Here is a 144179-nt window from a genome sequence, read left to right on the forward strand (position 1 = left end):
AAACAGATACAGGGAGCTCAGATATAAATTCAGTTAAAAAAAATGTAATAGATACAATCAATAATGATAAAAAATCAATAAAACAATCCATCATCTGACCGAATGGTAGATCCTAAGGAGTATGTATATGACATGAGAAGTAGATGGTAAAAACAGTCCCTGGTTCCTTAACAGGTAAAAAAAAACTTCTCTCTCATAGATCACCTTCTTGGTAAGGACACGGCAAACTCCTCGTTTCGGTTCACCAGAACCTTTTTCTAGACATCGTGAGGTGTGTGCTGGGTCCGATATTTCAACCCCCTTCTCCTCTCTGATTGGGTCAAATATACCTTTTCCAATTACATATATTTCAGAGTTATTACTTTGTTAAAATTCCCACCTTGATGAAAAGGACTTTTTTTTCTCACTTCAGTATCCTATTTAATTTTACAAACCAAATCTAAAAATAACTTAAAATACATAAAACCACGCATGAATCAATCGCCTACAAATCCCTTAAGTCCCTTCTTATGATCACATAGTCCGTACTCCTTTGGTTTAGGTAACCCGGTCACGTGATGATCCGCATGACATATGTGGTCCAATCCAAATAAATCAGTCTGGACTCCACTTATAAACTACATTTCCCATCAGGCTTGTTCGAAATGTTCATCTGCACAAGTGCTGTTCACATCCTGGTTGTCCTGGTTACATTTACACTGAACCAAACACTCGCGGTCATGCGATCTTCCTATTTAACGCAGCTCTTATTATTGGGATCGTGGCTCATCCGGAAGTCGGGCTTTTTTTTTGGTGTTAGTAGGCTTTGTTTTTTGGTAAACGGTAAGAGTAGTGTTTCAATCCCCAATAAAAGACAATACTTGATGGGATAAGGAACTCATAGAAATGAAAAACAGAAAAACATCAATGGAAAATGCAATAAGTATCTGCTTCTCCCTCCCCTCAATAAAAATAGATCCTATAAAAAAAAAAACATTTCAGCTCAAAGTCCTTATTTAAACAGAGCGGTAACAAAGTTTTAAGCCGGCCATACACGGTGCGATTAGAAACCTCACGATGTGTTGTACAATTGCCCTTCCGATTCTTCCTTTGAAAGTCTCCATACGATAAGGTCAAATGGTGTACAATTGATCGTTACAATCATACATACATCATAATACATCCTACACAATAGATCGCAATCTTATGGTTTTCCAGTAAGATGTACAATTCAACTATATGACGGTGGAAACGCGCATCCATTAAATCTACTGCATTGTCACTGATGTTAAGTTTACTCGATGCTTTGCTCAGGAAGGAGCAAAATATCTCTAAATTCTGTCGCCCTCTGCTCCATAATAAGAAGATATCTATATATCTATGATAGGACACTAGGTTTCCTCCGAAGGGGTTATTATGCCAGACAGTGTTGAGCTCCCACCTCCCCATACAGATGTTTGCAAAACTTGGAGCGAACCTAGTGCCCATCGCTGTGCCAGGCACTGGATGAAGAATTCATCTTTGAACAGAATAAAATTATTGGTGCGAACCTAGTGTCAAATTAAATCCCCTTTCACAGTCCACACATAACCTCACACATTGTCTTTCTTTCACATCCTCCTGACATTTGGCCAACATTCCTGTGTGAATGGATCATACAAGCCCGCATTCTGGCTGGACCAAAATGCAATATACAGTGCATCCGGAAAGTATTCACAATGCTTCACTGTTCCACATTTTATGTTACAGCCTTATTCCAAGATGGAAGAAATTCATTTTTATCCTCAAAATTCTACATACATTACCCTATAATGGCAACAGGTAAAAAGTTTTTTTTGAGGTTTTTGCTAATTTAATAAATAAAAACACTAAGAAATCGCATGCACATAAGTATTCACGGCCTTTGCCATGAAGCTCAAAATTCAGCTCTGGTGCATACTGTTTCCATTGATCACCCTTGAGATGTTCCTACAGCTTAAATGGAGTCCACCTGTGGTAAATTCAGTTGATTGTAAATAGTTTTGAAAGCCATACACCTGTCTATATAAGGTCCCACACTTAACAGTGCATGTCAGAGCACAAACCAAGCATGAAGTCCAAGGTATTGTTTGTAGACCTCCGAGACAGGATTGTCTTGAGGTACAAATCTGAGGAAGGGTACAAAAAAATATCTGCTGCTTTGAAGGTCCCAATGAGCACAGTGGCCTCCATCATCTGTAAATGGAAGAAGTTCAGAACCACCAGGACTGTTCCTAGAGTTGGCTGGCCATCTAAACTGAGCAATCGGGGGGGGGGGCCCTAGTCAGGGAGATGGGTACTCTGTCACAGCTACAACATTCCTCTGTGGAGAGAGGATAACCTTCCAGAAGGACAACCATCTCTGCAACAATCCACCAATCAGGCCTGTATGGTAGAGTGGCCAGACAGAAGCCACTCCTTAGTAAAAAGCACATGGCAGCCCGCCTGGAGTTTGCCAAAATGCACCTGAAGGATGCTCAGACCATGAGAGACAAAGATTGTACTCTTTGGTGTGATTGCCAGGCATTATGTTTGGAGGAAACCAGGCACCACTCATCACTAGGCCAATACCATCCCTGCAGTGAAGCATGGTAGTGACAGCATCATGCTGTGGGGATGTTTTTCAGCGGCTGGAACTGGGAGACTAGTCAGGATAGAGGTAAAGATGAATGCAGCAATGTCCAGAGACATCGGGGATGAAAGCTTTCTCCAGAATGCTCTCGACCTCAGACTGGGGCGACGGTTCATCTTTCAGCGGACAACGACCCTAAGCACACAGCCAAGATATCAAAGGACAGGACAATTCTGTGAATGTTCTTGACTGGCCCAGCCAGAGCCCAGACTTGAATCCAATTGAACAGCTCTGGAGATATCTGAAAATGTGCACCGACGCTTCCCATCCAACCTGATGAAGCTTGAGAGGTGCTGCAAAGAGGAATGGGTGAAACTGCCCAAAGATAGGTGTGCCAAGCCTGTGGCATCATATTCAAAAAGACGAGGCTGTAATTGCTTCCAAAGGTGCATCAACAAAGTATTGAGCAAAGGTTGTGAATACTTATGTACATGTGATTTCTTACTTTTTTTTAAAAAAAAAAAATTAAAAAATCGTAATAAATCTTTACATGATGTCATTATGGGGCATTCTGTGTAGAATTTTGAGGACAAAAATGAATTTATTTATTTATTTTGGAATAAAGCTGGCCACACATCTAAGTATTATCTGTCCAACCAGCCAACTAGTTGATTGGTTGGAAAGAAAATCTGGTAAGGAATACAATCAGCAATTTGCCCCCAAACGCTGGAAAATGGACCAAAACTGTTTGAACAAATAGTTTAGATCAGTGGTTCTCAAACTCGGTCCTCAGGACCCCACACAGTTCACGTTTTGCAGGTCACCCAGCAGGTGCACAGATGTAGTCATTACTCACTGACACATTTTAAAAGATCCACAGGTAGAGCTAATTATTTCACTTGCGATTGTGAGGAGACATGGAAAACATGCACTGTTTGGGGTCCTGAGGACCAAGTTTGAGAACCTGTGGTTTAGATCAAACATTTAAACAAACTTGTCTGAACGACCATTTTCATCTGTTTGTCTGGCATTTAGGAACAAATTGTTGATCATCGTTTACTCCCATACATTACCAGATTTTCATTCCAACCAATCAACAAGTTGGCTGGTTGGATGTAAGTTGGTCTAGTGTGTGGCCAGCTTAAGGCTGTAACATAACAAAATGTGGAAAAAGTGAAGCGTTGTGAATACTTTCCGGATGCACTGTATAGCATCTATCCTTGTGTATCAATGCCTATTTCCCTATAGATTGTAAGCTTGCGAGCAAGGCCTTCCTATCTATATATCTGTCTGTTATTACCTAGTTATGTTCTATTAATGTTTCCAATTGTAAAGTGCAACAGAATAAGTTGCGCTATAGAAGAAACTTAATATATAACCACCATTATCTCCAGTGAATTACATAGATGCGGAGACTGTCAAGGCTGTAAAACGATCAAAATGGGAGGGCTAAGAAAAATGGACAGTGTTAATATTAATGGTAAAAAAAATTATATAAAAAGATTTTATAGCCTGTAAGACCAACCATGTAATATACATGATCAAGTATGACTGCAATAAATGTTATATAGGTAGGACATCTAGGTCGCTTAGAGTACGCATAAGCAAACATATCAGAAATATAAAAAAGAGCTTAGAGACCCACGTTTTATCCATGCACTTTAAGGAAGTTCATAATAGTTCAGAATGTAAGCTCTCGTGAGCAGGGCCCTCTTCCCTCACGTGCTTCTTCTTGCCTTACTTTTATTTACAATGGCACCTAAACCTTGGTTACGGACACCCTGCTGCTTATTTAGGTGTTATGCAGCATTGTTTATAAATCATGTACTTGTCCTGCATTGTCTGTACTGTTAATAACTGTTGTCTTGTGTGCTCATTTGTTTCTGTACTGTGTAAGGCGCTGCGGAACCCTTGTGGCGCCATATAAATAAAGGATAATAATAATAATAATAGTTCAGTCACTGCTATCCAAAGTTTCTGTGGAATCAGGCACATCAAAGGTTCCGTCAGATGCAATGATGTGGCTGCCAGATTGGCTAAAATGGAAATGCAGTTGATTTATGAATGTAAAACTTTGCTACCATGGTTTTTATTGAGGGGAGGGAGAAGCAGAAACCTATTGCATTTTTCATTGAGGTTTCTTTTTTCTTTTCTAGGAGTTCCTTATCCCATCATGTATTGTGCCTTTTATTGGGGATTGAAACACAACTCTTACAGTTTATCAAAAAACAAAGCCTACGAACACCAAAAAAAAAAGCCAGACTTCAGGATGAGCCATGATCCTACGGGATTTCAGGATGAGCCACGATCCCAAAAATGAGAGCTGTGTTAATTAGGAAGATCACATGACCGCGTTTGATTCATTGTAAATGTAACCAGGACAACTGGTACATGAACAGCACTTGCACAGATGAACATTTCAAACAAACCTGCTGGGAAATTTAGTTTATAAGCGGAATCCGGATTTATTTATTCGGATTGGACCACATACGTTATGCGGATCATCACGTGACCGGGTTACCTAAACCAAAGGAGTACGGACTATGTGATCATAAGAAGGGACTTATGGGATTTGTAGGCGATTGATGCATGCGTGGTTTTATGTATTTTAATTTCTTTTTAGATTTGGTTTGTAAAATTGAGTAGGATACTGAAGTGAGACGGAATGTCTTTTTTACCAAGGTGGTAATTTTAACCAAGTAATAACTCTGAAATATATGTAACTTTAGAAGGTATGGTCAACCCAGAGTGGAGAAGGGGGTTAAAATATTGGACCCAGCACACACCTCACTATGTCTTCAAAAAGGTTCTCGTAAACTGAAACGCGTTGACAAAAGGAGGTGTTTGCAGTGTCCTGACCAAGAAGGTGATCTATGAGGGAGAAGTTTTCTGACCTGTTAAGGAACCCAGGACTGTTTTTACCATCTACTTCTCAGGTCATATACGTACTCCTTAGGATCTACCATTCAGTCAGATGATGGATTGTTTTATTGAATTTTATTGATTTGCTATCATTATTGAATGTATCCATTACATTTTTTTATCTGGATTTATATCTGAGCTCCCTGTATCTGTTTTGAGACGCTTATGGGGACATACAGTACATCTGAGGGATCTCTTATTAAAGCACGAACCAGGAGACCAATGTAAGTACTCTGAATAAGGGGATTTTGTGGTGTGTGATAAAGTCATCTCTACTAAAGATACCTTTATGTGTATGATACCAGATAATCCAAATGTAAGTGTTGTGTATAAAAGACAACTTGAAATGGGATCGGTATGAAATACCACCGGACGCAGGTCGAATCTGGAACACCAGCAGTGAGGATCCCAACAGGTATTTTTTATATTTACTAACCCAAGCCTCCCATAGGGTTGCCTACCCCCTAACCTCCCTCCAAGTGCCTAAACCTAACCACCCTTCCCCGTAGTCTTCCGGGGGGGTGCCTAAACCTAACCCCCCCCTTCCCCTAGTCTAACCCTAACCCTCCCGGGAGGCAGACGGTTGGCTTTTAGACAGTCGGCTTAGTGACTGCATCCCCTTGAAACGTGTGTGGCAGACTGCATTGAAAAGAACCCTTTATGTGCAGGAAACAAGCTACACTAAATGTGAGTGCGTTTCTAGAGGGACAGCAGCAAAGGAAACATTGATTTCCTTTATCTGTTTCATTTAATTGAAATTATATACATACATTCACATTCTCTCTCATTTTCTCTCTCTCATATATATATATATATATATATATATATACCAATCCAAATAAGGCGGTACTCCGAGTCCATGTATTAGTGAAAATGAGTAGATGTCATCCTGAAGAAGGGGCAGATGGCCCCGAAACGTTGATGAATGTGTTAATAAACACTACTCATTTTCACTAATACATGGACTCGGAGTGCCGCCTTATTTGGATTGGTATTGTGGGGACGCTGTTCCCTATTAAGGAAGGCACCTGAGCAAGTTTCTTTGGATTATAGCCTAGTGAGTGCCGGAGTACCATTATATACACACACACATGCACATATACACACACACACATGCACATACATATACACATATCTCCAGCATACTGAGCTGTACCCTGCATTGGTGTATTACCAAGCCATAATTCCACCATACTGAGCTGAGATGTGCATCTGTGTTATCAGCCACTTCTTATACAGAATTGTGATTCACCAGCTACATATCTGCATTATCAGTACATAATGCTTCATTCGGTGATGATATTAATCAATTACCTGAATAACCAGTCTAGTTCCTGAATCTCTGGTCCTGCGGTTATCATAGTACGTGTGGTTATTAAAGATCCAACCTTTGTTCTTCTCTGGAATAAATCTTATTTTTTGCTTTAAAGGCAACTCCTCAATGCTTTTAATTCCAATCATCTGAGTAATGTTCAAAATATTTTGAGCCTGGCATCAACTGGCCTCTGGAGCTCTTCACGCAATGTCCTTAATCACTGAAATGGCTCTTCCACCCAACGGCATCAGACGCCGCAGCCAGGGCCAGCCATGATATAGAGAGCCAATCGTGGCCACTTTCTATTGGCTGCCAGTCCACAAGCTATGATCGGCTCATGGCCAGTGCCAAATTCAAATGGCCATCGGTCCACGAGCTGCACCCAGCTCAATTGTGGCAACAAAATGTTAACCCCCACTGCTCCTTGACCGGCGCTGGGAACAGACATACTGTCCCTGCACCAGCCACTGATGTGTCCCCCTGGGGACACATCACTGGGCTGCAGGACTTCTGGCGCTGGGATCACACACTTTATCCCAGCGCTGGCTGCTACAGTGTGGGGCACATCTTCACACTGGACATTGCCCTGGCCAGCAGCACCTCCCTTTGCCAGGCATGTCATGGCGCGTAGGACAAGGTGCCCCACACCCCCTTGTTAAGCCACTGCAAACAGCTTGAGATCAGCACTTTAGAGGGATACTGGTGTATAGCTGGCCCAATTTAAGGGGTCTTTGTAGATCAGTCACTTAAGACATTACCCCAAACAATGTATATGCCTGATATAAAATAACCCTGCATATGGCACCGATAGAACAAGTGGAGTGTTTATAGTGAAGACCAATTCCTAGTATGATTAGCTGAGAAGTCAGATATGCCTATTTTAAGGTGAAACTATTCCCCCTTACTAGGTGCTACATTTGGGATGCTCTCTGTATTGTACAGAAGTCACCTGAAAGCTCTCTGTATTGTATATCGGCCACTAGAATTAGACAAGCCACTTCTGCACAGTATTTGTCACACCCATTTTTCTTTTGTAGCATGCTGATAGAAGAGCTCTGTCTACTGCCTTTTGCTAGGTGCCGAGGCTAAAAGCTGCCAGCCTTACCCTGCATAAGGTCAAGGCTGGTGGCATTTAGGCACATACCAACATTTGCCAGATCATAACTCTGTTTGAAAGTGGCACCAATGCTCTGACTCCATCATAAATGGTGTATTTAGCAAGTTGAATGTAATACCTCTTTCACAACGCATTGCCGGGTCGCACCAGGGATTTTGTTTATGGGTCCATCTCAGGTGCGACCCATCTGAGACCCCTTTCAGACTGGCAGCCTGACTCGGCTTATTTCCAGGTCGATGACATCACCGCCTTCACGTGCCGATCCGAAGCTTGGAGATCTCCAAGTGCCGGCTCTTCCTATGCAGTCAACGGGTCCAGAGTCGCATTGAACCAGTGTTCAACCCTGCTTATAACCTGGGTTGAAATGCCAGGTCGCTCAACCAGGGTTATTTTAACTAGGCCCTTTCACGTGGAGAAATATTCCGGGTTGCTGCACGTTCTCGTGAATTAACCCGAGTTATTGCTGGCAGTGTGAAAGTGGTATTATATGGTTTTCTACATTTTTAAATCTGACAGCTACTCTAGGTCAGTTAATGACTTCTGCAGTGATAACATGAAAGAGGGTTGTTGATCACTGTGTTGATGTGACATGGCCATCCACAATGGTTTTGTTCCAATTTAATCCTAACCAGGTTTTCATTTCCCTTGTTGAAATTGTGCAAATAGCTATTACATGGTACTAGCATTTTGGTCATCCGCTGCATCACTAGCTATCGTGCCTGAGGTTTCAAGTTATTTTTCTTGTCTTCCCTCACCTTCCCATCTCTGTCCCATGTCTCTCGCGCTAACCACTGTCCCTTCTATCCAGTGTCTCTCTTTATTATCTATCCTCCCACCCCCAGCTGTCTCTCCCTCATCTGTCCTCCCTCCCCATCTATCTCTTCCTCCTCTCTCCACCCCCTCCCGCCATCTCTTTCTAATCTGTTCACCTCCCGCTGTGCCCCCTCATCTGTCTCTCACGCAGCTCTCCCCAGTCACTATACATAGTCTCATCTGCCTTACTCTCTCATCTCGACCCCCTTTAGTCTGTCTCTCTTAACTGTCTCTATTCCCCCTTCTGTCTCCCACTCATCTTTCTCATCTTTTTCCACCACCCTTCACCCTTTGGGTGTCATGGGAGAGAGCCACAGAGGTTCCATCTCTGGCACTGGCAGGAGGATACAGACCTGTACGTACATACATACATACATACATACAGTATCCAACGAGGGCCGTGAGAGGGAGGAACGTGCATGACCTCCTATTTGGCTTTCACTGCTGCATCCTTCAGTGTATGCGATGGAGGGGGTGGGACATCATTACTTTTCAGCTCTAACAGTTACTTAGAGCTGTGGGGGGGGGGGGGGGAAGCTCCCCTCAGCTCTAGTGCTAGACGGACATTTAAGCCCATTGTGTTATATATTGCAGATTATATAATGGTAGAGGATAGCAAAGAGCAACTAGACTTTGATCATTATAAACACACACATTTGGTCATTGGAGATTCCGAGAACACTTGGGGGTCTATATACTAAGCAGTGTTAGGAGACAGAGTGAAAAGTGATAAGGTGCCAGCCAATCAGCTCCTAACTGCCATCTCACAGGCTGTGTTTGAAAAATGACAGTTGGGAGCTGATTGGCTGGCACCTTATCACTTTTCACTCTGTCTCCTAACACTGCTTAGTAAATAGACCCCTTGGTCCTGTGATGATGTCAGCCACATCCCACCAGTTCACCCCCACAGTCGAGTCACTACGGAATGCGGACAGTACCGGGTGTCAACCTTCAGAGGGGGGTGACACCAAAATACCAGGAGCCAGGCACTGCACTGTGATGTCAGTGTGCAGCACCCAGCTCTCGGTCACTGAGGAGGAGCAGACAGTGTGAGGAGATTCACTGGGGGCAACCCGGCATCCCCGGGAGTGCTGGGCTCACCTCAGAGTAATGAAATAGGGGGTGTGCCCTGAGACCACACCCTTTGCCATGAAGCCACTCCCACTTTTCAGTGCATGCAGGAGATCTACTTGGCGCACTGGGTGTCACTGACCCCAGTGACGCCACTGCACGCCCACTCTACTTCATAAATCAATTTAAACAAACGGTTAGTAGTTAAACACTTACTAGCACACAGTAATTGATGTAAAATAGATATTTATTTTTAAAGAGCAATTAGCTTTTGGTAATGTTATGAAGTGTTCTTTCTGTGGTGTTTTCGTCTTCAAACACCATAAGCATAAAAACAGTCTGTAAACATGCCCACACACTGTACGATTGTCTGTGTTAAAATGACCTACATCAATATGGTAGAAAACAATATTTAATTAAGCATCAAAGCACAGCAAGTACAAATTACATGTCTTTTAGACTAATGAAGGGAGAACATTTCTTTACATTACATATCACAAATACTGTATTTTATGGTGTTGCAAAAGCCATTGTCAATAAGGCAATGGCTGACTTTTCCCACACTGGTAATTTTTTTTTGCCACCAGATGTTAGACACACTAAGAAGTATTGCAAACAAAAAGGAGAGAAAAAAAACCAGGAGGATACATTTAGTAGTTAACATTGGAGTCAAAGAAACAGGATGTTTAAAAACCTTATTTAATTTATTTTGTGTGTAATAATAGACTGTACCAGTTTAGGGGATAAAAATAACCCAACAACTTGTGAGTTGTTAGAGAAGACCCAGCATGAAAAAGCAAGTTGACATTTTAATATACAGTATTTTGATACTTTAAAGGCTAAATCGTTTTCACATCATAATGTCATACACTTTTTTTATATATAAATTAACAAATCCTACTCAAAGCATTTCCATGCTGAAAATGAACTAAAGGTGCGTACACACGGTACAATTAAAATGGACGATATGAACGATATCGATCATATAGTTATCGCTCATATCGTGCATTTTTTGGTGCCCATCGACCTGCACTGCGAGGGCACGTATGGACGATAGCGATATTGTCCATCGCTATAGCGATTTTGCATGCAGGCCAACCTGGTCGATATCGACCAGGTTACTATAGGGACCTGCGATCGCTATAGTCATTGGTGGTTTACTGGATGATCAATATCGATCATCCAGCATACTCTGGAGATCGTACAACGCTATAGATATCGGTGTCGATCGTCCAGTGGGTACGCACCATTAGACTTCCAGAGAGAGGAGGTTAAGAGACACTGAAAAAGGTCATTCCACAAATCAGATTTCAACCCTCTTTTTCACAAACAAATGCTGTGTGGAATTTCAAGACCACCACTGTTATTCAAGGTATAGAAATGGAAAACTGTTGCAAAGCACACAAGCATTTTTCTGGCAAGTGTTGTCCACTGCTAAAAAGTGCCAATTTAAGTTTCTAACAACCAACAAATCACATTGCTAAACTCCATTTATTAACATGTTAGCAGAGACTATAGGCACATATCTTCAGACATTAAATTGTGTTAAGTTTCCTACAAATGGAGAAGTGAATTCCAATATACTTTCTCACCTCAATTACATACATACTTACCAACTTTTCCTTTTGTGATCCAGGAGGGGGAGGTCCAGGGGGAGGGGCAGGGGTGTGGTGCCGATAATTACATCTTCACTACCGGCCTACATGACAATCCACCACTATGTGACGAAGAGAGGGGGCTCAAGGCCATAATGGAGTATTGGGCAGGATCAGGAGGGTTGGCCACCCTCCCATAATCCAGAACTCCCATAAAATTTAGAGTCCGTAAGGAAAAAACAGCAGTGTAATCTCATAATGTTTTCTACATCTCTTATTTTATCTTTTGCACTTACTTCTCTGCCTTTCAGCAAGGCCTTTACATCAGTTGTTTATAATATCCCTTTCACATCGCAAAAGTAACCCAGTATATTCTCTGGCCAAGGTGCTGTGTGAACGCGCCAACAGAAAAATTGCCAGGTCCGGAGACTCTGCATTTCAACCCTGCAATCGACCAGACTTGAACTCTAGAACAAGTCGGGTTGATGTGCAGTGTGAACGAGCCCAACCCGGGTTATCCAACCCAGGACTACACCTGTATGGATGTTCCTGGGTCTCACTTGATGATGTCAGCAGCTAGACACACAGGCAGCAAACTGCTGTTGACTGTACTCTGCAGAGGCGCATTCCAGCAGTCTGGAGGGGGTTAATACCGCTACTGTCATTACAGTGAAGGCAAACTGGAGTGAAGAAGTAGTGAACTGTACACTATGCTGCCAGAATCTGCATCATGCTCTCACTGGCTGAATCTAACAGCAGTAAAGCACAAACACTCATGAACTCAGGGCTATACCATGATAATCCATCAGCCATGATTCCAGCAATGCTATGAGCAGTCCCCACCCCTCCCCTTTCCATTTTTTTATCTCATCTTTGTGAGCCGGAAAAAATAATTTTTTTATGACATCCATAGGGTTTTACAGGGCTGAACCAGGTTCAGTGTGAACAGGGCCAACCTGGGAATAAAACTGGTCGAAGGTGCAGTGTCAAAGGAGTCTGACCCGGGTCGCAGCTGGGTTGGACCGGTGTTTAAAATCCTGATTCAGAGCAGAGTTTGCGATGTGAAAGGGGTATAATTGATTCCCTTTGATATGACACGGGATAGCACTTTATAAAATGCACTGAGCATATTAGCCCCATGTTATATAAAATATAAATGCAACAAAAAGGAGAAAAAGAAAAAAAAAAAAAAATAAATAACTGGAAAGTTGAATGTGGTTGTTAACATAGGTTGTTCTACCCCTTTATATGACTGCATGGTGGCAGCTGTCACAAATTCTGTGCATACTCAAGCGCCCAGCAGAGCTGGTACTTATGGCATTTAATGAAAAGCTGCAGCAGAGCATATATAAGGATGTCAACTCATTTAATGTGCATTGTCGCACATGCACAGAATTGATGGTCACAAATTTGACTCGCACAAAACAATGACTTGTTAGCACCTATATTTGTGCCTGTTCCACTTTAGTGCACCACCTTCAAACCTTGCAATATGTCAAGCAAAATCAGGATACAAACCCTCTCCCATGATCCACCTACAGTCCATTAGATTTGCCTGAGTCATGCCCAAATTCTCATGAGCCCACACCCCTATTTTGCACTATGACCAAAATAGGGGCCATTGGGATGGCTGCTTCTTTTTTTCCTTTTTACCCATTATCCATTCAAGGCTTTAAAAGAATATCTAAACAATTAGATTTAATGGACTCAAGTTGAAGCCAAAGAAGTTTTACATTCATTACCTTAAATCATCAGCACTGCTCATGTTTATTTAATGATCTAACCTATCAGGTTTCTCAACCTCTCACCCATTAACTTACAATCCCGTAATTATCTGGTGAAGAAATGAGACAGCAGAAGAGAAGGAGGTATTGGTGTCCAAATCTAAAATTGCTTAAATCAATTCAGTAGTCATGCAATATTCATGTCCATGTCATCGCTTCGGGTTTCTAGAAAAAGGGAACCTTCTCTGTTCAATCTCTGGTGGAAAACAGGCAAAGACTAAAAAAAGCACAAGTTCTGAGGCTTGAAATCTTACTACAAAATCATCCATATTCATTGCAGTAGCTCAGCTATGATTTTATAAAGGAGCTTTTCTGCACAGTGTTACAAAGAGGAGTTTCATGTTGCAGCATGGAGCATCCGAGTTTCATAATGGGCTGTTAAACCTAAGCTAATGACTTCATCTGAGTAACCTTCTAGCAATATGCACAAATACACAGAATATCCCAAAAAGTACCCTTCAAAGCTAAAACAGATTTCTGATTGCGTGTGATCATTAAGGTATGCTTCCAAGCAGAACAGATATCCAATCTGCACGGCCGCCCATACACAGTAATTCCATCATTCGATCTGGTTGTTTTAGGCTGCACATTGCAGGGTGTGAGGGCCTACAGTGTCCACCAAAATCTGGATTCAATCACCTTTTGTTCAGTATATGCAGTTGTATACTCACTGCCAGGCAATGTGTGCTGTCATTGGCTAACACGCTACTGTGCACTGGAGCGGTCTGTCCATAACCGGTGTTTCAGACTTGGCTGCACACATGGCCATGTATGGCATGTCCATACTTTAGACCTAGTTGGCCACACATTGCAGCATGTATGGACCTAAAAAGATTGAACATCCCAATCAATATATGAACAGGATTGTTCAAAAAACAGTGGCATCACTGGGTTGGCGATACCCAGTGCGGCCAATATATCCCTTGCGCTTGCCGAAAGTGCACGTGGCAAAAAAGGGGGCACCCTTTCCCATTTTCATCACTCTGGGGGTGTGCCCAGCACTCCCAGAGACTCTCCTTGCATTGTCGGCTCGTCCTCAGTGACACCCGGGTGGGTCTGCATCACCACTTCCAAACCTCTAGTGTCACCGCTGGTTCATAGTTGATCAGTATAGCCTGTAAATCTAGTTAGACAATGAAGGTATATTATTGGGTAGTCCGTTATCGGCTGACCCCACTAATAGTGCCTTTCGAGCTACGTTATTCTGCACAAGTACTGAATGGTCGGATCTTTCACAGCGGCTGCAAGTCTGACAGCTACATCCTTTGGGTGATTACTAAGAACGCTCAAAACTAGCATCTCTCCCATCTATGAAAATGTCAAAAAAAGGGCAAATGTTTTTAAGATCTACAGTATGATGGCAAAAAATGTGAGCCATTTGGATTCTGCATAAATTGTTCATAAAATGTGATCTGATCATCACCTAAGTCACAAGAATAGATATAGATTGCTTAAACTAGCACACAAATGGCAGTCATTTTCTTGTCCATAGTCCATATGCCTTTTTAACATTCAAAAGGGGGAGATTCAATAAGCCGCGGTTTGCTCTGCTGTTCTGCTCCTGGGTAAAGTGATAGAGGCTAGTCAGTTAGAGGTCTGTGATTTACCTGCAACTAGCCCTGAGGCAGCACATATTGCAGATCAATTTATATATTAGGTTTAATAGCCATTTAAAAACCCACTTTTTTTCCCCAAAAAAAAAAAAAAAAAAAAAGCATAATTCCAATATAATAAAATTTGGATTTTCAGAAAGTTTATATTCTGTGGCATATAAAATATTGTAGAGGTTGTCAAAAGCATGATATTATAGTAAGGGTTTAATTGCCACCTTTCTGAGTATAGATAGAAATAAACAAAGTATTTCAAAGTCATTTATAAATGAGGTTTAGAGGGTTTTTTCTATTATTTTCTTTACGCTACTGGAGATTTCTAAAAGTAATGAACCAGTGTGACAATCACAGTAGTCAATTGTAAGTAATTTCCAAGGACAGTTTTACGTTTAAGAACCACTATGCCTAAAATGGCTTCTACAGTATAATGTAGCTAGATAGTAAATTCAGGGCCTCACTGAGGTTCCTCAAAAGGAGAGTTACAAGAAACCAATGTGATGAAGAGCACTCTTCATTTTACATTTGAAAAAAAAAGGTCCAAAATAAGTGAAGGACAAGGCTACGCACCAGCAATTTACATTTTTCATAAATAGCCTATATAAGCTTTTTAGTAATGCCAACAACTAGCATGTCAAAAAAAAAAAGCTAAACGTTTCAGGGCCAAACATGGGCCTGTTCCTCAGTGCAACATGATGCACTGAGGAAGGGACCCCGAAACATTTAGCTTTTTTATGGTGTGCATTTACATCTTGTTGTATCAATAAAAAGCTCATGAGCTATTTTTGGAAAAGTTAAAATTGTTGGCGTGTATCCTTGTACTTCACTTATTTTGTACAATACTAAAGGTGTCCACAAAGGAGACTCAAGCATTGTCCATAACTACACCATACCTTTTTTGGAACGGTCTTTAATAAAGGATTTTGGGGCTGATAGAGAGTTGCATGTAAGCTTATTTTGCAGATGGATTTAGCATTCTGTAGTGTTATGCATGCTCCATAGCCGAGCCTACGCATCTACGGGTAATTCAAAGTCCTATGCATCTCAGTCACATCTGCACAATGGGTGCAACTGGGTGGTAAAGGGGCATTCACACGTACTGTAGGCCAAGATTAGTGAGGGTGTGTACATGGAATTGTGGGATATGCTGACTTGGGTGTACGCAGAGATCCATTAGATTTCAGCTGATCTCTTGCACTAAGGATAGGGCTGGTGCAAGTAAAGAGGATGGCTATAAAACCAAGTGCAATCAGAAGCAGTAGGGTCGCATAGAGGCGTATAGCTCAGCATAAGAGCGAAAATCTCAATTTAGTTCCATGCATGCACAGCAGGAGTAATTACAGCTGACTTTTGTAGAAACTCTTAATCATCCCTTTTGTCCAGACCGAAATGCTAGAACAATAAGACCTCACTTTCAAATTTGACATGGAGCATGTTATATGGAATCTGGTCACATGGTCACAACGTCGACAATTGAAATATCAACAGTCTCAGAATGCCGACGGTTAGGGTTAGGCTGTGTGGAGAGGCTATAGTTTGGCTCCAGGGGAGAGGTTAGGATTAGGCACTAGACAGAGGGGTAGGGAGTTGGTTTAGGGATAGGGGGGGGGGGGGGGGGGGAGAATACTCACCAGAATGTCGCCCCTCAGATGTCTCCGCCAGAAATGTTTCTCTTGTGACCGCAGGAACCCGAAGGACGACGCTGGAGACGCCGCTTACACCAGGACCAGGTAAGACACCACTAGACCACCCGGGGTAGTTTGTCGACAATCTATCATGTTAACATGTAATCCGTAAAGACATGATGAATGTAGACATGGTCACTGTTGACAAGCATGTCAACATTTCGACTAGGTCAAGATTCTCATGTCAACCTTATGCACCTCAACATTCTCATGCATGTCGATATGCTAACAGTCAACCTAATATACCAGACCCTGTTAAATGCAGTGGCGGCTCCAGAGTGGGGCAGCAGCGTAGTTCAAATTCAAATTGTGGAACCACGCAGGTGTGGCTCCCCTAATTAAGTTTTGGACTGCACTGCAGCCCCACCTTTGGAACTGCCACTGGTTATATGCATGTGTGTGCGTGCATTTGTGTCTAATCATAAATATCTACATAATAATTCATAATAAAGGCTGTCCTGTCTCCACAATGCGTGCGCAGTAGAAGTCTGGATAAGTGCCCCAGTGGCTCCCAATGCAAGTGTAGGAGACAGGACAGACCTGGAAGAAGAGGATTGCCGGAGTAAGTATGGGATCGGGGAGGAACAAAGCAACAGTTCTGGAGGGTGTGAGGGTGTCAAGACTGAGCTGTTGGGAGGCGAGGTCAATATGGAGCCACAGGGGAGTGGGGTGGAGACTGGGGTGACTCGTCATATGCCGGGGCTGTCATACTAAGTACACACACAAAACATTCATACACTGTTCACGGACTACTTGGGGCATGGGGGGGTATTTCAAGAACAAGTTGTGTCAAAATATGCTAAATTTTCCATATGAGATTATTATAAGTAGATCATTTTAGAATAAGACAGGTGATTTTAGATTAAGTAGTTCTTTGAAGATCTATCTCTGGTATTAGTGTAATTCTAATGGTTCTATCTATAAGTGGTGCACACCGCAAACCTGCACCCATACATTATACTGCCTCCATTTTCCCAGGTTTCCGGAGACCTGCACAGTGCCAGGTCTTCTCTGCAACTGTGCATATGAAGGGGGGGGGGGTCCTATGGCCGCACGAAAACTGTACATGGACCCCCTCCTCTCTTAAATTGCCCATGGTCCCTGGAAATGTTTTATAATTAAAACCCAACTGCAAAGTATGCGGTTCTTGTTCTTTATGCATAATATACTTTTAACAAACTGCTTAGTAAAGTAATTTAAAGTACTATATAAATATATTTTGAAATTGTCCATTGGTCATCGTTGGTTCATTATGTCCAGCTAGAAAGTGCTCTGTGGACAACATCCATGGCAGTACATGCATACCGATGTCCCTGTAAATTGTATTGAGAAGAGTTGGAAACTATGCATCCAACCTAAATGTAATTATAGGAGTGTCAGAAAGCTCTAGTCATATTTAGTAATTGGGACCTTTTGCATTAAGAATGTTGGAATCTGTCAAAACTCAGAGCTTTTACAATACAACACAGGAAATGCTTCATTTTCAGCTGAACCTTTCCACCTCTCCGCTTCCCAGTAGGTCTGGTCTAGCACCAGCAGGATTTAGAGCTCCCCATTCCATCAGCTTTGTGGCCGTCCTCTTCAAGCTCAGCTAGATTCAGTGCATCGTTGGATGCCATTCGTAACCCATCCAATTCCTTCTTATGCGCCAGTAGTACCAGCTCTGTCAGTCGGGTGAATGACTGTGGAGGATACAACACAGATTTGAAAGTAAGTTTAAAAGTCAGTCATATTAATAGATCCAAGGGAACATTTAAATGACAACCTTTATTTTAAATAGGAGAAAGGTCATATAGTATAGTATATGGTAGTAAACTGCCTTAAAGTTATTTTCCAAAACCTGTGGCTCTCCAGCTGTTGTGAAACTACAAGCTCCAGCATGCCCTTCCACTGATTAGCTGGTAAAGCATGCTGGGGACTTGTAGTTTCACAACAGCTGGAGAGCCACATGTTGGCCAGGCCTGTGGACCTAAAGCTTCCTAAACAGGTGGCCAGCAGTCTGGTGGGACTTCAATCGTTAATTAGTATACATTAGTTTTTAAATAGGGGTCAATCATTGTTAAAAAGATTTAATTAATTAGTAGTTAGGGGTGGGTGGCATGTGGGGAAGTTTACAGGCAGTTTTGGGGTACATGTGGGAACTGAGGTACATGCATGGTATTTTTCGGTAAGTGGGAGGATGAAGTACAGGTGCAGAGGTGATTTTGACATGATTTTGTTTCTTGCATAGGAGAAAAAATATTCTTATTTTTATTACAGCCCAATGTACACAAAGGGAGGGGGATATAAGGGAACAGAGTAAGAGGGAAGTGGATTAATTAAATATTTTTTACTTATAACTGAGAGTAAGGGTAACATGCAGCCATTTTTAAGGTTACAGCGCCGCACTTGTGGCCATTCAAGTATATCAGGATCCCTACCCCTGTACCAGTTACATATTCTACATATCAGTGGAAAGGTAAAAATATAATGTGTAGATAAGAACATACTGCTTACTTACCTCTTTTATGTTATAATTTGTGCAGGCACTTGTCTCATAGAAGTCCATGCCATATTCTTCTGCAAGCTACAAATTAAACAACAAGAGAATCTTAAAACTCTCAGCTTTCAACAATAGCAGAAAGTCATTAGTAAAGAATCCAAATAGAATGCTGTTCTGCAGTGTCTTAACACTGAGGTTCTCAGACCACTGTCAAGATGACCTTTAACTAGGTCAAATTCCAAAGCTATAAGTACCAACCAGACCAAACCAGATTTATACTGTACACTGCATATCCAAGTCAAGGTTCCATTAAAAGGGAATTTTTACCTCCTTAATACTTTTTTTTTTGTAAACCCACCATTTTTCATGCAAGCACTTTGGTTTGCGACACTCATTGAGGAAAACTCAGACATTTGTTCAATTGGGAAGGGTTCCAGTACTTATGCTCCTAAATTCAGGAGCTAACTTGTAGCAAGTTGTTTAATCGGTATGCGTTTGGCATCCCGGTGGTCTGGATGCTGACGCCTAAATTAAGGTACCAACATATAATGCAGTAAACCCTCAAATAGAATCAAACGGATTTAATCAGGTTGGTGGTGCTACCTAAAGTCAGAAGTACTGGTAACATTTTTGGAAAGAGAGAAGACAACACTCTTTTGGGGGCACTCTAAAGGGGGGTATCCACTAGACGATAAAGTTGAACGATAACGAGAAAATCGTTCGATAATAGTTTGAAAATTTGGTCTTTTATACACCTTTTAGACATCCATCATCGTTCAAACATGCTGGTCAACCTGACGATATCGTTGGGTTCAGCATGTTTGCAGATGACCGATTGTGCCTGCACTGAACGACATATCGTTCAGTGTGGGCACCCTGCAGTTTAGTGAATAACTGAACGATAACGATATCGTTATCGTTCAGTCTTTTCACTGTCGGGTAGTGGATACCCTCCTTTATTGTAATAACAGGTCTGCGATGAAAAAAATACTAATAGATCTTTGGCTTCTGAACATGAAAATGACTCCCGATTTTGCTGATCATATCATGTTTTTCTGCAAAACGTGTATTTATGAATGTCATTTTTTTCATATTTTTTAAAGTAATAAATGTATTATACAACATTGTCTTAAATTAATTCAGTCGGTAGTATAGAACGTTGTAATTCAGTTCTCATCATAAAACTTCCCCCTGCCCAGTGCCAGATTAAGGTCCACATGAGCCTGGAGCGGAAATTTACAAAGGGCCTAAACCCCATACTGTCTAAAGGAACATTGTACACACACACCACAACTACAACTACAAGGTGAGCTGGCGAAGGTGGAACCAAATACAACAGATGCAACAGTTTTGCTCTGTGCCGGCTCATTTTAACCCCTGCCTACCACCACATACACAGTACATATACAGTACACACCACATACACAGTACACATCACATACACAGTACATATACAGTACACACCACATACACAGTACATATACAGTACACATCACATACACAGTACATATATAGTACACATCACATACACAGTACATATACAGTACACACCACATACACAGTACATATACAGTACACACCACATACACAGTACATATACAGTACACACCACATACACAGTACATATACAGTACACACCACATACACAGTACATATACAGTACACACCACATACACAGTACATATACATATACAGTACACATCACATACACAGTACATATACAGTACACATCACATACACAGTACATATACAGTACACACCACATACACAGTACATATACAGTACACACCACATACACAGTACATATACATATACAGTACACACCACATACACAGTACATATACAGTACACACCACATACACAGTACATATACAGTACACACCACATACACAGTACATATACAGTACACACCACATACACAGTACATATACAGTACACACCACATACACAGTACATATACAGTACACATCACATACACAGTACATATACAGTATGTTATGTTTGTTTATTTTACTATGTAATTAAGACAAAAATATTGATATAATCTACACTTCGTATTTCACAATAAATATGTCAAAAACAATTAAACTTCTTGTTTTTTCTTAAACATGTATGTAACCCCCTTATAGGTAAGTGCGATGTGGTAATTCTTTTTAATATACTATTTCTTGATGTACACAGGAGTATAATTAAGAATATAAAAGTATTATTAAAAAAGCTTTCAATACCTTAAATTTCGCAGAGGTTGTGTAATTAATGGATTGAATAAAATTTTACTTATATTTGAATAATGTAATAAATATATCTCTCTAATGATCAAAAAGACAATAACACTGCACACAATTAAAAACCAAATGGTAATTTCTTATATTGCCCTGAAATATTTTCGCCACTTTGTTGCAATAATGAAGTTACCATTTGTTTTTTAATTATGCATGTAGTTATTGAAGGTTGTCATTTTGATCGTTAGAGATTTAATTTTAATAATGTAATAAATAAGTTATATTTTATTACAATAAGAGTGCACCCCCCCCCCTTAAAAAAAAAAAGTATTTTTCTCTCTTTACAAAAAATGTTACCAGGGTTGCGGGTGAGGTGGGTTAGAGGCCCTTGAAAGGGAATGCAGTTTATAGACCGACAAACTAAATGCCGCCGGTCTACTGTATATCCTGACAGGAGAAGCACGACAAGGAACTTAAGATAGGCATCGCCTATCTTAATCCCGATGACGGAACGCCGAAGGACGACAGCCCGAACGAGGAAAGTCCGGGGTGTCCTTAGCGTTAGCTGCAGGGTAGGCAGTGTAGCGGGGTTAGGGTTAGGTTTTTTTTGGGGGGGGAGATTAGGGTTAGGCACCCTGAGGGGGGAGGGTAAGGCTTAGACACCCCACTGGGAGGGTTAGGTTTAGGGTGCAGGAAGGGGGGGGGTAGGTTTAGGCACCCCCAGGGAGGGACTTAGGGTTAGGCACCACCCCAGGAGTTTTAGGGTTAGGCACCCTTAAGGGAGGGTTAGGTGGGGAGAGGGGAGGGTTTGGGTACTTACCAGCCGGCGTCAGAATCTCCTCATGTCAGGCTTCTCCTGTCTGGATTTGAACAGCCGCTGGTATTCATACCGATCCCCTTGATAGAATTAGGTGCTGTATATTTGGTAGACCTGCACCCAGATTCCCTATGTACAGTATCCTATCAAGGCCCAGTAACAGGTAAACTGGCACTTGATATGAAATTACCAGTTGTCTGTATGCTGTGCAGTAGGTACAGTGCCCCTTTGTGTTCAGGCATACCTGTCACGCCGCAAACAGAATCCCCACAGTCAGGTAGGTACATTTACTTGCATTGTTTTGTTATTGGTTCTCTCTGCTGTTGTATTGTTGTGGGTGAGTGAAGTAGGAACAAGTTAGGTATAGTGCACTTCATATAATCTGGCGGTAGAGTTGCATTTAGGTACAGGTGGTGGTGGTTGTTGTTAGGCCTTATGTTATTGAGCTAGACTGATGTGTATGGTTACATTATAGTGTTATTACAGGACCAGGTAGGGTTGCTGTGTGCACCCCCACTGGGAACCCTACAAGCAAGATGACAAGTTGCTTGCTGGTAATTAGTCCTCGCGAGTGTGTTGGTCTTGAAGCCAGGTCTGTCTAATGCGCATGGGTGCTAGGACGGAGTGATGGTGTAACCCCATAGGTTAGTTGGGTTGTCAGGAGAGCACTACTTACAACTGTCACCTGGGAGTTAGTGCATCCATAGAGATTGTCATTTGTCTGATGCCCTTGCGTCAGGAATTACATAAACACGACCCATTTATTACTTTCGGAGACTCTTCCTTGTTGTCGATGTCTTAACATGTGTATTTGACAGGTCCTCACATCTTTCTCTTTCCAGAGAGGTCCTGGACTGTTTGCTACATCTCAGCGGGCTGATGGTGAGAACGTGTGGTGCTAGTTAAGAGGCAGACTACACCAGCACTACACCTTCTGCACAGTGCACACATGTACAGTCTGCCAAAAATAAAAAAACAACGCCACTAAATGCGAGCTCATTGAAGGGGAGATGTACTAAGCTCTGGAAAGTGATAAATTGGAAAGTGATAAACTACCAGCCACTCAGTTCCTAACAGTCATGTTACAGACTGTGCTTGAAAAATGACAGTTAGGAGCAGATTGGCTGGTAGTTTATCACTTTCCAAAGCTTAGTACATCTGCCCCTCAGTCTTGATTTCAACTCAGAACCAGGCCCTATATTTGCATATTCTTTGATATTATCTTGATATAGAAATATCAGGCGTATAATTGCCACAAATTGTTTGACAATAAAACGGGGGTGCCTGAGCCAAGTATTGTATATATTTTTGTGTACACTAAACAGGGATTTGTTTCTGCTGTATTAGAGAACTGTTTGTAGTTGTATTGATGTCTAATCATTAATAAAATACATGAGTTCTTATCTCATGAATCAACTTCTCTCCCTCTTCCACTTCAAGCGGTTGTCCCCCAAGGTTCTATTCTTGGTCCCTTTAATTTCACTCCGTATGCTACCTCCCTTGGGGCTCATCAGCTCTTTTGGACTTAAATATCATATCTGTGCTGATGGCATTCAAATTTACCTCCATCTCTCTGCTACTTTCTTATAGATGTCAAACTGCTTTACATATCTAAGACTGAGCTGATCATCTTCCCACCAACCCGAGCCGTCCGCAGTCTGGGAGTTATCCAGGACTCAGCCCTCTCATTCAAACCACACAGTCAGTCCCTCTCCCCCAGTAGCATCAGTCCCCGCGGTGTCACTGGTTGCGGGGAGGGATGCAGTGCGCGTGGCAAAGCCGTGGGCAAGGGGCATGGCCTTGAGGCCCGAACCCCCCTTGTCCCAAGCTTATTACTGGGGGAAGCTGGAGGTGTAGACTGCCCTGTGTGCAGTGCCGGCTCCCTCACAGTGACAGGAGCGAGTGCTGCACTTAATTCTACAGTGCAGCACCGGCTCATGTCACTGAGGGGGAGTCTGCACCTTGGTGTCACCCCTCGGTAGGTGGCACCCAGGTGCGGCCCGCACTCCCCTTGTGACGCCACTGCCTCTTCCAGTCTTGTTGCTTCCACCTTCATAATATCTCCAGACCCTAACTCACCCTGGAGGCAACAAAGACTCACATTCACTCACCGGTCATTTCTAGACTTCTCTAACATCCTCTTATTTGGCCTCCCTGGCTCCTGGCTCTCTCCACTGCAATCGGTCCAACAGACCCTATACTGGCTCCTCTTCCCCTTCAGAACCCAATTTAAACCATTCACACTTGCCTATAAAGCCCTCACACAATTCTTTCCCCCTGTCCACTTTAAAATCAGCCAATGACTGCCACCTCTCTATTACATATGGATTTACCTCCTCCGCCTCCCCCCACCACGGGAACTCTCTCCCTCATCAGACTATCCCCACCTGTCGCCAAAGCTGCAAACGGGCTCTCAAAACCCACTTCTTTATTAAAGCTCTAATCCTAACCCAGCGCTCTGTCCTCATTGCTCACAGTCTCTCCCCTCTATCTCACCCGTCTGTCTGTCCCTACCCTTTAGATTGTAAGCTCTTACATGCAGGTTCCTATTCTCTCATGTGATTTTCCTTCCCTCACTTATACTATCACCCCCGTCTGCTGCTCACCAAACCTATTGATGTGGGTATTGTGACTGTATATGACAATATTTATACTCGTACAGCTTGCACCACGTGTTCTGCAATGTTTTGTACTGTAAGTCTCTTGCTTTTTTTTTTTCTTGTTTTGTGCACGGTTTCTGCTTATGTACTTTGTAAGGTGCTGCAAATCCCTTGCATCGCCATATAATAAAGGATGATAAATAAAACATGCACAGATGGGATATTAGTTTCGGTCATGTATGCTTGGTGCATATGCTCTAGTTGTAGAATAAATCTCTAGCTCTGTATATGGGTGGTAATATGCTATTTTTGCGAGTAACTTTTCAATCACAAATCATGTTAGTTTTATGAGAAATTCTGCATACACTCACCAATCAGTATCAGCCATAAAAAGGCCATAATACCTCACATTCTTGATCAAACTGAGTAATCCTGTACATGTTTCCTGTGCCAGATAAAGTGTTAAGAGGCTATTTGCTACCCTGTACTGCCACCTAGTGCACTCTTTGTAAATAAAGTCTTAAGCTGGCCATACACCAGACTCCAACTAGTTGGTTGGTATGAAGATCCAGTAATGTATGGGAGCAAATGACAATCAGCCATTTGCTCCCAAACACCGGAAAACGGACGAAAGCTGTTCAAACAGATTTACCCAACTTGCCTGAACGACCTTTCTCGTGTTTTCTGGTGTTTGGGAGCAAATAGCTGATTGTCATTTGCTCCTATACATTACCGGATTTTCATTCCAACCAACTAGTTGGATGGTTGGAGGAAAGTTGGTCTGGTGTATGACCAGCTTTACATTAGCATCTTACATAGGTCATCAAAAAAGAAATTCTTAGTACTCTGGGAATCTATCATGGGATGTATAATGACACTGTTCAAATATAAAGTATACAAGATTGTTCTAATAGTAAAATGTCCACTGATTTGTCACAGTATATAATCCCAATTATCAGGGTATAAATACTCTGGTTAAAAATGTTCACTCGCAGGGATTCTGTAGGCTGGGTATTCTCAATATTGGGTGGGGTCTTTAAATAAGTGGCACCGGCAAGGAATCTGTGGTCTGAGTGTTCTTAAATCGCCCTTTATTCGAATGTCCATTGTGTTGACCAAAAATGTCCAAATGCAATTTTGTGCTATTATACTTCTGCAAATGTGTAGTGGTCTCTGTCCCCTTAGTGATTTGCACGTCCACTGCCTCTCTAAAACCGGACGCATCCGTGAGGTCTGTTTGTCTTGCAAGTACCGGCGTTCGGCTCCACACTGCGGTGGGGAGCATGTGTGTGAGGGAGGGTGGGGGGGGTTACTTATTACAAACTTGCTGTATAATGATGTGCAAGCACAGACGTTTATTAATAAAATCAGCATACAATATGCAGGCTATTACCAATTGTGTTACACAACGAGCACTTTGGTATGAACATGCAGACGTTAATTGGATATAAAATCATGGGAATAGCGATGGAGAAAATGTGGGTTTTCTTACTAGGTTAGGACACCTGTGCCAGAAAGCGCATTGGCGCCTCCCATTTTTAAAATAGGGATATTAGCCGCTTGCCAGAAAGAGACGTGGGGAATGGTGAAGCCTCACACCGCTATTTTCATCACTCCAGAGATGCTCGGCTGCCCCTAGGCTCTCCCTAGACGCCCTTACCAGCCAAAATACTACAGTTGGAGGGTCTGATTCATGTCTGATGACTCCCACCCCTAATTAGCTAATGACCCCCACTCCCTAAGACAGACACCTGTCTAATGACCACAATCAGTCCAAATACAGATCCCTGTCTAATTACTCCCACCACCCCAATGCAGACCCTTGCCTACCAGGACACCACCCTATTTTGCCTAAGTGACTCCACCAACGGTGATATTGCTACATTGACCACTCTGGACCAGCTTACCAGGCATACCCCCATTGGGGCTCTTCTTGGAACCAAATTTACCTTCCTACATTTTGGACCTCACCAGAGATCCAAACCGTGAACTTTGGAGGACTCCAAGTGCAGCATATAAATCGTGTATGTAAACAGGAGGACCCCCTATCGGTGACAGGAACGGAAACTATACAGTTCTATTCACAACTGATTCCATTACTACCTGCTGTCAATTAATCTCCTATACGGGACAATCGCAGTGATTATTTATACAAATGTATTTCATGCCAGCAAGGTTATTCATCAACCGGGAAGCATTATAGGAACAGACATTGTATCTCCATGGATTCACAATAGGGTGGATAATTGGCCATTATTTTATCAGCTCAATATACAGTGTATTTACATTTATTATTTTTTATATTTACATTTATTATATTTCCTTTATTAAAGCACCATGAATTGTTTATGAAATAAGATTTTCACGTGTATATTTGTATCATCAAAAGCACTACTTCACACCTTGTTCCCTTGCCCAATTACCCCCCACTCTTAATGCAGACCCTTGTCTAATGACCCCCAGCCTTAATGCAGATCCATAGCTAATGACCACCCTCCCCTAATACAGAGCCTTGTCTAGTGACCCCCCCTCCCCTAATGCAGACCATAGTCTAATGAACTCCCACCTATAATGCAGACCCCTACATTGGGGTTGGCAGTAATTAGACAGGGGTCTGCACATCCCTAATGTGCCTTGTAATGTACCCCATAATGTATGTCATGCACATACTCCTCAACATGAATGCTCACAATGTAATTTTATTATACATTATAAATAATCCCTTCCAAATGATACACACTTGTATAGGTGCAGTCAGGGTCATTAATGCAGTGTTGGCGATATCATGCCTCCAAGTAATGCAGCAATTAATATCATTTGCCTATTACAGACTGCTAAATTTACACAAAGTAAAGCTGCCAATTAGCCCATTTAATCATGCCTGCAGCCTGTGTGTTCTGCTCCATTATTACTGACTACCCTCACGGCAACTGTCACTCACTCACCCTCCAGCGCCAACTACTTAGCATCAGTGAACTCAGCTGAGAATGAAGCCGCCCAGCGGTGTGGTCCCGTCCAGCGGCGCCTTGCTCAGCACTGTGAGAGCGCCCTTCCCCCCACACAGCACGGGAGCCAGAAGTCCAAAAAGCAGTTAAGGAACCGGGCGCACTGCCAGAGTTACATGCATTGCAGCTTCACATGCATCGCAGCAGATTGCAGTGGCGTCCGGTTCCGCCCATAGAGCATCCTGCGTTCTGTGCGACAGCAGCGGCCACACCACCCCAATTACGGCCCTGACATACATCAGATACTGTACACTATTATTGAGGAGTCAATTCACCAAGCCTTGGATGGAGATAAAATGAACGGAGATAAAGTACCAGTCAACCAGCTCCTAACTGACAGTTTGCAAACACAGCCTGTGACATGGAAGTTATGAGCTGATTGACTGGTACCTTATCTCTGTTCACTTTATCTACATCCAAGGCTTAGTAAATAGACCCCAAAGTACCAACCAATCAGCCTCTGTCACATTACAGGCTGTGTTTGAAAAATGACAGTTGTTACTTTATCTCTCTCCGAGGCTTAGTGAATAGACCGCCATATTGTAAGTTACATAGGACTTCAGGACTTTGGGGTGTCTTTTTGTAATTATTTGAATTTATTTTGCACATGGCGCAAACTAGATTGACAAAGGTGGGATTATGCCAATTAAGAGCCTATAAACAATATGACAAATATTTAGAACACAAATATCCAGCCAAAGTTTTAGAATATCCAGTTAAAATCCACGTAATCTATGCATAATATCAACAAGTTATTGGAAATCATATACAATAGTAGAGCTATGAAAACTATCTTTTAACAGTGTAATAAACGAGAAAACAAATGTCAATGTTTGCACAATAAATACTGTTTAAATATTAAACAAAGCAGTAGGTTAGTTATGGGTGGGAAGTTCCTTATGTGTCAAGGATGTTAGGATAACATTTGTGAAGATAAAAATATACAGTATTTACTAGCTATAGCATATAATCAGTTTCTCGTCTTATATACAGGTGTACTGTCGTTTATTTTCAAACAATGTTTACAAAAGGATTATACTTTCTTTACACATTAGGAATAATAAGAAATGATGTTCTCTATTATTATTATGTTACTCAGATGAAACACCATTCTCCTCATTTAAAACTACAAAACCTAAAGAGAAAAAAGGGAAATCCTACAGATGGAATCCAAACCAATCGCTGGATATTTTGGACGATTTGATGATTTCCGACGGATTGGAATGACAAATCGTTCAAATCACGCAGTGTGTACCCACTATGTCGGGCAGAGCGAGCTCCCCTGGGGTCTTCAGCCGCATCGTCAGGTCAGCCCTACATGCAGCTCAATCTGGCGATGCGGCCGACGACCCCATGCAGTGGGATGCAGCAGGGGCCAACATATTGGGCGGTCGGGCACTGGATCGTCTAGTGTGTACCAGCCACCCAATAGGTCGGGCCAGTGGCGTATCTACGCCCGTCGGACCGCTGGGTACACACCTTGTTTAGTGTGTACCCAGCTTAAGACCTAGCAGCTGCATCAGGACCCAACAAAACCTCCTCCAAGAGGTCACCCATGTATGGGATAATTAGCAATAGAGCCAGAGTAAGGGGTGGCACAGGTGGCAAGTACCCCCTTACAACCCTCTCTCAGGGAGCCACCCCAGCCAGAGCTGCTCAAACCAGGTCTGGCACTGCTGTCTGGGGACAATTCTGCTAGTCTCCAGCCTCCATCACAAGCAGCAGCTCTCAGCATCAGCACGCTGCCGCTGCCGGTGTAAGACAAGCAGAATCGGTCCCCGCACTGACAGAGAGGAGGCTCAGGAGTCTGTCCCTGCTATAGGATTGCAGGTAGGACCTGCACAGCTACTGACTCATGGAGCTGCAGGAAGGGTAAGAGGCGCACACACATCTGGCACAGTCAGAAGGGCGGTACTGACAAGAGGGGAAGGCCCCCCCCATAGCAAATATTAATTGATACAACACATTTAGGGGTCTATTCATCATCACTTATTTTTAACAAAAGCAGGTGAATATTAACATTTTCACAATTTTGTAACAATGAAGTGTCAGGGCCATTTATCAAGTTCTGAAAAAGCATTTTTATCGGAACTTGATGTTGTTACTAAATGCCATCCTGAGATGGCATTCAGCCCCCGATAATCTTCATAGGCTGCTGTACACACGGCAGCCTGTGAAGATTTACATGCCAGCCATAGCAGGAGGATCTATCAAGATCCCTCCCTGCTGTGTCTGCACTGCAGAGCCCCGGATCAGACACCGGAGGGTGCAGGGGGGGGGATTAGGGGGTGAAAGACCGGGGAATAGAGAGGGGAGAGCCATACAGCAGTGAGGAAATCCTTGGGAAACCTCAGCATCAGGGGGAAAAGTATCACTTTCCCGAAAAGCTGACTCCACAAAAAGAGCAGCTTTTCGGAAGTGATGGAGTGATACTTTTGTTAGTGAGACATGATGAATGCCTCCAAAACATATTTTAAACTTGCAGCGAGTTTAAAACATAATTGTCACTAGTGATAATTATGTTATAATGAATAGGCCCCTTAGACACCAGAATATAGTCACTGGTTACCTGGTGTCCTGTCCTATACCTCATGACTACTGCAATAAGTATAGATTTTACGGAAATGCATTAAAATGCTGCACTACAGCAAATCGTTGGGCTTACTGATGAGTAAAGAATACTGGATTGGATGAGCCTTGTGAAGTACAGATTAGGCACAAAAATGCACTTTGTTTTGCACTCACTTAAAAAAAAAAAAAGAACAGAATAAGTTAGGGGTGGATCAAAATTGGAAGCAGGCTGGACTTTGTAACATTAATGATGCTTCCACCATGCAAATTTCCTCCCGTATCCGCAATATTGCCAATGTAAGCGCATTGCTCTTTTACAGCGGTGGTCCCACGACCTGGGCATGTGCTGTGAATTGTGCTAGCAGGACAAGTGAGCTAAAAGGAGTAAAGCACATTCACATTATATTTATTGTTCACAAGTGGTCCATATTCTTTGGCGCAACTAATATGTAGCTAGCTACCATTTAAATCTCCATCTGTCATCAATCCTCACTAGTTCATTTGGATTAAAGTGATTTTAACTTTAAAACAAACTAATCATACCGTTTTATTAAGGCAATCTTAAAAGGACAAAGCATGCGTTTCCCTTTCATCCAGACCTTACTGTGCACAGGTGTCCACAAGTACCAAATCTTACTCTAAAACCAATCAGGGCCAATCTGAATTTGATTGAGCAGGGTAGAAAGTGGAGTTGGCGGAGGACCGACATCTGTGGGGCAGATTGGGTTTCTAATAAAAAGGTTTCCTTTACTGAAACAAAATGACTTAGCCCAGTGTATTGTGGGTAAGACCTACGTGATACATGCATAACATATCAGATAAATTCACACTATCAAATTAGTACATACTTATCTGTTTGTACATACATTTTCTCCTTAGTTCATGGTCCACTGAAAATGTTGTTCAATGTTTGAACATTGCCTGTAAAATAAAATAAAGGGTTAATATATATCTACGTGCATCAGACACTTCTTAGTGTTCAAAATGTTAAAACCAACTAAACGTATAAGAAGTCAATCTTGCGGATCCAGTTTTACATCAGTCGGGATATGATTAGTGGGCTCACATATTACCTAATAACAGATTTGCACTGAACCGGCATTAGGTTTCAAACTGTTTTATAGTAATATATAAATATTACACACAAAATATAAATACACACACACACACACACACACACACACTGATTCTCAGTTCGGAGCAATGCATAAAAGCAAGTGACTGGGCACCTAGAACAAACTGTGTTGCAATGCAAAGGTGCAAATCCTTTTTTTGTTTTTTCTTTTTTACACGCAGGGCAAATACTGGTTGCTTTTGCATGTTGCGCTGAAATGTTGCACAGCTTTACGGAAAATTGTTGACTCCAGAAATATTAGGGTTAGGCTTAAAATTAAGTGTCTACATTATGGGGTCTATAGAATGACTGTTGACCCATATTTTATTTATTTCACAGTACTGTGAAAAAGTTTTAGGCAGGTGTGGAAAAAATGCTGCAAAGTAAGAATGCTTTCAAAAATAGAAGTTGTAATAGTTTGTATTTTTTAAATTGATAAAAAAAATAAAGTGAATGGACAGAAGAGAAATCTAAAATCAAATCAATATTTGGTGTGACCACCCTTTTGCCTTCAAAACAACATCAATTTTTTCTAGGTACACTTACACAGAGTCAAGGATTTTGTAGGATTATAGTCAGGTGTATGATTAACCAATCATACCAAACAGGTGGTGATTATTATCATTTTCATATGTAGGATGAGAAACAGTCATTAACTAAAACAGAAACAGCTGTGTAGGAGGCTTAAAACTGGGTGAGGAACAGCCAAACTATGCTACAAAAAGGTGAGGTTGTGGAAGACCGTTTCATGTCAAAGGTCTTAAGCTGCAAACACACGTAAAGATTTTCTGTCCAACCATCCAGCTAGATGAATGGTTGGAATGAAAATCTGGTAAGGTATGAAAGCAAATGACAATCAGTAATTTGCTCCCAAACGCCGGAAAATGTACAAAAACTGTTAAAATGTTTGATCTAAACAATTTGTCCAAACTTGTCTAACGACCATTTTCATTTGTTTTTGGCATTTAGGAGCAAATTGCTGACAATCATTTACTCCCATACGTTACCTGATTTTCATTCCAACCAATCAACTAGTTGGATGGTTGGACAGAAAATCTTAGTGTGTGTATGCAGCTTTACACCATGGCAAGACTGAGCACAGCAACAAGACACAAGGTAATTATACTGCATCAGCAAGGTCTCTCCCAGGCAAAGATTTCAAAGCAGACTAGGGTTTCAAGATGTGCTGTTCAAGCTCTTTTGAAGAAGCACAAAGTAACGGGCAACGTTGAGGACCGTAGATGCAGTGGTCGGCCAAGAAAACTTAGTGCATCAGATGAAAGACACATCATGCTTACTTCCCTTCGAAATCGGAAGATGTCCACCAGTGCCATCAGCTCATAAGTGGCAGAAACCACTGGGACCCAGGTACACCCATCTACTGTTCGGACAAGTCTGGCCAGAAGTGGTCTTCATGGAAGAATTGTGGCCAAAAAGCCATACCTTCGACATGGAAACAAGGCCAAGTGAATCAACTATACATGAAACATAGAACTGGGGTGCCAAAAAAATGGCAGCAGGTGCTCTGGACTGATGAGTCAACATGTGAAATATTTGGCTGTAACAGAAGGCAGTTTGTTCGTCGAAGGGCTGGAGAGCGTTACAATAATGAATGTCTGCAGGCAACAGTGAAGCAAGATGGAGGTTCCTTAAAAGTTTGGGACTGCATTTCCGCAAATGGAGTTGGGGATTTGGTCATGATTAATGGTGTCCTCAATGCTAAGAAATATAGGCAGGTATTTATCCATCATGTTATCCCATCAGGGAGGCATCGGATTGGCCCCAAATTTATTCTACTGCAGGAAAACAACCCCAAACATACAGCCAGCCAATGTCATTAAGAACTATCTTCAGCGTAAAGAAGAACAACGAGTCCTGGAAGTGATGATATGGCCCCCACAGAGCCCTGATCTCAGCATCAAGTCTGTCTGGGATTACATGAAGAGACAGAAGGATTTGAGCAAGCCTAAATCCACAGAAGATCTGTGGTTACTTCTCCAAGATGTTTGGAACAACCTCCCTTCTGAGTTCCTTCAAAATCTGTTTACAAGTGTACCTAGAACAATTGATGCTGTTTTGAAGGAAAGGGTGGTCACACCAAATATTGAATTGATTTAGATTATCTTCTGTTCATTCACTTTGCATTTCGTTAATTGATAAAAAATAAACGATTATCACTTCTATATTTGAAAGCATTCTTACATTGCAGCATTGTTTCCACATCTGCCTAAAAATTTTGCACAGTACTAAATTTATTATATATACACACACACACACACATATATACACACATATACATACACACAGTCAGGTGCATAAATATTGGGACATTGACAGAATTTTCATATTTTGGCCTCTATTCACCACCACAATGGCTTTGAAATGAAACAAACAAGATGTGCTTTAACTGCAGACTTTCAGATTTAATTTGAGGGTCATTACATCTAAATCAGGTGAACGGTGTAGGAATTACAACGGTTTCTATATGTGCCTACCACTTTTTAAAGTGGCCAAAAGTAATGGGACAAACTAAACAATCCTAAATCTAACTTTCACTTTTTAATACTTTTTTTGCAAATCCTTTGCAGGCAATTACAGCCTGAAGTCTGGAATGCATGGACATCACCAGACGCTGGGTTTCATCCCTGGCGATGCTCTGCCAGGCCTCTACTGCAAATGTCTTCAGTTCCTGCTTGTTCTTGGAGCATTTTCCCTTCAGTTTTGTCTTCATCAAGTGAAATGCATGCTAAGTCGGATTCAGGTCAGGGGATTGACTTGGCCATTGCATAACATTCCACTTTTTAGCCTTAAAAAACTCTTTGGTTGCTTTTGCAGTATGCTTCAGGTCATTGTCCATCTGCACTGTGAAGCGCCATCCAATGAGTTATGAAGCATTTGACTGAATATGAGCATATAATATTGCCCGAAACACTTCAGAATTCATTCTGCCGCTTTTGTCAGCAGTCACATCATCAATAAATACAAGGGAACCAGTTCCATTGGCAGCCATACATGCCCACGCCATGACACTACCACCACCATGCTTCACTGATGAGGTGGTATGTTTTGGATCGTGAGCAGTTCCTTTCCTTCTCCATACTCTTCTCTTCCCATCACTCTGGTACAAGGTGATCTTTGTCTTATCTGTCCATATGATGTTGTTCCAGAGCTGTAATGGCTTTTTTAGATGTTGTTTGGCAAACTCTAATCTGGTCTTCCTGTTTTTGTGGCTCACCAATGGTTTACATCTTGTGGTGAACACTCTATATTCACTCTTGTGAAGTCTTCTCTTGATTGTTGACTTTGACACATATACACCTACCTCCTGGAGAGTGTTCTTGATTTGGCCAACTGTTGTGAAGGGGTTTTTCTTCACCAGGGAAATAATTCTTCTGTCATCCATCACGGTTGTTTTCCGTGGTCTTCCGGGTCTTTTGGTGTTGCTGAGCTCTCCGGTGCGTTCTTTCTTTTTAAGAATGTTCCAAACAGCAAAAACATTAGGTGTGGCCAAATCAACTATCTCTCTGATGTGTTTGTTTTGATTTTTCAACCTAATGATGGCTTGCTTCACTGATAGTGACAGCTCTTTGGATCTCATATTGAGAGTCGACAGCACCGGATTCCAAATGCAAATGTCACACCTAGAATCAACTCCAGACCTTTTACCTGCTTAATTGATAATGAAATAACGAGGGAATAGCCCATACCTGTCCATGAAATAGCTTTTGAGTTGATAGTCCCATTACTTTTGGCCCCTTAAAAAGTGGGAGGCACATATAGAAACCGTTGTAATTCCTACACTGTTCACCTGATTAAGATTTAATTTGAGGGTAATTACATCCAAAAGTCTGCAGTTAAAGCACATCTTGTCAGTTTCATTTCAAAGCCATTGTGGTGGTGAATAGAGGCCAAAATATGAAAATTCTGTCAATGTCCCAATATTTATGCACCTGACTGTGTGTGTGATAGATATAATATATATATATATATATATATATATATATATATATATATATATATATATACATACACACATATATATACATATATATACATACACACACACACATACCTCATCTATTTACTGAACTGCAAGACAACAAAATTCTGGAGACAAATAGCATTTTTCTACATAGAAGGGCCATCACAGGACTTCCTGCAATTAAAAGGTTACTGCCAAAGAAATAATAGGTAAGGCTGGAGAAACCTCTTAACGGGCACATTTTGGGGCTGGCGGAATTATGCAATTGATCTAGCTTTTCTTTTCGCCACATAACATCATCTCAGGATGATATTACTTGCCTTTAATTTGGCAGGCTTTGCTGGATACCTCACACCATCACAGCTCTATGTACTGCCACAACACACACAGGCTGCTTTATTGTGGGGTTTTGTTTATTTAACAAGCTTTTATCCAGTTTAAAAATGCAATTTGTTGCAATTTAATATTTTAATCATGGTGTTATCTTACAGTGTACATACAACAACAAAAAAAAAAACCACTTAATTTATTAGTACATTCAAACCCTGTATCTACTGATAGAGATTGCATAACACGTATGGTGTCAGACGAATAAAATGAACAGTTAAAGTCTATTATAATACCAATCTCCTTGCTGAGAGCATACAGTAGTTGCCAGCTGTGTTAACTCACAGGGACAGTATCAGATTTCAATTTAAAATTATTTGTCACTGGAGGTTTCAGTTCTGGAAATAATCTAATATTGATTTTTCACTCAAAACTAGTGCTTTCATCAGGGGTAGACCTGTTGGCTATTATGGAGAAAAATAGGTGTTCCACTAGACACGGCTGTCCTGAGAAAGACAAGGTTCTGCGAGATCCCTGGGAGAACGAGCTCCATTGTGGCTCTGCTCCAGCTGTACAATACCACAATTTTTTTCATTGTGCCACGGCGAGCGGGACCACAATAGTGCAATTTGCGTCAGTGAACACCCAGACAGCCCACTTCGCTGTACAACTGGGCGCTTTCTGCTCTCCAAACTTTGACCGTAAATTCCAGGGATTAAAAGATTCCCTAAACTGTCAAATATAAAAAATAAAACAAGCCGTTTCCTTTCAGCCTTGGGTGAACACACTTGTCTACATAACACAAAATAATATACAATATGCTGGCAATGCCAAAATCTACACCGCATTTATGTGATGAGCCATTAGGAGTATTAGAACTTCAACCTTTTAAATCACATCAAAGGTTACACCATGCCAATTCAAAAAGGTACCACAGTTTTGATTAATCATTAATATTCTTTGAGACATTTACTCCATCAAATAGAACAGACCAGTTTTCACACATTGCTCTATATCCACTTCAGTGCAAGGATTTTGGAAAGCTAGTATCTTTGCTCTAATGGCCTGATTCAGACCCGTTCACTAGGCTGCGTTCGCACACAGCAAAGTATGCAAATCCTGCGATTGCTAGCAAGACATTAGCACGCCTACTATGTCTTGCCGTGCAATCGCGGTATGTACTTAGACGCCCACCTGCCTGACACAAGACGCCCACTTTCCCTTAGTAACACACGTCATCTCCAGGAAGTGTATTAAACCAATTGGTAACATCAGACCCATACCCAGCACTTGTGGCTGACCATACCCTACCGCAAGCACTGCGAGTGCTGCCGTGTGTAAATCAGCCATGTGACGTGTATGCTGACGATGCGTCTTAATTGTGTAGGGCCCTGAAATGGCGTTCAGACGGTGTAGGACACGGCTGCATTCGTACCACCACACCCCCGTTACCATCAACCACCCCCTGTCACCACCCACAAATGGCACATCCTGTCACTCATGCTTGCAGAGCGTCTGTGTACAGGGTGCAAATGCTTCCTGATAGCATGGACTAGTTCTCGCACGCACACTTGTATGCATGCACAGATTGCAAACATCGACAGACTGCGTGCGAACGGGTCTGAATCAGGCCCTGAGATCGATCAGGCTCTGTTCTAGGGGAGGACATTATCTAGCACGTTGGCTCATGGTTACATTTCCCTGGTAGACCCAGTCATTTGGCACCCGCCCCACCTCCTCATGGCATCCCTGTCTGCACACTCTAGAAGAGTATTATAGGAACTGCAGCTTAAAAACACACACACACACACACACAAACCACTGGAGGATGCTTGGTCTCATTCAGAAATAACCCCATGCACAAGTTAACGACTTGCTGGAAAAAAATACATTCTATGAAAATAAATACACCTACATGTTTTCATGGACTAATATTTACATTACACAACTGAATCTATGGCTGAATAGGCTTAGATCATTTATCACGGATTTATGGAAATTAAATATGTTTCACTGAGCAAATACCAGCAGTCTAACAGTCTGTCTGCATGTCCAAACACAAGCGATGCCGTTCCTGGGATGGCATATAGGTAAGAGAGGTAGAAACCATTCACAGCCACCTGGCACTTCATTCCCATTAGAATGCTAAACAAATTTAAATCATCCCTGACAATGAGTGGTATAGCTGTAATCATGTAAAGTGAGATTTATTATTCATCACTTATGATAACTGAAGCACACCTCCTAAAAGTGCCTGTTCTGGCTGGGCAGTGCTGATTTTTGCAGCTTAAAAGGATATAACCAACCACGTTCAGCCAAACGGGGGCACACTTGGCTGAATCATGAGCATGGTTTATATGGTGGGTGTGCAGGTCTTAATTTTGTCCCGATTCATGCTTTTCTGTTGTAAGGAGGTAAAAGCAAGGATACATTGGTGAAATTATTTCTAATGCTTTTTTCTACAATATATTTAAAAAAAAAAAAAAAAATGAAATAAATCTTAACAGCAAATTATTAGCCATTGGTGCAAATCTGTTATAGGATACTAGCCTAGATCACCATTACAACATCTGAATTCTACAATTACTGGTGCAGGTGACTGATCCAGATCCAGATTATCCATTAGGCAAACAGAGAAAGAGAGGGATGACAGGGGGCCCACACACACCAGCTTCTTACCTAGTCTGTCTGACTGCAGACACACATTCATTTACCAAGTCTCTTTTGAAGTGTCTTTATACACTCATAATTCAGAACATGGCGAATTAATACAGTTTTCTTATACTTCTTATAGGAGAATTCATATTTTGAACACCAAGATGCATCTTTTCATTCATATGTAGATATATATTACGTATCCCTTTTCTATTTTATTATACAGACATATGCTTAAAAACTAAACATTAGTGCAGAATTCTGGTATCACAAACAGATAAAACATTTAGATCACACTCTTAACAAGAAAATTGCATTAATCCCTAGGGTTGCACCCAAAGAGAGTGTAAACTGCAACAATAAAGAAAGAAATTCTTATTTACCTAGTATTATATAAATACATAAAACTTAAATAAAAAAACACCACATTATGGAAAGTTGTGTTACGAAACTAAAAATATTTTGAAGTAGATACAAAGTAACATTAGTATTACATTTATTTGTCAAAGCTCCAGTCACTGATACATATGCCCCTTGGTTGCATGCAAATAGATTTTAAAGACCGGAGAGAGAATATTGAGAGAGATAAAGCACTAACCAATCAGCTTCTAACTTACATTTTACAAGCGGTGTTTGAAAAATGACAGGAGCGGATTGGTTAATACTTTTTCTCTCTCAATTTTATCTCTCATCAAGCTTTAGTACATAGACCCCTTAGTCTTAAATGATTTTTCCACCTTTTGGAGTTCAACAATAAAAAAAAAAGTAACACTCGGTCCTTTCCCAGCTGACCTGAACTTCGGGGCTCCCCAAACTAGCAGATAACTGTAGGCTCAGCATCCTGCAACCATTGGCACGTCAATATGGCCAGTTGAGAGGCACTATGGACTGCTGGAGCCCAATACAAGCTGGGGCCCATTTTTTTCATGAAACCTAACTGTGCAGAATTTGAGTGTCCCAGAAAGGGGAGATCAACAGTTCAAGTAAGGGGGGGGAGCAAGTGGGTTGAGGGGGTTCTTTAGAACAATTTTCATCCAAAAACAAGTCTATTCTTTAAGTGAATGCCCACTTAGATAACAGAAAGCAGGGTTGGCTGTTAAAATTAACTCTACGGGGTATATTTACTACAGGTCGATTTTAATCGATTTAAAATCAATCAAAATTGATTGACATCGATTTTGTCTTTCTGGTGCTAAGTCACACATTTACTAACAGACAATTTTTGATTTTGTTTTTTTAAGTATTAGGAAATGTGTGATTTAGCCCCAGAAATAAAACATCGATAGACAGATTTTAAATCGATTAAAATCGATTTTTAATAAATATACCCCTACTTCTCCCTTTCCCAAATCACAGTAGACTCCTCTGCTACCCCTCAAGTTACCATGTCAAAGGGACTACAGTATGTAAGCAAGTGGGATGCACCTGAACGGAAGAATGACTCAGTCATCCAATCAGATTTATATTATTTAAAACCTAAAAATAAATTTCTGCTTTCATATAAAATTTCTTAAAGGGGATGTTTAATAATATGTTATGCTTGAAAATGTGTTTTGAACAGTTTTCTGATTCTCCATCATATAAAACTGGCATTTTAACCACACGGCTGGAGCATTAGTGCAAAAATGAAATTGCAAATGTTATACATTTATACGAATGAAGGGAATCCGTTAAAATACACACATTTTCTTGATACAAAAAGTTAACAACATTGAGCTCATTGGTAAATATAAAGCTGAACTACTACAACACTTGTAAAGTGCATACAACCCGTTTAGAAATGTTTATGGAAATTTCGTCTTTCGTTACAAGAATTGCTAGTCATTGCACAGCATGATCAGTAGACATGTTTTCTGCTGAGAACACATTAGAAAAGCATTTTCTCATACCGATATAACCAAACCGATATATACTTGGCTACCCTCATGACTTCATAAATAATTCTTGCAATGACATTTTGACTTTTAACACACGTTTAGTAAAATATACTATAGCTACTAGCAGCATTCACCAATATATAAATAGGTCAAGAAATGATCTGGGAGATATTAGAAAACTATGAATGCAGAAAAACATTTTTGCCTATGCACACCAGACTTCCTGTTTTTAAGTATATTGAAGAACACAAAAGGAGCAGATTCAGAGCTGCACGCAACTCGGCCACATTGCTTCGTTCAAAATAGATGCAATATCCATCTATAGTCAGCTGATCCGCCCCCATCCCTCCAATTCCGAAAGTAGCGTCCAATATGATCAGCGCACACTTGCTCCAGCCCTATCCTTGGTGCAAGAGTTCTGTTTGAAATCAGATGGAAAATCCGTCTCCACACCAATAGCACTTATCCTACGTGCGAACGCCACGTTGTGGAGATGCGGCTCGGTCATGTGCGACTCCAAACTATGGGAACCCATATACATAAACAGCTCTTTTAAATAATTAGCTCTTTTGTAGGAATCAATTTGGATTTTAAGTTTAGTGTTACCTTTAGTTGTGTGGGCATCATTTAATGTTACACAATTCAATAATAAAGATTCATTGTGCTGACGCACATTAAGTAGACAGTGGAACTAAGGGGGAGATCTATCAAATCTCGGAGAGAGATAAAGTACTAATGCCGGGCATACACTAAGCAGTTATTGGGGCGATCCGCCGGATATCAGTGGATCCCGCCGATAATTGCAGTGTGTGCGCGGGTCACCGAGGGTAAAATATCGATCAGTCTGGCATACCGTATTGTCCAGTATGCCCGTCCAATGCGATACTTTGTATGTTAAATATTGGCCGCCTCAGACAGTGTATGCCCAGCCACGGCCGACAGACAGACATTTCCCCTGTTCCTTCACAGAGAAGGAATGGAGAGATGTCTCCTCCCCGTGGGAGGAGCACAGATATCGAAGCCAATACACTGAGATCTCTCGCAGTGTATGTCCACGATATCTGCAGGGTGTCAGGCTGCCAGATAAAATGTCTGTCGGTCTGATAGGCATTTTTATCTGGCAGTGTATGCCCAGCATTACCAATCAGCTTCTAACTGCCATTTTACAGGCTGTGTTTGAAAATGACAGGAGCTGATTGGTTGGTACTTTGTTTCTCTCCAAGCTTTGATAAACCTACCCCTAAGTACACATGACTAAAATGCAAGTTGAAAAATTATACATATTCAGGGAATTTTCATTTTAAACTTTCAAATCACAAGTATAATTTCTCAGTGATGTCTGCATGTTATTAGCATAGATTCATTTAATCAGTGATCAGATCACAGTAATTGGGATATGCCGTCACATTGCCTGCAGTAGAATGAAGGCCTGTTAATCCCATAGCGAAGATTTATATATGCAAATAAAGTCAACTTTTGCTGGAGAAGAGAATACTCTTCAGCTTTCTGGGTTGAATTTTCAAACATACTATACTACAGAGGAATACATAGCAATTAGAAACACTGTCAGCTGTATAATATATATATTCATTAGTGTGTAGAGGCCATTTACTTGAAATAATTAGTTATGGTATAAAATAGCTTAGTTAACTCTTTCTTCGAGGTCCATAGGGTCCACAGGATTTACCTTGGAGGTATGTAGTTGGAGTGATCCATTGCAGCAAACAGCTTACAGCTTTGAAGCTCCCAGCATGCACAGGTCCTCCTCCCTATATACCCCGCCATCAGCCGCAGGCATTCAGTTTGCAAACAAGCCTAACGGCAAGAGACGGAAAGTGGAGAAGGTAGTACAATTTACACAAGAAACACTCTCACAACACGAAGAGGGATTCAGTGATACAAAAAGAAAGGAACAGATCCCAACTGAGGCCAGGTGAGTCAGGGAGGGTGACCTGTGGACCCTATGGACCCCGAAGAAAGGAGTTATAGCATAACTAATTTTCTTCTTCAGGGTCCTTAGGGTCCACGGGATCTACCTTGGGGATGTCCTAAAGCACTTCCCATAAGGGTGGGAATGCTCCTGAGCAGAGAGGAGAATCCGCCATCCAAAGGAAGCATCCTGGGAGGCAAAAGTATCAAATGCATAGAATTTGATAAAGGTATGGACCGAAGACCACGTGGTCGCCTCGCATAGCTGTTCAGCTGAGGCACCTTGTCTAACTGCCCACGATGGTCCCACAGCCCAAGTAGAATGTGCTGTCACCTTGTTCGGGACAGGGAGATCAGCCTCTGACTAGACCTGAGAAATAGTCATACACAACCAGCGAGCCAAAGTCTGTTTGTTAGGTGGCCAATCTCGTTTGTGAAATCCGTATAACACAAAGAGCTCATCTGATTTCCTGATGGAGCTGGTACGATCCACGTAGATACGTAGGGCACGAACCACATCCATGGAAGCTTCACCCTTAGAAAGGTCTGAAGACTGAAAGGTCGGTACTACAATTTCTTAATTAATATGAAAACGGAATACCACCTTTGGAAGGTAACCCGCTCTAGTATGGAGGACAGCTCTATTTTGATGAAAAATCAAATATGGGGAGTGACATGACAGTTCTGCCAAATCAGAAACTCTGCGTGCTGAGTAAATAGCGAGGAGAAAAAGTGTCTTTGCTGTCAACCATCTAAGGTCCACCTTATCCAAGGGCTCAAAAGGAGAAGCTTGCAGCGCCCCGAGAAACAAAGATAAATCCCACGGTGCCACCAGAGGGACAAAATGGAGGTTACAGATGGAGAACCCCCTGCAAAAATGTTCTATCATCCGGCAGGGGAGCAATTCTGCACTGGAACCATACTGACAAAGCAGAAACCTGAACTCTCAAGCTTGTCAGGTGAAGACCCAAGTCAAATCCCACCTGAAGAAAAGCAAGCACTTGTGAGACCCTGAAAACTTTAGGGTCATATTTTCTGTGGGAACACCAAAGAAAATATGAATGCCAAATCCTGTGATAGAGTCCTTGCCCTCAGCAGGGTCACAGAAATAGAGAAACCCTTGGCCTTTAAGACGGAAGACTCAAGAGCCATGCAGTCAAAGCCAGCCGAGGTAAATCCGGATAGAGGCAGGGACCCTGCACTAACAAATCCAGTCGTAGAGGCACTGAAACAGTACTGTCTATGGATAGACATGTCAGATCGGTGAACCAATGTCTCCTGGGCCAGGCAGGAGCTATTAGTATAATCCTGCCGCCCTCCTGCTTGAACTTTCTGAAGACCCTTAGGAGGAGGGAGATTGGAGGAAACAGGTATGCCAACCTGAAGTCCACCTTCCTTGAAAAGGTGTGAAGACCTGTCACCGCTCCCCATCCTCGCAGACTTGCATCCGTGGTGAGGAGTACCCAATCTGGAACCCATAACAGGCGACCCTTGTCTAGATGAGTCATCTGCAGCCACCAGGCAAGGGAGAACCGAACCTCTGGCGAGATGCGGATCATCTGAGATTTTATCCGATGATACCGGCCATCCCAACGAGACAGAATCCATTGCTGCAGGGACCTGGACATAAGCCACCATGTCGAATGTGGACACCATGGAGCCCAGCACCTGCATTGCCAAGTCAACTGATACTTCCTGCTTGCAAAGTAGACTGTGCACATGAGATTTTAGTATGGCAATCTTGTCCTCTGGTAGAAGAATCCTCTGTCCCAGAGAGTCCAGCAGCAGCCCTAAGTGCACCATCTGCTGAGTTGGAGAAAGAGAAGACTTTTTCCAATTGATTATCCAGCTGTGCTCTTGTAGGCAGACAATGGTCATCTGGAGATGACATTAACATCTCCTGAGATTGTGCTAATATCAGGAGGTATCCTGACTCCTTATCGTCATGACGGCCATTATCTTGGTAAATACCCAAGGGGCCACGGCAACATTACCAATTTCAGGCTCTACCTTTTCGGCCTGAAGGTTAGAGCCTGAAATTGGTAATGTTGCTGATCTGCCAACATTCTCAGAAATCCTTGGTGAGATCGTGCAATAGGAACATGCAGATGAGCATCCTGTATGTCCAGGGAGACCATGAAATCTCTAGGCTCCATTTCCAGCATAATTGACCGTAGGGTTTCTATATGGAATTTGGGCACATGGATGAATCTGTTGAGAGACTTCAGATTCAGGATAAGGCGATGTTACCCATTTGGTTTCTGGATCAAAAATAAATTTGAACAACCACCCCTTCCCTGTTGCGCCACGGGAATGGGGATTATGACTCCCGACCTCAGGAGGGCCCCAATAGCCTCCCGGAAGGCCAAAGATCTGACCGAGTCTACCGGAAGGGTTGTACTAACAAACCTCTGAGGAGGATGCCTCAGGAACGTGATGGTGTAACCATGAGACCACCTCTCGAACTCAGGCATCCATAGTAGTCAATTCCAAGCATGAGAAACCTGTAGAAGTCGGTCTCCCACCCTGAGAGCCCCCCAGGGGTAGGCCCACCCCATCAGACAGTGGGCTTACTGTCCGGCTTGGAAACAGGACGTCTGGTTGACCAGGATTTCCTGGACTGCAGTTTCCTGTGGGAATTATCCCGTCTAGAGGAAGACTGTCCCTTTGCCCTACCCTGTGGGTGAAAGGACAGAGCTGATGACTGCCTATACTTAGGGGTAGTTGTAGATGGCAACCCTGCAGATTTAGATGTCGCCAGAGAAGACGACCTGTCTTCTCTGGCGACATCCAGCTCTGGTCCAAACAGTACCTTCCCAACAAAAGGCAAAGATTCCAGGGCCTTCTTGGACCCTGTATCCGCTTTCCAGGCTTTTAGCCAAAGGGTTCTTCGAGCCGCAACCAAAGTTGCCGATACCCTAGAAGCCAAGATACATGCAATGACCACTTCCCCCATATACATAGCTGCTTCTTGCATCTGCCTGAAATGAGATAGCTGTTCTCTGGTAGCATTCGGCATGCTATCCTCCAGATCCTTCGTCCATTCTTCCATAGCTTTGGCTACCCAGGCTACAGCCATAGCTGGTCTGGTAATAGCTCCAGATAACAAAAACACTGATTTTAAATAGTTATCAAGTTTTCTATCTGTAACCTCTTTCAATGAGGATGCTGCAGGAATGGGTAATGTAGAGCTCTTCATCAATCTAGTTACATGAGCTTCTACTGATGGGGGAACTTCCCATTTGTTACACTCACCAGGTGCAAATGGGTATCGAGAGGTTAAATTCCTTGTAACAGGAAAAAGCTTATTTGGAGTACACCATGCTTCAGACATGAGATTCGTCAGTTGTTCAGACTGAGGAAAATAATCTTAAACCACCTTCTGACGCCTAAAGACTGGAGTCTTAGATTTCGGCAGAACCTCCTCTTCCTCTATACTGGAGGACAGTCCTAACCGCTCTCACCAGACCAGGGACATCCACAGAGGATTGATGGTCTTCTTCAACTGAGTAAGACCCCGAACTCTGAGTATCAGAGTGCGATGAGGAGGTTGAGTCAGAATCCTGAGGCAATGTCTGAAGAGAACCTTTCTTATGCCCCTGCTTTACTGCCACTGGTCTATTCGCCTGCACCACCTGCTGAGGGGCTATAGACGGCAGCATACTCTGACTAGAGTGAGCAGAAGAATCAAACCAACAGGGATCCATGGGGGACATATATATAGAAGGAAGCAAATGCTGTGGGTACACCATAGCAGGAGGCAATATCGTTGCAGGAGCACGCGACGCTGCGGCCCTGTCCACCAAATGCGACAAAACCTGAGACCAAGAGGCCACCCAGGGTGGTTCTTGTGCTAGTGCATGTGTAAAAGATAGAAAAGGTGGCTGTTTACAACAGACACTACACAACCCATCTTGCACAAAATCCTGTTCAGGCAGGCCTACAAAACAGGATTTACATGATTTCAGCACAGGAAGCTCATCATTCTCTCCTTTATACCTTATACCTGTTACACATTGCCATGTCTAAAGGTAGAGTATAAATGCAATGAAAAACCCCACACACTTTCAGAGGAATGAGGAGAAACACAGTGATAGATATATCCGACAGTTTTGAAAACAAAAAGGCAGTATATATACAGCAGCTAGCATCACAGTCACATACAATGCATAAATGTCATCAAATGCAAATGGACTCTGAATCAACTGACCAGCCCCCTTAGGGGTATTGGTAGGATATAGAGTGCTATATACCTGACCCAAGGGAGAGGTATACAGGGAGACAGACCTAACCCCTGACACCAACAGCTTTCAGCAGCGCACCCAAGGTGGACTGTGAGCGTCTCACACACGAGGTGGTCAGAAGTAGCAAACCAGATGCAGGAATCCGCAACCGGGGGTTACGTCTGGGTTGGGGGAGGAGCGGCCGAGGGAGTGCCTATCACCCCATAGTTGCGATTTTGACGACACGGGTACGCTGGCTTCACAGTTGTAGACGCTACCTAGTGCGCTCTAGTGCATCTATTACCCGTCCAGGGTGACAGACTATGTGGCCCCAGCCACCTTAAACTGGGTATACACTGACAGACAATTGGCCGATCAATTGATCGGCCAATGTATCTCCTGCCCATCGGTGGAGGTAGGAGGCGCAGTACATGCGTAGTATTCGGGGCCTAGTACCGCTACACTCAGAACAAAAAAAAAGGTATATAAAAAAAAAAGAAAGCCTGGTACTGCCTAGGCAGTCCCACTGTTTGAAACCGGTGCGTCTGGATACTTGCCGCGCACCAAACAAAAAAGCTGAATGCCTGTGGCTAGGGGCCGGGGTTTATAGGGAGGAGGACCTGTGCATGCTGGGAGCTTCAAAACTGTAAGCTGTTTGGTGCAATGGATCACTCCAACTACATACCGCCAAGGTAGATCCTGTGGACTCTATGGATCCTGAAGAAGAAAAAACGGATTTATTTTTATCACCTACTTTGTGCTCAAAGGGTAGAATGATTTCTTTTCTACTCCTGTCAGCTACAAAATGCACAGCAGTGACGTTACTGCACATTCTGTTCCCTGAGGTAGAGGAGGAAATTGTTGCCATGGGAATAGATTCACTAATATAACGATTTCAAAGACACTCTTGGAGCATCACCACCAGACAGTACCTTTAAGCTTTTTAATAATGGAATTATTAATGCTATAGTTATATTCTGTCAAATTTTATTTTTCTTTTGTTTGTTTTTTTAGACTACAGGCATAATTACAAGTAGTTTGAATTTACACAATGTTTACTAATGAAGCAAGAACAAATGATACCACCAATATTAAAATAGTGAGTATACAATACAAAATTAACCCTACAAATGCATACATGGTTGTTTTCAGCTATGTGTAATAAGTGCAATGCTCCGTTTGCATGCAATGCTGTAGTGGTTAGCACTGCTGCCTCCTAGGTCTGGGGTCATGGGTTTGATTCCAACCAGGGCTCTATCTGTATGGAGCTTCTACAGTCCAAAAACATATTGATGGGTTAATTGGCTTATAACAAAAATAGATCTTGTGTATACAAATGTGTGTTAGGACATTTAGGGGGAGATGTTTAAAATCTTGGAGAGAGATAAAGGTACCAACCAATCAGCTTCTAACTGCCATTTTTCAAACACAGCCTGAAAAATGACAGTTAGAAGCTGATTGGTACTGTACTTTATCTCTCTCGGTTTGAAAAATGACAGAAGCTGATTGGTTGCTATGGACAACTCCTTCACATTATCTCTCTATGGGGGGAGGGGGATTCAATTCAGTGCGATGTTGAATAGCCGCGGAAGGGACCTCCCGAAGCTATTCAATACACTGCGCTGTTTGGACGAGCAAAAGATTTCTTCTCGCACTCCCCTGGGGATGCGAGGAGAAATCCGACAAAAGTGCAGGGCGCGCAGCTGTTTTACTGCTTAGCGCAGCACTAATAGTCGCGCGCCCAGCACATTAGTCAGAGAATGCCGGTTCTCATGTCTTAACACCCTTGTTAAGTCGCGAGAACCGGCATTCTCCGACATAACAGGGCACAGAATTGAATAGCTCCTGGAACTCCCTCCCGGCGCTATTCAATTTGCATTGAATTGAATTCCCCCCTATGACTCTTTTCCTGTTCCCCTTTACTGACAAGCCTAGACAAAGATGAACCATACTTGCTTACTTTAGAGATTTGCTCTCCGGGAGAATTAGGCCCGCCCCTAGCTGCAAATATGAATGGAGGCAAGGCCAAATGACGCGATTATTATAGAATAGTGTCATTAAGTCCCACTCCCTCCTCACGGACCCAGGACTCCTGGCATTATTCTAAAACATTTTGCCCACTTTTACTAGGAAGTGGGCAGGATGCTGGAGAGGTGCCTACCTGAAAAATCATGAGCCTCCTGCTGTTTCCAAGACGAACAGTTTCCAGCTGACTAGTTGAATACAGTGATAGTCTGAGCATGATCCTGGTCTTACAGGGGACACAGGGTGTGATGCATCTCGCCAGTCTTCGCATGCATGCTGGCATTAATTACTCCGGTATGCATGAAGCAAAATGCCAAGGACACCTCTCTTGGTAAGAACTGTCCTTTGCAGAGTGAGGGACTTCTGTGTCTGACCCTGAAGTCCCTCTCGCATCCTTCTGCGCATAAGGATGCGCGCCCCACTGGGGGATGCTGGGAGGGATCTGATTGGATCCCTTTCACAGCCCTTTGCAATTAGAAGCCATAGGCTTCTATAGGGTAACGCCATATGAAGATGGTGAAATATCCATTAAAGAGCTGAAACATACGAATAGTAGTATTCCTTTGTGCTAATCCCACGGGCTGAATCAGTTTATATGCAGGACATACCTTCATCCCCTGGTTTTTTCCAACCTGTCTTTTCTGTTCTTCGTCAGCTTTGTTTCCAATCAAAATCTTCTGGACTCCATCAGGTGCATACTGCAATTACAAACACATGATCATCATGTCCGTTACTTGCAGGTCAAACAATTAAAACAAACAATTTATTCTGACAGAGGAGGAATGGGACAACATATTTCAAAAGGTTTATAAAATATATAGTATCAATCACTCAAGAATGTTGATGAAAACTGTACATAGATTATATCTCATGCCTGATAAACTTCATAAAACCTGTTTTACGGTTTCTGAATTCTGCTGGAGGGACTGTTGCAAGGTTGGGTTACTTATAGATATACTCTGAGGTGGCAAAGATACAAAATCTCTGGAGCGATGACTTTGATATAATAAATCAGGTCGATAAGGCAAGGCTTCCCCCTCTCCCTGATACAATTCTCCTTCATCACTGTCCCCCCGCAGCTACAGTCATATCAGGCCATATGGTCAATGTAAATGGCTTACCACAATAGAGAATTGAAAAAGTCTACTTCCCCCACCGCTCCCTACAATCCAAAGAACTTACGATATGGAAACTATCGGACTCGTATATATTGAACATCTGTATCTTCCCCTCTGACTGGACAGTTGCTATGTTTACTATTCTGAATATACCACCCTGCCAGATGACAGAGCAGAGAGGAGGGGTCCAAGGTGAGAGAGAGCAGCGAGTGGACATGGTGCCAGGGCAGAGGAGAGGGAGAGAGGCAAGGGTCCAGGGCTCAGAGTAGAGGGGACAAGGTAACAGAGAGGAGGGGTCCCAAAGGGGAGAGAGGGGGAGGGAGACAGGAAGTCATTGGGAGAGAGGAAATAAAACGTAAACAGTAGCTAGCAAATACAAGTTTTACATTTGTTTTGCAATAAAAAAAAAAACTAAAAAAATTTAAAGAGTTTTATTTAAACATTTTTCTTGTTTATTTTGCCCTACAAGTGTCTACAGTTGGGCAGTGTTAAGCAGGGTACACATTAGACCAGGCATGTCAAAAGAAAAAAAAAAAAAAAAAAAAAAAGAATCTTATATGCAATTTTGAAAGGTTTATTATTAATAAAACCCAATGCAGTGCCCCTTATGATATTCTACCCTGCATTGCAGCCCCTTTTGCAATGCCCCCTGAATTTGTGCCAATAATGCAGAGTCCCCAGTAATGCCCCTTTATGCAGAGCCCCCAGTAATGCCCCTTTATGCAGAGCCCCCAGTAATGCCCCTTTATGGAGAGCCCCCAGTAATGCCCCTTTATGCAGAGCCCCCAGTAATGCCCCTTTATGCCGAGCCCCCAGTAATGCCCCTTTATGCAGAGCCCCCAGTAATGCCCCTTTATGCAGAGCCCCCAGTAATGCCCCTTTATGCAGAGCCCCCAGTAATGCCCCTTTATGCAGAGCCCCCAGTAATGCCCCTTATGCAGAGCCCCCAGTAATGCCCCTTATGCAGAGCCCCCAGTAATGCCCCTTATGCAGAGCCCCCAGTAATGCCCCTTATGCAGAGCCCCCAGTAATGCCCCTTATGCAGAGCCCCCAGTAATGCCCCTTATGCAGAGCTCCCAGTAATGCCCTTAGTAGTGCTCCCAGTTATGCCCCTTATTTTGTGCCCCATCCCAGTATAGAACACGCCCCACTCACGTGTCTGTCTGTGCAGTACTTACCTTTCTTCATGATGGCCGCTGGGCACTGCTCCAGTCCTTGCCTTCCCGTGCAGATGCCGCGGGCTCCGCTTGTCGCGGGTGACGTCACCCGTGCGCTGCATTACTGGGAACGCTGGCCTCTGATCGCTTCAGAGACCACTGTTGCCAGCCTGTACTGCCCGATCGGAGCTGTGCTCCGATCGTGGCAGGGGTGTGGGTCGCATATTATATATATGTGAGCTCACACTCTTGGGCCGCAGAAATTGTTTATTCGGGCCGCATGTTTGACATGCTTGCACTAGACGATATGTCGTCCAATCCAGTGGATCTGACGACATAGTCCACATCGTGTACCGTCTATGTCGCCGACGATACATGCTCCCGCACAACGTCAGCGGGGGCCATACTGCAAAGTGCAGCATGGCCCCCGCCACTCCCGACATCGGCAAGTGTTTATGCACTTGCCGCTGCTGGGACCCCCGCCGGGTCCAGTCGCGAACGAGATTGTGCTGGGTACACATCGTTTAGTGTGTGCCCAGCTTAATATTTAGCTTACCCGTATAAGATATTACCTCCATGATCTATCAAATTTGAACATCCCCATAAAATTGACTGGAACATTCCTCCCCCATGTGGAACTCTATGGACATGGCCATCATTTTTCTACAAGAGCCTTCCACACCAGCTACTAACTTATCATGCTCCATTCACTCACCCTAGACAAGGCGACCAAAAATAGAGATTTAAAAATAATAATAATAATAATAATAATAATACAAAAATATCCAATTTGGCATTAACAGACCAGCCTGGGGGGAGATGTACTAAGCCTTGGAGAGTGATAAAGTGCCAACCAATCAGCGCCTGTCAGTTTACTGGCTGTGTGTGAAAAATCACAGTTAGGAGCTGATTGGCTGGGACTTTATCGCTCTCCACGGCTTAGTGTATCTCCCCCCCAGGGGCTCTATGTACTAAGCCTTGAAAAGAGAAAGTGGATGGAGATAGAGTACCAACCAATCAGCTACTAAAACCACAAACACACTTGCCGATATTTGTAACTATTGAACGATATCGTTATCATTCAATCGTCCACTCTATCGGCCAGTGTGTATGAGAAAAACGACCGTTGATGCACATTTACGATATCCCCAGTCGGCTGTACATGCAGTCCAATCTGGGAATATCGTGAGTGATGCCATGCTGCTGAATGCAGCATGGCCCCGCTCCCCGCTCTACCCCCCCCCCCCCACACCGCCGTCTGTCGCTGGTCACCATGTGTGTATACACTCGCTGATGCCGGCACCCCCGCCGATGGCGATATCGCCGCATACACACATCGTGTAGTGTGTATGCGGCTTAACTAATTTTTCGGGGATGCCGCAAATCACTTTAATCAGCATAAGCTGCTTGTGCGTCCTATTCACATCGCTTTGCGAATAACACACATTTTAAGGGAAAAGCTTGCACGAAAAGACGCTGCTGGGTCCCGCCACGGCACGACTAGAAGGGCTGTTTAATGCGCATGGAGGCTAGATGTATGAGGACACATCTGTACTGTATGTACTGCAACTTTTACTATAAACACTAGCTTACATTTCTGGCTTTCTCATGTGTTTTTCAGACACACCGATATAAACCAGCAGAGTTGCTTATTTGTGTTAGAACTAGCAGTGGAATATGATACTGCTTTGCCCTGGATATAAAAGTGTCCGATATTCAATGCGGTGTTTCATATCCAGGGCAAAACAAAAAGCTTGAAAAGATAGAGGAAATAATAACAAACAATTTACTAAGCAACAGTTACAGAAGGTCATGTAACATTCAGTCCTTTAAACGCTTGAAACAAGTCCACTGCAATAAATACATTGATTCCAGTATGTAATAGATAATATAAATACCTCATCTACATCGCTAGCCCATTTCATTATATGCTGGTAGGAGCGCTCACTTGTGATGTCATACACTAGAAATATTCCCTTAAAAAAAAATATAGAAAAGATAAATTTTTATGACAATGCAGGATTATGACGACAACATATTTATCTAGATCTAACCTGAAAACACTGAAGATTGGTTGAGAAGAACAAACCCAAATATTTAATATTTATTAATATCAGGGAAATCACATTTATTTCTAATGGAATATACAGTGAAAGTGCAATTACATGTAACTATGATGGAATTCCCCATAGCTATAGTTATTCAACTATGAGAAGGGGGTTCTCTAATTCAAGATTCATAGTAAAAAACATTCCAGTTCTGGTCATATTGGCCTATGGTTCGAATATACAAATTAGAAATAAATCAGTACAGGAAGACGAGCATTTAATTTACTGACAAATTGAAACCAGCCAGCCAGTCACAGGGGGGTTAGATCGAAGCCCACAAAGGCACAGCTCCAGGTGAAAGCGGTGAGTACCGTAGTAAGCAAAGCTTACCGATGTTTGCTAAATACTGAACGGGTGTCATTACTCCTATTAATGTCAAAAACAATTGCTCAACGGGTTAGGACTCATTTTTAAATGGAGGCCTCGCTAAATCTGAAGTGATCTTGAAACCTCTTTAAAAAAAAAGAAGGTATGCTTGTTTGGGTAGGGCCATAATTGCAAGATGTAAATGTGAGACATGACTCACATCACAGGGCAGTAGGGAAAAAGTGGTGCCCGATTCAACATTTACCAGTCTGCGCCAAGGTTGTAAAGTCAAGTATACTTACCCTACCTCCCTCTGCCCCTAACCCTCCCTTCTTGTAGCCTAACCCTCCCCGTTAGGTTTAGGCACTAAGTCTTCCCCCTTCGTGCTAGGCACTAAGTCTCCCCCCTTCGTGCCTAACCCTTCTCCCTTAGTGCCTAACCCTAACCACCCCTAGGGGTGCCTAACCCTAACCACCCCTAGGGGTGCCTAACCCTAACCACCACTCCCCAAAACCCAACGCCGCTACGGTACCTAACCTAAACCCTTCCTCCGCAGCTAACAGGACCCGGACTTACCTGGTTCATGCTGGCGTCTCTATGTGTTCCGGCATCGAGATTAAGATAGGCGTCGGTATTGCAACGCCCATCTTAAGTCCCATGTCGGACATCCAGCGTTAGGATTCAGACTGGCGGCATGCCATCCGCGATCTGCTAACTACATCCCCAATCAAGCATCGCATTTTGAATGTGATACATCCCGCCACTTACCGCATGCATACCGGCATTTATTAACACTGTATGCATTAGGGGCCTGATTCATTATGATCGTGGCTGCGATTAGGCACGCAGCCTCACTGCGAAGGTATGCTAATCTCTGCGATCGCAATGCAGTCTGAGCAAAACATAGCAAATAGGAAAAAAAAAAGAGCACAACCTGCGCAATGAAATGTGCTTGCAGCAGCTGCAAATCCAAGTGAAAGTGGTAATTAAAATGAATACAAGGGATGAGCGCGGCTAATGTGTGTGTAAGTCAACCAAAAATTTAAATGTTTAAGCTCCTTTATGATAAAGTCCGGGGATTATAGTTACACACTTGAGATACAGCACCTATACTGACCCTAATAACTTTCCCTCTCTTACCTCCAGGGTCCTGGAGCAGCAGGGTGTTCGTTCGGTCTCCAGACCGGAGTGTTGATCTTGCAGTGGGTCTTTGGACCTCATTCAGAGGCGGTCGTTAGATGCAAGCGGTCGCACAGAATCAGGGCGGCCGCTTGCATCCTGAACGGCCGCCTCCTTGTCGATCGTTAGCACCCACAGCTTAACGACCGACCAGGTTGATGGGTAGGGTCTGGGCACTCGTAAGCCCCAGGGAGCTTTCTGCTCTGATGGAGCAGGAAGCTCCCCACTGACATCAATGATGAGGTCAGTGCGGCCGTCCACAAAACAGCAAGCGTTCGGAAAGGAACGTCTCAGTTTTGGAAACCACCCCCCCGCGGCCCGCCTACCAAACGGGGCAGCTGTCGATCAACATCGACAGCCGCCCCTTTGGTAACGAGCTGAGTCGGGTACGAGCGCATCGGCACTTGCGACCGACTCTGAATGAGGTCCTTTATGTTGTGATCGCGGTGCTGTCTGTACATCGGGGAGCCGCTTGTCAGGTGCAGTGCTCCTCCGTGATTTCGGCAGCTGTGTCAGTGCCGTGCCTGCTCCGATAGTGTTTAAAGGTTTTTTTTTAATATTGCGGTCCTTCTCTCCGTATGTGTATTTCTCCCAACTAAAACGGCCAACGCGTTTCGTACATTCATGTACTTTTTCAAGGATAATCTTTGTTGGAAATCAGTGTCCCTTTTATTTCATGGCTCCTTTATTAAGCATTGTTTAAAAACATGGTAGTTTTACTGGGAATCACATGGTGGTTGACTTAATGTTTGTGTATCAAATAAATTGATACTATATGTGTTTCTGATACAAATTTGGACATTCTTTTAAAAAATTATTTTGAAATTATTAGTAAGAGAATCCCTTTGGAGGTGGTTTAAAAGCGCGTTAAAACACTTATAGGGGTATTCAATATGGAGCGAAAACTCAATTTTTGTGATGTTTTCGCTCCAATGACGTCATTTTCGGAGGTTTTGGTTTTACACCGTATTCAACTTCAAAGACTTTTCGTAGGTTCGAAAAGTCTTTGAAAAAAAACGGGGATAACTTTTCACCACTGAATAGGTGGCGAAAAAAAGTGCAGAATTGGGGTTTAGGGGGTGCAGGCTTAAAAAAATACAAAATTAGCCTGCACCCCTGGGAATGACATTTTAAAAATAACTGTGAAAAAAAGTTTAAAAAAAAAATAGGGACACCCCAAAAAATTTAAAAATTGGGGTGAAAAAAAAAAAAATTGGGGAAAAAGTGTTTAAAAATAGGGAAATAGGTTCAGGGCTATTCTGCAAGCATGCGGCAGGTGTTATCTAGAATAGGCCATTAGCGGCAGGTGCATAGTTGCAGAATTTTTTTAAACTTACTTTAGGGACATAAAAATATGCTAGTACCCATTTTCATGTACCCCAAATTTGATGGGACCACTTAAAACAATGAAAAAAAAACCTAAGTGCTCTTCTGCAACACTTCTTCAATGTTGGGAAAAAACACCTGCTGCAGCTATTTAAATACCCGACTTTCATTTGCAGGCTAAAATGGGGGATCACTATGGGTACCCCCATGTTTTTACAACTTTAGGGGTGTCCTACAATTTATTCCAGGAAAATTTTGTTTTGTTACGCAGATCCCACTTCGCAGCTTCCCATTTTCGTAGGTTCTATATTGAATACGGGGATAAAGCGGGCGCGCGCCCGATACTTTATCCCAGGAAAATCTCCGATGTGGACCTCTTCGTTTGCCCTATGTATTGGAATCCGCAAGGGCATTCTAGCAGATATATTTTGCCCTTCTGTGTTGCTTGAGATGTGATCTTTGATAGTGAATTCCTTTTTCGTTTGGAAACACACAATAAAGATCCAAAGCACTTAAATTTTAGGCATACAAAAGATTCAAAAGAATTGGAGAGGAGGGGACTTTGTGAAGGAGTTGATGAAAAACGAAAGCAGATGGATCTATCAAATGAGAACTTTAACCCCAGTACAGCAGGGAGGGTTTGTTCTCTGCGCCTGATTCAGAGTTGGGAATAGAGAGAGATCTCTCTCTCAACTGATCATCTTGGTGAAAACCATGCTGCACTGCAGGTGGGGCAGATTTAAAAAGTGCAGAGAGATTTAGATTTGGGAAGGAGGTGTCCAAAGTGACATCTAAAGTGCAGTGTAATAATAAAGCTGTGCAGTATTTGTGAGCTACATGCAAAAGCAGCCAGTATTTACACTACATGCAATTTTTTTTATGTATTTACACCCCTAGCATTGCAACATGGTTTGCCCAGGTACACAGTTAAGTACTATCTCTCTCTATTCCCAACTCTGAATCAGGCCCTCTGTTTGGAGAACAATAAAGCGCTGTTGAAAACAAGAGAGAAAAACAAAACATTGGAGAGATTTATCAAATCTTGGAAAGAGATGAAGCACTAACCCAGTGATTCCCAAACTTTTTTGAATCATGGCACCCTAGAGTAACAGCATTGTTTTCACAGCACCCCAAAGTTTAGGTTTGTTATTGAGAAATTTAGAAAAAAATGTAGTAAAAGTAGTAAATGAAGTAAATGGTGCTGACCTGTCATCCTTAGGTTCAGTTATGAGGTGATGGACAGGTTTGCGCTTCTGTTTGTCCAAATATTTACACTACATGGACCATAAATAATTTGATTTGGTGCTGGACCACCAACCTGAGGCACCCCTGCAAGTGTCCCAAGGCACCCCGGGGGGCCACGGCGCACAGTTTGGGAACCACTGCACTAACCAATCAGTTTCTGTAATTTTACAGATCGGGCTAGCAAAATGACAGTTAAGAAGCTGATTGTTTCCTATGAGCAACTTATTCACTTTATCTTGCCAAGATTTTATAATTATCCCCTATAGCTTTAAATGATATAGATATATTTTACCTCTCCCCATCCATTTTATCTGTAGAGGAAGTCATGGCCCTAATTGCAGTTATCCTGGACTCTTCCCTCTCTTTCAAACCACATATCCAGCACCTCTCATAGTCCTGTCATTTCCATCTTAAAAATATTTCCGAGATCAGACCCTTTCCCACGCAGGATGCCACTAAAACCCTCATACACTCACTGGTCATCTCCAGATTGGACTACTGTGACCTCCTCCTATCTGGCCTCCCCACTCCCATCTCTCTCATTTCCAGTTTGTCCTCAATGTTGCTGCTCAGCTCATCTTCCTCTACAAACGCTCTACATCTGCCTCCCCTCTCCTACAAGCCCTCCACTGGCTCACCTTCCCTTTCAGAATCCAATTTAAGGTTCTCACACTCACTTACAAGGCCCTCACCCATTCCTCTCCCATTTACATCTCTGACCTCATCTCCTTTCACTCTCGTGTCCGCCCTCTTCGTTCAACAAATGCATGCCACCTCTCCTGCCAACTGATTACTTCCTCCCACTCCTGCCTCCAAGATTTTGCCCGGGCTGCTCCCCACCTATGGAACTCTCTCCCTCTTCCCATTAGACTCTCCACCTCTCTTCAATCCTTTAAATGGGCTCTTAAGACCCACTACTTCATCAAAGCCTTCCAGCTCTCATCCTAACTTGCTGCTACATGCTCCTTCCTCCCTGCCTATCCCATCTGTGTCACACCTGTTTGTCTGCCCCTCCCCTGTAGAATGTAAGCTCATATGAGCAGGACCCTCTACCCTCTTGTGCTTCTACTTACTTTACTTTTATCTACTTCTTACTTTCCACTAGGGCACTTAACACTTGGTTGCTTATCTGGGTGTTATGGTCGCTAATGTAGCAATGTATATTAACCTTCTCCTCATCCTGTATTGTACTGTAAGTCACTGGTCAACCTATACGTCTATGTATTTTGTAAGGCTCTGCAGAACGCTTGTGGCACCATATAAATAATAATAAATTATATTCAAACAAACTAAGTAGGCTGATTTACATGATGATGATTAATAGGTCTTGCGTTGAGGGGACTGTCCTGACGGAGGAGTTGGGGCGGGGGGGGGAGGGAAACTTTCACTAGTAGTCCCACAGCAGCTGGAGTGCCACAGGCTGCCTACTCCTTTTGAAGCAGATGCTTCAAACTATATTTGTATCAAATTTGGAGGAAGGTGTATCAAAGATCACAATGATAAATGTACGATTTTTCCCAACTATCTTCAGATCATGACCATACCGCCAATAACAACATTTATCAAAAATGATTTGCCCGGAACAGCTCAATATCAAGTTGTCCCAGCAAAGTATTTACTGCTGGGTTTTGGAGCAGCCATAGTAATGTGCATGTGTAAGCAGCCACTAACGGAGAGAGATCCAAATGTTTGTGTTACGAATTGTTCCCATACAGTGGCTATAGCCATCAAAAGAATGCAGTAGCTACTGGGACTCAAGCTCTGGAAATCTTAGCTTTCGGCCAGATCACAGTCCACATAGAAACCTGTAGGGAATTATCTGCCAAATAAAAGCAGGGTGGCAGCAACAGATACCCTTTCCTTACATATGCAGAAACTTAGCTGATGTGGAAAACCTCTAACAGCAGCAGTTTTTCTGAAAAAGATCGAGCCATTCCCTGGTTAAAGTTACACTTTGAGCTGATTCAGAGATATAAGCTAATACCATTGCCGATGCGTTCCTGGCCGCAACGGCTGTGCAAAAATATGCAATTGACGCAGACGCCGAGGAATGTACTGAGAGGCCATCTTGCGGCTTTGCAAATCAGCATCTGGGTACAAAGACGTAGCATCGGTGGCAGATCCTTCGATAACCGGGGTTCCGAGTAAAACTATGGCTGCGCATAGCTGCCGTGTGTACCGAGACGCCGGAGACACTTTCACTGCGTACGGGATGGCAGGCGCAGACTGCGGCATGCCCCAATAACACTGCGCCTGTATTCTTTGCAGCCACTTCCTGTTACCTCACACAAACGCTCAGTCTGTCAATCACACCAAGTAAATAGTAGCTGCGAGCAACTATGATAATGTACATTGACTCATACGCAGTGACGCAGATCGCCAATTATCGTTCAACTGCGTAAACATCGGAATAGCGTACATCTCTAAATGAGAACCTTTGTGTCAAAATCAGATGTAGTACCAGTACTTGCCACTTGATGGACTCCTGACTTGCATTGTGAAAGTCGTCCATTCTAAAATCCTATTTCCTGTAAAATGCATAAAACAGACAGCATGTCCTGCCACAGGAATAACAAGCACCACTGCTATAGCCTGGGCTGGTTACTGCTTTTTAAGGGGATCTATGTTCAGTTACTGACACTTTAAATTGAGACTGTGGTTAAGGTCACCAAGTCTATTTATTTACTAATTTTTCATGTACTTTCATATAATCTCAATGGGAAATACAGTACTGTGACATCTGGTGTTGAAAAATGATAATTGAGAATCAATGCATTGGCCAGCCTCAGCAATGCAATGTGGTTCATTAAAGCGCCACGGGGCATTCAAGAAAATGTTAGTGTGATACTCCATTTGTAAATTTAATGTTCGACATATAGTTACATATACACACACAGATATACAAGTGACGCGTATCAAATTAATCAGCACAGTGACTGCTGGTGCATCCTAGTTGCATCGCTTTGCGACTGACGCATTTTCAGCAAAAACAGAGATGCAAAAAAGAGGCCCAGCTCCAGCAGTGTCTCATGGGACCTGGCACGCCAAGGGTTTTTAGTGCGACCGCAGCAAAGATGTATAAGGGCATATCTGTATGTATGCTCCAGGTCGTATAACAGGCTGCAGAGCCAGCTAAATGCGGGTGCCGCCCACTGCGCCCTGGGCAGAGGTATTGTTGGAACACCCCTACCTAAGGTCCTGATAACCAACCTCTTCACCTGTAGTTATGGACCTGGTCTTCGTTCTCTAGATCTCAGGTAGTACCAGTACCTTTCTTTTGAGAAGTTACCTGCGTGACCATGTGAAAACTTCCACTCTAGACCCAAACAGTAACATCACCACCACCATCGCCACCCCAATCTGTAAGTAAAAGTTGCAACACAAGCCCTAGCTTTTACATATTTTTATCTCTGTTACAGTCTGGAAAAATTCATGACTAATCTGTGACTGCTGCAGTAGAACTGCAACCTTTACTTGCTCCTGTGGCTTTCAATATAGGGGTAAATTTACTAAGCCTTGGATGGAGATAAAGTGAAGGAAGATAAAGTCCCGGCCAACCTGACTGGTTGCTATGGGCAACAATTCCACTTATAAAAATCTGCACTTCAGTAAATGTACCCCTAAATGTGCACTATAAGCAAAAGCAGGGCAGTGTTTTCCTGTCTGCAAAAAGTGTAAATAAAATTGTATGTGTACCCCTTGCATTGCAACATGGTTTGCCCTGATGCAAATTTGCAACCTTTATAGCTGGACACTCCTATTACTAAATGAGGAGGCATTAATTCTTACTCTATTACTAAAATCTCATATATAAATATTTGCACCAGAACATTAGCTCCCTGGATCCCAGAATGTGCTGATCCTAAAAGGTGCAGTAGGATGGACTTAGAAGGGTCGCTTCCCAGCATGTACATTTACCATCGGACCTGCAATACTGCAAATTTAGGAGACAACTAATTTTTCCTGGGGGAATTAGAAACACCAGGATGTGGGTATGTAAAGAACAGATAGGTGTATCTGCACATCATGAAAAGTTCAGCTTATGTTACACTTTCATAAAAGACCTTTTAATAGGCATTATATTACATATACCTGTGCTCTTCTGTAGTACTGTTTAGTTATTGTCTGGTATCGCTCCTGACCAGCCGTGTCCCTAAGATAAGAAGAAAAAAAAGAAAAATAAGTGCACTTGTTAATAGATCAAATAACAAAGCATAAAATCACTGCTATTGAAGCGTATAGCCTGGTCAGAATTATGTCAGTCCTGCCAAAATAGTCCATCAGATTGCAGTGATTCAGACCCTAAGCCGTGAGGTTTTATATGCTGGATGTTCTGAAACAAGCTACGGATAAGCATGAAGATTGATTTATTTATTTCTTCCATCCCAGTGCTCTGTCTAGACAAGCACTTCAGCGCAGATGAGGCAGTCTTGTGCGCTCAATTATCACCCAGCCGGTATTCAATTGGCTGCCTAGAAGAAATCTGTATTTCTGCATTCTGTACTTGCAAAATTATCAGCTGGTTGGGCAGCAACATCCAGTACTAACTATCTAATAGACGTCCAAATGGTATGTGCTTACAATTTTGAATCCATGAAAAGGTGGCAGAAAAAAGGTATACAAATTAAATATTATTATTATTTTTTTTTATAAACATATTTTATTAGAAATATAAGAGACAATGCAATAACGACCTACGCAAAGGTCTAAACACGTAAACATACAATGTTGCAAAAATAGGTAAATGTATAATACACCTAGAAAAACAGATGCACAACAAAACACACGCCTCTATTTTTCCAAATATTGAAAAAGAGAAAAGAAAAATAATAACGAAGAGAAAGAAAAAATAAAAAATGAGAGAGAACAAAGTAAAGGGGGTATCCACTAGACGATAAAGTTGAACGATTGAACGATAAAATCGTTAGAACATCATTCGAAAATTTGGTCTTTTAGACATCTATCATCGTTCAAACATGCTGGTCAACCTGACGATATCGTCAGGTTCAGCATGTTTGCAGATGATTGATTGTGCCTGCACTGAACGACATATCGTTCAGTGTGGGCACCCTGCAGTGTAGTGAACGACTGAACGATAACAATATCGTTATCGTTCAGTCTTTTCACTGTCGGGTAGTGGATACCCGCCTGAAGAAAAAGAAAAAGAAGAAGAGGTGAGGGGGAGGGGAGATAACCGACTGGACGTAGCCATACAAATTATCACATCAATAGGTGACCAGGAAAATGCTGGGGGTGCTTGGAAATAAGAGGTCCAAGGTTCCAAAACCCTAATAAATTTCGTTGAGAAGCCCTTCATTCATGCTAGTGATGTATTCCATGGAGTGAACATGCCATATTTTAGCTATAAATCAGACCCATAGTAGGAGTTTCAGATTATTTCCATGCTAAAGCAATGACACATCTGGCCGCCAAGACCATCTGTGTAAATTATTAATTTTGATGGGGAGATGCCCCAGGGATACCTGTAGGATAAATTATTATTATTATCATCTTTTGGTGTTAGATGTTTACTGCAAATTTATATAACACAATGGCATAAACATAATTGGTTTATAAAAATGGTGTATGGAATGGATATACCCACTGGAGTTAATCGACAATTCAGAAAGAACTTCTCCGCTAATAAACTGGTATGTCAATATACGTGGATATCAACCATCATGAAGACTGACAAAGTTCTGTACACGAGTTTAGCATGAATGAACTACTAGTCACTTTTACATTTTAGGCAAGTTTCAGGAATTTGGCAAAACTGTACACTACACTTTTCAGCAAACCTGTGTTCTGCAAATAAACCCTTTATTTTATTAAAGTATCTTAAATTCCTATTTAGTATGGAACGTCTACAGATAAATTTGTTAGTGTAAAATGACACGCATCAGCTGATTCTATCAGTTTTGCAGTAAGAGCTAGAGGGAGACGACGGTCCTGTCCCAGCCCCCCCACCCCCCATTCGCCAATAGCTCTCACTGGCTGCCCGATGCCCAGACATAACTGCTCTTCTACCACAGCGCTGTCTGGATATAGTACCAAACTGTTCCCTCCGGTCAGCATCTAGTGTCATCGCAGAGTGGAGTCTGAATGGACAAGACAGGAGAAGGGAGAGAGAAAGGAAAGGAGGGCAAGGTGGAGAGAGAGGGCAAGAGAGAGGAGGAAAAAAAACCTGCAACACTGGGCACAGCAGCTAGCAACCCAGCGATTAACAGGTACCTATTCTCTCCAAATCCAAGAAAAGGTGGGAAGGTGTATGTATAATGGCACAATATATTCCCTTTAAGTCGGTCTGTAGAGTCATTTGCACAATTTAATTGGCAAGTTTATTTCTCATCATTACATCTAAAAACTCAAGTTGACGTCTATATGAATACTACACTGCTAGTTTTAAAATCATCATTCTGTATAAAGACTCCATCCAGTGTAATAAAAAGGACAGTATGGCACTTTGTGTTATGTAAGCAAGAGAAACATTCCCAGGTTCTCACTGAATATCAGAACACTTACAAATACTGTAACCATGGATTGTTACTCAAACTATTCATCAACTATATAGGTAGGACATGCAAGAAACAGCGAATTTTGAGTTCCACATTAATGCACCCACATGTAATAAATTGCGTATTAATTACACAATATAAAAAAACTCAAGAAAAAAACTTTAGTGCAAAACCCTTCAGTTCAGCACTAAAAAAATCATATAGGCCAACAGAGCAGGTCTGATTTATACCATATCACAAAACCATGTTATGGACACATAGGCCCTGATTCAGACCCGAAGGGCGTTTTTTTTTTTTTTTTTTTTTCTTTGTCCGGCCTTCTGGCCGCTCGCTAAGCTGTGGGTGATATGCAATTTATTACATTTGGGTGCATTTATGTGGAACTCAAAATTTGCTGTTGCTTGCATGTCCTACCTATATATTTGATGATTAGTAGGTGTGGCAGAATTGGGTAGCCACATTATTTATGAGAAAAACTAAACTTATGTCAAGTGATATTTGCGGATCTGATGTTTTTTTTAACAAAAAAATGTTGCTGTGTATACCCCGAGCATACTTATTAACATAGTTTGTCTAAATAATTTTTTGACTCAATCATTTTAAGTAATACATTAATTAAGGTTATATTTTAGCTGAATCATACAAATCAATAAGAGTGCCCCATATAAAAAAAAAAAAAAAAAAAAAGTCTGCTTTCTCTCCTCTTTGTACGAATTTTGTGTATTCTGACTCAGAGGGAGCACCACCAACACTTGTGATTTAATACAGGTTTTCTGTATATGGAATACTTTGAGTTAGTTTTTGCGTAACAAATATTTATGTGCCAATTATAGGCTCATCTGTATAGACCAATATAAGTTTTTCTAGTGTGGATTCAATTCCTTGCTGTTGCGTGAACCATGGATTGTTAGCCAGCTGTGAGCACAGCAGTCCAGACTGAATAAAGGTCACTTACCAGATCTGTATCCGCACTTTGATTCCATCAACATCTATGGTTTTCATTTTAAAATCGACTCCTTAGATAAAGAAATAAAACACAATAAGGCACATTACAAGTGGCTGTCACTTTTACAGGTTTAATTTAATACTTCCCTAAATAATATATTTAAACGTGCAAATATATTTAATTGAACATAGCTGTTCTTAACATTTTAATCAAAATCAACTTGACATACAGTACAGAAGCTAGAGGTGCACAAGAGTATTGCTCATTGTAAATGTAGAGACATCTAGGACTGACTTACAGAGAAAGTCCCATTCTAGACACTTGTCCATTAAATTTAATACTAAAGTGTGACACAGGAAGGCCAATCTCTTGTACAGTCAATCAGTAAATAAACTGGAGAGTTACACTGTCCAACAAATTATATATGCACATACACAGCAACAGACTATCGGCTCCATTTAGGATTGAGCAATAAGCCCTTTAGCACTCACTAAAGGGGTTATGACATTCGTCAGTGGGTTTGGTATGAAAGGCCGGCAGTCAGGATCCCCGCTGTCAAAACGACAGCGGCATCCCAATGCTAAGAATCCCGACAGGGGCTCCGTATGTGTTCTTAACCCTCACCCCTTCACCCATTAACCCTTCCTTCTTGCATCCTAACCCTAACCCCCCCCCACTGCAGCCTTACCCTAACCCTCCCCCTTTGTGCCTAAACCCTAACCATCCCCACTTAATGCCTAACCCTCCCCCGGTGGTGCCTAAACCTAACCCTAACCTCCACCCCGCTATACTTTCGTTTGGGATGCTGGCTGTCAGGATTCCGGCGTCAGCATCTCAACTGTCGGGATTCTGGTGCCGGTGTTCTAGCCGCGGGTCGGGATTTTGACCGCGGGCAAATTTGGCGGAATAAATGAAAATTTAATATATACTACAGTGTTGAAAGCTTTATTCGAAGGGACTTTAATTTCACTACAAACACACCAGCACCAATTAGATTGGTTTCCTCTCTGCTAAAAGTAAGCCAAGAAATGCAAAGTTTGTAGACAGATGCAAAGTTGTAATGGTTGTGTTTGTACTTTTTTGGGGGGGAAATGTACTCCTTGTGACTGTGTATGAACTATGGAGACAAAAAAGTGTTTTCGGATTTCGCACAGGCTCCTCAAGTGTGTGTGCGCGCGCGTGTATATACACACACATTTATATATATATATTTTCTGAAAAAAGTGGAGAAGAGCGCCTCCTAGTGCAATATTTATAATTCCCTTCACCAGGACTTGACACTCTCAGTGAATTAGAGGTGTACCTTATGTGGTGGATAACACCACTTTGATAATTTGCATATAAGCAACTTGGATAACAAATCACCAGATCCTTGTCCTCTTATCACTGTGTCAGGAGTCACTTTCCCACAGAACTGTTAGAGCCGGAGGGCAGAAGTGTCGATCCGGGTGTTCTGAGAGTCGGTGTTGCGGTCCGCAGACATCGTGGAGGCAGAGAGAACCTGTCAGCAGGAAGCGGAAGGCAGTCGGGAAAGGAGGTGCGGCTGGGGCGGAGACTGGCGGCCTGATGCTGCAGCGGAGGTGCGGCTAGTCCTAGACAGCTGGTTGCAGTAACTGTCTCTCTTTACCTCTCTGTACCCAAGCAATGAACACCCGGATCGACACTTCTGCCCTCCGGTGAAGGGAATTCCCCCCTTATTATAAATATTGCACTAGGAGGCGGTCTTCTCCACTTTTTTCAGAATACCATTGGACCTGGTCGAACTACAGTTTTTTGGGAAGAGGAGCTGCCACCCTATAAGCAGGGGGAAGTGCATTAAGAACAGAGTGGAACATTGGAAGGACTGTTACGAATCTAGGAAAAGACTAGCGTCGTATACCACTACTTGTGAGAAAATATATTATATATAATATATATATATATATATATATATATACATATATATACACACACACACACACACATATACATATATATACATATACACACACATGCATAGCTATATAGATCTCAAAATCTGTATTGCAGGAAAATCCAACTATATATTAAAGTACTAATCTGGCAGCTTTTCTTTACTCATGAAGTTGCAGTGTACATGTCAATCCAGTAGATGTCACACCAAGACAAATACTACATATCAAAGTTGCTCCTCGTGCTATGTGTAACCTTTAGTGTTACTGTAGGTTAAGTGGCATGCTCACACGTTAGTAGCCCAAAGCATCTTTTTGTGTTAATCCCTGAAGGAAAAACTGCTAATTTTGTTTACAAAGACATTTTGTGATCAATGGCTACAACAGAAGATATTAATCACAATATTACAACCCACTACTGCCTTTGTAAAATTAGTTCCGCTGAGCAATTACAGACATCCACATGAGCGAAGCTGCAGGGAAACGATAGGACATAATATACGGTAATATGTACAATCATTCAGAGGCTTGGTCAGATTTTACTCTGCTAGAAATGTCTCTAAAAAGGTGAAATATGCGTCTTCAATACTACTACTGATTTAGATGAATTCTGACAATGAAACAACGAAACCTTTCAGCATTAATAAGAACATACAATTAAATTGAGGTCACAAGACTCCCGGACAAACCTGAAGTGCTTCCAGCAGGATGTAGCAGAGACAATGGGGATTTTACTATGCTGACATAAAGAGAAGCCAGGCCACAGCAAAATAGGTTGGACACAAAGGAATACTAATTTTTGTCTAAAAACCTAAACTGTGGTCACAGTACGTTCATGAATTCTTTCAACATGTCTGCAATTACGTTATACTTTATTTGGCCTATAATTTGTTCAGTTTGACAAAAGCTGCACTGCTACCTGCATAATAATAATAATATATATATATTTTTTTTCAACTAACGTACCCTTCCCACTTGACGGGGCCCAGGTGGCGGCTACAGGAGGTTGGTTTACTGGGGCTCTGACTAACATATTTAGCCCTTTTACTAGAGAGGGTGCGAGAGGTAGAACCGACCAGCTGTAATTAAGAGATTGTTCTTGATGCTCCCCATCCCCTCCACACACACACAGGTTCCATCTGGGATTAGAGGACCAGAAGAGGAGAACATTTATGTAAGTGGTCACATACCTCCCCACTGTCCCGATTTGATGGGTCCATCCCGCAATCCAGACTGTTTGTAGGTATGCCTTGCAGTGGTGTAACTGGGCACTAATGTTCCCTTGAAAGACCTCCACTACTCTACATGTGACATCATGAAGAGGGGGCTGGGATTAGGAAGGTGAGTGCATACTAAGGACATGGCAGGTGGCTCTCAGCTCTCCAGGTTGTAGGGTGAAGATCCAGGCAAACTGCAAGCCAAATACAGGTTCCACTGGGGCAACACTAGCTTTGTACCATGGGTGGTGGCACCACTTGTACACCTCTAGCTACAGATCTGATATATTTTATGCCAAACTTCAGAGCAGACTGTGATATGGCCACATACACATAAATGCACAAACTCTGGGTCTGATTCTGAAATAAGAGTAAAGCACAAAAGAGCAAGTAACTGTATCTGGACAACCCATGGGACAATGCAAATGGTGCAAATACCTTTACTTGTTTTGCATGCGGGGTAAATACTTTTGAATATAGCCCACAAATAGTAGGCAGCATTTTTTTACATTGCAATTTAGAAGAGTTTGTACACGCCCCTCCTAAATCTAACTCTGTATGCACATTTACATCTGCCCCACCTGCAGGGCAGCATGGTTTACCAAGGTGCACAGTTATTTACTCTATTTTGCTTTGCGCCAAACTCAGAATCAGGCCCTCTATGTACAGATTCATTGACCTCACAAATTGCTGATATGGTGACTTCCACCTCTCTCCACTCCAATCTGTCTTCAACGGTGCTGCCCAGCTCATCTTCCTCTCCAAAACATACTACATCTGCCTCCCCTCTCCTACAAGCCCTACACTGCTCCCCTTCCCTTTAGAATCCAGTTCAGGCTTCTCACACTCAACTTCAAGGCCCTCGCCCATTCCTCTCACAATTACACCTCTGACTATCTCCTTTCACACTCCCGTCTGGCCTCTTCGCTCCACAAATGCACGCCTCATCTCCTGCCACCTGACTACTTCCTCCCACTCCTGCCTCCAAGATTTTGCACATGCTGTTCCCTGCCTCTGGATTGCTCTACCTCTCCCTATCAGACTCTCCACAGAACCTCAAGCGGGTTCTCAAAACCCACTTCATCAGAGTCATCCATCTCTCAGTATCATGCTGTCTACCCCATCAATGTCACCCCGTCTGCCTGTCCTTCCCCTTTACAATGTAAGCTCTCACAAGCAGGTCCCTCTTCCCTAATTTCCTTTTCCTTACCTTACTTATACTTTCATCTACTGCATACTCCCTACAACAGCACCTAAACATTTACCTCTCCCACCCCGCTGCTTATTTCAGCAATGTTTATAACCATGTTCTTGTCCTGCATGGTCTTGTATATACTTTGTTAGGTGCCCTTGTGACACCATATAAATAATAATATTATTATTATTATTAATAATGCATATCTTAAAAAAAAAAGTCTCATGATGTGGCAAAGTCTCAAAAGCTGTGGCGAGCCAAATGGCGCGATTTGAGGATAAGTGTATTTGGACACATCTATATAAATGTATACCACTTGTTGACTCACACCCACCGGAACCAGAGGCTACTTTTCTGGAGCCGCTCCTCTACTCTTATTCAACTCTCAAAACACGCAGTCCTCTGGTACAGTGCTAACCCACCAGATCCAGTGTATATAACTAGATATATTTTTCCATGTATTTTTGTGTTTTCTGTATTTGTTTGCATTAAATCTTTACTGAAAAGATAACATACTATGGGCGGGATTGTACTAACATCGCATCCGTTATGCGGTACATCCCGCCTCTCTTCGTGTACACACCGCAGTTGCTGCACTGCACCCCCCCTGACATAGCACATGCTGCGCACCCCTCCCCAGGCCCCAACATGCTGCTGCAGGCAGCCTGCACCCCACACAGCTGACAGCAACATTTACACGCTGCACGCACTCCCCTCCCCCCCGTAGAGGTGCAGTTCAGTTACCTGGAACTGGACGTTGGAACCTGGTGTGGTGAAGCTGCTGACTGTGCGCTTACCGCGCTTCCATCCCATGCCCAGTCAGCGCCGCCCAGCCCGGAGTGCGGGCGCAGCCGCCGCCAACCAGTCAGTGAGACCAGAAGGAGAGTGAGGAGTCGAGGGCAGCCAACAGCAGGACAGTCAGAGCGGAGGTCACTCTCAGCCGGCGTCCGGACAGACTCTTCTTCAGTGCGGCTGTGTGTGCCGACCCCCTTCCTGTCATGTGACACCCAGGAGAAGAGGAGGGAAGGCGGCTATTGGATGCGCGCCATGCGCGCAAAGTTACTGTAGCAGCCCGACTCGTTGAGGAGGGAGGCAGGCTGTCACAGCGTCAGCGCTGATGCAGGAGTCGGACCTGGCATATTTTGCATTGAGGGCGGAGCACCCCGTGCGATTGCACGGGTCGCTCGTCCCTAGAAACGGCCCTGGCCATTGGCTGTGCAGCACAGCCGACGTGATGTGTGACATATCGCTGGTACACACTGACTGATGGGCACACGATATACTGGCTGATCAATATATCTGCCAGTACGTACCAAGCATAAAGAAAACCTTGAAACACACTTCTAGACCTAACATTTTCTCAACACTAGGAATAACTTTACCACTGTGGGAAGCACTGTTCTCATTTTATCCCTAAATATTTCTAATTATTATTGGTGAATTTTTTATTTATTTCTGCTGTCCTCACCCATTGGCGCCACCTATTGTACCAATTGTTTTCTGCATCTGTAGAAATACATTTTAAAGCATGAGGCAAAGGGATTGATGCTGAGTTTGGAGTAATGCAAAAAAGACAAAAAAAAAATAACTTTGTAATTTGGTAAAACCATTCTGCACTGCAGGTGGGGCAGATGTAAAATGTGCAGAGAGATTTAGATTTGGGAGGGGTGTGTCCAAACTCAAATCTAAATTGCAGTGTAAAAATAAAGCCGTCCAGCATATGTGGGCTACAGTACATGCAAAAATAGCCAGTATTTGCCTTTCAAGCAAAAACAATAAAGTATTTGCACCCCTTGCATTACAACATTGTTTATCCATGTGCAAAGTTACTTTTTAGTTTTGCTCCTAACACAGAATCAGCCCCATAGAGAACCAAGCATATATTTGTATTACATCATGATCCAACATGCAGAAAAAGGGAAAATTGCTCCTGATAAATAGGGACATTATCAGGAGCAAATCTTAAAAACCGGAGAATGCTCTTGAAAAGTATTATTTTCCAGCTAGCAATGGAGGGCCTGATTCAGACTTGTACGCTTTTAGCATTACTGCTGCGTCTTTAAACATCGAAGTTGTATGCAAAATTGGGTTTACGTAGGCCTGGAATGTGCAATTCTCCATCCCTCAAAAACTTTGTACCACTTAATTCATACTTGCCTACCCTCCCGGAACGGTCGGTTGGCTCCCAAAAATAGTGCGGCTCTTCCAGCCACCCGGAAAAGTGGCCTAGTCTCCCGGTTGGCCGCCTGTGCTTCAGACACACCCCCCCGCAGCAGGAAGTCGATGACCCGATTAGCGCTGAATCGTGTCAACGTAGCCCCTTGCTTCATAATGCCGGAAATCTCTGCACTGTGTAGCGAGGGTGGGGCCACAATGATGCAACCACGTGTACATCTCTGAACCAGGCCCAAAGAAGGAATTTGGATTTTAGAGATTAATAAAGTTGTAAAATAGGACTTTTGGGGAGCATTTTAATTTATATACTTGCTACTATTATGGTACTACATGTTCCAGATGGCCATGGCTGCTACTGCTTGCAGCTCCACAAGCTTCAGGCTGCTCTGTCAGCCACTGGCATGCTGGCACTTGCAGTTCCACAAGAGACAGCATGCCTTGTCTTACAGGGACTTGTGGATCCCAACAATACTTTGGGCCCTATTTGCCAAATATTTGCAGGATATACCGCAAAAAAACCACACTCATGTGCCTATATCTGCTGTGGTCCCTCCCTTTCCGACAGCAGAAGCAACCCCAAAAGGTTACTAAGGGGGCTGCTAGGTGGTCGGATTTACCTTTGAATTCTGGAGAATGGCCCCTGCAGCTAACTCTGGGCCTGATTCAGAGCCGGACGCTCTTTCAGAGTGCTCGCTCTGAATCAGTGCCCTCCTTCTATTTTTTAGAGCGGCCTCCTGGCCGCTCGCATAGCTGTGGGTGACCACCCACAGCTGTAGCGAGCGGCCAAAAGATGGTCGCGATGGTCAAGACCATCGCAACCATCGGACTTGCGACGAGACCCTTGTGGTAGGATCTCGTTGCCGCAAGCCCTGGAGTGCTTTCGGCTCTATCAGAGCCGAGAACACTCCCACTGACATCACTTGTGATGTCCCACGGGAACTCCTCCGTCTGGGCAGCCATGCCCCCGGCACGCCCACCAAAGGGGGCGTGCTGTCACTCACCATCGACAGCACGCCCCCTTTGTAACGAGACCCATAGCGACGGCTTGCCCGTCGCTAACCGGGTCTCGCGCATGCGCACGACGGAGCAGCCTCCATCGTGTGCATGCGCACTGGGCTAACATCGACCAGGGTTAAAATGGGCTGGAACTGGAGACGGAACCAGTTCCACCTCCGCCGGCCCACCTAACCCCGACGACGCAGGGAGCCTCTATTTGCCGGGCACCCGCTGAGATTTTGTTGCCAGCGGGCGCCCAGCTCTCCCCCCACAATGGCAGCCGGAGCGCACTCTCTTTTTTTGTGTGCGAGCGGCTTCATTATAGGGGCACCACTACTGGGGGCATTACTAGTGGGGGCATTTATGCAAGTGGCACTACTACAGGGGCCATTACTACTGGGGCATTACTATTGGGGGCACAACTACTGTGTGCACTACATAAAGTGCACCAATACTGTGGGCTATGCACAAGGAGCGCTACCGTTGTGGGCACTGTCACTACTGGGGGCACTGCATAATGGGCACTACCACTACTGGGGGCACTGCATAATGGGCACTACCACTACTGGGGGCACGACTAATGGGGGCATTGCATAAAGGGCAACACTACTGTGAGCTCTGCAAAAGAAGCACTACCACCGTGGGCACTGTCACTACTGGGGCACTGCATAATGGACACTACCACTACTGGGGGCACTGCATAAGGGGCACTACAACTAGGGACATTACTACGGGGGGCATCGTGTAAAAGGGGCACTACGGGGGGGCATCGTGTAAAAGGGGCACTACGGGGGGCATCGTGTAAAAGGGGCACTACGGGGGGCATCGTGTAAAAGGGGCACTACTGTGTATCATAACATGAATAAGGGGCACTAGTACTATGTGGTGTAATGTGAATCAGGGGCACTATTTGTGGAGTAATGTGGATAAGATTGTGCAACCGGAGAGTAATATTTCACGTGGGTGCCTGTATGTGTGATTTTTTCCTGTGGTTTTTTTCTTGAAGTTTAATTTCTCTGGGGAGACAGTGCTAAAGGGGTTATGTCACTCACTAAATGTCCTCTTTCCATATTTAACAAACAGCGCTAAGCTTAGCTTATCGCTGTTTGTCAATGTACCGCTTAGGAGTGATACGGTCCCCATTGCGCATACCCCATTTCGTCCATATTTAATAGGGGCCCCAACATGTTTGTTGCCCAGGGGCCCCCACTGACCTTAATCTGGCCCTGCCGCTCGCACATGTGGCAATGGACATCGGCGCATGTGATGACAATGGTCATAACACTGATGTTGTGGCAAATTCCAACCTGTCGGTGCCTACACACGGAACGATGTAGGTAACGATACGATCTCGTTAACGATATCCCTTGAACTCCGCAACACTCCCGGATAAACGATATTGTGCATACGGAAGTGGTATGCGGCCGGCTGTTCGATTCCCGGCAGCAGCAGCCCGACATCAGCAGAGATCCCGGCAGCGGAAGCCCGACAGCGCTGGAAATCCCGATTGTGGATAGGCAAGTATTGTCTAACCTAACCTCCCTAACCCTCCTTAGGGGTGCCTAACCCTAACCTCCCCCCCAAGTGCCTAACCCCAATCCCCCCTCTAAGTGCCTAACCCTAACCACCCCCTTCCCTGCTGCCTAAACCTAAGTCCCCCGAGGGCTGCCTAACCCTAACCCTCCCCCTAGCCTAACCCTAACCCTCCCGGGGTGGTGCCTAACCCTAAGTCCCCCCCCCCCCGGGAGCCCTAAACCTAACCCTCCCCCCCGCGGACATCTAGACGTCCGGCATTTCACCCTTGCCGGGATATGACAGTCGGGAAGCCGGCTGCCGGTATTTAGGCAGTCGGCTTCCCGATTGCATACCGTGCATACACATGGAACGATTGTACAAACGATCAAATGATATAGATGGGTCATTAATGTCTGCAAATCATTACGATATATCGTTTGGCAGCAAATAGCCTCACGATGCATCTTGTGTCTCCCCATCGGCTGGCACAAAATGGTGGAGTAGAGTGGCCAGGAAAAGTGACAACAAATCGTGAAAAGACAGATTGTGATCTTTCTGCATGTTCAAAAGATCACAGACCACAACCAATGACCAGCGGGAGCGCGCACCAGCAACGTTATCGTGCCTACACAGGACACTTTTTAAACGATTTGTCGTTCCAATCGGTCGAAAACAGCGATATTGTTTATAATATCGTACCGTGTGTGGGCACCTTTAGTTTATTGTATGAGGTTTCAAACTTATTTATTTTATTTTTTAAAACATTTTCTTGGGTTTCTTTTTACACTATATAAATACTCTGGTTAAGCTGGGTACACACCTGTAGGTATGAAGTTTGTTCGAATGATGAACCATATAGCAGTAGCGGATCGGCTCATGTGTACACCCGATATGTCTGTGAATGACGTAATTCACAGACATATCAGGCTGGCCCCACGGCACAGCCGATGCCAATATATCTTCCAGATATATCAGTACGTCTGGCTGTGTGTACGGGTGACAGCCAACCGCCCATACACTGGCTGCAGGTACTGCCGACACTGATATCACAACTGGATGGGCATTTAATTTAAATGCCTGCCCAGTTGTGATGTCTGGCAGCTGATTGGTAATGCTGGGTATACATTGCCAGATAAAATGTCTGTCGGTCTGACAGTCATTTTATCTGGCAGGCTGACAACCTGCATATATCGCGAGCATACACTGAGATCCCAGTGTATTGGCCCGATATATGCGCTCCTACCCTTTGGAGAAGACATTTCCCTGTTCCTTTCCTTTGAAGGAACAGGGGAAAGGTCAGTCAGTCAGTCTGCAGCGCCTGTGCATCCACTACCCATTGCGACCGACATTTAACTTACAAAATATTGCATCGGACAGGCAGGCTGGGCAATCCAGCATGCCCGACCGATCGATATTTTAGCATCGGTCGGCCATATACACACTACACTTATCGGGGTGATCCGACGATATCGGGCGGATCGCCCCGATAATTGTATAGTGTATGTCCGGCATAAGGGAAAGGCCCAGAAAAAGACTACCAGATATGACAGATACCAGCATATCCATCACAAGCAGGTCAGGAGTTCAATACTGTGCATATCACACGGGTGTCTCTCCCTAGAAACCTTGAAAGGGGATGTAGTCTGGAAGCAGACTGTCTAAATGCCGACCGCCAGCTTCCAGACTCTAATCCTGGCGTGGTAGTAATGACAGGTGTCGAAAACTCGTTAACCATACGCCGGAAGACAGACGCCCGGCATACCGAACGAAGGTAAGCCGGTGCAAGCAGGCGCGGGTGGGGGGAGGGGGAGATTTAGGTTTAGGGCTCCCGGGGGGACAGTGTTAGGCACCCCCCCGGGAGGGTTAAGCTTAGGCTAGGGGAAGGGGGGGGGGGGGGTTAGGGTTAGGCACCCCCGGGGGGAGGTTAGTGTTAGTCACCCCCACAGGGGGACTAAGTTTTAGGCAGTGGGGAAGCGGGGGTTAGGTTTAGGCACTTGGGGGGGAGGTTAGGGTTAGGGGGTAGAATTAGGTTAGCGATACTTACCATGCGGCCGGTGGTAATACCTACTACACCCCTTGAAAGTCCTCAAATTTATAGATACATCTCTGGGTGGAACTACATTTCGCAGCTTGTCAGCTTTTAGTGGCTGCAGTGATCACTGCAAGGACATTTAACTAGATTGTTTTATTGTAATTGATTTATACATACTGAATATAGAATTATTGTGGAGTAAACATGCATCTAAAGTCTATGGTAATATTAAGCACAGTTTATTTAATCAGTGTGAAAAAAAAAATGTAGACACCAACTATAGTTCACTGTAATTCATAGCTGGGCAATAATCGCCATGACGACTAAAAACTGAAACCTGGTGATCTAAGTCTTGACACAAAGGGATTCTTTAGTGCAAATTTCATTCTATGGCGGAAAAGCAAACTCATGTCACATCCACTGCCAAAGATAGCATGGTATAATGTAGATTGCAGTGCTTATGGGCCATACACTTACAGAGTCATTATGAGTGAGTGAGAAGAGGTTTTTATTTTAATTTTTCTCCCTCAACATGAAACTGGTGGAACTATGAAACTATTTTAAAGAGACTCTTACAGCAAGTTTGATAAAAGAAAAAAAGAAATAAAAACAGCCCAACCTAAATGTCCATGGGTTTCTTGTTAAAATAAATAAAATTTGCTAATAAGCCCCACTGCAGACCCTGCTTACAGTCACCGACGACACTTTGCAAAAATATTTTGCATCACTGAGTTGATTTCAGTCACCACTGTAAGAACATACTTCTAATCAATTAATCAGGACCACCAAAGGGGACTGCAATTGTAAATGAAGTGGGCAGTTCACAAGCAGTAGTGTATGTAGTGGGCCGGGCACCCCGGGCAAAAGGAGGGACTTGCTCAACTGCATTGCGATGTCATGCTGCGAGCTGCATTTCTGGAACATTACATAGGCTCTCCGACAGAGCCATGAGCTCAGACCAAAGGAAAGGCTGTGGTAATTTGCGGAGAGCCTTCACAGACTTCAGATGGCATCACAAGTGAAGTTATAATGCCGACAGTACAAATGCTTTAAGTAGAATTACATGCGTCGGCATAATGCTGCCAGCAATGTGCTTTCGCCACTGTCAACATAGTGACCGCATTACTTCTGTGGCAGAACTTGTTAGTGGTGGGCCAAGGTGCAAAAAATGTGCTTTGGGCCCCCCTCCTCCGCCACACCCCAAGTTCATAATATGCGCCACAGCAGAGGATGATAGGAAAAGGTAGAGGGTGACGGAAAGGCAATGGGTGATGGAGAGCCAGTGGTTAACAAGGGTACAAGCACACAGTCCTGTGCGGTACTGAGAACTTGGCGGATGTACCTTGGTGGAGGCAGGAACACAGCTGCCTCTGCTCTTTATGCGAAATGGGGCTTGTCTCCCGTGTTTTCCTCAGTTCGGCATTTGGTCAGGTAGGCTCTGGCAGTGCCAGTTACACTGGCCGTGAGCTGCCTCCAATTCATAGATAGCTGTCTGTGACTTAGAGGCAGTAATCATCGGCCCTCATAGGGGAATCCTGTCGCCTATCAGTCTGGCTTAGATGGCAGACTGATGCGGCTGCACACACACAAGGTCAGTCCTGCCCCCCTAAAGTAAGGGGAAGGCCCATCAGGCAGTGGGGCATGGTCAGGCGGCAGGCCAGGGGAAAACTCATTGATGACAAACTGGCTTCTAAAATTTGACTTTGGTTCCTGATTGCGAGGGCTGGTCATGCCCTCTTGAGCAGCAAACTGATGCTTAGCGGGTGCCTAATGCCATATTACACAAGACCCTAAAGGCCGGTACACACTAGACGATGTCTAGTGTGTACCGACCTCATTAGCTACGGGACCTGGTATCGGCAAGTGTGTACACGTGGCCCCCACTGTCGAGATCACTCACTGCGGGCAGGTCCGAGGGGCGATGTTGCTGATGATGCGCGGGAGCACGCATTGTCAGCGACATAGCGGGTACACACTAGCCGGTGTACCAGATATATTGTCCAATCCACCATTTGGACGACATATCGTCTAGTGTGTACCCAGCATTACACTAATTTCCTTGGTGGGCCCTTCATGCATCTGTTCTACATGCCCACCAAATCACTGCAAATCTGATTTGGTGGGCAAGGGGGATGAACTTTATATGCTGGACATTTCGGTCCTTGTCCTATGAAATCTAAATTTTCCCCAAACCACACTGTTTTTTTGCTGTAACATGATGTGTTAATTTAACCCTCTCTATCATCGCATATAATAAGTTGTCCCCGAGATGCATGGTGGGTACATTTTAAGTAAGCAGGTCTGATAGAACCACAGTCTACACATGCATTGCTGGTTTATGCAGTTAAGCACTTTACTAGACAAAAGAAAAATAAATGTAAGTTAAGTGGGAATGCAGTTATGATCCCAGCGCTCACAGTGGCAGAGCTCAGAATGCCAGCGCCAGAATCCAGACAGAATCTCGGCGCCAGCATCTCGACAGTATTGGGGTTATGAGGTGGGTTATGCTGTGTGTGTGGGGGGGGGATTAGGTTTAGGCTGAGGGGTGGGAGGGTTAGGTTTAGGGGTAGGGTTAGTCTACTTACTGGTAGGTGTCGGCATTGTAACCCAGTCGGGATTCTGATTGCCGGGATCCCGTACCCAACCCATTAAGTTATGTAAAGATACGCAGAAGCAAAGGACACAAAGCATTATTTGCGGACGTCCCTTCTTATGATGGTACAGCGGTCTGTCCAGTGAGCCTAGCAACCTTCCACACATGTCGACATTAATTTGCAAACCCATTCTTTACAGGTGGTTCACAAGGAAGCAAAACATTTTTTGTATTTAATAACACTAAACTAAAGAATCTGGGTTGCAAAACTGGTTTCGGTCTTCCTTTCTTGCCATGTCTGTGCGGGTGTACGACTAGGGTTACACTGTGTGATGTCATTTGAGAAGGAATGCCAAGCAAAGTAGGGATTGACCATCAGAACGTCTCTGATGTACAATAGCATAACAAATTGATCCTAAAATCTCTTAATTACTCTACATGGCGGTAAATACAGTATAATAATACAAGCAATGTGTTCTAGAGCATTCTTGCTAAGCACAAGTTTAACAACAAAACAGAATACATTTAAATGTTGAAAGGGGGGGGCATGACAGTAAAAAATAAATACAATGTAATAGCCTGTTGACATAAACACGGATATAAAAACACAAACATAGTTCCACTGAGCAATGCAATCCGTGCACTTTTTATCATTGTAATCAGATCTACAGTTTCAAGAGAACATTTATTTTTTTAGACAAATGTGGACATATGTAATCCAATTGTAAAGAGCAACAATTATCCTAACACTATATAATTTTTTCAAATAAATATATAAATCCCTATGAAATATACAGTTACATATAATGCAGGAGTCTGCTAGACATTTTGCCAATGGCATCGCGAATAAAGGAGCTGCCCCGTCTGTGCAAATTAGAGCCACACATAACTATAGGCTGTATTAACAAAGACACAGTAGTACATAACAGAATAAATGCATGTTTTCTACCACACTGACAGCATTGCAAAGCACACGGAGCACTGCTATCCCCCTTCACAACGCCTATCTCTGAAATAAATAAATGCAAATAAAGAAAATAAAAAGAAGAATCTTACCTATTGTTGAGATATGTGAAGGATGAAATTCATTGTCTGTGAATCTGCACAGCAAACATGTTTTTCCAACCCCAGAATCCCCAATGAGAAGTAATCTGAATAAAACATCATATTGTTTAGCCATTGTGTGTGTTTGCAGCCTGTTAGTGTAGCACAGACAGTGAGCAGCACAGAAGGGAGGAGGCTGGGCAGACAAGTCACTCAGGAAGCCCCTTTCTCAACATCCATAGCTCCTTGAGGAATGGATTATCCCTGGTGCCTTAATTAAGTCTTAATTAAAAGCAGGATGTGGGTGATTTTATCCCTGCTTTTCCTGGGTCTTAAAAAATAAAAGCTCAAAAGCTTGTGTGAAATGACCAGATGGCAGAGCTCTTATCAAAATGGTCTTGTAGGAGGAGAGCTACAGGCTCCACCTTATGCAGTAGACTAGACTAGGAGAGATTGATCTCTATACCTAGGCCTGCCACATACTAAATACTGGGTGTGGAGGGATGGAGCAGACAGGTGTTCTGTACAAGAGCCGGATTTCAGCCATATAGAACACACTGGTTAGCAGGATTGTTGATAGAGCTGATAGCTGTCTGTTTCCTATTGACACATTCCTCCCCAATGCATCACAGGTTTCACTGACTGTAGCAAATGAAGAACCTGTTAGACTTGCTGCGCAGAGTTAAAAAATTTGGCAAAACGGTGAACTTTAAAAATTATCCTATTAAACGTAGTCAGTGAAAATGCAGTGGAGACTGCAATGTAATTAGTGTCATTTGTTCCATGGTTTATTAATGCAATTCTCTACTGTTTCACCTGACTCTACTAATGTGGTGACCGCTCTTCCCATAATAAACATCACTTGAGAGAGACAGACTTTGCAGGCATTCCAGTAGTTTAGAAAAAAGATGCTAGACTTGTAAACATGTCATAGCAATGGGGGCGCTTATATAATGTAAAATAAAAACAAAGAATATTTTATTACACAAAATGAATACATAATATATATATATAATAAAAAGCCAATTTATGCTTCAAAAAGACACACCACCTAAATGTATCAACCTCCAATAGAGGAAATGATGAAACAATTTATGAACAGAAATACTGTAGGTTACGGTTAGGGATACGTAGCTAAAAGTTCCTCTATATATAAGCAGTAGTTTATAAATAATAAAAAAATTCCTGTTTCCTGGCAATGTAGTGTACACGATAATTTGCAAATTATAGTAGTATAACTTAAAGTACTAGTATATCCTCTTGCATCTTTGCTGCGTACACGACAAGTCACGCCGCTTGCGTGACTTGGCACGAGGCATGCGCCCGCAAGCGGATACGCGCACTGCTTTCCCACCCACGACTCCATAGGATTGCATGGTGCGATCGCAGTGTGCGCCATAGCGTACAGTAGCACTTTTGTAGCGATATTGGCAAGGATGTACGATGACACATCTGTAAATAAAACAATTTCTCTATACCGCAAGTGGGATAAGGAGCTAGTATGGTAAGAGATATAAAACCTAGTATGGTAAGAGATATAATAGCTAGTATGGTAAGAGATATAATAGCTAGTATAGTAAGAGAAATAATAGCTAGTATGGTAAGAGACATAACAGCCCGAAGAAGTTTTGTAGTAAAAAAATAAACATGTAAGATAAAACCTACAAAGGGGTCTATTCAGCAATGATTTTTTTTTACATACTAAAATGCGGAAACTATAATTTTTGCATTTTTTATGTAAGTCCCCTATTCAATAATGGGATAATGGAGAAGATAACGCAATTATCTTCTCCATTAATTCCCATATCTCAGCGTACTGCACTGTAGGGATCAGCCATTGATCTCTACAGTTCTTTAACACTTTTTCCTATTCAGCAAATCAAAAAGCGTTAAATTACTCGAAAAATCTTTACTTTATATAACGTCATCTCAGAATGGCATTATATGAAGAAAATACATTAACTTCCCCTAAAACTGCAGGGACAGACGGAAACTTTCCCATAAGTCCCTGCAGGATCTTGAAATTCCGCCCAGTCTCTGTCCCCGCTTTACGGTGACCGCCTGCTGTAAGTCCATCTCCAGCCTGTCAAAACTGCCTAAACTGATTGACATGTACATAGGCTTTATATTAGTCTGTATACATTTATATTTCGAAACAGTCACTGTGCCAAAAAAGAATATAATACAGTTTGCTGGATGAGCAGTGCACAGCACTGCCTGCATCCTGCAAGGTAACATGAGCAGGCTGCCTGCATCCTGCAAGGTAACATGAGCCGGCTGCCTGCATCCTGCAAGGTAACATGAGCCGGCTGCCTGCATCCTGCAAGGTAACATGAGCCGGCTGCCTGCATCCTGCATGGTAACATGAGCCGGCTGCCTGCATCCTGCAAGGTAACATGAGCCGGCTGCCTGCATCCTGCATGGTAACATGAGCCGGCTGCCTGCATCCTGCAAGGTAACATGAGCCGGCTGCCTGCATCCTGCAAGGTAACATGAGCCGGCTGCCTGCATCCTGCATGGTAACATGAGCCGGCTGCCTGCATCCTGCAAGGTAACATGAGCCGGCTGCCTGCATCCTGCAAGGTAACATGAGCCGGCTGCCTGCATCCTGCACAGTGGCGTCAGTTCATCCCAGACGCCCAGAGGAAAGTTATAATTTGGTGCCCCCCTTCCCCCCCGTCACAGCTGCTGACACTGTAATATAGCAATTCGCATGCAGACAGGCTATAGATAGATGAAAGCAGCAGCTGATGGTCTGACATGGAGCTCTCTACTAGTATATGATGGCTTCTCAGGTGCCGGGAAGGGGTGCCATGTATTGGGTGGCCATGATGGTACACTCACAGTACATAGTTACAGCCCTAAGTAGGGTGAATATATTGTGGCCAATGGAGGAGGTGCCCCGTCAGAGCTGTCTCCCATAGTTCTTCTCCTGATCCTGCAAGGTAACATGAGCCGGCTGCCTGCATCCTACAAGGTAACACGAGCCAGCTGCCTTCATCCTGCAAGGTAATATGAACCGGCAGCAGGGGGCAGCCAGCTCGGTGCTGCAGGAAGCGTGGAGGCTGCAACGGTGGGCGGCAGTGGGGGGCTGGGCCGGGGGGCAGGGTGCCATGTGCCCCCCGGGCCGCAGCGTCATGCGGGCCGCGGGCAGTCTGTGTCACTGTGACACAGACTGCACCGCGTGTGTAGCGCTGACCGGACGGAGTTCGGTCAGCGCTACGCAGCACAAACACACAGCCGCCGGAGCCGGCAGCTGTGTGTTTGCTTTAGCAGCTGATAAGAGTCAGACAGACTCTAGTCGGCTGCTGCTCCCACTGACAGAGCTGGACATCTTCCGGCTCCCGCAGTGGGTAATGGGAGTGACGCGTTACTCCCATGACGCGTCACTCCCATAGTGCAAAGCGGCGGACGGAGGAGCTGATCTCGGCGGCGGGACCAGGAGCGGGTGTCAGGTAAATGTTTTTGGTTTTTTTTATATTATGTGTGTCTACTGCGGGGGGTCTGGCACTATAAGGAGGAGACCACTACTGGGGGCGCTACAAGGGGGGGCACTACAAGGGGGGGACTACTACTACTGGGGGCACTACAACGGGGGGGACTACTACTACTGGGGCACTACAAGGGGGGACTACTACTGGGGGCACTACAAGGGGTGGGACTACTACTACTGGGGGCACTACAGGGGGTGGGACTACTACTACTGGGGGCACTACAGGGGGGGGACTACTACTACTGGGGGCACTACAAGGGGGGGGACTACTACTACTGGGGGCACCACAAGGGGGGACTACTACTGGGGGCACTACAAGGGGGGGACTACTACTGGGGGGGACTACTACTAGGGGCACTACAAGGGGAGGGGACTACTACTAGGGGCATTTTATTATTATTATTATCCGTTATTTATATGGTGCCACAAGGGTTCCGCAGCGCCTTACAAAGTACATAAACAAGTGAGCACACAAAAGACAAGTACATAGACAAATGAGCACACAAGAAAAACAGTTAACAGTACAAACAACGCAGGACAAATATCCTATTTATAAATTGCTGCATAACACTTAAATAAGCAGTATGGTGTCAGCAACCAAGGGTTAGGTGCTGTTGTAAATTAAAGTAGGAGTAAGTGAGTGAGAAGCACATGAAGGAAGATGGCCCTGCTCGTGAGAGCTTACATTCTAAAGGGGAGGGGGCAGACAAACAGGGGTGACACAGATGGGCTGGATTGTGAGGAAGGAACATGGAGTAGTGGGTTAGGGGGGAGGGGACTACTACTAGGGGCACTACAAAGGGGGGAGGGGACTACCACTGGGGGCACTGCATAGAGGGACCACTGCTGGGGGCTCTATATAAAGGGCAATAGTGGGGGTACTGCATAGGGGGAAGACTACAACTGGGGCCACTATTTAAGGGGCACTGCATAAGGGTTACCACTACGGGGGGCACTATATAAGGGGCTTACTACTGGGGGCACTACAAGGGGGGGACTACTACTACTGGGGCACTACAAGGGGGGGACTACTACTACTGGGGGCACTATAAGGGGGGACTACTACTGGGGGCACTACAAGGGGGGGACTACTACTACTGGGGGCACTACAAGGGGGGGACTACTACTACTGGGGGCACTACAAGGGGGGGACTACTACTACTGGGGGCACTATAAGGGGGGGTACTACTACTGGGGGGGTCTACTACTAGGGGCACTACAAGGGGACTACTACTAGGGGCATTGCATAGGGGGGAGGGGACTACTACTAGGTGCACTACATAGGGGGGAGGGGACTAACACTAGGGGCACTGCATCGAGGGACCACTGCTGGGGCTCTATATTAAGGGCAATAGTGGGGGTACTGCATAGGGGGAAGACTACAACTGGGGCCACTATTTAAGGGGCACTGCATAAGGGTTACCACTACGGGGGGCACTATATAAGGGGCTTACTACTGGGGGCACAAGGGGCACTGCATAGGGGGGATCACTACTGGGGGCACTACTCGAGGCCTGCATGAGGGTGTCCTCTCCTGTGGCACAGAGTGGCACTGCATATGGGCACTATGACAGGGGGCTGCCCCTAATCTTTATTTTTACCTTACATTAATCCCATATGGACCCGCCTCCTCCCTAGAACACTTGGGGGGGGGGGCGCCGTAGTATGCACGTTCTTTCGGGCACCCTGGCTACACGCTAAAAGTTGCCAGCCAGCCCCTGGTGGGCGGTGAGGATAAGTGGTGATTGGGTCATTGCGGCCTTTCTCCTGCTATACAATGACTCTGGCATTGTAAACCAGGGGGCTATGATGATGCATTTCAGCGAGAACCGTGTCACCCACTTTCACCAGGTAGGTGCAGTGGTGGTAGCCCTATTATAGCTCTGGTAGCAGAATCAAACTGGCAATATCAGAGGCCCAATATTCCTTTCTTTAGCAAAGGAATCACATGTTTTGTGTTCCCACTTTGGAACCAGCCCATGTTGTCTCGCACTGGGCCTAGTTGTAGGATTGGGGTGGAGGGCAAGCACTACATCCATTAACTATATGAGTGCGTCTTCCCTTAAAGATTGATCCCTCAATAGCTCATTGCCACATCCACCCTACCACCCAATCCCTGATCTCACTTGCAAGGCTCCCTCATACCTTTCATACCCCCCCATACCCTGATCTATCTAAAATTATTGCCACAAACAAGAAAAAACACAAAGCCAGCACAGGAAACAGACAGATTATTCTTTATTACCTCTGTAATGTGGTTTAGCACTCATTTGCTACAACCATTGTAATCTTTTTTTGTGTGTTTTTAACTTTTGACCTTATTTTTTGTTGTTGTTTTGTTATTATAATATACGTGGTTTGTCTGTAAAAAAAAAGCCTGTCTTGACAATCCCCCAACTCCTGTACATGTAAAGTCTTTTAAAGAGATTTAATAAAAATATATATGGTATATTGCCAATGCCAGTGGGTTTAAAGATAGTAATAATAAATGTCTCTGGTATCGTTTACCTCTTCAGCATAATGAAGCTCGCTAGCCATAGACAGTAACAAAAAAAGAAAAAGAAAATCTCTATATTGCTATATTCCATTATTACATGAAAACAATATTAGTAGAAAATGTAATAAAACACGCAGATATATTCATAAAAATAACCTGACCTTTAAGCAAGTATTAGTCACTTATATCACCCAGGCAACAAGCGGGATTTGTTGTTAGTATACATGAAAGCGCTGAAAAATCATAGATTAAGGGATAGTAAACTTTATATCAGGACAATTTTTATATTAACTATTCTTACAGTTTAGGTTCTTTTTCCAGATTTTTGGTGCTTGCTGTTGTATTTGATATACTCTTAGCTGTCTTGATTTACTGTAGCCTTTATTTACAAATTAGCTGGGGCTGTCATTGTGTACTGGGGGCAGTGGCGTCACTAGGGTTGGTGTCACCCAGTTCGGTAGAAAAAAAAACTTTTTTTTTCTAAACTTTACTGAGTTCTGCCGGGAGAACACAGTGTCAGAGCAGCAGCCGGAGCCGGAAGAGGGACCAGGGAGCGCCGGAGGGAGCCGAGGAGGACCTGCCCAGCTGACAGCAGGTAAGTGTAACCCGCTGTACGCCACCTGGCGTATAGTAACACCAGGGCAGCCATCAGAAGTTATGGGGCCCGGAACTGACAAAAAAGGCAGGGCCCCCCTCAAAACGCTGCGACCCCTCTCTCATTCATCGGCGCCCATGCTAGCTAACATGAAAAGGTTTTTTCCACAGGCCGACCGCGATGTAGGTAGGAGGCGGAGCAAGAAGGCGGCTCTGGGCAGCTGGTTGAGAAGTGACTCACGCGGGTGGGTAGCAGTAGGTGGCGTGCTTGTAGGAGCCGACTCCCGGCTAGGCCTGTCACTCACCTCACTTTCAAGGAGATAGTAGTAGCAGGCAGGCGGGTGGTACTAGATGCGAGCAAGCCCCCCGAGTGTCTGGCCATGGTGTTGATAGGAGGCGGAGCGGGAGGGCAACCCTGGGCCGGGCCTGTCAGTAACTCACTGCTATTGTGTGGTGGGGGGGTATAGTAGCAAGCGCAAATTTTGTCGGGAGGGGTTTCTATATTCGCCCTTCAGTTTTATATATATATATATATATATATATACATACATACATACATACATACACACACACACCCATACTCCATCATGAGAAATCACACCCCAAATCAGAGTCCCTCTCCCTTTATTAAACATCAAACCCATAATCAATTTGTCATCCATCATTGAAAAACATGTCCCAAGACTACAATGCCCCCACTCACTGATTAAAACCCCCACACTTTTCTCCTCACCTCTTGTTAAATATTAAAATATCTATTCTAATCCTCACCTGGCTGCCTTTGGTTGACCCTGCCGTCTCATGATAGTGCTCCTGATCCTGATTCCTGAATACAGTACCACAGAGCCTCCTGCGCTGTGATTGGTGGATAGTTTCAGCCATCCACCAATCAGTGCATGAATACATCCTATCACTGTGATTGGTGCATGGCTGGAGCCATTAACCAATTAGCATCGCACAGCGAAACAGAGCTGCCGTCCGCCGGGTGCTGCGTGTAGTGGTGAGTGTCAGTGACAGGCAGTATTATGCTGCCCGACCGCTGTAATTGTATTTATAAACACAATTGGAATGGCCGGGGAGCGTCCTCTGCCTGCATGCCCCCAGCCCAGTCTGACCCTGGCTGCCTTTGTGGTCCGCCGGGGGATAGGGGGGTCTTAGCGCTACTGGGGTAGGAGCGGGCGGGCCCCCGAGTGTCCGGGCCCGGGACTGCAGTCCCGGTGGTCGCCCCCTGATGGCGGCCCTGAGTAACACCATCAAATTCCGAAAATACATAATTTTCAGAATTTGATGAATAGGCTACTTTCTACATCCCCATACATAGTGTGTAAATAGACGAACTTAACCAGGAGATATCAGTGATATCTCCTGTATTAAGTGTGTTAGTGAATAGTAAAATAACAGTAATTAAGGAAAATGTCCTTAAAAACCTTATTTTAGTGTTGATGAATAGGTCCCTCAGGAGTCTCCCAGACATTCCTGGAGAATAGACAAGTATGAATATATTTCTGAATAGTAAACCTAACAATTTGTTCAAATATTGCCAATGTCAGATATAGCAGGTTCTGATTGTGTTCCTTTTTTTTTTAATATCAGTGCCACATTACCTATACTGAGTTCATTAGGAATAGCTGTCCTTCTCATGTACCTGACTGCTCAGTTAAACCCCTTTTACACTGGAGATAAAACCCGAGTTATTGCCGGGTTAACCCGAGTTGCTGCTAGGTGAAAAAGGGGCCAGGGTTGGATTCCCGGGTCGTGTGACCTGGCAATCCAACCTGGGTAGCTAGCAGGGTTTGACACAGGAACGAGCCATGTAACCTTCTAGTGTAGACGAGTAACCCAGGTCGTCTGTTTTAAAGCATGGGGAGTTCCGGATTTCCCAGCGCTTGGAGATTATGTCATCTTCAACTGCCAGCAGAACAGTTCCACTGCACCCGTGTGCAGTGTGAACGGCGCTGACCCGGGAATAAACCGTGTCGGCGCCCGCAGTGTAAAAAGGGTCTGTCCCAGATCCGACTCGGTTTGGAACCATGTTCCAAATACTGGGTCAGGCCCGTGACTCTAGTGTAAAAAGGATATTAATGACTGCATCATATGTGCATTATAGGGACAAGACATATAGAGGCTTAAGCTGCCCATCCATTTAACGATGCGGGGGACGACGGCACGATTACGACGCCGTCGTCTCCCGCGGGGTGAACTGCATACACTGAACGTTCAGATGTTCAGTGTATGCAGATCAATCATCCCCGAACATGGCAGTCGTCAGGTTGACCGTCATGTTCCGGCGATGATTGATGTTAAAAACGACCAGTGGGCGATCGCATCGCTGGTCGTTTTTAACCTTTTATTGCCCGATTTGCAGGCGATTAAACCTAGCGATGGAGCGATAACGACCATCATTATCGCTCCATCGCTAGGCTTAATCGCCTAGTGGATGGGCAGCATTATTGTGTTTGTGGTTTGGTTTATGCTTTCTTTCTTTATTTTCTTCTTCTTTCGATTTGTTATTTTTTTCCCATCAGATCAAATTCTAAAAAAAAACCACACAATTTAAAAAAACAACAGACAACGAAAACAATGTAGAGGCTGCTGCTGGAAAACATACACAGCAGAGATATACAAACTGGTGTACTGTACCATAGACTAACATGTTACACACATTTTGTTTACAGGTTTTTTAAAAAGTATTAGTGTTCACGTGAACATACACAGGTAGGCAAGTCACAACAGATCTTGGGCCTGAATATGAGTGGACACGTCCGTGTCTGCGTCTTTTGACGGTCACATGTGACTTTATGTAAATGCCGCTACAAAGCCCTTCCCTGGTGTACACCAAAGCGTCCGAATGTGCAAGGACTGGGACACCCGCTATTAGCGCTGGTAGATACTGAAATACTGCTTGGTGCATCGTTAGTCATACCATCAGTCGCATCATCGAAACTTGCACCAATCCCATAGCAGCTGCAGATTTTTCATCGGAGTATGACCTGAATGGAAACGATTAAGCATCTGCGTGCCTGATTCAGAGATGGAACGCAAATTGCATCACGACTGTGTCTTTGTACGCGACTCTGCAAAAACATTCAAATGTCGCAGTCGCCTAGATTTGTACTGAGACGCCCCCCAGGCGTTACTCAGAATGGCTGTCGGAACGGAGTTGCCGGAGCCTTTGTGACTGCATACGGGATCAGAGTCGCCGGCTGATACAGGCCCCGGAAATAATTGCAACTCGCCTGCGTTTGAGTCACCAGTTCCCCCGTTGCCACTAACGGTCCCTGTCTGTCAATCACTTTACAAATAAATCCTTACTGCAAGCAACAACGTTAGTCCATGGGAACGCAGACGCCATGTGACTCCCACGCATGCGCAGCAATTAAAACATCGGCCAACTGAAAAAATATCAGGGTATGCATCCATCTCTGAATCATGCCCTGGGTACACAAACACTTCAGTGACGTACCCGCAACTCTAACGTAACACACCCATAAGACGGACCTTCTTGGTACATCTGAATAGCTGCCTGCCAGTCACCGCCTAACAACACACACATGTTCAATGTACTACCCTGTGGCTGCATCTGAAATCTGTACAGACACAATTCAGACGCATGCGCGGTGCGACTAAGATACATGCGCAGTAAAAGACTCCGTGCACATCTGCATTGCGTCCGACTATTTAGTAGGAGAATGGATAAGACTAAGCGGCTTCCACGGGAGCTGCAAATAAAAGTCTGCGTTAAAGTGTTACGCAGAAGTTATGGGTTACCGCGCGTTGCACAAGGGTTTACCATGCGGAGAAAAATTCCCAGCACAGTAAACCCTGCGCCTAATTGGATATGCCCCCAAATATTATTGTCTTTAATCTAGGGGTGAGCGGGTTCGGATTTCTGAAATCCGAACCCCCCCGAGCCCCCCCGATCCGAGTCCGATCCGAGTCAGGCTCGACTTTTCCCGCCTGACTCGGATCTGAAATCGAGGCAAAACGTCATCATCCCGCCTTCCGAGTCTCGCGGGTTTTGGATCCTATATAAGGTACCCGCGTCGGCGCCATTTTCTCACTCGGCTGTGGACAGTGAAGAGGGAGGGTGGGAGTTAGGGCTGTGTAGTGTAGTGTAGTGCTGCTGTTGTCCATAGGGGCTGGCTGTGTTGTGCTGTGCTGCTGTTGTTAATAGGGGCTGTGTCCACTACTTCAAAGTCCATAGGGGCTGGCTGGACTGTGTTGTGCAGTCAGTTCTCCATAGGGGCTGTGTCCACTCCAAAGTCCTGTGCAGTGTCCCAGTCCTAAAGGGGTGCTGTAGTGTTGTCCAGGGGGTGCTCTGTCCATCAGGGGTGCTCCCCCCAAGTGCTAAAAAAATAATATATTTTCTGTGTTTGTGAATTGTGTGCGCAGTAGCCGCACGTGCATCAACAAAGTAGTGCCAAGCGTGCGCCTGTGTCATAAGTAAAGGGCCGGCTGGCTTGACCGTTAAGGGTGCTGTAACCCCCGAAAGTACACTCCAGTCCAAACCAAAAAAAAAATTATTTTCTGTGTTTGTGAATTGTGTGCGCAGTAGCCGCACGTGCATCAACAAAGTAGTGCCTAGCGTGCGCCTGTGTCATAAGTAAAGGGCCGGCTGGCTTGACCGTTAAAGGGTGCTGTAGCCCCCAAAGTACACTCCAGTCCAAACCAAAAAAAAAATTATTTTCTGTGTTTGTGAATTGTGTGCGCAGTAGCCGCACGTGCATCAACAAAGTAGTGCCAAGCGTGCGCCTGTGTCATAAGTAAAGGGCCGGCTGGCTTGACCGTTAAAGGGTGCTGTAACCCCCGAAAGTACACTCCAGTCCAAACCAAAAAAAAAATTATTTTCTGTGTTTGTGAATTGTGTGCGCAGTAGCCGCACGTGCATCAACAAAGTAGTGCCAAGCGTGCGCCTGTGTCATAAGTAAAGGGCCGGCTGGCTTGACCGTTAAGGGTGCTGTAACCCCCGAAAGTACACTCCAGTCCAAACCAAAAAAAAAATTATTTTCTGTGTTTGTGAATTGTGTGCGCAGTAGCCGCACGTGCATCAACAAAGTAGTGCCAAGCGTGCGCCTGTGTCATAAGTAAAGGGCCGGCTGGCTTGACCGTTAAAGGGTGCTGTAACCCCCGAAAGTACACTCCAGTCCAAACCAAAAGAAAAATTATTTTCTGTGTTTGTGAATTGTGTGCGCAGTAGCCGCACGTGCATCAACAAAGTAGTGCCAAGCGTGCGCCTGTGTCATAAGTAAAGGGCCGGCTGGCTTGACCGTTAAGGGTGCTGTAACCCCCGAAAGTACACTCCAGTCCAAACCAAAAAAAAAAATATTTTCTGTGTTTGTGAATTGTGTGCGCAGTAGCCGCACGTGCATCAACAAAGTAGTGCCAAGCGTGCGCCTGTGTCATAAGTAAAGGGCCGGCTGGCTTGACCGTTAAGGGTGCTGTAACCCCCGAAAGTACACTCCAGTCCAAACCAAAAAAAAAATTATTTTCTGTGTTTGTGAATTGTGTGCGCAGTAGCAGCACGTGCATCAACAAAGTAGTGCCAAGCGTGCGCCTGTGTCATAAGTAAAGGGCCGGCTGGCTTGACCGTTAAAGGGTGCTGTAACCCCCAAAGTACACTCCAGTCCAAACCAAAAAAAAAATTATTTTCTGTGTTTGTGAATTGTGTGCGCAGTAGCCGCACGTGCATCAACAAAGTAGTGCCAAGCGTGCGCCTGTGTCATAAGTAAAGGGCCGGCTGGCTTGACCGATAAGGGTGCTGTAACCCCCGAAAGTACACTCCAGTCCAAACCAAAAAAAAAATTATTTTCTGTGTTTGTGAATTGTGTGCGCAGTAGCCGCACGTGCATCAACAAAGTAGTGCCAAGCGTGCGTCTGTGTCATAAGTAAAGGGCCGGCTGGCTTGACCGTTAAGGGTGCTGTAACCCCCGAAAGTACACTCCAGTCCAAACCAAAAAAAAAATTATTTTCTGTGTTTAGCCGCACGTATATATCAAATCGATATAACATAAATGGAGGACCAAACTTTCTCCGATAAAAATAAAATAGAGAAAGATCTAGAACCACTTCCTCCTAGTCCTGAAGCTGCTGCCACTAGTCATGACATAGACGATAACATGCCATCAACGTCGTCTGCCAAGGCCGATGCCCAATGTCATAGTAGAGGGCACATACAATCCCAAATGGCAAAGTTCAGGAAAATGACCTTGAAAAAGACATTTAAATCAGCTGAAGAGAAACGTAAACTTGCCAATATGCCATTTACGACACGGAGTGGCAAGGAACGGCTAAGGTCGATCCCTAGTATGTTCATGACTAGTGGTTCAGCTTCACATGACGATGGAAGCCCTCCTCCCACTAAAAAAATCAAAAGAGTTAAGCTGGCAAAAGCACAGCGAAGAACTGTGCTTTCTAAGAAGATATCACAAATCCCCAAGGAGAGTCCAAGTGTGGTGGTGGTTGCGATGCCTGACCTTCCCAGCACTGGACGGGAAGAGGTGGCTCTTTCCACCATTTGCACGCCCCCTGCAAGTGCTGAAAGGAGCACCCACAGTCCACTTGCTGATATGCAAATTGAAGATGTCACTGTTGAAGTACAACAGGATGAGGATACTGGTGTAGCTGGCGCTGAGGAGGAAGTTGGCGAGGAGGATTCTGATGGTGATGTGGTTTGTTTAAATCAGGCTCCGGGGGAGACAGTTGTTGTCCGTGGGATGAAAAAGCCCATCACGGTCATGCCTGGGCAGAAGACCAAACATTCCACCTCTTTGGTCTGGCAATATTTCTATCCAAATCCGGACAACAACTGTCTTGCCATATGTACCATATGTAAAGGTGAAATAAGTAGGGGTAGGGACGTCAACCACCTAGGAACATCCTCCCTTATACGGCACCTGCAGCGCGTTCATAAAAAGTTACTGTCAAGTTCAGAAACTTTGGCTAAGACCGTAAGCAGTCCAGGGACACCTAAATCCCGTTGTCCTGTTGTATCCAAGCGCCTGCAAACCACACCGTCAACTCCCTCCTCGTCAATTTCCTCCTTAGTCAGGATCGGAAGTAGTCCTGCAGGCCATGTCACTGGCATGACTGACTCTCCTATCCGGGATTCCTCTGGAGGATCCTGCATTGCTACGCCTACTGCTGCCGCTGCTGCTGTTGCTGCTGCTGGGAGTCGTTCATCATCCCAGAGAGGAAGTAGGAACACCACTACTTTTACTAAACAATTGACCCTCCAACAGTCCTTAGCGAGGAGGATGAAGTACGACAGCAGTCATCCTGAAGCAAAACGTATAACTGAGGCCTTGACTGCTATGTTGGTGTTAGACGTGCATCCGGTATCCACCATTAGTGCAGTGGGATTTAGACAATTGATGGAGGTAGTGTGTCCCCGGTTCCAAATCCCGTCTAGATTCCACTTCACTAGGCAGGCGATACCGAGACTGTACAGAAACGTCAGAAAAAGTGTCCTCAGTGTCCTGAAAAATGCTGTTGTACACAATGTCCACTTAACCACGGACATGTGGACAAGTGGAACAGGGCAGACTAAGGACTATATGACTGTGACAGCCCACTGGGTAGATGTATCACCTTACGCAGCAACAGCAGCAGCGTCACCAGTAGCAGCATCTCAGAAACGCCAGCTCGTTACAAGGCAGGCTACGCTGTGTATCACCGGTTTCAGTAAGAGGCACACCGCCGACAACCTCTTAGAGAAACTGAGGGAAATCATCGCCCAGTGGCTTACCCCACTTAGACTCTCCTGGGGATTTGTGATATCTGACAACGCCACCAATATTGTGCGGGCATTACATCTGGGCAAATTCCAGCACGTCCCATGTTTTGCTCACACAATAAACTTGGTGGTGCAGAATTTTCTGAAAAGCGACAGGGGCGTGCAGGAGACGCTTTGGGTGGCCCGAAAAATTTCTGGCCACTTTCGCCATTCAGCGACTGCGTGCCGAAGACTGGAGCGCCAGCAAACACTCTTGAACCTGCCCCGCCATCACCTGAAGCAAGAGGTTGTGACGCGGTGGAACTCAACCCTCTATATGCTTCAGAGGATGGAGGAGCAGCAAAAGGCCATACAAGCCTATACATCCACCTATGACATAGGCAAAGGAGGGGGTATGCACCTGACTCAAGCGCAGTGGAGAATGATTTCCGTGTTGTGCAAGGTTCTCCAGCCCTTCGAACTTGCCACACGTGAAGTCAGTTCAGACACAGCCAGCTTGAGTCAGGTCATTCCCCTCATCAGGCTTTTGCAGAAGCAGCTGGAGAAAGTGAAGGAGGAGCTAAGACGGAGCGATTCCGCTCGGCATGTGGGACTTGTGGATGAAGCCCTTCATTCGCTTTGCCAGGATTCCAGGGTGGTCAATCTGTTGAAATCAGACCACTACATTTTGGCCACCGTGCTTGATCCTAGGTTTAAAGCCTATGTGGTGTCTCTCTTTCCGGCCGACACAAGCCTGCAGAGGTGCAAAGACCTGCTGGTGAACACACTGTCAGCTGAAGCGGAACGTGACACGTCAACGGCTCCTTCTTCATTTTCTCCCGCAACTGGGGCTGCCAGGAAAAAACTTAGGTATCCTAAGCAACCCGCTGGCGGTGATGCAGGGCAGGCAGGACCAAGTTTGGACATCTGGTCCGGACTGAAGGACCTGGCAACAATTTCTGACATGTCTACTGTCACTGCATATGATACTGTCACCATTGACAGAATGGTGGAGGATTACATCGGTGACAGCATCCAAGTAGGCATGTCAGACAGTCCATACCTGTACTGGCAGGAAAAAGAGGCAATTTGGAGGCCCCTGTACAAGCTGGCTCTATTTTACCTGAGTTGCCCCCCCCCTCCAGTGTGTACTCCGAAAGAGTGTTTAGTGCAGCCGGGAACCTTGTCAGCGAAAGGCGTAGGAGGTTGCTTCCACAGAATGTGGAGAAGATGATGTTCATCAAAATGAATTATCAGCTCTTCCAGGGAGACCAGCCTCCAGAAGGTACAGAGGGACCTGTGGTGGTGGATTCAAGTGGGGACGAGTTAATACTTTGTGAGGATGAGGATGTACACACTGAAGAGGGTGAGGAATCGGTGGATGAGGAGGATGAGGATGACATCTTGCCTCCGTAGAGCCAGTTTGTGCAGGGACACATTAATTGCCAGCTTGTTTTGTGGGGGCCCAAACGAACCAATCATTTCAGCCACAGTTGTGTGGCAGACCCTGGCGCTGAAATGATTGATTTGTTAAAGTGTGCATGTCCTGTTTATACAACATAAGGGTGGGTGGGAGGGCCCAAGGACAATTCCATCTTGCACTACTTTGTTTTCTTTGCATTATGTACAGTTTGGGGCCTAGTTTTTCTAACTGCCATCCTGTCTGCCACTGCAGTGTCACTCCTAGATGGGTCACGTGTTTGTGCCGCCCACTCGTGTCGCTTAGCATAGTCATCCAGCTACCTTGGTGCAACCTTTTGGACATAAAAACACTATTGTGAGGTGTGAGGTGTTCAGAATAGACTGGAAATGAGTGGAAATTAAGGTTATTGAGGTTAATAATAGCATAGGAGCAGAGAAACCAACAAATTCTGTGATTTTAGCTGTTTTTATGCTTTTTTTTTTAAAAATACAGATCCAAAACACAAAACCCAGAACCCAAAACACGGAAGGGTGGTTTTGGCAAAACCAATCCAGATCCAAAACACGAAGAAAGATCCAGATCCAAAACCAAAACACGAAAAGTGGCCGGTGCACACCCCTACTTTAATCCAGCATTGGCTGCCTGACTGATTGGCAGTATATCTGAAATAGCAACATGCTAGCTTTTTAATGAGTCACAGTGGCATGGGGTCTGATTCAGAATTGAAAGTTATTCCGATGTTCACGCAGTTAAGTGATTGATGGTTTGCGCATGCATCACAGCGGCATTGCGCAAGAGCTGCAAATGAATTGCGATCGCACTCGCTGTAAGGATTCACTCGCAATTGATTGACAGGAATAGATCGTTTGGTGGGGGGCAGGGCCGGATTAAGGTCTGCGGGGGCCCCTGGGCAACAAACTTGTGGGGGCCTCTATGTAACCGCTATATATATATATATATATATATATATATATATAAATATATATATATATATATATATATATATACACACACACACACACACACACACAGTATATCTGTATATATAACTATACACACACACACTCATATATAGGTGTTAGTGTGTATATACACACATATATACATATACTGTGTGTGTGTAAGCACACTATATACATTATATATATATATATATATATATATATATATAAGCACACACTATATATATATATATATATATATACATACACACACAGTATATATGGCTATATTTAGCTATATATACTGTGTATGTACACACACACATAATGTGTGTATATATATATATATATATATATATATACACACGTGTGTGCATATACACACAGTATATATAGCTATATACATATACATGTGTGTGTGTATATACACACTAAGGGTTACAGTACCTGCCTGTCAGCACTCTGCACCGCTGAGGTGCACCAAGAGGGAACCATGACTCACCTCTTCTTTATGTTGGAGCCTCGGCTCCCTCTGACTGTCACTGACGACTGCGGCCACCGAGGAGCTTCCTACAGTCAGAGTCTCGCGAGATGATGACGTCAAATCTCGCGAGACTCTGGCTGTAGAAAGCTCCTCGGCTGCTGCTGTTAGGTATCAGCTGCCGACAAGAACTATAGAGGCGCCAGAGACAGCTAAATGCTGTTAATAGCAGCGGAGACTCTGGGCAGTGTGTGGGGGCCCCTTATGTGTGGGGGCCCCAGGACGATCGCCCCCTTCGCCCTCCCTATAATCCGGCCCTGGTGGGGGGTTACGGGGAGTTCTGGCCAAAACGCGGGCATGTCAGGGCCGTTTCCTGGCTAGCCAGCACCTGCGATCGCGCACGCAGAGAGCAAAGCACCAACGTCTTAGTTACCTCGCCCATTCTGAGTGACCATAGACTCAGTCGAATGTCACGCCTGAGGGTTTGGATTGGCTTGAGCATGGGAGGCCGCAGTAGCGTGTATGGAGGTGGGAAGCATGATCCTGCTCTTCCTCAAGAGTTGAGTGAAGAGAGGAGGTAGTGGAACAGCTAGTAGTGGATTAGATGAGAATCGATGGTGAAGTTGCAGTGGATGGCCCGAAGGCATGGACAGGAACAAGGATAAACTTTATTGAACTGGATCTGTAGAAGATATCGGACTGGAAGTAGATATTGAATTGGAAGCGATGATGTAGAATCGGTAATATAGAATCGGATTGGGACCGATGATGACAGGTATCAGCTGGAACCGATGGTAACAGGTATCGGCTGGAATCGATAGTAACTGGTATCAGCTGGAACTGATGTTAACTGGTATCAGCTGGAAGCGATGGTAGCAGGTATCGGCTGGAAGTGATGGTAGAAGGTATCGGCTGGCACCAATGGTATTACTAGAAGCAAGTATTTTAGTTAGACCAGACTGGAACACTGAGGTAGATGGAGCTGCATATGCAATTGCAGTAGCTAATTTATGCACACCCAAGCAACAGCGTTAGACACGGCTGCACACCCAAGCAACAGCGTCAGCAGCTAGGGGTGCGGATTAATAGATCGACCGTGTCTAGATAGACAATAAATAGGTCGACCACGCTAGTTAGACAGGGAGTGTAGATCGACTTACCGTAGATCGACAGTAACATTAGTTAGACTGTAATTAGTCGAACGTGACAATAGATCGATATGTAATATATCGAATATCTAAGACAGACAGGTATATAAGGGCGACAGTACTTAGATTGACAACTAATAGTTAAACAATGTAAAGTTTGACAGTAACAATAGATCGACGCTCCCTAGATCGACATATAAATAGGTTGACAGTTAATAGATCGACATAGAAAAGATCAACGAGTCTTAGTTCAACACCAAATAGTTAGACATTTAAAATAGATCGATATATCATATATTGATGAGTCCTAGACCGAAACTAAATAGGTCGACAGTCAATAGATCGACAAATAAATGATCGACAATAAAAAAAGGTATACATCCTAGATGCTGCACCGCTAATAGCACATCCCCTGCCGCTACTTTCAACCGTGGCACTACAGGTCCCAGCCAGCCCTTACATTTGCTGGGCACCCCCATGCTCTGCAGTGCACCCCTTCATCAACCCCCCCCCAGTGCTCCCCGCTATTCCTGGATGCCTGGACTTGGGGGCATCTTCACCCCGGCAATGACAAGCCTTCTAGCTTAAGACGCTGCCCCGGCAGCATCCTAAGCTAGACGGCAGCCTGGACGCCTGGACCTGGGCGCATCTTCTAGCCAGCAATAACAAGCCATCTAGCTTAAGACTCTGGCTCACTACTAGCAGGCAGCGTCTTAAGCTGACGGCAGCCTGGACCTGGGGGCATCTTCACCCCTGCAAAAACAAGCCGCCTATCTTAAGACGCTGCCCCGCTACTTCTTAAGCTAGACGGCAGCATCTTAATCTAGACGGCTTGTAATTGCCGGGGTGAAGATGCGCCCAGGTTCAGGTGCTCAGGAATAGCGGGGAACAAAGGGGGGGGGGTTGATGAAGGGGTGCACTGCAGAGCATGGGGGTGCCAGGCAATTAGGGATAAGAGCTGCAGGGTGGATGTTGTGCCAAGGTTGAAGGTAGCGGCGGGGGATGCGCTTCTAGCTGGCAGCGTCTTAAGCTAGAAAGCTTGTTATTGCCGGGGTGAAGATGTCCCCAGATCCAGGCATCCAGGCTGCTGTCTAGCTTAAGACGCTGCCCGCTAGTAGCGGGGCAGCATCTTAAGATGGATGGCTTGTTATTGCCAGGTTGAAGCTGCCTCCAGGTCCAGGAATAGCGGGGAGCACTGGGGGGGAGGGAGGTTGATGGAGTGCACTGCAGAGCATGGGGGTGCCCAGCAATTAGGGACAAGGGCTGCAGGGTGGATTTTGGGGCTTGCATTGCCAGGAGCACTTGCAGGGATGTAAGGGTTGGCTGGGACCTGTAGTGCCATGGTTGAAAGTAGTGGCAGGGGATGTGCTATTAGTGGGGCAGCATCTAGGATGTATACCTTTTTGTATTGTCTAACTGTAACATGTTGTTCATTTATTTGTCGATGTATTAGTTGTCAACCTATTTAGTTTCGATCTAGGACTCATCGATCTTAGATATGTCTATCTATTAACTGTCAAACTATTTGGTGTCGAACTTGGACTCGTCGATCTTTTATATGTCGATCTATTAACTGACGACCTATTTAGTTTCGATCTTTTATTATGTCTATCATTTGTGTTGTCGATCTTCATATTGTCGGTATGCTTTGCTTCGATCATATGTAGTGTCAACCTAATGTGCGTGTCGATCTCGTGTTTGTCGATATAGAGGTGCGGTCGATATATAGTTCGTCGACCTATAGTACCTGTCGACCTCGATGGAGTCGATGTACGGTGGTCGATGTATGTAGGTCGATCAGACAACCAGATACCACTCAGCACATAGCTGTAACTTCAGAAGAAGCAACGTTGTACTGGCAATTTCGGCCAGTCAGGAAGTGGAACTTATAGGGCTGAGCGTTCAGGGATTGGATGCTGCAATCATCTGGTCTGGGAGCAGAGCTTTGAGTGATGGAGGAGAGTCAAGTGACCGTGTCCAACATGGCTGCGCCCATACTGAGTTTTGGAGGGAACTCTGTACATTTCCACAGGATGCTAGTACTCAGGCTGCACAACAGAGAATATCAGGGGCTAAGAGCAAATGCATCTTCTGTCTCTGCAGTTCAAGACCAGCATTACTATTTGGACGGGTATGTAGTCAAGAAGCCGGTGGTCAAGATGCCAACCGTCGGCTTCCCGACAGTGAAATCCCGGCATGGGTCTAATGATAGGCGTCTAAATTCCGACGCCTATCATTAGCCCCACGCCGAAATCCCGCCGCCCGACATACCGACCGTAGGTAAACCGGGCATCGGGACCTATTAGCCGCGGAGGTGGGGGGCTGGGGACTCAAGGGGGGACTTAGGGTTAGGCAGCCCCCCAGGAGGGTTCGGATTAGGCTAGAGGCATGGAGGGTTAGGGTCAGGCACCCCCGGGGAGGAGGTTAGGGTTAGGCACCCCCCCGGAAGGGTTTGGTTTGGGGTGCGGGGAGGGGGATTAAGTTTAGGCACCCCTGGGGGGAGGTTAGGGTTAGGACATTGAGGAGTCAATATTTTGTGGATCTGGTTCCATGCTGCATTTCTGTACGCAGTTGCGGGCAGCTAGGAGGGCTCCGGTGGGCGTCTCGATACAAATTCTGCTGGCTGATGCATTAGTATATTTTAGCAATTGCTAAGCAGCAAAATTTGCATTTTTTTGTGTTTGCATTAGCATTAGTGTACAACTCTGAATTAGGCCCATGGATATATAAAAAATAGATAATAGCCCAAATAACATCCAGCCAATGGAGGTCCTGTGGTTGGAAACAGACCATAGATGAAAGAGCTATAAGTAAGCCTAGTTAGAAGGTGCAATGTCAGAGGGAATACCATGATGTGCTGCAGAAAATGGGATGGGATTTATATTTGTGCAGGCAGATTTGACGGGGTGGGGTTAGATATACAATAAGAACAATGGGTGTTTCTAAAATTGAGGTAAAAATAAATAAATAAAAGTATAAATCTAAATTAAGAATGTAACAAATCACATTAAAAACACCTGAGGAATGCGTTGCTAGGTACCCACTACTGGTACTTTCCACTTGTTCCTTTATTCATTTTTTAATACATTTTAAAAAACTTTTAATATGTGATTTTTTTTACTTACTTTGAATTTTTATGGCATTTTTATTTTCTTCTGTATGAGATATTATTTCATGTGTATTTTTTTGGGAATGGTGCATACTAAATTACTAACACACTATATATATATATATATATATATATATATATATATATATATATATATATATATGGAAAATGGGGTGGAAAGGTGCAAGCGCCAGATAGTGTATTAAATTAAAACAAAATAGTGTAGTTGTGCTCAAATAGATATGTGCGGACCAGAAATAAGTTCTTTATAGCTTATCTGAGTGGTCTCGTCAGCCGGTTATAACTTTATCCGGGTATCTGGTGCCACACAATGGACCTTTAATGAAAGGGGCTCGTAGTAGAGCCAGATGGGGGAGAACAAATATAGTGTAGTAAGTCTGATACACAGTGCGTGATTAATAATTAATGTGCGTACCAGTTAGCATCTTGCACAGAGATAGAGAGACAAATTCTTTCCTCATCTGTCCTCCTGTGTTCCTCACACTCCACGGTTTTTCACATATTTGGATGGTGGTCTTTTTAAATCAAAAAAGGACCCAGCATCAATAGTATATTAAAACAGGGGGCTTTATTAGAGGGATATACAAGGGATACAAATAGACAGGGTTAAATAAGAGATAAAAGAGGTGTTGCTTATCTGTATTGGTAGTAGTCAGAGGTCATGTAGGTAAGGCTGGCAGTGCCCATTATTTAATACACTATCTGGCGCTTGCACCTTTCCACCCCATTTTCCAGATCACATTTCGTCTGACAGCCATTCAGACATACGGAAAGGACAGCTGCCTCCTTCTACCAAAAGGATTGTAGTGTTGGAACTTTCTGAAAAACTTTATAAACTGATAAGCACTTACAACATACGAAATAATTCAGGGCAACATACTGAGCGCCTTCCAGGAACCATCACCTCCACATATATATATATATATATATATATATATATATATATATATATATATATATATAAATATACAGTCAGGTGCATAAATATTGGGACATTGACAGAATTTTCATATTTTGGCCTCTATTCACCACCACAATGGCTTTGAAATGAAACAAACAAGATGTGTTTTAACTGCAGACTTTCAGATTTAATTTGAGGGTAATTACATCCAAATCAGGTGAACGGTGTAGGAATTACAACGGTTTCTATATGTGCCTCCCACTTTTTAAGGGGCCAAAAGTAATAGGACAAACTAAACAATCCTAAATCTAACTTTCACTTTTTAATACTTTGTTGCAAATCCTTTGCAGGCAATTACAGCTTGAAGTCTGGAATGCATAGACATCACCAGACGCTGGCTTTCATCCCTGGTGATGCTCTGCCAGGCCTCTACTGCAAATGTCTTCAGTTCCTGCTTGTTCTTGGGGCATTTTCCTTTCAGTTTTGTCTTTATCAAGTGAAATGCATGCTCAATCGGATTCAGGTCAGGGGATTGACTTGGCCATTGCATAACATTCCACTTTTTAGCCTTAAAAAACTCTTTGGTTGCTTTTGCAGTATGCTTCGGGTCATTGTCCATCTGCACGGTGAAGCGCCGTCCAATGAGTTCTGAAGCATTTGACTGAATATGAGCATATAATATTGCCTGAAACACTTCAGAATTAATTCTGCTGCTTTTGTCAGCAGTCACATCATCAATAAATACAAGGGAACCAGTTCCATTGACAGCCATACATGCCCACGCCATGACACTACCACCACCATGCTTCACTGATGAGGTGGTATGTTTTGGATCATGAGCAGTTCCTTTCCTTCTCCATACACTTCTCTTCCCATCACTCAAGTTGATCTTTGTCTCATCTGTCCATAGGATGTTGTTCCAGAACTGTTGTGGCTTTTTTAGATGTTGTTTGGCAAACTCTAATCTGGTCTTCCTGATTTTGTGGCTCACCAATGGTTTACATCTTGTGGTGAACCCTCTATATTCACTCTTGTGAAGTCTTCTCTCAATTGTTGACTTTGACACATATACACCTACCTCCTGGAGAGTGTTCTTGATTTGGCTAACTGTTGTGAAGGGGTTTTTCTTCACCAGGGAAATAATTCTTCTGTCATCCACCACAGTTGTTTTCCATGGTCTTCCGGGTCTTTTGGTGTTGCTGAGCTCTCTGGTGCGTTCTTTCTTTTTAAGAATGTTCCAAACAGTTCATTTGGCCACACCTAATGTTTTTGCTATCTCTCTGATGGGTTTGTTTTGATTTTTCAGCCTAATGATGACTTGCTTCACTAATAGTGACAGCTCTTTGGATCTCGTATTGAGAGTCGACAGCAACTGATTCCAAATGCAAATGTCACACCTAGAATCAACTCCAGACCTTTTACCTGCTTAATTGATAATGAAATAACGAGGGAATAGCCCACACCTGTCCATGAAATAGCTTTTGAGTTGATAGTCCCATTACTTTTGGCCCCTTAAAAAGTGGGAGGCACATATAGAAACCGTTGTAATTCCTACACCGTTCACCTGATTTGGATGTAATTACCCTCAAATTAAATCTGAAAGTCTGCAGTTAAAGGACATCTTGTTTGTTTCATCTCAAAGCCATTGTGGTGGTGAATAGAGGCCAAAATATGAAAATTCTGTCAATGTCCCAATATTTATGCACCTGACTGTATATATATATATATATATATATATATATATATATACATACACACACACACAGTATATATGTGTGTGTATATATATATATATATATATATATATTATTCGGAAAAATAAACAATTTTTGGATCGACCGATTACCAGCTCATCATCTATACAAGACTGATGGACATCAGGCGTTTAGGAAGAAATGTCCGAGGTCTACATCACATCTCATTCAAGATGAGTATGCTACATAAATGTGTAGGACCTTGCATTGAGTACAATGATCTGCAGCATGGAGGCTTGTTGCATTTATTTCCCCATTTAAATATATGACAATCTGGAGTGAATTACCGACCACATTGACAAGATCATCATTGCACTACGCACCCACCGTAGGACCACAGTGAAAATTACGTCCAACGTTTATAGGTGGGTACATACCTAACATCTATTTCTGCAGATCGAGTGACCTGCAGATATATCTGCAGAGGATGGTCGTTCATACACACTGAACGGCCATCATCTGTGTCTTGCTGCAGGTCCCGGCGACCAGGGGGTGTGTCCCGCCCCCCCTCCTTGCGGCTGCCACTGTGTGTGTACGGGCGGTCTGCAGACATATCTGTCCATCGGCTGTGCAGCACAGCCAGTGTGATATGTCGGTGAACGCCGACGTTCACCGACATATCGCGGGTACACACTGCCTGATGGGCAGCAGATACATTGGCCGATCAATTGATCTCACGAGAAATAAGATATTTACACTATATTATTGTTTTTTTCTTCCACATATCTTTGAGAACAAATACCAGAAAGTTATAATCACGAATAGATCAAAGAAAGCGCCAGCATCAGAGTCCACAGCATGTTGAAACTTGCCAGAGAGTTATAAGCGCATGATTTGCAAACATGACTAAAAGCTATCATACAAGTGCAATAGTATTGTATAGTTTACAAAATATCTGTGGTAGGCTATAAGAAGATTTCTGGTAATTAACATTTTATTTGGTTTTCTTCTTCAGGCTGCTATTAATGATTTATAATTCTGCAGGTTTGCAATTGTCATGTGACTACCATGACAACCACAGTCACATGACACATGATGTAGTGAGCAGAGAAGTTTCTAAGATCAATCTTCTCTGTACCCTGACAAACACTCATTCCTTAGCCCTAGGGATGGCCATTGATATGGTTACCATCGATCGTTGTAAAATAACAAGTGGCCATCGAAGGTTACCAACTATGCAATGGATGGCCATCGATCGTTTCACTAACCAATGTTCATCCCTGTTAAATGACTGACTGGCCGTGGGCCATCAGAACCGGGGATTTGCAGGTGTCAGGGGGCGAAGCTATGCTCCGTGTCCCAACACCTTGTTAAAAAAAAAAAACTATTCGGTTATGCTTTTTCATCGATGGAGGGAAACCAACTGGTCCTCCCCCATCGATTGGAAAAACATTCGACATCAGCCATAAACCATCGATGATTATGAATCGTCGATGGCTATCCCTGTTTAGCCCCTCTACCATCACATGATATGCTGAGATTTGTGAGCCTCTGTGACAGGCAATCATACTTGTCTGCCTTCCAAAGAGAGAATTTGAGAGGAAGATAATGAGGAGTTTGCAAGACAGCTAAGAAAATTAGATGTATACTTAAAGTGTTCTTAACTTGCAATATAAAGAGAGAAGACCAATGTGGGATTGCTGCTTTAAATAACATGTAGTAAAACAAAATGTAGTTCAGTATACCGGCTGCAGGTGGCAGACTTCATTTAATTATCTAAAAACATACTGTAAAGAAAAGAAAGAAAAATAAATGTGATCTGCAGTACTATGAGCAGCAGCGATACAATACCTCAGTGAGATTCAGGCCCCTCAGGTTATTAAAGGCATACAGTCGCTTTGTGTGCCCACATTTATTACCTTAGGAAACTCAGTGCTTTTATGCTGAATTTTCCTGCAGGTAGCATAATTGCTACATTTCTTATAATGATTTGCTGTATGACGCAACAAATCAGTGTTTGTGTGTCAGGAACTTAGGCCATCTCCACAATATTTGGATGTAGACATATTTCCCTATTGCAGTATTGCCTATTGCAGTACACTCAACACTGCTAGTTTTCATTGCAACCGAGTTAAGCAGGGATGTGCAGTCAGGGTAGGCAGGGGAGGTAAAGCCTACCCTGTCATACTCCTGAGATTTGATATAAAAATTATTAGAATAATAGAAGATTTTTATAACATAAACATCTTTGTTTATTGTAATAATTTTTATAGGTTAATAATTTTTACAGGTAACACTCACCAGCTTTGTGGAGCTCCCTGGGAAAGCAGGGAGATGAGCGATGAGGCAGCAACAGCTCAGCCTCACATCTGTTTAACCAGACATTGCTTGCAGAGCTGGGGGCAGGGCCACACCACGGGTAGTTAGCTGCCCAGAAAGAGAGCAAATAGAGGCATGCCTCTGAGTATAGGGGAAGTGCCTTGAGCACTGATGGGCACCTTGGCTGTGTCATGTGACCAGGAAGTGTACTGCAGTGTTTAGAGATTGGAGCTCAGTCAGCAGAAGCAAGAGAAGATACAGTGATGCAGGTAGGAGAGTCAATGGACATTGAAGCTTAGTGTAGTTAGGGGAGAGTTACAGTGAGTAGGGGTAGGACAAGCTCACAGCAGTCAGACCCATCTCCATGTGTGCCTCCCCAGCCATTGATCTCATTGCACGTCACTGGAGTTAAGTGAATTTTCCCCTTAGAATTTACGCAGGAGGCTCACGATTTTTCGAATAACCCCCAGCACCCTCGGAAAGGGTAGGCACTTCCTAGTGAAGTAGGCAGAATGGAGAGAATATTAGCGGTGATCGGCAGGTCCGTTCTTTGGGGGCGGGCCCTAATAATGTGATTCAATGAGAATCACGTCATTTAGCCCCGCCCCTATTTAAAATATGCACCGTCACAACTAATTCACGTGAGGGGTGGGGCTTAATGATGTTCTTTTGACCGGCCCCACCCCCAACTCCGCCCACCTGCTTCTCCTCTACGGGCTTCTCCTGTGAGGAGAAATCTCAAATCGGAAAGTATTATATAAATGCAGAGATGGCTAGGCTCATAAAGCTGGTTGCGCAGATCACCTATGTGACGTCACTGGTGCCCAAGCATGATCATAGCTCCAAATTAAGGCACCATGGGGCTGAGACAAGATACTGGTATGGACCCCTTGCCCCCCTACGCTTGTAAAACACCCACACGTGGGTTTCAATAATCTGGGACCCCATAAAGCAAACAGGGCCCTAGGCGGGATCCTAGGTTGAATAACAGATAATACAGTTCTGCAGTTCACGGGCTATGTGCATCCTATGAAAGTAGTTTCCATCACTCAAAAAATATGTTAACTCCAAGTTCCAGAATAGAAGGGTAATATAACCCAAGGAATATATGACACTCCATGAGATTGCAATAAATAATAGTTTATTTATTTGCAGAAGCGATCTAGCTTGATAAAGGAGCACACTAGAGGGCCTATTCATCATCACTTATTTTTCACAAAAACATGTGAAAATGTAAAATTTTCACATACTTTTGTAAAAAATAAGTGTCAGGGCCATTCATAAAGTTCAGAAAAAGCATTTTTTTCAGAACTTTACATGCCAGCCACAGCAGAGGGATCTATTAAGATCCCTCCCTGCTGAGTCTGCACTGCCGAGCCCCGCCCCCCGCTGTACCGTGCCAAGAAAACAGGCGCATCTCATAGCGGGGGCGGGGCTACGATAACTATTTGGCCCCTTCAGACCGCCCTCTTGTGCTCTGTAAGTGGAGCTGGTGATCACACAGTGTGTGTTGGTGTGTTGCAGGAGACTTGACCATTTTTCCTGGTGGCTGGGAGCGCCACTCGATTTTCTGAACCCCCCGGCCATTTCGGAAGAGTACACGAGTATGGTCCTGGCAGGGCCGGCTCCGGGGGTCTGAGCACCCTGTGCCGGCTCGGTACGCTGCGCCCTGTTATCGCGCGGGGCGAATCTGCGCGCGACCAAAATTGGGGGCGTGGCCTCATTATCATAGGCCACGCCCCCTACGTGATGTTATTTGGAGGCGCGCTTGCATGGCACCCCTCCAAATAACGTCAGGCTGGGGGTAAAGCCCAGCCCTCCGTCACTGGCTGGGCTTCACCCAGCCCTCTCCTGTCTGTGAATGGAAGCCGCGTGCATGCGCGCTGAATCCATTCACACTCCGGGGGTCCAGCAACGCCGCACAGCTGCGGCGGTGGGGGTCCCCATCCTCCCAATTTCACCACCCGCGGGCCACTTCGGCCCACGGGTGGAACAGTGGGACAGTACTATCCCGCTGAAATTGGGATGTAGGAGAGGGGTGCGCCCTCTATGGGTGGCGCCCCTGTTTGACCGCCATGGTCGAATACCCCGAGAGCCGGCCCTGGGTCCAGGACAGTTGACGCCATCAGGTGTTGCGCCGAATACGACACAGTGCAGCCTCCTTGACAATGTCATCATAAAAACAAAGGGGTATATTTACTAAAGTGCAGGTTTTTAGAAGTGGAGATGTTCCCCATAGCAATCAATCAGATTCTAGCTATTATCTTCTAAAAGGAGCTAGATAAATGATAAGTAGAATCTGATTGGTTGCTATGGGCACCTACTCCACTTCTAAATACCCGCACTTTAGTAAATATACCCCTAAGTGCAAAACAAATAAACACCAAAAACATAATACAAATCTGAGCAAATTAAGCTAAGTAAATATAGGAACAGATTAACTATAGTTTAGTGTTATTAAATAGCAGAAAAGATAGAATCAACTCCTCCAGCATTACCCGTTCCATTAGGTACAAAATGCTCTGCTCCTGGACTTTCCTCTTAATTGATGATTGCAGTCACCTGTGCTGAAACACCTGTCTCATCAATTACCTAGTTCAACACAGGGGACTGCAATCATACATTAGGTGGGAAGTCCAGGAGCAGAGTGTTTTGTACCTAATGGAACGGCTCATGTTGGAGGGTAGGTATATATATAATATTTATTTCCTTATAAACTACTCACAGACTGCTTCCAGCCGGGTGGGCGTGTCCCCATTCGCTGTGTGGCCTGTTCTCTTCTGACCCGACCGGGCTGCCGTAGATGGCAGGTTTCCCAGTAGGCGTGCTGCAGCCAGACTGTCTGGCTGACATGGCGGAGGCCGGGGAAGTGCTGCGGTGTACCCGTGAGGACCATGCCCTGGAGCGGCTGCAGGATGACTCCATACCCACAGAGACCTCAGCGGAACAGGTACCGGCCATCAGCCTGACACGTCTCAGGCAGCAGCTGTCCATAGCCGCTTCTGTGTAACTTGTCAGTGGAGCCGGTGATCACTGGTCATTCATAGCCTATCTCCGCAATAAGATGTGTGTGTGTGTACCCAGCCCCGTGTGTTCCCCTAATTACTTATGTACGTGTTATTCTTCCACTAAAAGTAACTACTACCTGCTGTTCATCTGATGTCAGTGCCACCATTAGGGCACATGTTACCAACTTTCTCCTGATTGTTTGTTAAAACCAGGGTTTGTGTCCTGTTACAGCGTTTTCTTGGACAAGCATCCGTGGTAAATCATCCCTCACACTGGCCCTAGGAGGGATGACCTCTGATTAGTTACTAGTGACACCTTTACAACGTTGTTTTGGGGCAGTAGTTTTGTTACTTGCACTATATGTATCATTTACCTCCCCCAACCCTAATATTTATAATAACTGATAGACATACACATATAGTTCCTCATTAGGATAACTATGTATCAGTTTGTAATCATGACAAGATGTTTGTACTAAATACATTGTCTTATATGTATACTAGTAATGTGACTCCAACAAATGCCAGTTCATCCCAGCCTTGCCCACTATACTTGCCCTGTGCTGGCGCTTCAGGGTTCTCCTCTCCTGGGAGGTGATCTATGAAGCCTTAAAGGGAAAGAAATTTGAGAAGTTACCAAAAGCAACCAATTGGCTTTTAACAGTCATTTATAAATCTGTGCTAGATAAATGACCAAAGTTTATTGTATGCTTTGGGCAGTTTCTCCACATTTTCTCTCCAAGGCTTGATACATCTCACCCCGGTCTGTCCCATCTCTGTGGTAGGAGCTGTTGGGGGGTGGGATCCTGCTTCACATGACAGAGATGGGACAGGTCTTCAATCATTATTCTAGATCTTAAAGTAGCAATTCCAGTTTTTTCTTCCTGTAAATAGTAGGGGTGTGCACCGGACACTTTTCGTGTTTCGTGTTTTGGTTTTGGATCTGGATCTTTCTTCGTGTTTTGGATCTGGATTGGTTTTGCCAAAACCACCCTTCCGTGTTTTGGGTTCTGGGTTTTGTGTTTTGGATCTGGATTTTTTCTTAAAAAATAAAAAAAAAACGCTAAAATCACATAAATGGGCCTTTTTTTGTTCCTACGCTATTAATAACCCCAATAACATTAATTTCCACTCATTTCCACTCTATTCTGAACACCTCACACCTCACAATATTGTTTTTAGGCCAAAAGGTTGTACCGAGGAAGCTGGATGACTATGCTAAGCGACACAAGGGGGCGGCACAAACACGTGGCCCATCTAGGAGTGGCACTGCAGTGGCAGACAGGAAGCCAATCAGCGTTATGGTGACCATTTGCATGTAGCACGAACCCGGGAGATCCGTGCTACATGCATCTGTGTGATTGGCACAGAGCAATGACAGGTCCGTGAGACCCGTCTGTGCTGCTGTGGTAAAAAAAAAAAAAAAACCTGTGTAAAAAAAGAAAAAAATGGCGTGCACCCCCCCAAAAAAGAGCAACCAGCCCCGGGCATTAGTAACCCAGTGCTGGGTGTGCTTAAATACAGGGGACAAACGACGTAGGGGTCCCCTGTACTTAAGCACAACCAGCACCGGGCTAGTCAGAACCAGCGCTGGTTGCCAAAATACGGGGGACAAACGACGTAGGGGTCCCCTGTATTCTGCGCAACCAGCTCTGGGCTCTGATCCGGTCCTGGTTCTGGAAATATAGGGGACAAAAAATGAGTAGGGTTCCCCTGTATGTTCCAGAACCAGCACTGGACTTTTTCTAGCGGGGGGCTGATGCCACAGCCAGGGGAGCCCTTTCACCGGGCCCCCCAGCCGCAGCATCAACCCTGACCGCTAGTCAGCCCAGGCCGGGGATCCCTGGAGAGCTGGGGACCCCCCCAATAAAGGGGTCACCCTCTCCAGGGCACCCCAGGCCCAGGCTGATAGCCCGGGGCTATCCCCGCCACCCCTGGTGGCGGTGGGTGGCGGGTTGATTGTGTGGTGTGGTGTAAATAAAGAATATCAAACATTGTCTTTACAAGTAGAACTGCAAGTCCCAGCTAGCCTGCCCCGCATGCTGGTACTTGGAGAACCACAAGTACCAGCATGCAGGGCATTAAGGGCCCACTAGTACCTGTAGTTCACCTGTAAAAAAAATGTTTAAAAAAACACAGGACACACACACCGTGACAGTATAAGTTTATTAAACATACATACACACACACACATGTACACATACTCACCTATGTAACCTGTAGCATCGGTCCACTTGTCCGGTAAAGTATCCCTAGGGGACCTGTGAAAAAAAACATACTCACCATCTCCTATGCGAGGTTCTGTCCTCTTCGTTCCAAAGTAGGCATCCCCGGACTTGGCAAAAAAAAAAAAACGAAAACGCGATCCACGAACTTAGTACCGTTCTATAGAACGGTACTTCCCGAATGAGAGCTTAGCGGCGGGGTATCACCATGGAAACCCCGCTGCTAAGCGTTCATTGGCTGAGAGAGGTCATCTCCCGTCTCTCAGCCAATGAACGGCTCCCTCCATTGTAGTCAATGGTGGGAACCGCAGGGTAAACTTTAATAACCTTGCGGCTCCCAGCATTGACTACAATGGAGGGAGCCGTTCATTGGCTGAGAGACGGGAGATGGCCTCTCTCAGCCAATGAACGCTTAGCAGCGGGGTTTCCATGGTGATACCCCGCCGCTAAGCTCTCATTCGGGAAGTACCGTTCTATAGAACGGTACTAAGTTCGTGGATCGCGTTTTCGTTTTTTTTTTTTGCCAAGTCCGGGGATGCCTACTTTGGAACGAAGAGGACAGAACCTCGCATAGGAGATGGTGAGTATGTTTTTTTTCACAGGTCCCCTATGGATACTTTACCGGACAAGTGGACCGATGCTACAGGGTTACATAGGTGAGTATGTGTACATGTGTGTGTGTGTGTGTGTGTGTGTGTGTGTGTGTGTGTATGTATGTTTAATAAACTTATACTGTCACGGTGTGTGTGTCCTGTGTTTTTTTTAAACATTTTTTTACAGGTGAACTACAGGTACTAGTGGGCCCTTAATGCCCTGCATGCTGGTACTTGTGGTTCTCCAAGTACCAGCATGCGGGGCAGGCTTGCTGGGACTTGCAGTTCTACTTGTAAAGACAATGTTTGATATTCTTTATTTACACCACACCACACAATCAACCCGCCACCCACCGCCACCAGGGGTGGCGGGGATAGCCCCGGGCTATCAGCCTGGGCCTGGGGTGCCCTGGAGAGGGTGACCCCTTTATTGGGGGGGTCCCCAGCTCTCCAGGGATCCCCGGCCTGGGCTGACTAGCGGTCAGGGCTGATGCTGCGGCTGGGGGGCCCGGTGAAAGGGCTCCCCTGGCTGTGGCATCAGCCCCCCGCTAGAAAAAGTCCAGTGCTGGTTCTGGAACATACAGGGGAACCCTACTCATTTTTTTCCCCTGTATTTCCAGAACCAGGACCGGATCAGAGCCCAGAGCTGGTTGCGCAGAATACGGGGGACCCCTACGTCGTTTGTCCCCCGTATTTTGGCAACCAGCTCTGGTTCTGACTAGCCCGGTGCTGGTTGTGTTTAAGTACAGGGGACCCCTATGTCGTTTGTCCCCTGTATTTAAGCACACCCAGCACTGGGTCACTAATGCCCGGGGCTGGTTGCTCTTTTTTTGGGGGGGGGGCACGCCATTTTTTTCTCTTTTTACACAGGTTTTTTTTTTTTTATTTACCACAGCAGCACAGACGGGTCTCACGGACCCGTTAGTGCTCTGTGTCAATGACACAGATGCAAGTAGCACGGATCTCCTGGTCCGTGCGTGCATCTGTGTCATTGAAATACACAGCAGCACAGACGGGTCTCACTGACCCATCTGTGCTCTGTGTCACTGTCAATCACACAGATGCATGTAGCACGGATCTCACGAGTCCGTGCTACATGCAAATGAGCACCATAATGCTGATTGGCTGAGAGCCGTGACAGACGGCTCTGTCAGCCAATCAGCACTTTGCCCATTAAAGGCAAAGGCATTTTTTTTTAAATGGCCGCTCGAGGCAAAACCTCGAGATCCGACAGCAGATCTCGAGGTTTTGCCTCGGGAGAGGGATCCGGGGCAGACAGGGAGATCCGAGCTTGGGCTCGGATCGCCCCGGATCCCCGAAGTTCGGGTGGGTTCGGTTCTCAGGGAACCGAACCCGCTCATCCCTAGTAAATAGCAAGTTATATACCCTTTTTAAAGCATGTAACTTTCTGTTATTAAAGGGAAGCAGCTTGTCGATGGGAGAATGTTGACACTTCTAATGCTAGTCAAAGCATTTTAACTATGTTGGCATTTTAACTTTAAACATGATTGAAAAGGATCTTTAAAGTTATGACGACCAGGTTAAAATCCTTCAGCTTATATTACAATTGCATTGGTATGATGCCGTCTGCATTCTCCCATCCATATATAGTTTGGCGACAAAACGTATGTATTCTGTTCTTAAATATCCTTCTCAAATATTTTTTTTTTTCCTGTAAACAAATGGCAGCCTGAGTATCCTAGTTCTCTGCATGCCATTTGAAGGTGAAGTATTTGAGAATGTCAACAAGCACAATGGGCATCCTGAAACGCAGACACGTGTCGGCAGGTGCAAAATGCTACTTACAGCACTTGCTGACGACATGGTGTCTGCTTTCGGATGTCCCCATAATGCTTGTCAACATTCTGATTGCCAACAAGCTGTATGTATTCCATGTTAAGGCAGAGGTTAGAGGATATCACAGTGAAAACGGAGCTCTGATGTGCTTTTCAGAGACTCTCTGCTCACCTAATCATGTAACTGTGGTTGCCATGGTAGCCGTGTGATACTTGAAAATCTGCAGAATTGTCAGTAAAACCAAGGAAAAAACATAATGTTTTTCCTATGGTATTGCTGCTAGAGAAGGAAAACAAAAAAAAAAAAAAACCTTTTCCCCAGGACACTGCAAAAGACCAGCAATAAGATTTGAATACTACATGATGATATACATTTTTATTATCATGTGGTATTCAAATCTTTTTCCTGTCCTTTTGCAGTGTGCTGTGGGAAAATGTTTCCTTTTTCTTGTCTAGATCAACATTGGGTTGATCTGACCAGCTGGATGGGGCCAGCATTTGGAGGGTGCGGTGGTTCCTGTAGTGTCATTTGGAGGATCTTGGGGGCCATCAATTGAGTTGCCTCTTAACAGCACATACATTAATATATCTAAGTTATGTGGCACAACAGTATGCAAATGTGACCCAAAGTGGGTGCTATTAACATATAGTTTTAGGGACACCGATACGGAGATGTGTTGACGCGGCCTGATGCTTAGACGTATCTGTTGCAAATATATGCAACAAAGATCTCTGTATTTCTATTATGTACTATTCAAATCTTATTGCTGTCCTTTTGTAGTGTGCTGGGGGAAAATGCTTCCCTCCCTTTTTTTTTTTTTTTCTCGTCTAGTTTAACCCCTCCCTTCAATGCACCTGTGTAAGTGTATTAGGTTGATCTAAGCCACTATTTTGAATTATGGTATTGCTGTTGTAAGTTTGTTGCCCTCAGATATAACTCTGTATGTTATCCACAGCTATGAAAATAAAGCACTTTGTTTGACAATTACAAGACCTGAGTACATAAAATTACAAACTAAGCCAGAAAGGTAATGTAATTGGATGAGGGAAAATACCATTAGGTACAGAGATTAGAAAAAGGGGGATGGGAGGTGAGTGGCATGGAGAAAGGGGGGGGGCAACAATGAGAGAGGAAGGTCAGAGATGAGACAGGAAGACTGCGTGGGATGAGGGTGACTGAGATGAGAGAGGTGGGGGGGATCTGTAAGTACAGACATTATATTTAGCAACCTAGTGTATGATGGGTTTAAAATACTAGTCTGTAAATGTCATATCCTAATGTGCATTAGCGATTCTCTCAGTATAGTATAGGAAGACACAGAGGTGTGACCAGGGAAGGCTGAGTGTTTGCTCCCCCATAATACCGATACCCCTTTCAGACATACAGTATGTCCCGGGAAATTTCCTCAGACTCTGGATTTCTTCTGTGTAAAATCCCGGGTATTTGGTCGAGACCACCCTTTCACACTACGGCTTAGACCCGGGAAATTCCCGGTAGACCCCCTTTAAGACATAAGCCGGGTTTTTCAGTTTTTTACACTGGATGTCTGATAATAGCTGGTGGTGTAGGTGCTTATAGAAAGTGAGATGGCTGAGACTGCAGTGTGAATGTTTTATGATCCTCCGCTCCTGCAGCTTCCTCACCTCTCACTTCCTCTCTGATGGGACAGCGCCACAGCCTATTCCAGACATGTCACCCGCGATATGCTGGGGGACTAGCTAGAGCCAGTACTGCCATCTGTAAGGGGTCCCACAATTGTAGCCGGGATGACGGCGCTGCACTAGAGCCGAGCTAGGTGACCCAGAGCAGCGGAGCCACCTCTTCCAGCCTCCCCAGCTCTGCCCCTCGCCATGTCCAAGCAAGATGCCGGCGAAGAAGAGGAGCTGTTGACCCACACGTACGGTCGGACTTCAATGACTGTGAGGCAGCGGACTTCAATGACTGTTCAGGATTCAGAATATATAAGAGCCACTAGCGGATAGTAGTGCATTTTCAGGTATAGTGGGTTTGGAGAGATATCCACCAATAAATTGAGGTTGATAATTGAACTGGATAATAATACACCAAATACCAAAAGCTGCATTCTAGCTCAAGGCCCACATTCCAAGGACTGGGGTAAATACCCTATATTTGAGGTGTCCATTTTTTAACTGACTACATACATGTTACATATCACTTCACATTCTGTTTTTATAATTTGCTTTTAATTTATGTAATAAAGGTTATATTTTAGGAGATACTGCTTATTGAGTGCCCCACTTTAGAATACTACCTCTTTCTTGTATTTGCTATTATGAGTACAGCTGCTGCATTTATTTTTATTACGGCTATAAATCTATTGTGACAGTCGGGATAGGGGTCCCTTTCCTGGGGTAGATGGACTCTTTACGCACACAGCAGCCGTAGAAACAGGATACAAGTCGGGGTTCTCGTACAAACTGGTCGGCGCCAGTCTTTATTGTGCCAAATGAATATAATCAAAACATAAATCCTAGCCACACAGCAGATTACCTCTATAATAATGGTAGGGCCTATTGCCCTCACCACCAACAAAACACGTGCACAGTACTTACAAGGATTATTACCAAGTGTCTCTGAACAGGCTAATCTGCCTGCTCTCCCAGGTGTGAGACACTCAGCCACAAACAAACAATGCTTATATTAGCCAATTCCGGCTGCAAGCCCTAATGAGCCTGTTACCAGGCTAAAAGGCTCAAAACCTGGAGTGGCCTATGGATGGAGCCCTCCCTCTCCTCACATCCACACCCCCAAGACCCAAACCGGCTTTTCCAAAAGCCGATACTCTGGTCTGCTTACAAAACAGACTTCTCCTGGGGGTTTTTAGAACACGTAGGCCAAAAACCTAGGACAAATGTACCTGCCATTCACCACTTTACCAGTGCTTCTATCACAGTATATATAATTGCTGTGTGACTTTTATTTTTGCTTTCTATGGTTTTGTCCTTCTCTATTGCTGAGTGCTGGAGCTATTCAATTCAGTGCGCTGTTTAGTCCGAATAGAATTTAAGTTGGAAAATGGCGGTTCTCGTGACTTAACCTGGGTGTTTAGTTGTGAGAACCGGCAACTAAACACCCAGTGGGGTTTTCCTCGCACCATTAGGTGCGAAAAGAAATCATTAGTGGGACTAAACAGTGCAGTGAACTGAATATCTCCGGGAGCTCCTTCCCGGCGTTATTCAACTCCTGCTATATCAGGAAAATATTTAGTACCATATGTACTCTCCCAGATCGGAATAGAGGGACGCCTCTAATAACCTCCATATTATATATATAGGTGGTATCCGTGCTGTTCAGCATTTTAATATTGTGGTATCATTATACCTTTTGCATGTTGTATGTATTTGTTTATTATTTCGCCTTTAGTTTTGTATTTGTATGTCAATTGTGATACATGTTTTTTATATTTATATGTTATTTGTATATCTAAATATACAGGTGGATCCACTCAACCTTAGAATATCCTACCCTAGATAACAGTACATTACACCTTTTATTAACTAATATCACATTAGAAGGCTGTGGTGGGCTCATCTTATGTATTATTTTTTCACTGATTCCGGTGGATTACTGAGGGACTACTTTCACTAGACATACCATATGTATGTTTCCTGTGATCATTGAAATATTGCATCTTAATATGTGTACTAGGTAGGGTGGTACTTTGATGAATTATCTATTTAAATTGTGCATATATTTATAACTATACCCCCAGCACCATATGCATGGTTTCTGTGATTAGTGAATTATCGCATGTGTACTATTTAGGGTGGCATTTCGATGAATTGTCGATTTCAATTGTGTATATCATTAGCAAATATTTATAACTATACTTCCAGTACTGTCAAATAGACCTGGATATAGTGGATCACTGTTAATAGATATAGTGTATCATACACTATTAATGTTCTTATTTGTCTATGCTGTCTTTGTATAATAAGTTGATTTCGAGTGTCTGTTTCATTTTAAGAATTTAATAAACTTTAGTTTTAATATCAACATCAATACATCTATTTTCAGATATATTAAATGGGTAAATATATGGTGGTCTGTCTGCTAATTGAGACATTAATGTAAATTTCACATATGATCTTGATCTCACTTAGATGTAATCAGTTTGTCCTATTTCTCCTATACTAATTTTGTAGCCATCAATACAGCACAGGAGTGTGCCCTGATAGGAGTCTTTTTTTTCTTTTTCTTTTTTCTCTCCTCTTCTAAACCTTGATAATATTTACTCCTGGGATGCACCTCCAGTTTTTGAAATATACCTAGATACGTGTATCCAATAAATCTATAATTAGATCGTTAGAATTAACTGTTTTCCTGTGCAATCAGTCTTCTTCCCCTTTTCCTGTATGACAATAGGTATAATACATAGTCAGGAGCGACAGCTTATTCTTTGGGCTGTATTAGCTGTTTGTATTGTTAATTCACAAGTATTTAACCAGGACAGAAAGGGTTAAACCAATTCTGAAATCCTTGTACATATATTTAATACAGGTACACAAGGGCTGTAAAGATCGTGTTTCTCCGTGGAGAGAATTAATACAGTCCAGAGCGGTAATTTCACGTGTGGGTTGTATTCGGCTGTTTGTGTTATTAGTTGTTCATATCCACTTAACCCGGACAGAAAGGGTTAAATCAATTCTGAAATCCGTGGTCTTATATTTATTACAGGCACACAAGGTCTATAGAGATGTATCCTAATAATGCTAACCGTGTTTTATTTAACATTTGTGTAATTTAATCATGCTTCTAGTGCAGGCATATTAGGGCTACAAAGGGTAGTAATTTCTCCATGGCAGATATGGCAAAAATAATAATAATTCTCCGTAGCAAATATATATGTAGCTGCTTGTCCTGTTATCAGGTGAAAGTAATATATAGTAAAACCCCTAATCAACACGCGTGGAGATCACTGTTATTTTTATTAGCGGAATCATTTGGTCTGGCCCTCTGAGCTTTTTTTTGCTAGCCTCATCTGGCTAGCAGCGTGCCTATAATAGCCCCCTGCAGCCTGAATCTATGCAGCAGTGCCCTTAGGACGCTACAGACGGTCACACCACTGCCCTTAAAGCTCCCCAGAGCAACCTCAGAATACTACGGGCATTGCTGTAATCCTGGCAATTATGGCCCCGCCCCTGTGCGACATCACACGGAGGAGGCGTGGCCTACACCAGGCCCGCAAATATTATATTTATCAAAATGGCCCTCCTCCATTCTGGGATCAACCTAATCACTAGTGATCCCATGTCCTCAATCACCAATAAGAAAATGAGCATTCCATCCCATAAAGCCCATAATTAGCATACACTCCTCCCCACCTTAAATTAATAGACATTGACAAGATACCACTATTATACTAAATATACCTCTTAATTAAATGAATAGTTCCCACCCTCTGTTAAATAATTTACCACACCAATAAATAGCCCACCCCCATTACATTAAATTATTAACCCTCACCACACTAATAAACAGCCAAGTCCTCCATCCAATTACATTGAATTATTAATTCCCAGAATAATTAATGGCTCAGTCCCCTCCCATATTACATTATATGGTTCACCCCCACTACAATAATAAATTAATAGACCAACTTCATTACTTCAGTAGGTTTCCTCTCCCCGTCCCCTCCACACTTACCTTATTTAATCCTGTTCAAGCTTTACAGTGACATCATTATGTCAGCAGGGGGACCTGGCTGTTCCTGGCTGCAGCCTCCACAGAGATCCGGGGGCGGAGTCTGGCTGCATGTGAGGACAGGACGAAGCAGCAGGGTGCCAGCGTCTGTCCTACTATATGACAGACAGGTAACGACGGCTGGCTGCTGCAGTGGATGACTGACGGGTGGCGCTACTGTCATTACACACCAATGCCACTGGTAAAAATACAACAGCTGTGAGCAGGGAGCCCTTATGTGCAGTCAGGAGTGTATCTACCCCCTGGCCATAGGTGGCACCACTGGGCGAGTGCCATCATGGCCAAGAAGTAGACCCGCCCCTGTGCAGCCCTCCCTGTAGTCTCCGTGCTGGTTATCTTTGAATTACACCATGTTAGTGTGATGGATCCTGCACGCTCTCACTGCAGTTAACTGCACTTCTCTCTCAGAATGAAAGGAACACCTGGAGCTTCTTGGTACCAGTCATCAGGGCTGTAACTAGGGGTGTGCAAACACAGAATGCAGAGCCCTAAGGGCAACAGTCGCTGCCCTACGGTCCCCGCATCTGGCTAGCAGGGTGCCTCGAACAGCCCAAGGCACCAGAATTGCTGCTGCAGTGCCCCCTCGGAAGGGCCTTTGGGCGCTCCAGGCATGCACACTCTAACTGGAAGTGCTGTTCTCAGCCCTGGCAGTAACTCCTCTTCTGCATGGAATCCTTTGTTCTGGGGACGTGGCTGGCACACAGCGCCGAAAGCCCTGTTACGGCACTGCCAGTCAGGTATAACACCCGTGCTTTAAGGAAAGGCATCACAATGTATAAAGTGTTTTTCCTAAAGGCAGTGGTACCCAGCCTTGCGCCGCAGGGAGGCTCTAAGCCGGACGCCCGCTGAGATGTTATTACCAGCGGGCGTCCGGCTCCTTCCCTGCAGCGCCGCGTTAGCCGGAGGCTGGAGTTCTCTTCTGAACTCCAGCTTCCGGCTCTCTCCATGCGCACTATGGGAGAGACGTCATGACTTCTCTCCCATAGCTCCGAGGAGCAGGCGGACGGGACGGCGGCGGATGCAGGAGCGGGGACTAAGGGTTTGTTTTGTTTTGTTTTTTTGTACAAGCGGCACTACAGGGGCATAACTATGGGGGCACCACTTATAGGATTTCCTTCCCTTCAAATCAAGGGGGTAACATCAGCGTATCTAAATATATTTTGGGGTAAAAGGTAAAGTTCCCTGACCCCCTGCCCTAGAGTATCAGCATTTTTTTCTTGGCGCCCCTAAGACAAAAGTTTGTTCACATCTTTTTGATAGGCAAAACCAGTAGTGGTGGCTGCCAATCACATGGACCATATATAATTTGATTTGGTCCTGGACCACCAGCCTGTGGCACCTCTGCCATTTCCTTGTGGCACCCAGTTTGGGAACTACTGCCTAAAGGGTTAAGCCTGTTTGTTTTTTTCCAGTATATTGTTTTCCTTCCATAATGAGGCCCAATGCCATACTGTCTGGGCTGCTTCCCACTAAAACAGGCATTAAAGCGCAGAGGGTTCTGCTGCTAAAGTGGAAACCAGCCGGTTAGTCAGGCTATAACAGTGAATTGAAGCCTTAAGTGTGGGATCCATGCACACATGATCCAAGCTGGTCAGCATGAGGCTGGAGCACGATTCATGTGAAAAACTAATGCTGGACATACACTGCCAGATAAAATGCCTGTCAAGGTGCCTACACACATAGCAATGTGCTCACATTCCCAAGATGTGTACGACTTCCCCCTGAACTCTCCCTGGGAGCTCCCCGGCAGTTGTGGGCATGATTTGGTCTGAAAACCTGCCAATTTGGCACACAATCTATTGTGCATCGTGACTTATATTTTCAGATCTGCCCTACAGTACGGCAGATCTGAAGATGTGCGTCGTATCGTGATCGTGAGTGGGGACTCATGATTTGGCCATATTTTACACGATCTGTCGCTCCGATGCGTCGGAATCGGCCAGACCATGTAAAATATCGCTATGTGTGTAGGCACCTTCAGACTGACAGACATTTTATCTGGCAGCCTGACAAAGTGCAGATATCACAGGCATACACTGAGAGATCTGAGTGTATTGGCACCAATATCTGCGCTCCGCCCCTGGGGAGGAGACCTTCCTCCATTCCTTCCCTCAGTTCCCTCTGAAGGAATGGGAAGTTTCTTTAGGTTGGCCGCGGCTGGTCATACACTGCCTGATGCGGGCAAAATTTAACTTAAAAAAAATATTGCATCGGACGGGCATACTAGATGATCCGGCATGCCTGGCTAATCAATATTTTATCATCGATCGGTCGCACACAGTACTATTATTGGGGTGATCCCGATAATGGAGAGGGTAAAGGCTAAAAAAAAAGAATGGTAAATTTGCCTTACCAGTGCTTTCAGTATAATGTGATCTGGGTAATGAAGATCTCTCCCTCATTATAGTAATCTCTATCATGATCTGCTCAGGTCTGTCATCTCCTATATGCATGCACAGTGGGAGCTGAAGCATGTGCCGCCCCTCCAACTGCTCCCACTGCTAAAGTGATGCGGCAGACCCTTGCAGTAGAGGAGGAGAACCTGCACAGAGCAGATTAGTATGTACAGCGAGGGGTGTCAAGAGAGGGGGGGTGGGTACTAATTACTGGGGCCTGGTGGGGGCCTGGGTCCGGCACCGCCCCCTCCTCTTACCTCACAGCAGCTCAGCACATGCTGCAGTGTACTGGGCTGCAGTGGGAGACTGCTCGCAGCTGAGCAGCAGCTGTCTCTAATACCTGTGGGGGGGGAGCTATCACACTGATCACGCCCCCTCTGGCTTTGTAATCTAAGGGGGGGATGGCCACGCCTCCCGTGATAAGGCTATGTCCCCTCCTCCGGGCTCGGCACGGCTCTCTACGTCCCTGTCTACAGCCGCCCAGAAGGAGACTGAGCTGGCACTCACACACGGGTTACGTTTTCTTTAAAAATAAAAGCTTACCAAAACCCTTTTTTTTTTTTTTTTTTTTTTTACAGCTCAATCAAAACTGAAAATCATTTTACATGATGTACTGCAAAGGTGGCAGTTTTACAGAGGGAATCCAGAGACCATGAAATGAAAACCAACAAATAAATGCAAATTGCACACTAGAAAGGTCCTTGCTTAATGACTGATCTGAATTGACCCTGGCAGCCCCCATCACTAGCCAGTCACATTGGAAAACCTGTTGTGATCCTGGTGCTCCTAGTGAGGGGAATCGCTGCGAGTTTGGTGTTTTCAAGAAAATGAGTGATATATATGGAGCATTTAAATAATTGTATCCTTTTTATGTGTTTCTTTGTTAGTATAATGGTTGAGAGTTATTTATTTATTTAATAATAATATTATACTGGCACCTCTGCCTAAAATATACGTACACAAGGAGAAAGTAAGTACTGCCCGTGTTTGGCAAGAACTGACTATCTGGTACTGTACAGAGCTAGCTTTGGTTTCTAATCTACAGTCTGGGTGACTGCTGAGTATATAATGCATCTATCTTCTCATCTTTCCTCTGTTCAGTAGACCATTTTCATATTAATACAGATCATGTTCATTTCCAGGTTTAGTCTTTATTTTTTGCATTGTCCTGTTGTATTCCATATCAGTTTGATATCTGTGATCTTATCTGCCTCTATGCACACTACTTTACTTTACATGCACATTTGACAGTCTTCTCTTTAAAAATGAGAGGCGAGCGGATGAAGGTATTATGTTACATTTAGGCGAAACGGTTCTAGATGAAATATCCACTTAAAACTGACTTAAGAATTGGGAACAGTACTTTTATCCACACGATATATCAGCAAATAGACTACCAACATTAGAATACCCATTGTTCCTGTGATCCCTATGTCATAAGACCATTAAAAAAAAAAAAAATCAGACATTTGTTACATAACACCTTCCGTTCACCTCTACAATTATTATTTTTTTCCCTCTTCTTTGTTGACAGAGAAAAGTGGAGCGTTCTGTGGGCGCCATTTTCACTGCAGTCAGCAACAGCCGAGAAGTCATTCAGTGAGTGATGCCATTCCTTATGCTAAAGTAACAATGTTCAACAAGACATATAGAAGGTCTTCATGCCTCCAATTTGGGATTTGCATGGAAGGATCCATGGGGGGAATTCAGTTGTTGAAACTGGTAGCTGTCAGTGTCGGGCGCCCAATAGGGCAAGTCAGTTGTTGCTCCGTTCAGGTGCGATAGGCGCCGTCATTCTTGCTTGAGGCCAATGAGGTGACGAGCAGAAAGGAGCGATAAGTCTGTGGTTTGGGCACTCAAACTGCTATTTGGGCATCCTAACCAGGACGTTAAATGACTTTAGCTGTTTTACGCAGCTAAACTCTGTCTGATTTCGTGCGACCAGCGCGATAATTAACGGGCCTCCAAAATTGCTACTTTTGGAGTCCATTAATTACAGCAGCTACAACAAATGAATCGCCCCCCAAATGTCTTCTCCATATAATATACATTTGATTTTTTTTTTTCATGCAGCCAATACCACCTTTTAAGTTAGATTGTTGCAGCTGCACAGCATACTTTAGTAAATTAGCATTGCTGACTTTTTTTTTTTTTTTATTCACCCAATATTGCAGTTTTTCCACAGCTTTCAAAAAAATGTATGGAAGGTGTTTAATATTTGCATGTTACTTTGCTGAAGGATGTATTGTGTTTTATAATAGGGGAAATATGAAGTGTGGGGTGTTTTTTGTTTTTTTGTAAGCAGAATTTCTCTTTCCTCAAGGCTGGGGGACACTGGACCATGGGGCTGTAGGTGGGAAGGTGTGGATTTGGCACTAACACTGAAATCTAGAACTCCTCCCCTCTGTAACCCCTGACTTCAGCGTAGTTTTAGTGCCTGTGATAATTGCAGCGCACAGCTGGAGTGTAAAGCGGTGGTGAGAGCCGCATCTAAGGCGCTGAGCGCTTTCCCCATTCCACACACTCCAGTCTCTGAAGAGACCGTCTGGGCCGGGGGATAGTGCGCTATTGTACCTGTTAGAGGTGCAGGCAGTCAGCGTGGTCCTAGGATGGCGGGGCGCCATCTTGCCGAGCTTCTTGTCAGCGGCTCCTGTGGGCAGAGCGCTGACTATAGACCACCCACAGGTGAGACCTATAGTGACACCACACTGAACATGCTGATCTTGGAAGCTATGCAGTGTTGGGTCTGGTTAGTACGTGGATGGGAGACCACCTGGGAATACAATGTGCTGTAGTTAAACTCTGGTCAGTCCAAGTGCTTACCCCACTGAGGGGAGTAGCACTTGAGGGAGAAGCCTTAGGGCTTGCTCAGTATAGCAGGGGGAGGAGCCATGGACTAAAGTCTGCAAAAGGGCCAGAACCCCAATATGGCTATAATTTGCATTGCTATATGGTTATATACACTATACAGTGGGGCTTATGTATGTGCATTATACTTGTGGGGCCTATGATGTACACTTTCACTAAATTTACATGTCTTGTGTTTCTATGTCATATTGACTGCCCATGTCACACTGTATTAGCAGGTGCCTAATACATAGGCAGCTAAGGTGAACTATGTAAATCATTCGACTGTCCTGTGTTACAGGGTGCGGCACGGATGGTGTAGGTGGTTAGCATTACTGCCTCACCACAGTGTGGGTTATCTTCCCGCCACAACCCTAATTATCAGGACTTGATTGGCAGGGATATTGCTAGTAGGCCTAATGCTTTTTAGGCCCCGTGACATGCAGGCATCTGGGATGCTGAGTTCGCCATGGTGGGGCAAGCATAGGCTCCGGCTCTCAGCAGTTCCGTGGTTATCCTAGCAAAGTAGATGCTACTACATGCACAGACTTTTGCGGACTGTGTGAGGCACAGGCGGAGACTGTTTTTGGAGGCGTCTTCCTCCCTCCAGGGCTTCATAAGCAGTTCTGCATATGTAGAATTTCTGGAGCCTCGGCCAGTCCCGAAGGGTGAGGACCCACTGTCCTCTTTGACTAATTGCGGCTGTTTTAGTGAATATGGCTTCCCATGCATGGGCGACGGGAAGTCACTTTCCAGTCTCATCAGGGAGACCTAGGGGACACCAGATTACGATGTCGTCATTCCTTGCACATTTGCTTCCAACCACTTAGGTACCCAGGTGGAAGCACATCCCACTGTTCTCGCTGCAACAGAATTTTTGCTCAACGCATGCAACATCTTTTAGGGATCTACTAGCTAACCCTTGGAGGGTTGTCTCCTGTCTATTCTCATACGTTCTGGGGACATGACTCTGGCTTGACGAGCCTTGACATAATTGGTGTCCACTATGGTCACTTCGGCTGACTAACTTGTCCAAAGAATTTACAATAGTTCACTCTTGGATTCCCTATCGGTTGGGGAGGCAATTTCCGTGTCCTGCCTCACAGCGCCAGAGCCGTGGGTTCGGTTCCCACTTTGGGCCTGGCTGTGCGGAGTTTGTATGTTCTCCCTGTGATATTCTGGTTTTCTCACACACTCCAAATATCACTTGTCTAGAGACTGTGTGGGAAGCCATGCAAGACAGATAGCTGAGGGACTTCAGTTACGGCTGTCTGGGCTCGAAGGGCCCTTTTGGCACTTCTACCAGAATGTTCCTTACAATATTTTCTGTTGGATGGGAATGTTCTTTCTCGTTACTAGTACTGGTTGCCAAGTTCCCCACAGGTTCAGAAAAATATTTTTCTTCCGGCAGCGGTCCACTCCAGAGGGGTCTGTTTTTTTTTTTTTTTGTGTTTGTTTTTTTCCAAGAGTATGCTCCTCTTTTTCTGGTACCATCACTGTTTTGGAGTCAGGGTTCCAGGGAAGCCTTGTGCCTCATGAGGTATCTTTTATACCCAGTACAGGTGCAAATGGTGAGTTCAGCAACCATTGAGTGAGTCTTGTGGCATCTGGGTGCTAGGCACCATGGCTAGGGTGCCACCATGAACCTCGGGGTCCGCTGCCAAGGCAGTGCTTTGGATTTCTTAACGTCTCTCTTCCCCAGGTGCGGCATTGATCGAGCCATCGTTCCTATCCTCTCGACCGGTGTTTGTTCAAGTCCTGCCGCAGGCACAAACTAGTTTTCTGTATCCTTTCTGGTTCGATTGCTGGACGGGTTTTTCCGGCCAGATTTTGATCTTCGTGCCTTGAGCTCCACGGAGTGGGTAGTTCCATTCAGAGCCCACAGCACGGAGGTCAACTCGTACCTCCTGTGTGTATGGAACACATACCCTCACCATTTTGGGCAGGTCGTCTTTCTTCCTCAGTCATTGATCAAATCTGCCCAGTCTGGGCTGGGCCCTACCGTTCGATGGAGCCTAGGCTCCTTCGGGCTTGCATCAGACTACGGGCTGTGATACCATGCACATTGAAGGTATCACAACTAGGCTCTTTTCGGGTTTCAGTTTGTGACAGATACTCGGGCATCACAGTTATGAACCTTCGAAGGTCGCTGGTTTCACGACATTGCAGGGCCTCCCGTTTTCTTGTTGGCGCCTTCAGCTCTGAAAGTGGTCTTCGACATTTCTCCAGGGGGGTTTTGTCGCTTGGGGTGGCCAATGCACGACCATTACTGACCCTTTATCTTACCCGTTCTGCCGTCGCTCTTGCGGAGCGTTTGCTTTTTGGGCATGAGACTCTCCTCTTAGCGACCATTCATTGGACTAGGGTCACTCACGGGAGTTCCATTGGGTACGTCTCCAGCCTTGAAAGGTTGCTCGGCATCACTCTAGTCCTAGGTTGCTTGTGCGGTCCGACTGCACTCCTGACTGTTTTCCAGTATTCTCCTTTTAGGTCCGTTCCTAGGTCCCTCCTGGATGGGTTTGTGGTACCCAGGGACATAAGTTCATAAGCTCAATGGTAAGTACCAAATATCCTCTTTTATTGGATGTGGTTAATTTAGATGCATGAATGGTGGAGCATCTATATCTAGCATCATTCTGCGGTCATTCTTGCATTTCGTGAATAGGGGATCTCCTGTCCATTCATCGACTCTACATAGGTCTGAAAATCACCCTTTGATAGCTTCACAATTTCTGGTGTAGTAAGCCTTAGGAAAACTACTTGCAAATCTTGTTTGCCGGCAGTTCCTTGAAGGCATTCTCGGCAAATCCTATATGCTAGAAAGCTAGTCGGGCTGATGTATCAAACAGTGGGCACGATTCAATAAAACGCAAAGTGAATAGCGCCGGGAATGAGCTCCCGGAGCTATTCAATGCTGTGCGAAGTTAAGCCGGGGAAGGCTCATTCTCGTGCCTTAAACAGGGTGTTTAGGCGCGAGAATGGGCATTCTCCGACTAAACTTCCCGGCACTGAGGGCATAAATTGCATCGCGCCTGAACTTTTGTCGGTTTTTTGCTCGCATCCCCGGAGGGATGCGAGAAGATATCCTTAGCTGGGCTTAGCAGCGCAAATGAATTGAATAGCTCCAGAGCTGATTCCCGGCGCTATTCACTTCGCGTTGAATAGAATCGTGCCCAGTGACAAATGTGGAGAAGTTGCCCATAGCACTGTTTTGGGGTATCATTTATAAAATACATTGTATAAAATGGTAAGTAGACGCTGATAGGTTGCTATGGGCAACTTCACTACTGGTCCACTTCACTCTTTACACTGCTAGATACATCTCCCCATGTGACTACAAATGTGGTGCTAGCTGTGTCTTATTACATTTTCACGACTATTTGTTTGTTTTGTAGAATTTGTGAACCCAAATATTTTGACTGTAGTATGCCCGATGACTTGACTAATGTTTTATATTTGATTTTGTACCTTTTAGACTTCGCTTAGAGAGAGAACTCCACTCTTACTACCTACGGAAAGGATTACAGCAGCTATCTGATTCCTACGAGGTAAATGCAGTTTAAGGGGAATTAAAGAGAAAAACAATGCAATTTTGATTTTAATATTCTGTGGTTTATTTCATATTTATTTTATTTTTCTATTTGGATTAACAGATACATAAGTAGCTTTTAATGAAAATCAAACAGGTCATTTGTTTGATACCTGGGACATACTCATTTAACACTGCCTAATAACTTCAATGTACTTTTAAAGTACATTTGTAATAAAGAAAAGCACCTAGATCGTGTAGTGTGTACAGACCACCCGATATATCGTCCAGTCGCATGTGCCAGGTGCAAATATCGCCTAGTGTGTACCCAACTTTAGGATTCCTTAAAAATACAATTTGTGTTAATTCGGTAAAACCTGAAATGTTAGAGCGTTCCGAATATAGCGCATGCAGTGCAAATGCTGGTCTTGCTTCATATGAAGTGATCTTTGTGTTTATAATATGCAATTCACTAGCTTAAGCTGGGAACTCTGGGGTTAGGGGTTAGGATTAAGCACCCCCGGGGGACTTAGGTTTAGGTGGCGGGGAAGGGGGGGTTAGGTTTAGGCACTGATTCCACTGAAGCACCTGTCCATGGGGAATACTGGGCTTGGGCTCCTGTAGAGTTGGGACCAAATTCATCTAAAGGGTACAAATTTGTATGTGGACAAACTAGGTGGGGTATAAAAGATCGACAGTAACAAGGTTGTCAGGTACAAAATGTTGACACACAAATGGTCTACATTTTTTTTTTTTTCTTTTTAACCCGCCCCCTGGTGCCTAAACCTCACCCCTAACACTAACCTTAAAAATGTTGGAAAAAGTCGACTGTTTGTCCCTGTTGGCCATCTGGAGTCGACCTATTGACTGTCGACTTATTCATCCGGATCCCGGACAAACCATGTAACAATGCATAGGGTACAAATGCAGCGGCATGTCTCTCCTCTCTTCTTTTCTTTCTTTTTTTGCATGTAGCAGTCATACTGGCCAGCAATTTACAGTTACATTAGTACATACCTCCTCTCCCCTTCCAAAAACTCTCTCTAAATCTGATTCCACATTTAAAATTTGATCTCCGTGCAAAACGGTATTCCCATGGTTTACTTATAGGTGAAGCCTCTTGAATGAGGCAGAACCTGCCTACTGTTAGTGAGAATAGGAGCATGTGTGACAGGGACAGTGTTACCATGTAAGGGGGGATATTAAGATAACTATTAGCCGCAGTTTGGTAGTTAAATATTGGAAAGATCAGGGTCCTCAAAAGTACGGAGCAGTAATGCCCGGCTCCAGTGGAAACATTGAGATCTCATATCCAGTATTTTCTCTTTTTTTTTTTTTTTTTTTTTCCTTTAAGTGCCTGGATGCCAGCCGTCCCTGGCTATGTTATTGGATTGTACATAGCCTGACTTTACTAGATGAGCCCATTCCTGAATCTGTGGCATCAAAGTGAGTCTTTTGTTGATTTATTTTGTCACACTAAGCACTGGGCTTAATAGATGTGCATTTATTAAAGTGAATAGTGGTCCTCTTATTGCTTGAAATATAAACCTTATATTTCATTACAACATCTCACTGGCGTCTAAGACAATACAAATGATCACTGCTTTACACCTGTATGTGGAATGACGTAAATTTGAAGTGTATATATGTAGGTGTATGCATGTGTGTGTGTATGTATATGTGTATATATATATATATATATATCTATCTCCCCGGTGAGTCGCGCATCCCTGGATATAGTCGTAGTTTGGGGTAAATACGGCTGCCTAGTACAGTCCCCCAGGGCTCTGGGAGGGGTTGGAGGGGGGGTGGTAAGTTCTTACAGTAGAGCAGCTTTAAAATATAAACACACCATACATTCACAGATCTCATCTGTAAAAATGACCTTTTATGATTTCCAGCAGAATGTTCTCTTAAAGATCCTGCTCTTTCTGTTTTTTTTTTTTTTTTTTTTTTTTTGTTTCCACCAATTGCTTGAATCCCAGTCTTGTCTGTCTTTCTGCTGTAGTGTTTGCCAGTTTCTTGCGCATTGTCAGACTGCTAATGGTGGCTTTGCTGGTGGCCCCAGTCAGCAGGCTCATCTTGCACCCACATATGCTGCAGTTAATGCTCTATGCACCATTGGAACAGAAGAGGCCTACAGCGTCATTAATAGGTACGTGTATTGTATGGAAAGATGAGCAAAGGCTTCATGCTGCTTTAGTATCTACATGTAGTCATGGTTTGTGCTAGTAAAATCACCGTCACTTACAGAATTTATAGTCTGAAATGATGATTTTAGGCATACAGAATGTGATCGGAATATTCTGCAGGAAATCTGCAAATTGCACAACAAGTATGCTTATGTCTTTATGTACTCTATGCAGGATGGCAGTGTAACCTTGTAATATATAATCATTTTTAGAAGACACCTTTTTGAAATTTTTGTAGAAATGTATGCAGTATTAATGTCTGCACTTGTAGCTTTCTTTGCTTTCATCCTTCTGTCCATTCGATCCCAGACCAGCTCGGTGCGGTGTAAGGCTGGAGAAGTGCTGGCCATGCCATTAATTGAAACCAACAGCCTTGTACTTTTTCTTGAAAGGTAGCTCTGACATAGCCTGGAGCTATGTTTTGGGTCATTATATTGCTGTAGGATGAACCCTTCACCAAGTAGGCATAGAGCAGATGGTATTGCATGGTGCTGGGGTAGCTCTTTCGGTTCAGGGTGCCAGTCACTCTACAAGTCACTGACACCGGATCCAGCAAAAGAGCCCCGAAGAAAATAGAAACCTTCTGCACATGTGCAGAACGGATCTCCTCCCACTCCCCGGATCCCAGACCATGATTCAGCAGTCTGTGACTGCTGACATTATTGCCAGAAAATACAAATTGGTGTAGCAGTGCAACGGCTGAAGTGGTCACCTCCACTTCCCAAATTCAACAATCACAATAAAGTACTTGCAGTCCTCTGTGCTCCCTGAGGTACAATAATGTTCCAACAATATCAGTTCCTATTATCAGCAGCTTCCGTCAATTCCAGAAAGGTCGTATTCAGGGATCAAACTCCCAACTGGATCTGTTTAAAATTCCTCTATTTCGAATAACATATAAAAGAACATAAAAAGGTATATAGTGAAATATTTATTCAAATTTAAAAATCCTTGAAAAATACAAAATAATATACAGAGCCTCGTACCAGAAAATGTGGGGTGCAGATGTCACACACCCAAATTGGCATGAATTACACCAAAATCTCCCGGGTTAGATTATTGATGTACTAACAATTCCCAAAGTGAGGATAAATCTCTCCACATATGTCACCTGGATATCCTCGGTCTGTATGTACCACCAACGCATTTCTGCTCTCCAGGAGCCAATGCGTTTCTGCTCTCCAGGAGCCTGTCTCAAGGTGTCACCTGAGACAGGCTCCTGAAGAGCAGAAACTCATTGGTGGTACATACAGACCCAGGATATACAGGACTACAGATGTGTCCTTTTACATCTTTGCTGCAGTTGTGCTAAAAAGCTCCTCTCTGTGCGCCAGGTCCTGTGAGACTCCACTAGTGCCGGGCGTTTTTTTTCGTCGGAAATGTGACTAGGACTCGCCAAAGTGTTGTTTAATATGATATGCGACATTTGTTTATCTGTGTGCACCTGAATCTGTATACTGTTAGATTTCATTCTTCACCTTCCTATGAGTTCTTAAATAAAATAATTTTATACTGTTTCTCTCTCTGTACAGCACACTGTGGACCCTATACAGCGCCCCCTCTCTGGTTTACAGTAATCCCTGTATTTGTTCCTTTTAGATATGTTGCTTTTGTTTTAACAGAGAAAAACTTCAGGAATTTCTATTCTCGTTAAAACAACCTGATGGCTCTTTTAACATGCACATTGGTGGAGAAGTGGATGTCAGGTCAGATATGATACAATGTAAATTGCTTTATGTAGATTGATTTCTATTATATCTGTTCAGTGTGGCGCTGATATCCTTAGGGAGGCGGAGGTGAGCTTGTAGCGCTCTGCGTTACACAGTCAAAATCTCTGCAGCAGATGCTGCACTGACTGTTACCTTCTCAGATGTTGCCGTCTGTTATGTACTGTAAACTCTGGCTCTCACGGCAACCTCAAATTAATGGTGCATATACACTGTCAGATAATCAGGACAATATAAACGATATCGTTTATCATTCAACCGTTTATATTGTCCTGATTATTACCCCTTTCAACGACCAAACGATGGTCGATGTCAATATCAACCATCGGCCGTGCATGCAGGCCAACCTGGTCGATATCGACCAGGTTAGCCTGGTTACTACAGGGACCCTCGATCTGTGATCGATGGTCGTTATAGTAGTTGGGGGAATGGTGCATGTGCTGGATGTTCGATAACTATCATCCAGCACATGTAGGACGATCAGACAACGATATCTAGAAGGACTCCACGGCAAGCTCTGTGGTTTGTCATGCAAGTAATAGGGATCAATGGTATGGTTAACATTATGAATAGATACATTGTAATTGACAACCTTTTGTGGTCTAAGGGACACGTTGGAAGATTACACTCCTTTTAAGGGGCCAAAATAATAAATGCTTATATGTACTTAATTTTTTTTGCAGTAAAGTCAAAAATTAATAGTACATTCCTATTCATGTTGTTCAAAATTCTAAGCCCTGTGACAAAGCATTGCCTTGTGCCACCAGTCACCTCTGTAGTGCTGCTTTTCCCTGCGCGTCTCCCGTAGCACATCCCCTGCAAATTCCTTACCGGTCCTGTTTTGAGGACAAGGTAGCTCCTCAGCAGTGACTTGGGGCCTGATTCAGAGACGGACGCTAATGCGATCGCAGCTGCGATTTCATACATAGCGCAGCAGCGAAAATATGGTAATGTTAGCAAAGATCACCCGAGCATAAGGACGCTCACTGCTTCCATCTTACCTGCGTGCGGCGACACATACCTGCGTAAATATCGGTTACATCGGCGGCCATCTTACCCTTGCATATGGTCTGACCTGCCGTAGCCTAGGGAGTTCCTCTGACATGCAGAGCTGCGTATGCAATCGCAGTGGCTAATCTATGCACGCCCATGTAACAGCGTTTAAACGGACAGGCACGCCTGCGCTTTTCTGATTACTCCCAGTTACCACCCCTAAACGCTGACAACCTGTCAGTCACTTTGTGATGGGATCATTTGTGCGTCCGTAATAACAATGCGATCGCTGCGCACGCGCAGAGCCGGCTTATACGCTTGCGCGACGGCAAACAATCGCTCAATCTGCGTGAAAATCACATTAGTGTCCATCTCTGAATCAGGCCCTTAAACTCATTAAATGACTTCTTATGTCTTGCAAGACTGAACTCTGCAGTGATGTTCTGGCAAGCTGTCACCTTGTAACCGATTCCCTGTATTTCTGCCAGACCTCGCTGACAAATGGCCGGATCCCCACAGCTGCAGTGAGAGCATGTGCAATGTGAGACAGAGCAGATTCTGGGGACCCAAGATGTTACTGTACTATTCCTATTCTGGCATCTTTGCTTCCCTTGTATCTGTCTTGCTTCCTGCGAGTTTGTGTCTTTACGTCATGTTTTATTAAATTGCTATTTGTTCTCATGGCCTGGTTTCTATTCTTACTCTAGGAGTGCTTATTGCGCTGCCTCTGTGGCATCATTAACCAATATTATGACTCCCGAGCTGTTTGATGGCACCGCAGAATGGATTGCCAGGTATGAAAGTTAGGCCAATATGTCATTTTTTAAATGTTCTATTTGGTACGGTGCCTGTATGCATGTAATTGCATAATACTAGTAACCAGCACTGTGTATCCCCATATAGACTAATCTACAACACATCTAATCAATTTGGGACAAATTGGCTAAGATAAATTTAACATGCTAAAATATATAATTTAGAAGATAAAATATAAGTTTTAAAAAAAAAAAAAACAAACAAAAAAAAAAAAAAACTAGGGACATTGGTTATAGGTGAATGGAGGTTGGTTATTGTAGGTTTTCTTTTTTTTTTTTTGTTACTATATTTTGCATCTTCACTGGATGTAACATACATTGTTATTGCAGGTGCCAGATTTGGGAAGGTGGCATTGGTGGGGTCCCAGGCATGGAAGCACATGGCGGCTATACATTTTGTGGATTGGCTGCCTTAGTAATTTTGAAGAGAATACATCTATTAGATCTAAAGAGCTTGCTGGTGAGTGGTGGCTTTATATCAGTCAGTCTCAGCATTAATTAAAGGGTCTGAGTCCGTCCAAGTGTTTAGCATAGATTGAGAACTAGGTCCCTGTATCTTGGAGCCTGTACAAATGTGGCTGTGCTTTTGTCGGTTCTAGGTTATAACACTACCAGCATGTACTTCTACTCCAACCTTTTCAATTGTACAGATTTTCACCTGTAATGATATATCCAAGTGCCCCTATTGTGTATATAATATATACCAAGCAATTTAATAAGTCTTAAAATACTAAGAATATTCCATGTAGTAATCTGAGTCACCCCTTTTTATTAGTATCTGGTACCCCTGGGAGTATACATACCACAGATTGGAACACCTTGTTCTAGATCAGGGTTTCTGTCCCTTTGATGCATAGCAGATGTACAATAATCAAAAAAATGTATTCCGTATTTATGCTCACAATTTGAAATCTAGTAGGATGTATAGCCATATGGGGTTACAGCAAGTGAAAGGCTGAGAAACTCGTTTTAGCAGTGCTCAGTGTGTTACATTTCTGTAGCTGTCCAGCTGCTGTTTTCTGGGCCAACTGTGATTCTTAAGGTTCATTACGACTAATCTGTACAATAATGGGCCTAGCACAGCTGATCTGCTAATGAAATAACGCTGAAGACCCTCCTGCGTAGAACTGGTTATTCTCATTACCTTTCCCATGGACTAGCACTGTCAGTACATATAAGTGTCCCCCACCCTCCCCATACTCAATGTCATGTGCGCTCTACCTGACTTTTTTCTTCAGGGTCCACAAGGATACAAAGGGGAAATGTGGTTTGAGTGATCCAGGCACCACACAGGGAAGCTTTCAGCTCCTAGGATGCCTCAGGTCCTCCTCCACATATACCCCAGTTATACAGCGCTCAAAATCCTGCCAAGCCTTGTTTTGATTAGTTGAGTCAGGCCCATTGCAAGTATATTGTATATGTGTTGAATGTGACTTTTGCTAGCTCTGCTGTTTTGATATGCTGCCTTTTATTTTTGTACTGTCAGTTATAACTATCGCTGCTATTTCTCCTCAACCCTTTGCTACAGGTGTGTGGGGAATATATATATATATATAAATTTTTTTGTGAAGGCCGTCACATTTGCACTTATTTAATTATTCCAATCTGTTTTTTGGTTAAGAAACCAAATGGGTCTCATCGCCCTATTCTAAATCTGAAAACCCTCAAATAGTTTATCAGTGTACCCAAGTTCCGTATGGAGACTCTTCAATCAATTATTTTGGCGATGGAACCTGGGGATTTTATGGCTTCCCTGGACATTCAGGATGCGTATCTGCATGTGCCTATTACGCCATCCCACCAAAAATGTATACGGTTTGCTGTCCTGCAACAACATTATCAATTTCAGGTACTGCCCTTTGGTCTATCAACAGCCCCTCGGGTCTTCATCAAAATAATGGTTACTGACATACTGTACCTGGACGACCTTCTGATATTGGCACAGCCTCCAGCTGTTTTACAACACTATCTCCAACTGACCATTGCTGCCTACAGACTCACTGCTGCATCAATTGGAAGAAATCCTCTTTCTCCAATACAGCAGATGGTAGGCCCCATGGCCTCATGTCACAAGTGTAAGGTCCCCAGGTACCGGTCTAGGACCAGAGATCCCTCAGCCGCCTTAGTGGATTCGCTAGCAGTGGGGTGGAATTTCAAGCTGGCGTACCTCTTTCCTCCGATTTCCCTCCTCCCTAGGGTCCTCAAAAAATTCAAGCAGGAAAGCGGCATAGCAATACTAGTAGCTCCTGCTTGGCTCAGGTGCTATTGGTTCACCGACATACAAAATCTATCCATAGACATTGTTTCCTCTTCCTCTATGGCTGGATTTGTTAGCGCATGGTCCCTACCTGCATCCGGACTTTCCTCATCTGTCTTTTGACGGCGTGGCTCTTGAGTTTTCCATCTTAAGAGCCAAAGGTTTCTCCAGCTCTGTGATCCAGACTATGCTTAACCCTAAGGTTTTTAGGGTTTCCCGGGTATATGCTTTTCTCCAGGGTGGGTTAGACCTTTGTCTCCGCCTGGCTACCCTGAAGAGTACAAATTTCGGCGCTGTCAGTTTGGTTCCAGCAATCGCTTCTCTGCCGGATGTTAGAATCTTTTTTTGGATGTTCTCCGAGTTGAGCCACTCTTTGTCCCACCGTGTGATTTTGTCTTTTGGTTCTCAAGCTGCTACAGGCTCCCCATTTGAACCCCTGGACTCAGTGAGGAGAAAGTCTTCGCTGTCAACCACTTCAAATCTACTATCTCCTCTGCACACAGTCTGTTTTGGCAGTGCGCTTGTCGCTGACCCTTTTTGATTTTTCCCCAGGATAGAGCTGTCCTCCGTACGTGGGCGGGTTACCTTCCTAAGATAGTGTCTCATTTTCATGTGAATGAAGAGATTGTGGGTCCAGCTTTCCAGTCTACAGACCTTTCTGTTGAAGACTCCCTGGATGTGGTTCGGGCTCTTCGTATCTATGTGGATCGTACAAACTCTTAGAAAATCATACACTCTTTTTGTGGTGTTTGGTTTTCACAAAGAAGGCTGGCCAGCTAACTAACAAACTCTGGCTCGATGTTTGCGTATGACTATGTCTCAGGCTTACACGCAGGCTGATCTCCCTGTTCCAAACATGGCAACAGCACATTTCTACCCGGTCTGTGAGACCATCTTGGGCGTTTCGTTGTGGCGCCTCTGCAGAACAATTGTGCAAGGCAGCCACGTGATCTTCTGTCCACACTTTTCTTAGGTTCTACGCCTTTGCCTCTCAGGATGCTTCCTTCGGGCGGCGGGTTCTCCTTTTTGCTCAGGAGCATCCCCACCCTTAGGGGAACTGTTTAGGACATCCCCCATGGTATCCCTGTGGACCTCGAAGAAAAAGAGTTAACATAGGTAAGTCTAACATAACTCTTATGTTTTTACATGCCACCTGGCACTATCCTGGTCCAGTGGTCTGACTGCCAAAATCAGAGTATCGTTGCACTTATTTTAGTGTTTTAAGAGGTGCAGGGGCAGTGTGGACGGTGGAAATGTTGCAGTAAGGGTAGACAGAATTGTGAGACATCGCACGTCTGCACTCTGTGTCCAGCCACAAGTGGGTGATATAAGTGCAAGTTATTTTCAATTTTAAATAATTTTGTAATTTTCAGTTCAAATATAAGGATTTCAATATTTTTCAGATTTGCTTTGTTCCCACCCAGCTACTTAAAACCACCCAGCTGGCACAATTTTCTGGGAAAAACACTGATGTAAGATGGAAACTGCTTCTATATTGCAATATTTAAAAATATTAAACATACATTGAATTCTTTTATTTTTCATTTTACATGAAGATTAGTTTTGCTAGTAGTGGTTTTCAAAGACAAATGCGTTCTTTACAACCCACTTAAGTATTGGTTAATATAGGTTTTATATGGTGCTCTATTATTGTATAATTAAAATATATATATATATTTTTTTTTTTTTTGATCAAGCGATGGGTTGCATTTAGACAGATGAGATTTGAAGGTGGATTTCAAGGCCGTTGCAATAAGCTGGTGGATGGCTGCTATTCCTTTTGGCAAGCTGGTTTGTTGCCGCTCCTTCATAGAACCTTATATGCAGAAGGTAAGAATATGATTATCTCTGCTAGCACTTAAGCGGGGGGACTCTGGGATATTTACCCCATGCTAGTGAATAGGATGTGCTGCATTTGTCTGTGCATGGACCCTGATAAATCTGCAGCTGCTGCAGACTGGTGACATGTCCTCTCAGCATTAAGGCTCATTGCCAGCTGATCAGGGGCTGCATTGGAAGACACCTCTCATACATGGCTGCTGCAACAGCTTGGTAGTTAGAGAGGTTAAAGTGCTGATCTCCCTTCTAGGAGATCACCAAGAGCCCTGGGGTGGGGGAATAAATGAAAGCAAAGCAATGACCTTTTGAAGGTGTAAGCAAATAGATGGGGTTGATAATTAGATTTTGTGCAATGATTTTGCAGAGGATCCTGCTCTCAGCCATACAAACTGGATGTTTGACCAGCAAGCTCTGCAAGAATACATTCTCTTGTGCTGCCAGTGTCCTAGCGGTGGCTTATTAGATAAGCCCGGCAAGTAAGTGCTGCCAAGTTAACTAGTTAGAAGCATTTCGATGGAATCTTTATATCTATAAATACATTTTTCTTTCTTTTAATTTATGTTTGTAAAGATCAAGAGACTTCTACCATACCTGCTACTGTCTGAGTGGGCTCTCTATAGCACAGCATTTTGGCAGTGGTGAAATCCTCCATGAAACTGTTGTAGGAGTGGCAGAAAATTCTTTGGTGAGTGGGAAGACCTTAACATTAAGCAGTCCTCACTATGAGGCCGTCCCTCTCCAGGCTTTATGCAGCTGTACTGTAATACAAATGTCACGGCCTACGCACAGCACTGACTTGATACCTAAAGTTTTATTTCTTCTTTCTCTGACAGAAACCTACACATCCGGTGTATAACATTGGACCCGATAAGGTAGCCCATGCCATCATGTATTTCATGCAGAAAGAGATTCCTGACATGATGAATTGAAAAAGTTAATGACCCTGCACTTTGTTTTATGTAACACTGTCTATGCTACAAGATACAACATGGAGGGAAGCCATTTTTCCTGCTAGTGAAAGGGCTGTACCACGTGAATACCACGGTTTTCTTACTGTCTGCAGAGGACTGTAATGGTCAACATTCTGTGGCCATTTCTAATGGCAAATCCATAATCACCCTAACCATACACCTTTTTCTATTATTACATATTAAACTTTGCAATCCTCTAACTTTTATTGTCTGACCCTGCACTGTATGAGGGAATTGCAGAGTCAGAATACCCTTAGAGTATACAGTGCTTTGGAAACCAAATATTCTACAAAGCAGATATGGGATGGTAATGTATAGAAATGCTATCTTGACTATTATGTATAAACATTTACTGTAGCAAAATATTTCCCCCTGGTATGTAATAGGGATAAGCAGTGCAATGTGGAGCCAGTCACTAGTGTGAACCTAAATGTTGTACAGCAGCCCTTGGCCAACCTGTGGCTCTCCAGCTTTTGTGAAACTACAAGTCCCAACTTACTTACCCTCCCACCGATCAGCTGGGACTTGAAGTTTCACAATAGCTAGCCATAGGTTGATCAGACCTGGGCTCCAGCATATCATTCTCATTAATTTATATGGCGCCACAAGTGTTCGGCAGCGCCTTACAAAGTACATAATCAAATAGGTTGATTTACAGTACATGGATAATATACATAACTACATTCCTGACCATAACACTCAGATAAGCAATGATGCAAAGCAACCAAGTGTTACGTGTCCTACTAGAGAGTAAGAAGTAAATGAAAGTAAAGTAAGGAGAAGCACAAGAGGGCCCTGCTCATAAGAGCTTACATTCTAAAGGGGAGGGCCAGATAAACAGGTGTGACATAGATGGGGTAGGCAGGGAGGAAGGAGTAGGTAGCAGCAAGTTAAGATGGGAGCTGGAAGGTTTTGATGAAATAATGGGTCTTGGGAGCCTGTTTGAATGATTGGAGAGTCTGATGGGAAGTGGGAGAGAGTTCCAAAGGTGGGGAGCAGCGCGGGCAAAATCTTGGAGGTGGGAGGAAGTAATCAATTGGCATGAGAGGCGGCGTGCATTTGTTGAGTGAAGTGGGTGGACAGGAGAGTGAAGTGAGATGAGAGCTGAATGGCTGAGGCCTTTGTAAGTGAGTGTGAGAACCTTAAATTGGGTTCTGGAAGGGGAGCCAGTGGAGAAGTTTGTAGGAGAGGGGAGGCAGATGCAGAGCGTTTTGAGAGGCAGATGAGCCGAGCAGCAGCATTGGGGAGAGAAGGGAGTTGGGGAGGAGGTTACAGTAGTCCAATCTGGAGATGACCAATGAGGGTTTTAGTGGCATCCTGGGTGAGCAAGGGTCTAACCTGGGAAATATTTTTAAGATGAAAATGACAGGACTGTGACAGATTCTGGATATGTGGTTTGGAGGAGTCCAGGAATACTCCAAGACAGCGCACTTTGGGGCTAGAGGAGATAGTTGTGCCATCAATTGATAAAGAAATGGTGGGAAGTGTGGTTATGTAGGGAGGTGGGAAAATTATTAGCTCAGTCTGAAGGTGCATACACGTAACTATTTAACTAGAACGTTGTCGTTATAAAACTCAGAAACTTAATTTATTATTTTTTTTTAAACGATGAACTATTATCGTTCATGTGCGTTCCTATTTGTAGTTCATTCAAACTGACCAACTGAATGATTTTCATTAAGGGAAGTTACAAAAATTGTTCATTACACTGTAAAAAAAAAAAAAAAAATTCTGACAGATAATCATTCATAACAATACATAGTAAGTTTAAGAAATCCCTGAGACATCCAGGAAGAGATGGCAGAGAGACAGTTGGGAGACATGAGTGAGGAGAGAGGTCAGGGGAGGAAAGGTAGATTTGAGTAACATCAGCATAGAGATGATAATGGAGGCCAAAAGAGCTGGAGAGGAGGTTTAGAGGAGGGATTACCAGTGGGGTAGTAGGACATAGGAGGGGTATAAGAGAATGAAAGTGGAGTAATGGGAGAGGAGACGAGGGGAAAATGATATATAGGTGGAAAAAGGGGGGCAGAGGATTAGGTAGACACTGAATGGAGGAGGAAGTACACATGATAATGGTGTGGATGAGTTTAATAGGGGGAGGAAGTTTAGATGTAGGAATAAAGTATGAGTGTTAGAGACAGTATAGGAAATTAGCAGAGAAGCAAGTAATAGTACAGTGGAGGAAAAGGTGCCTGCACAACTACCAAACTATTGAGCAGAGGAAAAGAGGAGATTTAATGGGGAAGAAATGGAATATTAAAGTAAACTGAATTAGAAGACAGATTATAGGCTAGGAAAAGAAAAAAGGTGTTTGAAACAAGAGTCAGTATAAATATTAGCACGTAAAGTGGAAGTTCTTCTAGTGAGCAAACAGAGGCCAGTGATGAATGTCCAGGTTATGCAGACAGCAGTTGCTGGTAGTGTAGATATTTTGAACTTACATTTCTTGAAAATACTTTGTCCATATGTTTTTTTTAAGAATGGTTTGAGGTTAGAGTGGTCTCCTTCTGTTTAACGTCGGTATAATGTTGATTTTGGTAAGAAATGTGAAGTGTACTTTTAAAATGAAACACTTATAAAAAATTATGCCCTAGACAGCCTAAGGGCCTGCAGCCTTCCTATGAAACAAATAGTAAACGCAGGCATGTGTATGCAATGATTCCAATCAACCCCCAATACCCTCCCACTAATATTGCTAGCAATAAATTTACTAACACAAAGAAACCTGGAATGCCACAAAGCTAATAACTAGGTCTAGTTATCTATTCACTGTGAAAATAGTTCAAAATTAGATGTTCTGCAGCAATGATGAGGTTACCTAATATGCAGTACACTTTGCAAATAGTCATAAAACTTAGAGGGGGCACTTATTTATTTTTTGTAACCATTTCTACTACTCTTGAAAGGCTGCTATGAGTGAACAGTTAATAACAATCAACAAATAAAATGTATTGTTTGATGCACTTTATGTATGTGCATGATATTGTTGGATGTCTCCTTTTCACTAAACCCCAAAAGTTTACTTAGCAGTCCTGAAAAAAGATGAACAGCAGTCACTTAGTTCCGAGGAAGAATTTTATACCAAGCTCATTTTGGAACTATGGGCCTCATTCAGACCCACTCGCAAGCGGCTGTCCGCTCGCAAGTGGGTCGATGGTGTGCACTGCGCACGACGGAGGGAGCTCCGTCGTGTGCATGCGCCAGACGCGACGAGCGAAGGACTATCCTTCGCTCGTTGTGTCTGATCAAAGGGGGCGTGCTGTCGATGTTGATTGACAGCACGCCCCCTTTGGTGGGCGTGCCTGCCAGACTGAAGCATTCCCAAGGGAACGCCTACCGTCAGAAGCCGGCCCCACTGACATCACTAGTGATGTCAGTGGGAGTGATTTTGGCTCTGATAGAGCCAAAATCACTCCAGGGCTTGTGGTCGAAAACCCCGACCACAGGCTTCTGGTCGCACTGGCGATGATCAAGACCATCGCGACCATCATCCTGCACGCTCGTATGTGCTGTGGGTGGTGACCTACTGCTATACGAGCGTCCGGCTCTGAATGAGAGCCTATATTTCAACTACAGTGGAGCAGAGCCTGTTCTAGATGTTCTAAGCATGGGTCTGTTAAAGGAACATTTAATTTTAGAGACATGTTTAACACTTTGCTTTTCTCAAATTATGAGTTTATTTTCTAATGCTACTGTATGTGATTACACTGGTCTTACAGGTCAGATCACAATATTAAAATAACTAAATGAAAAATAGATTGCATCAGTTTCCTGGCAGCCAATCTACTGTAAGGCAGCATGTGTACGTGGAACTGTGTACTGTGCCATACTGGTGCAATTGTACCATCTCCTCTGTATACCCAGGATAAGCACTGGGATTGCCACCTGCAATAATGGGCAGCACAGACAGTGTAATGGTTAGCGTTACTGCCTACTGAGGTTGTGGGTTCGATTCCCACTACAGCCTTAACTGTGTGGAGTTTGTATATTCTCCCTGTGCTTGTGCAGGTTTCCTCCGGGTACTCCGGTTTCCTCCCACACTCCAAAAATATACTGGTAGGTTAATTGGCTCCCCTTGTGTGTGTGAGCATGTGATAGGGAATATAGATTGTAAGCTCCACTGGGGGAGGGACAGATGTGAATGGTAAGATATTCTGTGTAAAGTGCTGCGGAATATGTGCACTATAGAAATAACTGGTAATAATATATTGCATCCTTTATATTACACCTGTTGCCCACATACTGGAAGCATACACGTTTTGTGAACGCAGCCACATATTTTCCTGTAGACTAGCTCTAATGGGCTGCTACAAGTTACAGTATGTGCTTACCATGTCACATTGGAAGTGCATGGCAAGGATTAGTTAGTGACATGGTAAGCACATACTGTAACTTGTAGCAGCCCATTAGAGCTAGTCTACAGGAAAATATGTGGCTGCGTTCAATTTTTATTATAAAGCTTTAAGATTCTCCTTTTATTTACAACAAAAAAAGGAGTTTTAATTGTTTTATTCATTGCATATCCTAGAACCAACATTAAATATGTCCTGGTTACAGTGGCTGACAATTGGTCCTTAAGTTTTGTGTCTGACATGATCTTGTTTTATTTCCTAGGAATGTATAAAAACAATTAAGAAAAACTGTAAATAAAGATCCAAATAATTGTGAAGAAAAAAATATTTCACACCCTGATTTTCAGGAAATGTTCACAGCTCTGACAGACATAGAATCCGTCCTTTACATAGGTCAGCTAATATTGCTGGTCCCTCCATTTAGCAATGCAGACTAGATTGCACGTCCCTCAGAGGCGGTATCGGCTAAAAAAGAAACTTGTAGTAATCATCTCGATAGCTGTACAGCACAAGCACCGGTACCCTAAAGAGACAACAGCATAAAGTAATTCAGGCATTAGACTGTTACACACATACAAACAGGCATATGCATGGTGGTGGTCATACAATAGCCCCTACACGCCCGGTCAAATCAGATATGGATCAAAACAGAATTATTCTGTTTGATGGATACGAGTACTCTGCAAAGATGGATGCTACATTCAAAAGTCGCAATGGGTGTAGAGACTGTAATACGAATTCTAAATATGTTGTGCACAGTGTGACTTAACACAACTTAAAAATACACTTTAAGATCTGGCATGTCAATGTGTTCCTTACATTCATTTTACAAAGTAAATGTGTAATATAACAGAACTAGGACTTACCGCTTTTCTATTTTGATTGTGGAAATCTCATCAAGGATGTTCTCTAGGTATCTATGTTTTGGCAATCTAGTCATTAGCTGCTTCACAGATGCACTGAATGTTTGTTTATCGCCACACTACAGAAGAAATACATTTCATTATCTGAGCCCTGAATTACATTTATTTATTTTTTTTAAATGTGTAAACTGAAAAACATGTTCATCTTGCTGTGTAATGTTTCATTTTTCCAAAACAGGTTGCTAAGGGAAACATAACTTGCCTATATGAAAGCACAGTTGCCTGTGTCTAGCAGGCTGCAGTAATTTGCACCCTGTAGTTCTAGTGCAATTATATAATATTGTAGACGCACCCACACTGTCACTCTCCATCAACCGCTGCATTATCTGGATATATACATGGCGACTTGTTCAGTAACCGCATGTACTGATAACATAACAGGATGGGGAAAGTTCATTTTAATACTGCCTTTGTAGTCCTTTTTCCCTGAGGGCATTTCCAGTGTTAAGTATTTACTAAGAGGCAATGGCCCAGACAGTATTTTTTAAAAATGGAGACAATGGGGCCTATATATCAAGCTGATTTTTACATAAAATTATGCAGAAACTGCATCATTTTATGTATCGATCCTATGTACTAATAGCACAATGCAGGCGATTTCACAGAAATCTCTGTCACAGTGCTAATTAGCACTACAGATCGCAGTCCCCATTATTAGCAATGGGGACTACAATCTGACCCCTATGTACTAAACTCCAAAAAGCTAACCTTTTTCGGAGTTTAGCACTGGTAGTTTACACCATCTTCAGATTACGGTTTGTCTATGCAGCCT

The 144179-nt window shown here is 44.0% G+C and overlaps 3 protein-coding genes across 3 annotated transcripts in view; 1 reads left to right on the forward strand and 2 right to left on the reverse strand.

Moving 5' to 3' along the window:
• Positions 1 to 17020: 17020 nt before the first annotated feature.
• RAB15 (RAB15, member RAS oncogene family) lies at positions 17021 to 79322 on the reverse strand. Its single transcript, XM_088471299.1, has 7 exons — positions 78897 to 79322; positions 64217 to 64277; positions 60839 to 60899; positions 52481 to 52558; positions 48916 to 49005; positions 18979 to 19044; positions 17021 to 18160 (listed from the first exon to the last, which is right to left on the reverse strand). The coding sequence occupies exons 1-7, from the start codon at positions 79018 to 79020 to the stop codon at positions 18005 to 18007; spliced, it is 636 nt and encodes a 211-aa protein (XP_088327425.1). The 5' UTR covers positions 79021 to 79322; the 3' UTR covers positions 17021 to 18004.
• A 28627-nt stretch (positions 79323 to 107949) lies between these two features.
• FNTB (farnesyltransferase, CAAX box, subunit beta) lies at positions 107950 to 138329 on the forward strand. Its single transcript, XM_088471199.1, has 12 exons — positions 107950 to 108166; positions 122494 to 122558; positions 127282 to 127354; positions 128690 to 128781; positions 129344 to 129490; positions 131150 to 131233; positions 132955 to 133041; positions 133393 to 133522; positions 137017 to 137149; positions 137523 to 137634; positions 137729 to 137843; positions 137992 to 138329. The coding sequence occupies exons 1-12, from the start codon at positions 108020 to 108022 to the stop codon at positions 138085 to 138087; spliced, it is 1281 nt and encodes a 426-aa protein (XP_088327325.1). The 5' UTR covers positions 107950 to 108019; the 3' UTR covers positions 138088 to 138329.
• Positions 138330 to 142547: 4218 nt separating this feature from the next.
• EIF2AK4 (eukaryotic translation initiation factor 2 alpha kinase 4) overlaps positions 142548 to 144179 on the reverse strand; it is a 109096-nt gene continuing 107464 nt past the window's right edge. Inside the window, 2 exon segments of the mRNA XM_088471200.1 lie at positions 142548 to 143007; positions 143351 to 143466. Of these exon segments, the coding sequence (XP_088327326.1) occupies positions 142950 to 143007; positions 143351 to 143466 (174 nt within the window). The 3' untranslated portion in view covers positions 142548 to 142949.

The sequence above is a fragment of the Taudactylus pleione genome, unplaced genomic scaffold, assembly GCF_031769625.1.
Source record: "Taudactylus pleione unplaced genomic scaffold, aTauple2 ptg000113l, whole genome shotgun sequence".
Taxonomy (NCBI): Eukaryota; Metazoa; Chordata; class Amphibia; order Anura; family Myobatrachidae; genus Taudactylus; species Taudactylus pleione.

Coding starts and splice junctions, on each gene's coding strand:
- RAB15 (XM_088471299.1), bottom strand. CDS start 79,020: ATGGCTAAACAATATGATGTTTTATTCAGATTACTTCTCATTGGGGAT. Junction 64,278..78,896: donor TTCACATATCTCAACAATAG/GTAAGATTCTTC, acceptor TCTTTATCTAAG/GAGTCGATTTTAAAATGAAA. Junction 49,006..52,480: donor GGGCTAGCGATGTAGATGAG/GTATTTATATTA, acceptor TTGTAATTGCAG/TATGCACCTGATGGAGTCCA.
- FNTB (XM_088471199.1), top strand. CDS start 108,020: ATGGCAGGTTTCCCAGTAGGCGTGCTGCAGCCAGACTGTCTGGCTGAC. Junction 128,782..129,343: donor CCTGAATCTGTGGCATCAAA/GTGAGTCTTTTG, acceptor TTTCTGCTGTAG/TGTTTGCCAGTTTCTTGCGC. Junction 137,150..137,522: donor TAGAACCTTATATGCAGAAG/GTAAGAATATGA, acceptor ATGATTTTGCAG/AGGATCCTGCTCTCAGCCAT.